This window comes from Hyperolius riggenbachi, chromosome 11 (genome assembly GCF_040937935.1).
Source record: "Hyperolius riggenbachi isolate aHypRig1 chromosome 11, aHypRig1.pri, whole genome shotgun sequence".
Classification (NCBI taxonomy): domain Eukaryota; kingdom Metazoa; phylum Chordata; class Amphibia; order Anura; family Hyperoliidae; genus Hyperolius; species Hyperolius riggenbachi.
In genome coordinates, this window is record NC_090656.1 from 17991203 (window position 1) to 18135381 (window position 144179).

General features: G+C 46.2%; 1 protein-coding gene across 1 annotated transcript; it reads left to right on the top strand.

The window, feature by feature from the left end:
- The first annotated feature begins 20339 nt into the window (after positions 1 to 20339).
- On the top strand, positions 20340 to 105987 carry N4BP1 (NEDD4 binding protein 1). The gene is given in 11 exon segments (XM_068261347.1): positions 20340 to 20446; positions 40777 to 41071; positions 59860 to 61448; positions 78697 to 78827; positions 84104 to 84200; positions 87782 to 87889; positions 88120 to 88154; positions 88157 to 88206; positions 88208 to 88215; positions 89577 to 89908; positions 101485 to 105987. Coding segments are annotated over 9 exon segments (2574 nt in total). The 5' UTR covers positions 20340 to 20446; positions 40777 to 40825; the 3' UTR covers positions 89887 to 89908; positions 101485 to 105987.
- Positions 105988 to 144179: the final 38192 nt, after the last annotated feature.

The window sequence follows — 144179 nt, forward strand, 5'->3', positions numbered from 1 at the left end:
CACTGACCTATTTACTGTAGTGAATGGGATCAGCAGTGCATAGATGGTGTGCGATTTGTACATGTTGCGTTCTGATCGCACGACCATCTACCTGTCATGATATGAACGAGGCCTTAAGCAGTTGCCTCAGCCATGTTTGGTCTACACCAGTGTATACAGACCTTTAGCCACATCTGTTTCCTGGGTGATGATTGCACTGTTGGTAAACTCTGCACTATGCTTACCTAACAATTCTCATTCTAACCAAAATTAAAGTCTACCACAAAGGGATTCTACTGTATCATGCCACTTCTGGTAAACACCAAGGGAAAGAGAAAGTGCTTTTCTATATCAGAAATGGTCATATTCAAACACCTAAAGTATACCATAGTACTAGATCTTAATTCAGTCAATTAGTATTTTATTTTATTATTTATTTGCAAGCAATAATCACGGAACAGCTTACACAGGACAGGAGCTATAAGTCTCACAAGTTAATCCAAGTACGGATAAGCCCAGTGCACACCAAAAACCTCTAGCAGGTCCACAAAATGCTAGACGTTTTTGAAGCAGATTTTCAGAGCGATTTTAGGCATGTTGAGGGCCCTTTCACACTTAAAAGTGCAAAATGCCGGCAATTTTTGCTGGCGGTTTGCAGGAGTGATTTTCCTGCAGAAAAATCGCTGAACACTGTGGCGATTTCTCTGCAATCGCGTTTAGCGCTTCTATAGCACTGAAATGCAATCGCTGGGAAATCACCAAAAAATGGTGCAGGCGACGTGTTTGTGGTTTTGGGCGATTAGCACAAATCGTCCAAGTAACAACGGGCCTGTAGAGTTTTATTACACTAGCGTTTGAGCATTTTACAGAAATCGCCCGCAAAACACGTGACTGGGGCCTTTAGGGCTCTTTCACATCAGAGCTTGCGTTGGAGAACGCTCAAAGCATACGTTTTGTTGTATGCGTTTTAATGCATTTTGATATGCGTTGCACTGCAGTGAGTGTGCGTTTTTAATCCGTTTTCAATGCGTTACAGCACATAGAAAAACGCAGGTAATTTTTTTTTTTTTTTCTTTTAGTTTTCAACTTTCTACATTGTTCCTCTGTTGCATTCTGGGACTGATTGCTTGCGTTAACGGATTAAAAACGCGCATAGTGTGCTTTTTACATTGACTAACATTGTAACGCATAAAGCTAGCGTCGGCCGAAAAACTGCGCCTGGGTGCAGTGTAACGCAACGCACAAAAAGGCTGCGTTATATGTGAAAGCTAAAATGAAAGTCTATGGACTTTCATTTCACCTTGGGTAACGCAAACTTTACCCTTTGCATTGAAACGCAGAAAATCTGCCCTAATGTGAAAGAGCCCTAAGAGAAGTTTTCTAAACATGCCTAGCGTTTTGGAGCGTTTTTGTGTAGCAGTTTTCATAAATTGTTACAGTAAAGCTGTTACTGAGCAGCTTCTGTAACAAAAACACCTGGAAAACCACTCTGATCTAGCATTATTTTCAGAGCAGTTTTCCACTTTCCTATACTTTAACCTCCTTGGCGGTATGGACGAGCTCAGCTGGGCTGATTATCACTTTTTTTTTTTTTTTTAACACACACAGCAAGCACTTGTTGCGTGTTGCTCCCGATCGCCGCCGATGCGCCGCTACCCGCGCGTAACGACCCCTGCCGAGACCCCTGCGCAGTCTGGCCAATCAGTGCCAGGTAGTGCTGAGGGTTGGATCAGGACTCCGTCTGGCGTCACGACGTTGATGACGTCATCGCGATCGTCGTCATGGCGACTGGGGAAGCCCTAAAGGAAATCGTGTTCAGAACGGGATTTCCTTAGGAGGGTACGCGCAGGCGGCAATCGAAGGTATGTGCTGGATGCCGCAGGGAGGGGGGCATCATGTAGCTAGCGCTAGGCTAGCTACATGATTTAAGAAATATATATATATATATATATATATATATATATATATATATATATATATATATTCTGCTGCGCCGCCACCCTGGCGCAGTTAATAGAACGCCAGGGTGGTTAACATTGAGGCAGAAACACCTCAGAAATCTAAAAAATGCTGCTGCCCCCAAGTTTGCGTGTTGTGGGAAAAAAAAAACAGCTCTGGTGTGCACCAGCCCATTGAAATGCGTGACCCAAGCGGGTTTCAAACAGCTAGCGTTTTTAAAAACTCTCATGAACTGCTCTGGTGTGCACCACCCCATAGTGTGCTTCTCTGTACACATTTCTGTGCAGGCTGGAGGATACTGTAGCATTGTAGCCATGCACAAGCAAGTCACAGATGACAGGCAAATTCCCCCAGTAATCAGGCAGCAGCTTACGCTGGGAATACACGGCTTGTTTTTGCCGTGCATTTCTGCTCTCGGGCGTTTTTTGCCGCTCGATTCTGCAGTTGTTTCCCTGACCGTCTACTAGTTTTTTCTTATTTTTTTGCCATTCACTTCTATCAGAAATTGAGCGGCAAAAGATTTGAAAGGGAGATCGGACATGTCGGAAACGATCTATCGAACCAGCTAATCACCAAAAAAAAGCCCACCGTGTTTTCCCAGCATTACACAGGAAGCATTCTCACTGGTGTTTTTGAGGAAATCCACTCAGGCCCAGAGCAGTGTGCTGATGGTAAGCCGGTTATAAATGGCTGCTAGCCCGGCCACCAAACACGGCTCAAGGGTCTCTGACATATTACACAAGTGCCTTCACACTATATTCGGATACAGAATACTGCAGGGGCCAAAAACCGGTTTACTATAACTAACGGTTTATTATATCAGGGTTATCTAGTAGGAGTACACCTTATACAGAGGTCCAAAGGGGAACTGGGCTAGGGTATAGCGTATGCTTGATGGAAAAGGTGAGCTTTGAGGGTATGTTCAAAGATATCAGAGGTTGGGGAGTGACAGATGTGATGTTGGGATTCCAGAAGAGGGGTGAAGTACGTGTGAAATCTTGTATACGTGAATGTGAAATGGTGATCCTAGAGGAGGACACAAGGTCATGTACAGATCTGAGATTGCGGTTGGGTTGGTATCTGGAAACTAGTGAGGAGATGTACAGGGGAAAGAGATTGTGGAGAGCTTTGTCGGTTAGGGTTAAAGGAGAGTGGTCCAAAGAAAATTAAAAAAATTCCACTTACCTGCGGCTTCTTCTGCTCACGCAGGCTCAGTAAGAATCCTGCGCCCAGGACCACCATCGTGGAGCGAAGCTGCAGCGTGGGCACAGATCAGCAGGCAGGGGCTGTATGAAGCCCCAGGTAAGTGGATTTTTTTTATTTTAATGAAGCTTGGATGTGTCCTTTAAGAGTTTGAACTGGATCCTCTGGTTAATTGATAGCCCATAAAGAGCTTGACAGAGAGGAGCAGCAAAGGAAGAGTGGGAGAAAAGGTGAATGAGATGAGCAGCTGAGTTCAGTACAGATTGGAGCGATACCAGCCTGGTAGTTGGTAGTCCACAAAGCAGTATGTTACAATAGTCCAGATGAGATATTATAAGAGCATGTATTTACATTTTAGTTGTGTCCTGAGTGAGTAAAGGTCCGATGTGAGATGTTTTTGAGTTGGAGATGACAGGAGCTGGTTAGGGAGTGAATGTGAGGAATGAGAAGGGTAATATTTGATTCCTCTCTCTTTCTCTCTCTAAGAACCGTACTTCAGGAACTGAAGTTATAGGGTTGTTATTGTTGTTAAAATTGATCTATCTGGCAGAGAAGTGGACAGAGGAAAAATTATTAGTTCTCTTTTTACGCATATTATGCAGACAGGCAGTTGGGAACACGCGTGAGGAGGGCGTTAAAGGGAGGGTTCATGGAGAAATAAAACGTGCCCTTGACGCCGCTCCGGAGGCTCCCAGTCTTCTCCGGTAGCTCACCTGACTTGGCCAGACCCGCTTCCAGGTCGGGCTCTTGTGCGCTCCAACGTACGTCTCACATGGTCGCACTGACGTCATTGGATGTCCTCCAGGCTGTACTGCGCAGGTGCAGTAGTTTTCCGCCTGCGCAGTACAGTCTGTAGGACGTTCGATGATGTCAGCACGACCACGTGAGACGCACGTTGGAGCGCAAGGAGAAGCCTGACCAGGAAGCTGGCCTGGCCAGGTCGGATGAGCCACCGGAGAAGACGAGGAGTCTCCGAAGCAGCGTCGAGGGCACGTCCTGACTGCCATGGGCTAGAGGAAGCTCCAGGTAAGTGGATTAGTATTTAATGTTTTTTTTTGTTTTTTTTTTAAACCACTCCATGGATCTTCCTTTTTAAGGGCTTGGGCCGAGATATACAGTTGTGTATCATCTGCATATAAGTGGTATTTAAACCCAGTTTGTAGGAGGGGAAGACAAAAATGCTCTTCTATGTACCTGCTTGTGATCACACACATCCAGCCTGATCTTTGTGCTTTCTGAAATGGCTTGAAAACAACTATTTTTGAATCGTGCAGTAGGGAGCATTTTCGATTAGCTTGTGCTGCTCTTTCTATGTGCGGTGGGAGGAGTTCTGGAGGGTCTCTTTTCACTGTATGGCCTCAATTCATCAGCATTACCGAATTCGGTAATGTGGAAAATAGCTGATTTTACCAATCCTTATGGGAAGTGTCAATTCATTATTATAATATTTTAGTATTTATATAGCGCCATCTTCTGCAGCACTGTACATAGTATATAGTGTAGTCACTAACTGTCCCTCAAAGGAGCTCATAATCTAATCTCTATCAGAGTCCTATGTCTATGTATGTATCGTGTAGTATTTAGAGATGCCTGAACCTCCAATTTTCGGTTCGCAAACTGCAATAGACTTCAATGGGGAGGCGACCTTTGAAAACTAGAAAATATTATGCTGGCCACAAAAGTGATAGAAAAGATGTTTCAAGGGGTCTAACATCTGAGTTTTTGCATGGATGAGTGGGATAGATGCTAAAAGTCCCGGGAAAAATCTGGATGTGACGCAAAGCAGCGGTTTAAGGGCAGAAATCACATTGAATGCTAAATTGCAGGCCTAAAGTGCTTTAAAACATCTTGCATGTGTATACATCAATCAGGGAGTGTAATTAGAGTACTGCTTCACACTGACACACCAAACTCACTGTGTAACGCACCGCAAACAGCTGTTTGTGTAGTGACGGCTGTGCTGGACTAGTGCATACTATGGCCGAGATTGTTCTTCCTCACTTAGTGATGTCAGGTAATGTCTAACTGCCTTATCAACTTTCAGTGGTTGTTTCTCTACCATTGTTAACCCTCCTGGCGGTTAATTGTTTTTGCCAAAAAGGCAAAAACTTTTTTTTTTTTGTTTTTGTTTCATGTAAAGCTACCAGAGTGGTAGCTACATGAAACACCACTAGGGGGCGCATGTGTCCCTCTAGTGCGATCGTCGCCGGCATCAATAGCAAACAGGGGAATGCATATGTAATGCGTTCCCCTGTTTGGCTTCTCCTTTCGCCATGGCGACGATCGGAATGACGTCATGGACGTCAGCCGACGTCCTGACGTCAGACGCCTCCGATCCAGCCCATAGCGCTGCCCGGAACTCATTGGTCCGGGCAGCGCAGGGCTCTGGCGGCGGGGCCCTCTTGTGCCGCTGCGTGAGGGCGATCGCCGCAGAGCGGCGGCGATCAAGCTGTACGCGCAGCTAGCAAAGTGCTATCTGCGCGTACAGCATTTTAAATGAAGAAAATCGCCCCACCAGGGGCTGAGATATCTTCCTGCGCGGCATAGCCCGAGCTCAGCTCGGGCTTACCGCCAGGAAGGTTAAAGCTTGCATCTATTTTTTTTTTTTAAATACTTGTTCTGCTTGCTGTTTAGTACCTGCAACGAGAATCTTATGGAGGGCAAGTCTGCCACGGGTAATGGCTGGGGAATCCTGGTTTGATTCCGGTCCGGAGTGGGAGCCTAAGAAATGGCTACCACCCCCGCACAGTCAAGGAAGGCAGCAGGCATGGCATGCACGTCTAGAGGTATTGACCAAAAATAACAATGCAGGAGGACTTTTGAGGTCCTGCTGTATATGTGAAATGAATCAACTTTAAATCCTTTAACGAGAATCTGTTATGGAGGGTAAATCGGATGGTGCCTTCACTGCCACTCACCAGGTTGGTCACCTCAAACGGCCACATGAGCCTGCATGCATTTCGCATCAGTGTCCAGTTGTTGGGCCACAACATCCCATCTCCCCAGATTGTGTCCTTCTACTGTAATTGTACAGGTACTGGGTGACAGCTTTCTCCTGTTCTAGCAGGCGAGAGAACATGACCAGGGTCGAATTCCAGCAAGTCGGGCTATCCCATATCAAGCGTCTTACCGGCAAGTTGTTTCTCCACTGAATGTCCGCAAATTGTGCCACTGAACACAACAGCTAGGTATATGCAGTGATGAGGTGGGTTCACTGAACACAATAGGTAGGTATATGCAGTGATGAGGTGGGTTCACTGAACACAACACGTAGGTATATGCAGTGATGAGGTGGGTTTACTCAACACTACAGGTAGGTATATGCAGTGATGAGGTGGGTGCACTCAACACAACAGGTAGGTATATGCAGTGATGAGGTGGGTTCACTGAACACAACACGTAGGTATATGCAGTGATGAGGTGGGTTTACTCAACACTACAGGTAGGTATATGCAGTGATGAGGTGGGTGCACTCAACACAACAGGTAGGTATATGCAGTGATGAGGTGGGTGCACTCAACACAACAGGTAGGTATGCAGTGATGAGGTGGTGTACTGAACACAACAGGTAGGTATATATAGTGATGAGGTGGGTTCATTGAACACAACAGGTAGGTATATGCAATGATTGAGGTGGGTGCACTAAACACAACAGTTAGGTATATGCAGTGATGAGGTGGGTGCACTAAACTCAACAGGTAGGTATATGCAGTACTGGGTATTACAATGTGCACCTGTCACCCACACACAGGTAGTCACTGAATGTGCTGGGCCTGGCTGGCAGTGGAACACACACAGTATGAATTAGCAAGGCTATCTATGCAACACAAGTGACAGTGGGACACACAGGAAAAAAAAGAAAAATAGATCACAAGAACAAGATTAGCTCTCAAAAGAGCTGTTGTGGGGTGCTATTATAGCAATAAGAATCAGCAAGGAGCAAGCTAACAAGCCTACAACAGCCTAACTAATCTTTACCTATGAGAGAGTCTGATGCAGCTGTCCCTTCTCTAATTAATGCAGGCACACGAGTGAGTGTAATGGCCGGCCGAGCCTGCCTTTTATAAGGGGGGGAGGGGCTCCATGAGGGAGTGTAGCCTGATTGGCTACAATGTGCCTGCTGACTGATGTAGAGGGTCAAGGTTAACCCTAACGGTGCACTATGAGGGTGAACCGAACTTCCGGGAAAGTTCGCCTTACATGGCGAACACGAACCACCGGAAGTTCACCGGCGAACCTTTCGGGCCATCTCTAGTACTGTATGTATTGTAGTCTAGGGTCAATTTTAGGTGGGAGCTAATTAACTTATCTGTATGTTTTGGGATGTGGGAGGAAACCAGAGTGCCCGGAGCAAACCCACGCAGACACGGAGAGAACATACAAACTCCTTGCAGATATTGACCTGGCTGGGATTCAAACCGGGGACCCAGCGCTGCAAGGTGAGAGCGCTAACCACTACGCCACCGTGGTGCCCATTCATCAAGGCTGATACTGCATGGCGAGCTGAAATTACCAAGCAGTGAGGTAAACATCTCCAACACATGTCAGTAAATGTCAATTCATCAAGATTACAGCATGCGGTAAAGCCAAGTAACCTACTCCATAATTACCGGCAGCTATCCTCTGTTGGAAACAGTGCGAAAGAGCCGTGACTCACACAAGCAGAGGGGGATAAGCTATGACAGACAAGAGCAGAAGCCAATAAAAACAACCCCTGTCTCCTGTAAGTCCCGCTGAGCTGACGATGGAAAGTTGCAAAGGCTTCTGTGGAGAGTCCAGCTTTTCTACCCACTAGACAGCGAACAAAGAGAAAAGAACAAAAGTGGTTTCCCTTGCCTCCCTTCAGACGTTTAACCTTTTATGTTCCTGTTTGAGGATGCAGAGTAGCTAGTGGTGAAATCCTCTTGAGCGCTGTTAAAACCGTGCAGGAGATTGTAATTCTGTAATAGCTGGAATCCAAATTACATAATTTCCCCCACTATCCAAGTGGATCTGGATGGGGTAAAGTAATTAACGCCGCCAGCACTTGTGCAGGAGCAGGGATAGCCATATATCGGCTGTATCCTGCGCCCAAGCCTCCCGGAAAAAGAGGGGTGGAAGAAGCCCCAGGTAAGTAAAGCTACTTTGTGTGTCACCTCACACAGTGCACGTCCTTTAAAGAGAACCCGAGGTGTGTTTAAAGAATGTTATCTGCATACAGAGGCTGGATCTGCCTATACAGCCCAGCCTCTGTTGCTATCCCAAACCCCACTAAGGTCCCCCTGCACTCTGCAATCCCTCATAAATCACAGCCGTGCTGTGAGGCTGTGTTTACATCTGTAGTGTCAGTCTCAGCTGCTCCCCCGCCTCCTGCATAGCTCCGGTCCCTGCCCCCGTCCCTTCCCTCCAATCAGCAGGGAGGGAAGGGATGCAGGCGGGGACTGGAGTTCTGCAGGAGGCGGGGAAAGCAGCAGACTGACACTATAGAGATAAACACAGCCAGCTCTGACAAGCTGTTTGTCAGCAGCATGGCTGTGATTTATGAGGGATTGCAGAGTGCAGGGGGACCTTAGGGGGGTTTGGGATAGCAACAGAGGCTGGGCTGTATAGGCAGATCCAGCCTCTGTATGCAGATAATATTCTTCAAACCCACCTCGGGTTCTCTTTAAGAGACAAAACCTGTCTGTCCCCAAGTAGTTAAGCTAGGCATACACAAGTTGATTAAGACCGGATATGTCAGGCTGCTTGAATCTGTCTCTGATCAGAAATTGATCTGACAGAGTTCAGTGTGGTGTAGAAACGATCACTGTCTAAATAGATGTTATCAGAAATATGTTGCACATCACATGAACTACTAGCACTGTACCCCTTGATGCATTGCCAGCTCATTGCTATGCAGCCACAATTCCCACCCTCGCCAATTCTTGCTGGCTCGCGCAGAAAATTTCCACTCACACCTTTAACGAATAAACTGTACACATACGATCGAAAGTTAATTGATCGGACATGTTTAGGATAATAGGTTTTTTTTTTAGCACATTCGATCAACGGGATCTAATCTCCCGAAAAAATCTATACTTGTATGGACACCATGAGATGCGTGCTCAGGCACCTGCAGTGCCTCTATGTCCAATATCCTCAACACATGTAAAGGGAAAGAGGTGACACAACCTCTGCTAATAACTCATACAGCGACTCCAAACCAAAGTATCTTCATGTGCTTCAATAACTTTAATTTACAGCCTGCAAAACTTTGTACAAAAACATGGTTCACAATACATCTAAAATTTCTAAAACCAAAGCTACAACATGTGAGCTCTTCTCATTTCCCACTGTCCCCATCATGGTAAATAACCGTATTGATCGCCCAGCACAAAGCCTATGCAAATCAACCCGTAAATCCAATCATGTCTGGACAATTGTGGGCCCTCCACCAGGCGCACACCACAGGCCTCCTCATTCACACTCCAGCAACCGTGCACTGAAGTAACTGTTTTATCTTCTGCTACAACCGGCCAGTCCTTGGCATTCCACTGATCTTAGATGACCTAACAAGCCTACAAAGCGATGGGGATATAGCCACTTTAGAAACATCAATTACTTTCCTTTATCATCTCCATATTTCCATAGGTTAGATCTTCTCAATGTAATTGACATGTACTGGCCAGCAACAAGCAGTGCTGGGCCGAAATTACGCATTAGCGTAATTACGCATCGTAATTCACTACAAATGCACCGTAAGCGTTACGTGTAAGGTTACGGTATTACGCGTAATTAATTACGCGTAGACCGTAGGTTACGTTATTACGCGTAACAAATTACGCGTAAGACAGTAAACTCCCATTGAAATTACACAGTCTGCCGTAATCGCGTAATATTACGCTCCCGTATAATATAAAAAAACCGCCGATTTTAAGGGTTAATAGTAAAGCCCCCTTAAGTGCTAAGAGCCTCAAATTTGGAGAATATATTAAGGAGATCAAAAGGAATAAGAGGAAAACATTTTTTTTCAAAAAGACCTTATAGTTTTTGAGAAAATCGATGTTAAAGTTTCAAAGGAAAAATATATACATTTAAAAACCCGCCGACTTTAACGGTTAATAGCAAAGCCTGCTTAAAATGTAGGAACACCAAATTCACAGGGTATATTAAGGGGATCAGTGGGAATAAGAGGAAAAAAATTTTTTGCAAAAAGACCTTATAGTTTTTGAGAAAATCGATTTTTAAGTTTCAAGGGCAAAAATGTCTTTTAAATGCGGAAAATGTCAGTTTTTTTTGCACAGGTAACAATAGTGTTTTATTTTCATAGATTCCCCCAAGTGGGAAGAGTTTTACTTACTTCGTTCTGAGTGTGGGAAATATTAAAAAAAAGACGTGGGGTCCCCCCTCCCAGACCTCTTTAACCCCTTGTCCCCCATGCAGACTGGGATAGCCAGAATGCGGAGCACCGGCCGCGTGGGGCTCTGCACCCTGACTATACCAGCCCGCATGGTCCATGGATTGGGGGGTCTCGGAAGGGGAGGGGCAGCCAAGCTTTCCCCTCCCCCTCCGAGCCCTTGTCCAATCCTTCTGATTTGAAGGAACCCCATTGGTCTGCTAAGGACCAATGGGGCTCCTTGGAGCCCAAATACAAAGATGCTTTAGAGAGCTCTGAACTATATAGCTCAGAGCTCGGTCGGGTTTAGGACGCTAAGTCCCCGCCGGCTCCGCTGCCCTCCCCATGGGTGCCAGCATGTATATGGGTGACAGGTGTGGGCGAAGTGGACGGCGGGAGCCGGCGGGCACTTAGTGTATGCGGCGGCCGGCGGGTGAGCGGCGAGTGACGTCGGGTGCGGTGGTGTTACAAAGTAACAAAGTTGTTACATTGTAACAACTTTGTTACATTGTAACTGGTTAGTATATTTCCGAGGATATTGCGTGGGAACTGGCTTTTAAAGGGAAAGGTAAGTATTAATGGTTAATTAAGAATATTAAAGGACTTTTTTCATGGTTATGTTTTTTGTTCAATTAAAATACTTTTTCTATGTGTTTGTGTGTTTATTTACTTTTAACTCTTAAAGGAAATGGGTAAGGGGTACAAGTACCTCTATACTCATTTCTCCTGGGAGGGGGGGGGGCATCTGGGGGACCCCTTTTTAAAGGGGACTCCCAGATGCCACCATGAACCCCCCCCAGGAAATCGCGGCCTCCACCGCCCATCAGAGGTGGAGAAAAACCCCTTGTCCTTGGATTGGACAAGGGCTCGGAGGGGGAGGGGAAAGCTTGGCTGCCCCTCCCCTTCCGAGACCCCCCAATCCATGGACCATGCGGGCTGGTATAGTCAGGGTGCGGAGCCCCACGCGGCCGGTGCTCCGCATTCTGGCTATCCCAGTCTGCATGGGGGTCAAGGGGTTAAAGAGGTCTGGGAGGGGGGGGACCCCACGTCGTTTTTTTTAATATTTCCCACACTCAGAACGAAGTAAGTAAAACTCTTCCCACTTGGGGGAATCTATGAAAATAAAACACTATTGTTACCTGTGCAAAAAAAAAACTGACATTTTCCGCATTTAAAAGACATTTTTGCCCTTGAAACTTAAAAATCGATTTTCTCAAAAACTATAAGGTCTTTTTGAAAAAAAAATGTTCCTCTTATTCCCACTGATCCCCTTAATATATCCTGTGAATTTGGTGTTCCTAAATTTTAAGCAGGCTTTGCTATTAACCGTTAAAGTCGGCGGGTTTTTAAATGTATATATTTTTCCTTTGAAACTTTAACATCGATTTTCTCAAAAACTATAAGGTCTTTTTGAAAAAAAAATTTTCCTCTTATTCCTTCTGATCTCCTTAATATATTCTCCAAATTTGAGGCTCTTAGCAATTAAGGGGGCTTTGCTATTAACACTTAAAGTCGGCGGCTACCTAACATTGATCCATGCGTCAACTTTTCCGCTTGGCAGCATGACCTTACGCATTAATTGCTAGTAGGATTTTACGCGTAAGCCTATAACGTAACAACCTGAATTACGGTATTCTTACGCGTAATTGCGTAAGGGCTATGCGTAATTACAGACATGTACCGTAATTGAATGTCTACGCCGTAAGCGTAATTCCGTAATGCGTAATAGCGTAAAATTACGCGTAATGGTCCGTAAGCGTAGCTTTTTCCATGACGCCCAGCACTGGCAACAAGATCACAGTCCACTGCCTCTCTGACCGCTCAGTGGTATCAACCGCATTCACTGTAGCACTACAAACTTCCATGTAATGATTGCCATAAGCTGACATGCTACTCACGACCTTCCTGCAGACATAGCGGGCTTCAGAGGGAGCTACGCTCAGGGCTTTCCCAGGTCAGCAGCCGCCCGATGCTTGGATCGCATCACCTCATACACTTCCTGCTTTGGTCTCGTAACATCTCCCAGCTGTAGTCGTGGAGCAGCCCGGCGTCCCGGGTAGTGAGCGCTCACATGTGTCTGCCGAGCCCCGCCCACTGACGCGTTTCGCCCCGCCCACGGGGCTTTCTCAAAGTGTGTGGGGTTTAGCTCTCCCAGCAGCAATGCCTCCTTATAGAGGCCATCATTCACCGCTTCCTGGCTCCTCCCTGATTCACAGTCCACCATCTTTGTTTCAGTCAAGCTGAGGGCATAGGGAGCTATTGTTTTTTCCTTCAAATATCGAATCCTTTTTCTTCACGGAACACATTACATCATTCCTGTTTTTTCTTCACTATATCCCCATCATTACTTTAGGAAATACACCATATTTAAGTCTGAGTTTAAACCGTCTGGTATTCTAGTCCCCAGACGGTAGATCCAGGTTGCTTCAATTTTGTACAAATCATTTTCAATATCACCTCCTCTGTGGGGCAATTTTTGTTTTATAATACCTTTAAATCTCAGCACTGTGGGATCCCTATTATGAAACCGGGCAAAATGTATCCCTAACGGACTGTCTTTGTCTGCCTTTTCAATGTTTTTCACATGTTCCTCAATACGAGTGCCCAGACGTCGTTTCGTTTTCCCAATATACAATAAATTACATGGGCATTTAATGCAGTATACCACTCTTTCTGAATTGCAATTTATGTTGTCCCTAATCTCAAAGGACCTAGTGCCCTTTGCGTTGGAGAACTCCTTTGTTCTCTCTACCAGGCCACACACATTACAATCCCCACAGCTAAACATTCCAAATTTTTGAGGGAATTTATTTAACCATGTTTCTTTCCTTTTACTCACAAATTCAGATCTCACTAATTTGTTCTTTAGATTTGGAGCTTTTCTAGCCGTCATGTATGGTCTTTCCCCTACCAAATTTCTTATCCTTCTATCTAATAACAGGATACCCCAGTGTTTTTGCAACACTCTCTGCAGTGGATACCAGTGGGCCCCATAAGCTGTAATGAATCTAATAGGATCTTTCTTGTCAGGCCTGATCCCACTTTTTTTGCGTGGCGATCGGCCTCTTCTCAACTCCTCCCTTTTTGTCTCAATCATTTTCTGGAATTCCTGTTCCACCAATTCCTCAGGGTATCCTCTCTCCACCAGCCTCTGGCTCAATTCCTGACCTTCCCTTATAAAATCCTCGTCCCGAGTGCAATTTCTTTTATGTCTAAAGAACTGTCCCCTTGGGACCGCTCTTTTTTGTGATTCCAAATGATGGCTGGAGTAATGCAATAGTGTATTCCCAGCAGTGGGTTTCCTAAAGGTGGAGGTTATCAACCTATACCCCTCCCTTTGAATTTTCAAGTCCAAGAAAGACAATTCTTTCTCACTCCACTCATAAGTAAATTTGAGATTTCTCTCATTTTCATTTAAGCTTTCAATAAAGCAGCTTAGCTGATCCCTAGTGCCTCGCCAGACCAGGAGCACATCGTCAATAAACCTCAACCAGAGGCGTACATGTCTCTGGAAGAGGTCCATGGGGTAAACATCCTGCCGTTCCCACAGCCCGAGATGGAGACAAGCGTAGGCTGGGGCACAGGATGCCCCCATCGACGTGCCCCTGGCCTGGCGATAAAAACGGCCATCAAAGCAGAAACAGTTGTACTCCAAAATCAATTGTAAGGCCTCCACTGTGAACTCATTGTGGAGTCCGGAGTCTGGGAAATGCTCACGTAGGAAGAAGGCCGTATCGGCCACCCCCACCTCATGGGGAATAGAGGTATATAGGCCCTCAACATCCACACTGACAATCAGATCCTCCCCACTCCCAGGAACCCCTTCCAGGACCGCCAACACGTCACCAGTGTCCCTAACAAATGAGGGCAACACCTCGACCAGAGGCTTTAATTTCCCATCGAGAAACTTTCCCAGTCTCTCTAATGGACCATCAATTCCTGACACTATTGGCCTCCCTGGTGGTTCAGTCCTGTTTTTGTGGATCTTGTAAAAAATTGGTGCCTTAAAAGTTGTGACCTTACAAAATTCAGCCTCCCTCACCGTGAGCACCCCCATCTCCTTCCCCGTATCAACCAGGGAGTTCACCCTGTTTTTTATTGCCAAAAACGGATTTTCCTTTAATCTCAAATATGTATTTTGATCACTCAGAAGTCTAAGACATTCCTTTCTATATTAGTCACTTGTGAGGATTACAACATTCCCCCCTTTATCACTTGTTCGGATGATAATATCATCCCTTTCCTTCAAAAACTCCATGGCTTGTCTTTCGCCCGGGGTTAAATTGTCATTTTTGGGGGTTCTTTTGGGGAACCAATTCAGTTTCTCCATATCTTTCTGTACCAGATCTCGGAAAGTTTTTAATTTATAGTTCAGTTGGGGCATAAATTGTGACTTTTTATGAACATTTTAGGGACAGGGGTTTAAATGTTCCAAAGAGGAGGTGGAGGTTTCCTCACCCACTCCACCCTCATCCCAGAGCGATTCCAGATCCCTAAGGGTACTTCTATCTTCCATTGACGTTTGGCCCACCATGGGCCTCACTGCCTCCTCCACTCTATTCCCTCCTCCGGGGTCAACCTGATCCTCAAACAACAACTTGAGTGCCACTCTTCTCAAGAAGAAGGTGAGGTCTTTGTATACATCAAACTCATCACCTCCTGTGAACGGTGCAAATGTGAGGTTTTTTTTGTGGTGAATTTTTTTTTTTTACCCAATCGTTTTTTCAGTATTTTTTTTCTAAAGCAAATTGCAGGTAGTTATTCAGCCAGAGTAATAAAAAAAATGAATAACTACCTGCAATGTGCTTTAGAAAAAAAATACTGAAAAAACGATTGGGTAAAAAAAAAATTCACCACAAAAAAAAACAACAATCACAACTACTGTACAATTAGCAGGACACAGCTACAGCGCTTGTGTCTGCTCTGCAAGCTGCCGCTCTGTCTGCGCAGCACATGCCAGCTTCAGCTACAGGGGTCCTTGCCGGGCAGCGTCATCAGTAATGATGATGCGTTCCTCCACAGTCCTCCTCACATGCAGTTGCGTCTCACGTAAGAGGGAGGGTGCGTTCCACTCCCCTCACAGCACATCAGCTGCTACTCTTTACGGCCATTGGGGGATCACTATAACTGCACGATCGTGCAGTTGAAATTTAGAACAAACCTTCCAGCGCTGCAGAGAGGGGAAAACTGTAACGTCAGTTACAGCAACAGGGAAAGTTGCCTCCCTACAACTACATGGAACAGGCTAAGTGGCGTCGGAAAGGTACTTCTGCCGACGTGACTGATAATGTATACAAGGTGATGTCAGTGTTTAAAAAAAAAAGCCCCTGTGCCTCACTACATGTAAGCTACTATGCTCTACAAACAGCTAGGCATAGTACAGTGGCTATAAAACATAATTTTTCGCCATAGTGCCCCTTTAACAATAATTTGCTGCTAAAATCCAAACTGTAGTGTATAACCACCTTCCGTTGCTCTGCAGGCTGTTAAAAGCGCAACCTTTTGAGCTAATGAGTTCGGCCAAATATACTCGCATAGACTATCAATTACCAAATGAATTTGGCGGCCTCAATATAATTTGCGCACCATTATATTGGTGCGCAAATTATATTGAGGCCGCCAAATACATTTGGTAATTGATAGTCTCTGCTAATAACTGTTGTTTTCCTTGAGGCTGGGTGCACACATAACAATGTGAAAGGCTGCGTTTTATGTGAATGTTATATGTATGTTTTTTGTGCGTTTGCGATGTGTTTTTCAAGTGTTTGCGTGTTTTAATGCGTTTGTGGTTCGCGTATACAAAACATGTTTTGTATGACTTTTTCATGCGTTTTTATATTTCCATTTATGCAAATCACTAGGAAGACAACAGGAAGTGGAAATGCAGCAACAACAACAAAAAAAAAAGCATATAAAAACACATACCAGTACGTTCCTATTGAAAACACATGTTTTTTTTTTTCATGCGGCCACAGACTTCCATCAGAGGCAAAAACGCAGTGTTTTTCCGCAACGCTAGTGTTTCTGCTATGTGTGCACTGAGCCTGAAGGTCCACTACTCAAAAAAAATAAGCAGTTAAAATCTGGCATTTTTTCGCTATAGTGGTCCTTTAACCTGCTGAGCGGTCTGGACGAGCTCAGCTCGTCCAACACCGCCAGAGGCTGCCGCTCAGGCCCTGCTGGGCCGATTTTAGTCAAATAAAAAGCAGCACACGCAGCCGGCACTTTGCCAGCCGCGTGTGCTGCCTGATCGCCGCCGCTCTGCGGCGATCCGCCGCGAGCAGCGGCGAAAGAGGGTCCCCCCAGCCGCCTGAGCCCAGCGTAGCCGGAACAAAAAGTTCCGGCCAGCGCTAAGGGCTGGATCGGAGGCGGCTGACGTCAGGACGTCGGCTGACGTCGATGACGTCACTCCGCTTGTCGCTATGGCGACGATATAAGCAAAACAAGGAAGGCCGCTCATTGCGGCCTTCCTTGTTTATTCTGGGCGCCGGAGGCGATCGGAAGATCGCCTCCGGAGCGCCCTCTAGTGGGCTTTCATGCAGCCAACTTTCAGTTGGCTGCATGAAATAGTTTTTTTTTTATTTAAAAAAAACCCTCCCGCAGCCACCCTGGCGATTTAATCAGAACGCCAGGGTGGTTAAAGGACAACTGAAGTGAGAGGGATATAGACAAGACAAGACAAATAACATTTATATTGCGCTTTTCTCCTTGCGGACTCAAAGCGCCAGAGCAGAGCAGCAGCCACTAGGGCGCGCTCTATTGGCAGTAGCAGTGTAAGGGAGACTTGCCAAAGGTCTCCTACTGAATTAGTGCTGGCTTACTGAACAGGCAGAGCCGAGATTCGAACCCAGGTCTCCTGTGTCAGAGGCAGAGCCCTTAACCATTACACCATCAGCCAACTGCCAATATGGAGGCGGCCATATTTATTTCCTTTGAAGCAATGCCAGTTGCCTGGCCCTCCTGCTGATCCTCTGCCTCTAATACTATTAGCCATAGCCCCTGAACAAGCATGCAGCAGATCAGGTGTTTCTGACATTAATATCAGATCTGACAAGACTAGCTGCATGCTTGTTTCTAGTGTGATTCAGATACTACTGCAGAGAAATAGACCAGCAGGGCTGCCAGGCAACTGGTATTGATTAAAAGGAAATAAATATGGCAGCCTCAGTATACCTCTTACTTCAGTTCCTCTTTTTAAGTGTGTGCGAAAAAAAAACAGTGGGAAAACAGTGTCCATTTACTGCTCTGTACTGGTTGAGGAACTGGTTCAGATATCACCGCCTGTCACAATTTGATGAGTCAATGCAAACAAGAACTGGGCAATTCCCAACACACAAACACACAAACCTGCTTGCCTTCTTTCTATACATGACTGGAGACTTCTCTAGCCAAGCAACGAGACTTACCTCTTGTACAACATCAGAAATTGTTTGAACGCAAACCACAGCTAGACTAAAGGTGGCCACATACCATACAATTAAAAGATCACACATTTTTCACCAATTCGATCATTTTGATTGGTTGTCCTGAAAAATCGAGAGCTTTTCTTTGCTTTCGATCAATACATCTTATGACATTTCTAGGTTTTTTTTTCTTTTGGGGGGAGGGGGGGGGGGTTGGACATGTTTGAGATTTCAGACCAACTTTATGAAAAATTGTATGGCATGTGATGGATTGTCGGTGAGGCCTGGTGCACACCAAGCGGTTTTGGTAGCGGTTTCAAAAACGCTGCCACTTGTGAAAACGCTTGGCTAATGTATCTCAAAGGGATGGTGCACACCAGCGGTTTGAGGTTTTTAGCAAACTGCAAACGTGGCTACTGCAGCATTTTTGCGGTTTGCAGATGCGTTTCTGCCTCAATGTAAAGTATAGGAAAAGCTCAAACCGCTCTGGAAAACGCTAGACCAGAGCGGTTTTCCAGGCGTTTTTGTTACAGAAGCTGTTCAGTAACAGCTGTACTGTAACAATATATGAAATCTGCCACACAAACGCTAGGCATGTTTAGAAAATTTCTCTAAACATGCCTAGAATCGCTCTAAAAATCTGCTTCAAAAACCTCTAGCGTTTTGCAGATCTGCTAGACGTTTTTGGTGTGCACTGGGCCTTACTTGATGTACTGTTCCAATCAATTGTTTCTGAGCTTTCAATTTTATTCATGATTGGGGAAAGATTGAACATAGGTGTGTGTGTGGTACATTGGTCAGATTTTTGAATTGTTACAATCAGTCATAAAAACTTATTGCTATTCTTGAATTAAACAGATACTTAAATTGTACATTTTTTTTTTTATTCGATTTGAGCATTTGGATCCAATAAACTCTGAAAAAATTGTTTAGTTAGAAAAGAAAAATGAATAAATATAATTTGGTATGTACTGCAGTTACATATATTTTTTTTTTCTGGTTGAATACAATTTCTCAGTCTATCCTCCACCTGCCATAACAGACTAACAAGGGGGGTGGCACATGCAGGGGTGGGGCAGAGCCACAATGATTGTAGTCCTCCCCCCTGCATTGTCCTCGAGTCACGCAGCAAGGGGAGAGGGCACATACAGCAGCTGGCATCAATGGCGTTTAACCACACACCGCTCATGTGGCTAAAAGGGGCCATGCTGCAGGAGTGATTGACAGCTGGGGCCCATGTGGAACTACCACTGTTTGGGCCCCAAACTGTCTTGGGCCCCAAACAGCAGTACCTCCAATACTGCCCTGAAGCCGGCCCTGGACAGAGGGTATTAGTTACTAATTGGAATGAAGTTTAATCCTTAAAGGGGTTCTCTTGCATATATAAAAAAACAAATACTGACACTCACCTGGGGCTTCTATCGCCCCCCTGCAGCTGTCCCGCACCGTCCTCCTACGATCTTCTGTTCCCCGCCGCCGCCGGCACCAGTCTAATTATTTGTCTAAGTAGACGAACAGGGATGCTCACCGACCACAATCAGGAGTGAGGTTTAGTTGGTGCAGGTGGGCGGCAGGGATAGAATGTGTTATTTAACCATAATTCCGCCGTCTGCCCTGCGTTCCAAAGAGCTTGAGGAAGTGCGGCAGTGTGAGGCTTGCAACGCGACCAATAGGACGCATGAAAGCTCTTTAGAACGCAGGGCGGAAGGCAGAATTATGGATAAATAACCCATTCTATCCCCGCAGCACACCTGCACTAATTAAACCTCATTTGAATCACAAGTAATCACTCGGGAGCGAGCACACGCGTGGCCACAGATGTGCAGCCGCAGTTCTATTCGTCTAGTTAGACGAATAATTAGCCCGGTGCCAGCGGCGGGGAACGGAAGATCGTAGGAGGACGGCGAGGGACATGACAGCTGCAAGGAGCTGATAGAAGCCCCAGGTAAGTGTCAGTTTTTGGGGGGTTTCTATATATGCAAGAGAACCCCTTTAAAGTTCCACGTTAACATCATTGAGTGATATCAGACAGTGCATGGATTGTGGAGTGACTGCCAAGAGCTCTAGTAGTCTGTTGTGCAGGAAATTACTGCTGAATGGGCCCCAGTCCTTATTAATAAAACAAATACTATTTATTTTATATCAGCTGATCAAGATCGTTATCTTATTTCTTCATATGAAAATGAAAACAAACACTTTCACTGCACCACACCCAATGCAAGAAAACATCTGCTGCTGGAGCTGGCCTTCCGCCAACATGCAGACACAGCCTCGATGGAGGCGGAGCTTCTGCGTACGTCACAAGTATAGAGCGGGTTAGAGAGGGCGGCCATTTTGCCGTAGCTGTGTTTTTTGTCAGCAGCAGTGAGCAGAGGCGGCGGCCATATTGCCGGAGACTATAGAGGGAGTGCGGAGCGTTGGGCAGTCTAGCAGTCATGTGACTGGTGACGTAGCGGCAATTGGGCGGTAGTTTGAGGAGGACGGTTGGTTCGCTCCACTTTCAGTTTGGTGATGACAGCGGAGACCGGAGCCGCCCCTGCATGGCCGTGTGAGTAACCCCGGAGCGCTCAGCTTCCGCCGGGGCCGCTTCTCTGGTACACTCTCCTCATGCTTATCGCTGTACCGCCACAACCCAGACACTGACCTCACTCCACCACCACAGTTTATATACTGACATCACGCCACCACCACCACAGTCCATATAGTGACCTCACACCACCACCACCACAGTCCATATAGTGACCTCACACCACCACCACAGTCCATATACTGACCTCACACCACCACCACAGTCCATATAGTGACCTCACACCACCACCACAGTCCATATACTGACCTCACTCCACCACCACAGTTTATATACTGACATCACGCCACCACCACAGTCCATATAGTGACCTCACACCACCACCACCACAGTCCATATAGTGACCTCACACCACCACCACAGTCCATATACTGACCTCACACCACCACCACAGTCCATATAGTGACCTCACACCACCACCACAGTCCATATACTGACCTCACTCCACCACCACAGTTTATATACTGACATCACGCCACCACCACAGTCCATATAGTGACCTCACACCACCACCACCACAGTCCATATACTGACCTCACTCCACCACCACAGTCCATATAGTGACCTCACACCACCACCATAGTCTATATACTGACATCACGCCACCACCACAGTCCATATAGTGACCTCACTCCACCACCACAGTCTATATACTGACATCACTCCACCACCACAGTCCATATAGTGACCTCACACCACCACCACAGTCCATATAGTGACCTCACACCACCTCCACAACCTAGACACTGACATCACACCACCACCACAGTACATATAGTGACCTCACACCACCACCACCACAGTCTATATACTGACATCACTCCACCACCACAGTTCATATACTGACCTCACTCCACCACCACAGTCCATATAGTGACATCACTCCACCACCACAGTTCATATACTGACCTCACTCCACCACCATAGTCCATATAGTGACCTCACACCACCACCACAGTCTATATACTGACCTCACTCCACCACCACAGTCCATACACTGACCTCACTCCACCACCACAGTCCATACACTGACCTCACTCCACCACCACAGTCCATACACTGACCTCACTCCACCACCACAGTCCATACACTGACCTCACTCCACCACCACAGTCCATACACTGACCTCACTCCACCACCACAGTCCATACACTGACCTCACGCCACCACCACAGTCCATATACTGACCTCACTCCACCACCACAGTCCATATACTGACCTCACTCCACCACCACAGTCCATATACTGACCTCACTCCACCACCACAGTCCATACACTGACCTCACTCCACCACCACAGTCCATACACTGACCTCACTCCACCACCACAGTCCATACACTGACCTCACTCCACCACCACAGTCCATACACTGACCTCACTCCACCACCACAGTCCATACACTGACCTCACTCCACCACCACCGTCCATACACTGACCTCACTCCACCACCACCGTCCATACTCTGACCTCACTCCACCACCACAGTCCATACTCTGACCTCACTCCACCACCACAGCCCATACTCTGACCTCACTCCACCACCACAGTCCATACACTGACCTCACTCCACCACCACAGTCCATACACTGACCTCACTCCACCACCACAGTCCATACACTGACCTCACTCCACCACCACAGTCCATACACTGACCTCACTCCACCACCACAGTCCATACACTGACCTCACTCCACCACCACAGTCCATATACTGACCTCACTCCACCACCACAGTCCATATACTGACCTCACTCCACCACCACAGTCCATATACTGACCTCACTCCACCACCACAGTCCATATACTGACCTCACTCCACCACCACAGTCCGTATACTGACCTCACTCCACCACCACAGTCCATATAGTGACCTCACTCCACCACCACAGTCCATATAGTGACCTCACTCCACCACCACAGTCCATATAGTGACCTCACTCCACCACCACAGTCCATATAGTGACCTCACTTCACCACCACAGTCCATATAGTGACCTCACTTCACCACCACAGTCCATATAGTGACCTCACACCACCACCACAGTCCATATAGTGACCTCACACCACCACCACAGTCTATATACTGACATCACTCCACCACCACAGTCCATTTACTGACCTCACTCCACCACCACAGTCCATATAGTGACCTCACACCACCACCACAGTCTATATACTGACATCACTCCACCACCACAGTTCATATACTGACCTCACTCCACCACCATAGTCCATATAGTGACCTCACACCACCACCACAGTCTATATACTGACCTCACTCCACCACCACAGTCCATATACTGACCTCACTCCACCACCACAGTCCATACGCTGACCTCACTCCACCACCACAGTCCATATACTGACCTCACTCCACCACCACAGTCCATACACTGACCTCACTCCACCACCACAGTCCATACACTGACCTCACTCCACCACCACAGTCCATACACTGACCTCACTCCACCACCACAGTCCATACACTGACCTCACTCCACCACCACAGTCCATACACTGACCTCACTCCACCACCACAGTCCATATACTGACCTCACTCCACCACCACAGTCCATATACTGACCTCACTCCACCACCACAGTCCGTATACTGACCTCACTCCACCACCACAGTCCGTATACTGACCTCACTCTACCACCACAGTCCATATAGTGACCTCACTCCACCACCACAGTCCATATAGTGACCTCACTCCACCACCACAGTCCATATAGTGACCTCACACCACCACCACAGTCCATATAGTGACCTCACACCACCACCACAGTCTATATACTGACATCACTCCACCACCACAGTCCATTTACTGACCTCACTCCACCACCACAGTCCATATAGTGACCTCACACCACCACCACAGTCTATATACTGACATCACTCCACCACCACAGTTCATATACTGACCTCACTCCACCACCATAGTCCATATAGTGACCTCACTCCACCACCACAGTTCATATACTGACCTCACTCCACCACCACAGTCCATATACTGACCTCACTCCACCACCACAGTCCATATACTGACCTCACTCCACCACCACAGTCCATATACTGACCTCACTCCACCACCACAGTCCATACACTGACCTCACTCCACCACCACAGTCCATACACTGACCTCACTCCACCACCACAGTCCATACACTGACCTCACTCCACCACCACAGTCCATACACTGACCTCACTCCACCACCACCGTCCATACACTGACCTCACTCCACCACCACCGTCCATACTCTGACCTCACTCCACCACCACAGTCCATACTCTGACCTCACTCCACCACCACAGTCCATACTCTGACCTCACTCCACCACCACAGTCCATACTCTGACCTCACTCCACCACCACAGTCCATACACTGACCTCACTCCACCACCACAGTCCATACACTGACCTCACTCCACCACCATAGTCCATATACTGACCTCACTGCACCACCACAGTCCATATACATCTCCGCAACTCCACCACCACAGTCCATATACATCTCCGCAACTCCACCACCACAGTCCATATACATCTCCGCAACTCCATGCTGCTGCAGTGATTTGATAAGTACCGCTGGTTTTCTCTTCACATGCAATTTTTTATGCCATTGCTATGCCACTGTTATATTTTTTTTAAATGAAGATAATTAAAAGTTGTTTTTTTATACTGAATGAGCTGCTCCTGGAATTGCTTTCCTCTCTCTGCACTATTGAACAGACTTTACATATTGATACTGGATGTTGCACCACCTATTGTATGTGGTTTATTATGGCATATGCATGTAGTGCACTCGCCACAGCCAACTCTTTTTGTTTCTGAAAGTCCATATACACTGATATTAGTCCACCACCACAGTCCATATACACTGATATTAGTCCACCACCACAGTCCATATACACTGATATCAGTCCACCACCACCACAGTCCATATACACTGATATCAGTCCACCACCACCACAGTCCATATACACTGATATCACTCCACCACCACAGTCCATATACACTGATATCACTCCACCACCACAGTCCATATACACTGATATCACTCCACCACCACAGTCCATATACACTGATATCACTCCACCACCACAGTCCATATACACTGATATCACTCCACCACCACAGTCCATATACACTGATATCACTCCACCACCACAGTCCATATACACTGATATCACTCCACCACCACAGTCCAGAGCTGATATCACTCCACCACCACAGTCCAGAGCTGATATCACTCCACCACCACAGTCCGGAGCTGATATCGGCCCACCACCACAGTCCGGAGCTGATATCGGCCCACCACCACAGTCCGGAGCTGATATCACTCCACCACCACAGTCCGGAGCTGATATCACTCCACCACCACAGTCCATATAGACTGACATCACTGCACCACCACAGTCCATATAGACTGACATCACTGCACCACCACAGTCCATATAGACTGACATCACTGCACCACCACAGTCCATATAGACTGACATCACTGCACCACCACAGTCCATATAGACTGACATCACTGCACCACCACAGTCCATATAGACTGACATCACTGCACCACCACAGTCCATATAGACTGACATCACTGCACCACCACAGTCCATATAGACTGACATCACTGCACCACCACAGTCCATATAGACTGACATCACTGCACCACCACAGTCCATATAGACTGACATCACTGCACCACCACAGTCCATATAGACTGACATCACTGCACCACCACAGTCCATATAGACTGACATCACTGCACCACCACAGTCCATATAGACTGACATCACTGCACCGCCACAGTCCATATAGACTGACATCACTGCACCGCCACAGTCCATATAGACTGACATCACTGCACCGCCACAGTCCATATAGACTGACATCACTGCACCGCCACAGTCCGTATCGACTGACATCACTCCACCGCCACAGTCCGTATCGACTGACCTCACTCCACCGCCACAGTCCGTATCGACTGACCTCACTCCACCGCCACAGTCCGTATCGACTGACCTCACTCCACCGCCACAGTCCGTATCGACTGACCTCACTCCACCGCCACAGTCCGTATCGACTGACCTCACTCCACCGCCACAGTCCGTATCGACTGACCTCACTCCACCGCCACAGTCCGTATCGACTGACCTCACTCCACCGCCACAGTCCGTATCGACTGACCTCACTCCACCGCCACAGTCCGTATCGACTGACCTCACTCCACCGCCACAGTCCGTATCGACTGACCTCACTCCACCGCCACAGTCCGTATCGACTGACCTCACTCCACCGCCACAGTCCGTATCGACTGACCTCACTCCACCGCCACAGTCCGTATCGACTGACCTCACTCCACCGCCACAGTCCGTATCGACTGACCTCACTCCACCGCCACAGTCCGTATCGACTGACCTCACTCCACCGCCACAGTCCGTATCGACTGACCTCACTCCACCGCCACAGTCCGTATCGACTGACCTCACTCCACCGCCACAGTCCGTATCGACTGACCTCACTCCACCGCCACAGTCCGTATCGACTGACCTCACTCCACCGCCACAGTCCGTATCGACTGACCTCACTCCACCGCCACAGTCCGTATCGACTGACCTCACTCCACCGCCACAGTCCGTATCGACTGACCTCACTCCACCGCCACAGTCCGTATCGACTGACCTCACTCCACCGCCACAGTCCGTATCGACTGACCTCACTCCACCGCCACAGTCCGTATCGACTGACCTCACTCCACCGCCACAGTCCGTATCGACTGACCTCACTCCACCGCCACAGTCCGTATCGACTGACCTCACTCCACCGCCACAGTCCGTATCGACTGACCTCACTCCACCGCCACAGTCCGTATCGACTGACCTCACTCCACCGCCACAGTCCGTATCGACTGACCTCACTCCACCGCCACAGTCCGTATCGACTGACCTCACTCCACCGCCACAGTCCGTATCGACTGACCTCACTCCACCGCCACAGTCCGTATCGACTGACCTCACTCCACCGCCACAGTCCGTATCGACTGACCTCACTCCACCGCCACAGTCCGTATCGACTGACCTCACTCCACCGCCACAGTCCGTATCCACTGACCTCACTCCACCGCCACAGTCCGTATCCACTGACCTCACTTCACCGCCACAGTCCGTATCCACTGACATCACTCCACCACCACAGTCCGTATCCACTGACATCACTCCACCACCGCAGTTGACTATCACCACAGTCCATTCTCTGATGTCATTCCACAGTCAGGCTCTTTTCCCACTAGAGCGGAGAATGGCCTTTTTTTTTGTCCGTCCGTTCTCCACTGATTGCTAAGCAGAGAGTGATCGGCTCCCATGTTATAGATCGAAGTTGATCACACTTGTCACTTTCCGTGGGATCGGATGCAGTTACTGGGCCGCACTACTGTGCAGTCTGCAATCATCCCGGGTAGGTGGATGCGTTCCCCATATAGCCTATAGAGGAGCGCATCTGCCCCGGGGTCTAGCTGCATCACAGTGGACATTGTAGAAGTGGGAACCGCGCCTAACTGTCCATACACCGATATCACTCCACAGTAACAGTCTATGCACTGATATCACAACACCACCACTGTTCAAAGACCAATATCAGTCCTTACACCGATACTGATATCGCCCTCCAATAACTGTCTCTGCGCTTATCGTCCTATAAATCTCCCACCACCGAAGTCCATGTACTGATATTATCTCTGGTGAACTCCTCCTAACTACCACTATAAACGCAACCTGTAATGAATAACTAACCCTGCACAGGGATCATTGTATAACCCCCCCCTTCATCAAAATACTCTGCTAACAATTTCAGCACTGATACAAATCTATACACTCTAAGGTTCCTTTTTTCACTTGCATGCGCAATTGCAAATGCGTTTGTGCTTGCAAAAGCTTTTTTCCATTTGACGCAATCACACCAATAATCATGCAGCTTGACGATTGCAATTAGCATAAAATCAAAAAGCGCCAAAGGAAAAAGTGCGCCGCGATTTACATGTAAATCTTGGTGCGCTAGCGATCTGCAAAACACTGCCGATCCGCTTGTTTCAGTGGATCGCGCCTAATGGAAAAGGGCACTAATTCCACCCTACAATCCAATGCACTGCTATTCTGTTATCCTCAACACCATCAGCAGTGGTGCCTGCTTTGGTCTAATTCTGTAATATCTCGCCATTAGCTTTTTCTCAAATTATTTTTACAATCCTCCCTCACCACCAACTGCCCCACCACTCTGTGGTCTTATCCCCCCCCCCCCCAAATATTCAAGAATTCCCAATCACCAACTAGTTCTGCAGTCATTTCCATTCCACACTACTAGTTATTCCTGCTCTGACATAATATCTGATCTCCAACTGTCCCTTCACTTTCATCATTTTCCTTTTTTTTTTTTTTTTTTTTTTTGTATAGTTCAAGGTAATTGTCCTAGCCTTCATTTTCTTTAACTAGTGAAGCTTAAAGGAGCACTATCGTGAAAAAAGTAGGCACTTAAAATGTGACAGAACTGACAGGTTTGAGCCAGCCCATCTCCTCGTGGGGGATTCTACGGGTTTTTTTTTTTCCGTTTTTTAACAGCATTTCCTGAACAGCAGGAACTGCCAAAATACAACACACACATTTGCTCACTACCAGTTCAAGCAATTTCCTACCTTTATCTGGTCAGCAGGCGCCAGTCAGCCAATCAGGTGTACAGTCGTACACCCTTTGCCTGCCGTGCCAAATCTAGCAGGAATTGCATAAATTAGCATTCAGGTGGGAGGTTTCGGTTGGCCGTAATCGTTGATTACATCTTTTACAGGGACCGCCGCGTGTAGGCATCTCCCACACAGTCTTCTCCCTAACCACTTACCTGTCAACCGCATCCTGGAAGCTGCAAAAAAGAAATTTTAATGTGTAAGTCTTGATGGGCAATGTGCAGATCAGTAGGTCGCTGTTAGCTTGGATCACAGTGATCAACCTGCCAAGACTATTGACCTGGGCACCGCACATTTCCTTTTAGATGTAAAGGACATATAAGAAGAACTAAACTAGTTGCAGTGTGTGCTGTTCTCTGCCATCTCCTCCGGGATGTACAGCATAAGATGTTAATTTGTGTGTATACTGATAGTAAACTAGCCGCACTGTCTGCAGATCTATGCTACCTCCATTATGTACAGTGTAAGCTGTTACTTAGTGTTTATACTGATTTGTAAACTACCTGCAGTTTGTGCCGTTTACGGCCACCTCTAGTATGTACAGTATAAGCTGGTACACTGTGCCTGTACTGATCGTAAGCTAGGTGCAGTTTGTGCCGATCTCTGCCACCCCCAGTATGTATAGTAAAAGCTGTTAGGGCTGGTATCCACTAGAGTGTTTTATTTTGGGGGGGGGGGGGGGAGCATTTATGGATCGCTTTAAATCGTTTGCGATTTCCTTAAATGCTCTGCCAATGTAAATGGATAGGTCGGATTCCACTAGAGCGATTGTGAATAGGCAATTGCCAATCGCAGGACATGCAGCATTTTGGGAGCTTTTCCATTCTAATGTATTGTGTAGGAGCAGAGAAATCGCTCTCAAAATCGCTTGCAAATGCTACCACAAATCGCTAGTGATTGGGATAGCGCTTTGTAGTAGGTCCCAGGCTTTACTCTGTGTGTATACTGATAGTGAACTTGCTGCAGTGTGTGATCTCTGCCACCCCCAGTTTGTACAGTGTAAGCTGTTACTCTGTCCCAATACTAAACTAACTGCAGTGCGTGTTGCTGTGTGTTTTGAATAATGTGCCTTGGCGCTTCCCTCAGGGCTCGTTCCCACTAGGGGCGTTTTCAGCCTTTTTTCAAGCACAGGCGATTTTTAAAATCATCCACAAAACGCTTGTGCTATGAGAAGTTTCATATCAGTGCGGTTTGTGCCTGTACCATTTTTGCTGCGTTTTTACAATAATGGAAGGTATAGGAAGAGCGATAAACGCTCACAAAACCACTTTGTGCAGCGATTTTTAGTTTGCGGTTTTGAGACTAAATACATTGTATTTATTCATTTCCGGGTCAAAGAGTTCCTTTCCTGACTGACATCAGGGAGTCATTTACAAAACCGCTCTCGAAAAGTGCTTAAATAAGCGCTTTTACCAGAAACGCAGTGTGCAGTGGAGCCCTAGGAGGGGGAGGGGGGGGGGAGAGAAAGTGCAGAAACTCAAAACGTTTGCATTTTAGGTTTGAATGAGACCTTAAGGTAGCCATACACTGGTCGATTTGCCATCAGATCGACCAACAGATAGATCCCTCTCTGATCGAATCTGATCAGAGAGGGATCGTATGGCTGCCTTTACTGCAAACAGATTGTGAAACGATTTCAGCATGAAACCGATCACAATCTGTGAAGCCGCCGCTGTCGCCGTTCCCCCCCGTCCGCATACATTACCTGATCCGGCCCGCGCGACTCCCCCGGTCTCCGCTGTTTTCTTCTCCGCGCTGGGCTCCAGGTCCGGCTGGCTTCACTGAACTTCCTGTCCGGGGGAAGTTTAAACAGTAGAGGGCAGTCTACTGTTTAAACTTCCTGCCGGGACAGGAAGTTCAGTGAAGCCAGCCAGCCGGACCTGGAGCCCAGTGCGGAGAAGAAGACAGCGGAGACCGGGGGAGTCGCGCCGGACGGAGCAGGTAATGTATTGCCGCTAGCGTCGGTCGTCGGGCATTCGTACGCCGCTATCGTCGCACTCCCGACCCAGCGGCGATCGAGCAAAACCTTCCGCACAGACGGATCGACGGGAACGATTGATTTTCGACAGAAATCGATCGTTCTGTCAGCGTTTGTTTTTCGGCGGGAAAATCGTTAGGTGCATGGGCCCCTTTACATGGAGTCTAAAATCATCCGCCTATCTCCATTGACATGCTGATATCTTGCTTGCGCAGAGCTACAGTGTTTGGGCTGCTCCTGGCTCATTTTTGTAGTGTGAACTTTGGCAGAGGTAGGTTTGTATTTTGAGGGAAACAAAAAGAGAAAACAAAGCATGTTGCATAATTGTTTTCAGCTCCTGTGTTGTCTTACGTTATTTTAAGCACACATAACACTTTAGTTTCCTGCTTGTGTTTGTTCACCAGTGTGTTACTCAGCTGTTTGCCCGTCCTGTAAATTCCCAGCATCTCCTTCTGGCAGGGCTCTCCCGCAGTGATCTGTTCCTGATATTAGTGTTTTGCAATGGCACGAGACAGGCTCGACATACTTGTTATGCAGACTCCGCCTCTCCTACTTGCCTGGCCATACACAGTTAGGACTTCTGTTAGTCTACATCAGCTTTCACGGCGTGTGCGAACTTGGCAGCCAGTGAGTATTATCTGCTCAGGAAAAATGTTAACCATGTCATTTTTATTGAAGTATTACTATGAGGAAGTGAGGATTCGCTTCTTGTCTTACATTAGTGGCGGGTGGAGTTTGAAGAGACACTAAAGCGAAAAAAAAATTTGAAATAATTTGTATGCGTAGTACAGCTCAGAAATAAAACATTAGGAGCAGAGACATAAGTCTAATATTGTTTCCAGTACATGAAGAGTTAACTCCAGTTGTTATCTATGCAAAAAAGCCATTGAGCTCCATGACTTCCAAAGTCACAGAGAGCTCTGTCTTCTGAAGCTTGTTATCTCAACTGTTAGTCACTGTATTTTCTTTTTCTCTCCAGAGGACAGGTCAATAGTTTACAAGACTGCTCTGTAAAAACATTTAGAATGCTGAGTAGTGTGTAAACATCCGAGTTGACATATGACCTGATGAGATAGACATGTGTATGTACAGTGCCAAGCACACAAATAACTAGGCTGTGTTCATTTTTTTTCTTTCTCTGTCTAAAAGAGTTAAAAATCAGGTATGGCAGTGACAGTTTGTCTGGGTTGGGACAGAGTCTGACTACAGCGTAACCATCGCTGATAATGAATTCCAGCCATAAAACACGTTCCTGGCAGTATATGGCTTCTGAGAGTAGTAACGAGATTAAAAAAAAAAGGGTCAATAGTTTATAGATTTTAGCTCTGGCATACTTCATTGAATGTGTCATTAAGAGGCCATGAAACAGTAAAAACTTAAAAAGTAGATTTAAATATAAAATATTGTAGGATAACTAAAAAAAAGTCATTTTTAAAAGAATCAGGATAGATACAATTGTTAGTTTATATTTCACCTCCTATGTCCTTTAGCTACTTAAGGACCGCCTCACGCCAATGGGCGTGACCGCGGCGGCAGCCCCAGGACTGCTTAACGCTAATTGGCGTCAAGTCCTGGGGCTGCAGTTTCCCAGGGATCGTCCGCGCGCATGCGCGATCGTTCTCTGCCGCTTCACGGAACCGAGTTCCGTGAATAGCCTGCTAGCCGCTGATCGCAGCTAGCAGGCTGCTTGTAAACGTAAGGGGAAAGAAATCCCCTTTGTTTACAAGCGTACAGCGCTGCCGGGGGCCGCAGCGCTGTAAGAGATCGGCGATCCCCGGCCTCTGATTGGCCGGGGAGCGCCCTCCTCTCATAGGCTGATGCCTTTGAGAGGCGGAACAGGACTGATTGCTGTCCTTTTCCAAATTAGATGACGGGAGGGAGGGAGGAAGGAGAGAGAAGGGGAGAGAGAGAACCTCATAGAGGCTGTGAAAAAAAAATAAAACAATGCCTGAAGCGTTCGGATTTTTTCTTCTGCATATAGGAGTTGGCAGGAAAAATAGTTACAAATGGAATAGTGGGAGTTCCACGCTTCTTGGTGCCACGGATGTAAACATGCGTTCACGATTTGTTGCATCAGGCATATTATAGCTGCACTAGGCGACCTAAGCCCGGGCTCTAGGTCAGTCCTCATCACAGCGCGCATGTGCACGGCCGCGCGCACATGCTGTACACGCTAACTCACGACCGCCGCGCGCACACACGCCAGCTCGGCCGGCCCGCCATCTGGCCCTGTCCCTGCGTCCTGTCCAAACGGCTGTCAGTGCTTGACATGCGCAAAAGCACTGACACACAGACAGGACGCAGGGACAGTTTAATTATTACAAATTATTATATAGGATTGCAATTAAGGCTTGTCCGACTTCTATCCGAGGTCTGGAAAAGTTGTGCACTGCCATGAGTTTGGGTTCCATTGCCGCAATGGACAAGTGCGACTAGATTCTGTAGTTAGCATAAAATTCCTCGACTGGTGTGCTGTGTCCCATTGCTGAAAATGTTTTGGTTTGTAATGTGAACCGAGCCTTAATATTATGATCTGGAAACTGTGAGAATGTAGGTAATAGAATAAAAATATTGTTTGTAGAATTATGATAATTGAGCTCGTCGATACGTAACTGTGGCCAGCATCAAGGGCGTCCTGATGGTGAAGTGGATTGGTCCAGGTGGAGTGAATGAGGGTCCAATGTGCAGGCATTTTAACTATCAGGACGCCCTTGATGCTGGCCAGTTACGGGTTTTGGAGGGAGGATTCGAGAGAGGTTTGCTGATGAACCAAGAGTTGGGTCATACGCTCACTTTCAACTTTTTTTCAGGTATATAGCTTTTTTAATAACCTTGCATCATTTTCTAATAATTGCAGTTTCCACATTACACTCAGCATTTTAAATGATTTCACAGAGCAGACTAATGAGCCTTTGAAATTTTATCTGCAGAAAAACCCTAAACAAAGAAACAACGAGAGACTGTTTCAAAAGACAGTGCTGTCAATGACTTTAGCATAGCTCACAGAAGCTCTTTTTGCATAGATAACTGAAGTTTAACTCTTCCTATACTGGAAACAATATGAGACTCATATCAGTGCTAATAAAATGTTTTATTTCTTAGCTGTACTACACTTACAAATAATATCATACGTTTTTCACTTCAGATTCCCTTTAGCGCACCATAGAGCACTCCCGTTTCATCTTTCTATAGAATGCTGCTTTACCCACAAGTCGTGGAGCTTGCCGATTGGTGAAGGTTGAGATTTTTGACCCCACTTTCTTTCTTTAGATTGGAGCACTGTTTAATTTAACTCTAGAACTTACAAACGACACAGGGTCTCTGAGATGGTTTTGAGTAAAGGTGGCCGTATTTATGTTTTGTTTCCCCCCCCCCCCCCCCCCAATCGATTCCCAGCAAAACACTGCCAAACACAGGAAAACAAAAATATTTCAGCCACCACTGCACACAGGTGCAGTGCTTATTTCCCCCTCTGGTTCCAGCGGAAATAGCGGAGTCTGATCAGGTCTGTTCTACTGCGCAGGTACCTACACAGTAGTGCGGACCCGATCAGGCTCAGCTATTTCCACCAGAGCTCAACGGAAAACCACTAGTATGCCTGCACGGCGCATCACTGTTCTGGAGCCAGATGACTACTACCCCTGCGTGCACTCCTCTGCCCTCCGCCTTCTGGACCTTCGGTAACAGGTCCCGGTATCTTCAGCCAGGTGGCGCATGCACACTGCGACCGTGCGCGCTCCCCCGTCTCGCTTCCACGGCCATGAGAGTTCTGTGTCTGCGCAGTTGTACTGCACAGGCAGAGAGAGCTCTCGGCGATGGGAGAGGGGTGGGTGCGTATGGCTAGGCCGCGCATGCGCAGTAAGCCCTGACTGGCCAAGATACCCGGGGCACGTTACCGAAGATCCAGGAGGCGTAGGACGGCGTTGAGGGAGCAATCAGGCCGGAAGAAGCCCTACGTATGTATGATTTTTATTTAAAGGAGAACTGTAGTGAGAGGTATATGGAGGCTGCCATATTTATTTCCTTTTAAGCAATACCAGTTGCGATACCGGGTCCCGTCACTCCTGCCAGTCTGACGTAAGAGAAGTGCGCTCTTTGCGTATCTCTCCGGGGCCCGGTACCGAAGCTGCAGAAAGCAGAGGACAGCGGCGTGGGTGCGATCCGAGCTTATGGGGCTGGAGGAAGTCCCAGGTATGTATATAAAACTTTTTTTTTTTTTTACTTGTGCTCTGGTACACTTTAAATGTCAGCAGACTCCTTCCAGCTCTCAAGCTGAGACCTCTCTCCCCCTTTACTAGTACGTATAACTGGAAACAAGCCAATGTGAGATTGAAGATGTGTTTTCCCCCACATGACCAAAATTGTGTTAAACTAGGGGAGGGCTGGTAAGAAAGCTCTGCCCCTCTGTTAGTGACTGGGGACATTTGATTGGACAAAAGCTGGAGAATGTTCTGGCATGTTCTCTAAGCTGGAGAGGAGGCACAGGGCAGGCAGAGAAGCACATGGACTGGAAGAGCTGCTGACAGTTTACCTGCATCCACAGCCATCTAGCACACACAGGTATATGACTAGGCTAGTTCAAGATGGGCTTTTACGGTTACAGGACAATGGGGCAGATTTATCAACACGAGTGCAAAGTGGAGGGAAAACTTTTGCAAAAGTGAAACAGTCAGTGGAGCACTGCACTAACTAGCTTTCACACCAGTTCCCTGCTGTTTTTTTCTATCAGTTGTGATAAATCTGCTCCATTGATCTTATGCTGGGTACACAATGCAATTTCCCGCCCAATCGACGGGTGATCGTGTGTACATGTCCAAAGTGCACCCGATCGATAAATCAATCAATTTTCCAATTATAAGTGCACATAATCGATGACTATTGATCGGTAGCCAATCGAACATGTCGGAAATAATCACACAATTCCCGCCTGTCGAGCGGGAAATTGCATTGTGTGTACCCAACATTAGTTTTGGTTCAGGTTGACACACACACCTACACACCACACACACCACACACACCACACACACCACACACACACACCACACACACACCACACACACACCACACACACACCACACACACACCACACACACACCACACACACACACCACACACACACCACACACACACCACACACACACACACACACACACACACCACACACACACACACCACACACACACACCACACACACACACCACACACACACACCACACACACACACCACACACACACACACACACACACACACACCACACACACACACCACACACACACAACACACACACACACCACACACACACCACACACACAACACACACACCACACACACACAACACACACACCACACACACCACACACACACACACACACCACACACACACACCTACACACACACCTACACACACACACACACACCTACTGTTGTGGTAGTTTAGAGACGAGTTTGGCTTGCGATGCGTACCCTTATTATGGATCGTGAAGGAAGGACAATGCGCGGCGCACGGTGAAGTAGGAGAGTTGAGACCAGTGCCCTTGACCTGTAGTCTGGTTCCCTGTCGCAGAGCGCAGACTCTCCAATTTGACTGGGGCCGCGCTTCTCCTCAAGCGTGGTCATATTGCGCCTGGGTGAGCACGCCTGCGCAGTAAGTCAGAAGAGCTTATGCACGAGTGGCTGCAGCTCGGCAATGCTTGTGTCCGAAGAGCAGCGCGGCACAGATCAGCTGTACGGTCTGCGAGGCAACGAGACCAGAGGACAGCGAGGGAAGCCCCATTAAGACCCAGGCGATCGCTGCTGGGAGACTGCCGCTCCGTCACGCAAACGGAGATGCGCATCTCCTACAAAACCCCGCCTCAGGACTTGACGCCTTTGTGCGTTAGGTCATGAGGGCTGCCACCCTCCCGGCGCCGTTAGGCGGTCGGGAGGGGGTTAAAAAAAATATTGACGTAAACATTGTTGCTGTGCAAATATATTTGCAATATAAACTGTTGCAAAAAAATGATCTTTCCATTTCAGTCTGAAGTCAGCTAAAAGCTTCCTACACTCATGGAAAGCTCTTCTTTGCTCCCTTAGAAGCAATAGGCTCTGTACGTTGTTCGGAGTAATTATTGCCATAATGCTGGGAATACACAATGTAATTTTTCTGCAGATTTACTTTCCGATAGTTTTTACCGATCGTTGTTCTAATCGATTTCTATTCACTTTTATGAGAAACCGATCAGAAAAATGATCAGATTCGGACCTGTCGCAATTAACTATCGAAGCATCTGCCAAAAAAAATCTCATGGTGTGTTTCCTGCATAATAGTGTTTAGAAATCCCTGCCTTGCTGCAAGAGTGACCAGCTCCACAAGGCAGGAGGCTTTGTTACTCATTCCCAACACCTGCACTAATCCAATGACTGAAAGCAAAGTTGTGTCAGTCCTACCTACCAATGTCTGTTAGAGGCTGTCTTTAATGCTCATGTCCTGTATACACATAACGTAATGAAGCTGACATAATCTATTAATTGACACTTCTCTACAGAGCCAGACTGAAAGTGCTGGCTTTCTGTCAACAAATGTGGATGTTTTCTTCATAAAATAAAAACCTATGATACTGCTCCATCAGCTAGTGGCCGATACGGTGAAGCTGAGGCTATTGTGCTTCTTCAGCGTCTGCTGGTCCTAACATCCAGGGCCGGTTCTCTCATAAAGCAAGGTGAAACATTTGCATCAGGTGCAGAGATGTTTGTACTGAGTTTACACTTACAGCATCCAGTCAGAGTAGGAGGAGAAGTGAGAGGTAAAGAGGTCATCATTGGGGAAAAGCAGCCTGTTGTGCTGTGTGAGGAGTCTGACAGTGAGTGAGCAGGATGGAGAGCAGCAGTGTTTCATTTGACTTTCACAGCAGAAGGGAGGAAGAGACACTGCTGTCCTGAGCGAGGAGGAATGGAGGACGGTCTACTGGCTGAGGGTGAGCAGTTTTTTTCACTAGCCAGCCAGCTGATGTGCTACTGTGTTGAGCTGCAGCTTTCCATGTATCATGCTGGTGCATATGCTCCCTTGCTGACTGAGAACATTAAGGGCCCGTTTCCACTATCGCGGAAACGGCCGCAAAGCCGCAGAGTATCCCCGCAGGCAAATCGCGCGGGGAAACTCTGCCATAGGGGATAACGGCGCCGCTGGCCGAATCGCTTGCAGTAGCGATTCGGCCAGAACCCCCTACAGAATTTGCGGCGGAGGCTGCGATTCCCATAGCCGTGCATGGCACGGCTCATGGGATTCGCCTGCGATCCCGCCCACCCGCTCAGTGCCGGCGTGCGTCTACGAGACGCACGCCGCACTAGTGGAAACGGGCCCTAAATGAAGCAGCGTAAATAGTCGGGTCCTGTGTGATCATTCCAAACAGGGGAGGGGCATCCCTTATAAGTTTGCCTCAGGGAGCCAAAAGTCTAGAATCGGCCCTGCTAACATCCCATAAAATATGGGGGGGGGGGGGGGGGGAGCTTTTGAGAAGTCTGTAAATGCCAATTTAAGAAGGTGATTCCAGTGAGTGATGAAGTCTGTTTTGTATTTTCCAGCTTTTCATACTAACATTTCTGGGTTTTTAAAGGGAACCTAAACTGAGAAGGATATGGATTTTACCTTTTAAAATACCAGTTGCCTGACTCTCCTGCTGATCCTGTGTCTCTAATACTTTTAGCCACAGCCCCTCAACAAGCATGCAGCAGATCAGGTGCTGTGGCTGAAGTCAGACTGTATTAGCTGCATGCTTTTTTCAGGTGTGTGATTCAGACACTACTGCAGCCAAAGATCAGTAGGACTGCCAAGCAAATGGTATTGTTTAAAAAGAAACATCCATATCCCTCTGTTAAAGAGACTCAGGAACTTGTAGGATAGGAGAAATACTGCTGAAATGTTTGTTACAAAGGCTGTTCCATTGTGCTCTGGCTTACTGCAGCACTTTCTACTTGCACCATCTCTGTAATGAATCAACTTATCTTTCCCCTGTCGGATTTGTCGGCTGTGTCTGGAAGGCTGCCAACTCTTCAGTAATGTGAACAAGTTAAGGTAGCCATACACTGGTCGATTTGCCATTAGATCGACCAGCTGACAGATCCCTATCTGATCGAATCTGATCAGAGAGGGATCGTATGGCTGCCTTTACTGCAAACAGATTGTGAATCGATTTCAGCCTGAAACCGATCACAATCTGTTGAGCTGCTCCTGCCGCCTGTGCCCCCCCCCACCCCGTATACATTACCTGATGCTGGCTCCCGGGCGTCTTCTCCACGCTGCACCGCACCGCTCTGTTCTTGCTCCATCCCGGCGCTTCCTGTGTCACTCCGTGACCAGGATGTTCAAATAGAGCGCCCTCTATTTGAACTTCCTGGTCACTGCAGTGACACAGGAAGCGCTGGGATGGAGCCGGAACAGAGCGGTGCAGCGCGGAGAAGACGCCCGGGAGCCAGCGTCAGGTAATGTATACCTGATCGGATCGGCCGCCGCTAGCGACGCGCACCCTACTCGCGGGCGATCGAGGGTAATTTCCCGCACGGCGCGATCGACGGACCGATCCGATTTCGGGTGGGAATCTGATCCGTGGGTGCGTTTAGCGTGAACGATTGGCAGCAGATTCGATCCCAGGATCGAATCTGCTGTCGAAACGGGTGCGAATCGGGCCAGTGTATGGCCACCTTTAACTCCTTCCAAGCCCCTCCAGTGCACCCATGGTGATTATTCCTCACAGACAATGTCCCTGCTCTCACTATCAGCTTCTCTGCTATCTGTGAGGTAGATAAACAGACTGATAAACTGAACAAAGTATAGCTGGCTGAGGAGGAAGCTGCCTGTCAGGCAGACATGGCTCCAGGCTTTAAAAACACAGCTTGTCATGCTTCATTGACACAGAGCTCTTTCAAAACTTGCACATAATCTCTGGAGACTGAAAACTCACTGAATTCTCTGTGTACTCACTGTGTATTAACTGAGTTCACTGCTCTGCTGCTGTACTTCCTGTTTTGGTGGCCATCTTTTCTGTTTACAAAACCGTTTATAAAACAGTTTTTTTTTTTTTACCCTCTTTATTGCAGCGGAGAGCAGCAAAAATAATACAGAGGGGGTTAGGAGATGACCCCAAACAGGCAGGGATGTTTGTTTATACTTCATTTTGTGAATACAGGACAACTGTAGAGAGAGGTATATGGAGGCTTCCATGTTTATTTCCTTTTAAGCAATACCAGTTGCCTGGCAGCCCTGCTGACCCTCTGCCTCTAATACTTTCAGCCATAGACCCTGAACAAGCATGCGGCAGATCAGGTGTTTCTGACATTGTCAGATCTGACAGATTAGCTGCATGCTTGTTTCTGGTGTTATTCAGACACTTCAGCAGCCAATCAGACCAGCAGGGCTGCCAGGCAACTGGTATTGTTTAAAAGGAAATAAACATGGCAGCCTCCATAGTCTTCTCACTTCAGTTGTCCTTTAAGGTTCCTTTTAGAGCAGGAGGTTTATGCATACTATGCCAGGGGAAAAAAACATATATAAGTAGATAGATACTTTATCTACTTGCATAACACATGTATCGTACTGTCCACATTTGATTTCAGTGAATTTTATATAGTAAATTAAGAGAAATGGTGGGAACCATGTCTTTTGCCCACAGTTTGAGGCTAAATACTAATGTCATTTCTTCCCTTAACTTTTTTTTCTTTTCTCCTCCAATCGCTGAGTCACCTCAGCCTTGCTTGTAAACACAGTGAGCAGGGGATCAGGTTTCAGATAAGCAGCTGTCAGGGAAATAAAGGGAAGAGGAGGAATATATTATAGATAAAAAGAACTCCCAGCATGCAACTGAATGGAAATGGCTATTAACCACCCTGGCGTTCTATTAAGATCGCCAGGGCGGCTGCGGGAGGTTTTTTTTTTAATTAAAAAAAACTATTTCATGCAGCCAACTTAAAGTTGGCTGCATGAAAGCCCACTAGAGGGCGCTCCGGATGTGTTCTTCTGATCGCCTCCGGCGGCCAGAAGTAACACGGAAGGCCGCAATGAGCGGCCTTCCGTGTTTCACTTACCTCGTCGCCATGGCGGCGAGCGGAGTGACGTCCTGACGTCAGCCGTCTCCGATCCAGCCCTTAGCGCTGGCCGGAACTATTTGTTCCGGCTGCGCAGGGCTCGGGCGGCTGGGGGGACCCTCTTTCGCCGCTGCTCGCGGCAGATCGCCGCAGAGCGGCGGCGATCAGGCAGCACACGCGGCTGGCAAAGTGCTGGCTGCGTGTGCTGCATTTTATTTGATCCAAATCGGCCCACCAGGGCCTGAGCGACACCCTCTGGCAGTAATGGATGAGCTGAGCTCGTCCATACCGCTAAGGTGGTTAAAGGACCAGTGCTCCTAAAGTATGTGATAATTCCAAACAATAACAGCAGAAAAAGTTTTAATGCAGGATTAGCATCTTTATCACTTAATACACTCAGACCAGTTGCTGTTGAAATTTGATTTTTATGGTGACAATTCCACTTTAAGAGAAGGATACTCCTATCGTTTCTGTTGTATCGTGCTGCAAGTATGTAGCTTATTTCACCTCTTTGCCTCTTAGATCTGCAGTGCTGAAAATGAACAAAGATCCTGGCTAAGGAAGGACAGGAATGGCCAAAGCCCCAGCGATAAACACAGAAGATGAGGTGGAGATCATCGATGAATTCACGGTCCCCGGAGTACAGAAGGTGCAGCTGGAGGACAGCCAGCCACGCATCCAGTCTTTGTTCCCAGTGCAGTTTAAGGTCCTGCCACCCTTGGACAGCTTCCCCCAGGAACATGACGGAGACAGCAAGGTGCCGGAGAGAATATGGGTGCAGCTCAAGGGCAAGAAAGAGGCAGTGTGCAAAGCTAAGGTACGTTAATGGTGTATATTCACTCAGGGGGGTGGGGTTAGAGGCATTACCTACCTTATAGGGTGCTGCTCCTATCCGAATGGAAGCCATCTTCTTCAGGGAAAACTACAGCGGCCCATTTTTAACTTCCCAGCGAAGTCCTGCGCGCCCGCCGCAATGCATGCCTGGAGATGTAGTCCGTGGATGCAACTATGGAGATGTTCTAGTATTTATTGGCTACATCTCCCAGCATGCATTGCGGCATGTGTACCTGCAACTTTGCCATGAACTTGAAAATGCGGCAGCTGTGGTCTCCTGCAGAACATGGCGGATTCCATATGGACCAAAGGCCAGAGGAGAGGCACCTCATATTGATGCTTACTGTCACCCCAACCCCTGCTCCCCCTACAGCCCACGCCATTACGAGCCTCCCTTATGCACTGGAGTGTTCCAGCCAAATAATGTGCACCCAACACCTGCAAACCACGGTCACAATCACAGTGCCTGATCCAGCTTCAGTGTGCATAAATGGTAACTGCGTGTAGAAAGCCATTAAATGAGTTATCAGCCAAATTAGGCCCCTGTTCACACTTGCGTTTTTGGGAAAAACGGACCGGATCCGGACCGGACCCGTACGGTTCCTATCCGGAGCCGGTCCGTTTGCATACGTTTTCAATCAGGTATGAATACGGCTGCGATCCGGATTTGTTTTTTTAAAGAGATAACACACTATATAAATTCCTGTGGTCTGCAGGGCTGTGGAGTCGGTCCAAAAATCCACCGACTCCGACATCTCAGTTTAGGATTACACCGACTCCACGACTCCGACTCCTCTAATTTGCATATTACAATTTTGTTGATTAAAAGTATGTAACATGAAATTCGTCTCTTAACTGCCAACGCTGAGGAATTTTACAAGACAACTGAAGTGAGAAGGATATGTAGACTACTATATTTATTCCCTTTAGACTAAAACTAGTCCTTGGTAAGAGTACTTGTAAAAGGTACAAACCGGAACAAAGAACATCTATCAGGCCCTAGGCAATGTAAGTGTGGGTACATGTAAGAATGATGTGCAGGTACTCTGCAGGGGAATGAGGAGATTGTAAACAGACAACACCTCTGTGTTCAATGTGCACAGCATTCTCAGTGGATTCCCTGCAGCTCTGTGGGGAGTGCATATGTAGAGTATAGTACTACTGTGTAACAAAGTAAACCTGAGACAGATGAAATTAAAGTTTTATACATACCTGGGGCTTCCTCCAGCCGCCTTCAGGATAATCAGTCCCTCGTTGTCCTCCTCCACCACCTGGATCTTCTGCTATGAGTCCAGGTACTTGAGCCAGTGAGGCGTAGTGCGCATGCACACACTCCGCCGCCAGGAGCATACTACACCTGTGCAGCACTATTGCGCAGGTACAGAATGTTCCTGGCTGTGGGAGCGGCATGCGGCCGGACAGCGCTGACTGGCTGAATTACCAGGACTCATAGCAGAAGATCCGGGTGGTGGAAGACAGTGAGGGACTGATTAGCCTGAAGGGGGCTGGAGGAAGCCCCAGGTATGTATAAAACTTTACTTTTCATCCGTCTCAGTTTCCCTTTAATTTGTAGTCACCAAACCAAATTTTAATAACATATCAAATTATTTGATTTCATCAGCAAAGGGAGTGCATACATTTGCATAAATCAGCATCAATGCAGAATTATTTCCATCTCGTTGACCATCTCTATTAGTGACACAGCTACACATCAGGCTTTATTCTTACAGCATAGATGTTATTTAGTATATATAAGAGATTCCTGTGTACACATCATATATACAGTCACAATCAGATATGTATATCTGACTTTAAAAATACGGGGACTGCTTTATTGAAGCAGCACAAGTAACTAATTTTGATTGGTTTATTTCATTTTTGTAGACTAAGCACAGCTATTACTGTATATATACTGTATATATACATTATTTTTAATGACTTTTATCTGAGAAATAGAACATTTTATCATATTTTCTATTTTAATTACAGTTACAAATTCATTAGGAGTCGGAGTCGGTGCATTTTTCCCCGACTCCGACTCCAGGTACCCAAAATTGCACGACTCCGACTCCACAGCCCTGGTGGTCTGGGAGGTCAGCAGAAGCTGCACCTGTAGAATCAGGTCCTCCGCTGTGTAGGGCCTCACCTCCACGTCCGACATACTGCCAAACAGCTCCAGCACAAAGTCACTGCTGCTCCACTCCAGGAATGCTGTGCCCATGTGTCCCCATCCTAAATGGCCGCTAGAAAACGCATAGGAAGTGGGGTAGAAGTCCGGTTTTTATAGCCAGCGTGTTCTGTGCTTTCCGTTTCCCATTGGTTTCTATTGCCGGACGGTGCAGTCAGGCTCCGGTCCGGGTGCGTGGGCCGGATGATCCGGTCCTTAAAAATAGCGCATGTTGGAAAAGTGTCCGGAGTCCGGCTCACGGAACGGACGCGTGTGTACGGTCGCATAGACTTTGCATTGCTATGTCGAACGTCCATTCCGTTTGTACAGTATACGTTCCGGCCCGGCGAATCCGGACAGCGAACGCTAATGTGAACCGGGCCTTAGGTAAAATCACCATGGGCTCTCTCCAGCCCCTTGCAACCGGCTGTCAATCACGGCGAACTGCGCAGGCTGTGCAGTTCGCCGCGGCCCATGTGGCCGTGATTGACAGAGGCACGTTGCGCAGCTGCAGTAAAGCCGACCCCGCGGTCGGCCTGTAGAACGAGAACAGAGACCAGGACAGCGGCGGGGAGCAGAGTGGTCGGTGTGGGAAAGGGGCTGGAGAGAGCCCCAGGTGAGTAAAGCTCATTTTACCTAATTTGCCTGATAACTCCTTTAAAGGGAACCCAAGGTGAGGGGGATATGGAGGCTGTCATATTTATTTCCTTGTAAACAATGCCAGTTGCCTGGAAGCCCTGTTGATCTTCTGGCATAAGTTGTCTGAGTCAAAACCCTGGAACAAGCATATGGCTAATCCATATGTTAATAAAAGCTTGGCAGATGAGCTTTTTGTACCTAGGCTTTCACAGAGGACATGATCTGTCATTTCAGCTATTTATTTAGGAAAGGGTACTTTACAGTAAGAGTGATTAAGATGTGGAATGCATTGCCACAGGAAGTAGTTATGGCAAACTCTATACCTGCATTTAAAGGGGGCTTAGATGGTTTCCTTGCATTGAAAGACATCCATGACTATAATTACTAGGTAATTCCTGGTGGAGTTGGGAAGGATTTTTTTTCCCTTTTGGGGCTAATTGGACCATGCCTTGTAAGGGTTTTCGCCTTCCTCTGGATCAACAGGGATATGTGAGGGAGCAGGCTGGAGTTGTACTTTATTTTCTGGTTGAACTCGATGGACGTATGTCTTTTTTCAACCCAAATAACTATAGGCCTCAATTCACTAAGCTTATCTCCTGTCTTTAATAACGTTTCTAGAGTTGTCACCATGGTGATAAGGAATGTAATGGTCAGGAAACATTTTACCTCAGGCAAACCTAAAGTTAACTCTTCTGTCTTTAAGTTAACTCTTCAATCCTTAAAATAACTCCAGAGTTAGACAGGCTGTTAATTAACTCCGTGTGAAAATAACTACAGAGGAGGTAACTTAACTACAGAGGAGGTAACTTAAGGAATGAAGCGATAAGATAACTCTCTCACTGCATGGAGGTAAGTTTTCTCTTGCCTTATCTCCAGCATGATCTTAGTGAATTGAGGCCTATGTAACTAATCCAGTAAAACAGCTGACTCTGAGCCATAGACCCTGAACAGGCACGCAGCAGATCAGGGACTCTATGTATTAGGGCCCATTTCCACTACTGCGGCGCGATTTTGATGGTTTCGTTAGCGTTTTGTATGCGGCTTTTCACACGGAATCGCTCGCGGTTTGCACTATGCGATAACCATGTCAATGCCTGCATGCATTGACATGGGATTTTAAACGAAAACGCATGCGGAAACGCATGGAAAATCGCCAGAATAAAATGCTTGCAGTTTTCCTATTTAGTTACATTACCGACGAATCGTGTGCAGCGTGCGAATTCTGATGGGTCTGCCGTGCAGATTTTTTCTGCACGACAAACCGCACAGAATCCTGCACAAGTTGAAACAGGCCCATCTACTTGTATTGCTTATGCGAATCTGCATGCAGGAAACGCATGCAGATTCGCTGTAGTGGAAACGGGCCCTTAGAGACACAGAGTCAGGAAGACTGCGAGGCAATTAGTATTGTTTATAAGGAAATAAATATGGCAGCCTCTACCTACCTCTCACCTCGGGTATCCTTTAACCAGCCAGTTCACTGATAACCGTCACTTATGCCAACAGATAGTCCGGTGTACTATACAAAAGCCTCCAGTGGATTAAAACCACAATGTTCCCTGCTAAAGTAGCCTCATATCTGCCATCCAGATGGAGGGGCTCTGTGTCACATGGTGGAGTAGAAGGCTGGCTGGGAAGATTGTGGCTTCCTGTCTGAACAGGAAATGAGTTAAATTCTCATAGGTGGTGACATAATTAAAAAAAAAAAATGAAGAGGTTGCAATCCTCCATTCTAACAAAAACATTACCTGAAATGGGAATTGAATCTTCAACTTGTGTTTCATATGGCGGCATCAACACTGCGTGTGCTGCGGCCTGGTACAACACACAGCATATAGCAGTGATGGCTAACCTTGGCACTCCAGCTGTGACTAAACTACAAATCCCATCATGCCTCTGCCTCCCTGAGTTATGCTTAGAGTACTGCAATGCCTCATGGGACTTGTAGTTCCACCACAGCTGGAGTGCCAAGGTTAGCCATCCCTGGCATATACTATCCAATATGCAAGCACTTAAAGCCATGTCCAATGTTCTCTGTAATGGTGCCCACACATGGTACCATTTTTTTTTCCGATTAAATAATTTCTTTCGATTATTCCGTTCGAATATAAAGATTTTTCCAACATGTCCGATCGGATTTTTATAGAAAAAAGGGATAAATGTTTGTTCGTTTTTTCTTGATCGAAAAAAGATTATTTTCTATTTTAATTCGATTAGATTATTTTGGTTGAATAAACGGTTGAATGTACAGCGTATAGGCACAATTAGGCTCTGTTCGGTCTCAGCTGGACCCAGCTGTAGCCATACCATGTATGTACTGTGTGGATATGCTGTACAACCCCCAGGGTCCGCTGCCACACCTGAGTATATACGTGGCCCATTCATTGGGTGGATAGCAACGCATCCAGTTTGTACTGTCTGGGCTAGTCCATTGTAATACGGCCTGTTTGAAACTGATACGTGTAAATCGTCCCATAGATGCATCAGCAAGTGCTCTGCCTGGCATATCGTCTCGGTCACTGTTCTCCTACGTGCCCTACCTACTCTGTGCAGCTCTGTAATGCCCCTCCCCCTTTTTAGTATAAGACGGTGTGGCAGCCTGGAGGCTAGCAACGTGTCCATACGGCATTGGGCCCAAGGAATTTATTCCCAATTCCAGCGGGCGACAGATTAATTCGCCACTTCCTGGACTGATTTCAGTCATTTGTAGTATGTTATACAACTTTTTGTGCATATGTATGAATAGCACATACTGTCACCAACTTTGGCCCCCGAAGAAGTGGAAGGCGAAACAATCATTGGCCGTGTGCGAGTCCCCCGCCCCATCCACTCCTGCACCCACCTGCACTCGGTGGTAGAATAATCCTGGAGGTATTGCTTGCATTATGCATGCAAGGCTGCTGTGATATTGAGCATGCCTGGATACAACCCAGCTTCAGAAAGCCACCCAGCCCCGTACGTTGCTACCTGTTGCCAGCCTATTTCTTTGTTCTAAAGATCACAGAATTTAAGGGTGTGTACAGGTTATCCCTGGTTAACGAGCGAGATGGGGACTGAAGGTTCATTCTTAACCTTCATCTGTCCATAAATCAAACCACTGTGCCATCTCTGTCCCCTGTACCTCCTCTATGCCTCCATCTGTATCACCTCTGTTCCCCTGTCTTTTGTGCCACCCTCTGTGCCACCTCTGCCCCCCACTGTGCCATCTCTGTCCCCTGTACCTCCTCTATGCCTCATCTGTATCACCTCTGCCCCCCACTGTGCCATCTCTGTCCCCTGTCTGTACCTCCTCTATGCCTCCATCTGTATCACCTCTGTTCCACTGTCTTCTGTGCCACCTCTGCCCCCCACTGTGCCATCTCTGTCCCCTGTACCTCCTCTATGCCTCATCTGTATCACCTCTGCCCCCCACTGTGCCATCTCTGTCCCCTGTCTGTACCTCTTCTATGCCTCCATCTTTGCCACCTCTGTTCCCCTGCCTTCAGTGCCACCCTCTGTGCCACCTCTGTTCCCCTGCCTTCAGTGCCACCTCTGTTCCCCACTGTGCATCTCTGTCCCCTGTACCTCCTCTATGCCTCCATCTGTATCACCTCTGTTCCCTGCCTTCTGTGCCCCCCACTGTGCCATCTCTGTCCCCTGTACCTCCTCTGTCCCCTGTACCGCCTGTGCCTCCATCTGTATCACCTCTGTTCCCCTGCCTTCAGTGCCACCCTCTGTGCCACCTCTTCCTCCCCACTGTGCCATCTTTGTACCTCCTCTATGCCTCCATCTGTATCACCTCTGTTCCCCTGTCTTCAGTGCCACCTCTGCCCCCCACTGTGCCATCTGTCCCCTGTACCTCTATGCCTCCATCTTTGCCACCTCTGTTCCCCTGCCTTCAGTGCCACCCTCTGTGCCACCTCTGTCCCCTGTACCTCCTCTATACCTCCACCTCTATCACCTCTGTTCCCCTGCCTTCAGTGCCACCCTCTGTGCCACCTCTGCTCCCCACTGTGCCATCTCTGTCTCCTGTACCTCCTCTATGCCTCCATGTACCTCCATCTGTGTCGTCTGTTTCCCCTGCTTCAGTGTCCCCCACTTTGCCCACCTGTACCACCCACTGGGCCATCTCTGATCCCTGTACCTCCATCTGTATCACCTCTGTTCCCCTGCCATCAGTGACCCCTCTGTGCCACCTCTATCCCACACGGTCTCATCTCTGTTCCCCTGTTCCCTCGGTGTAACACGTTAAAAAAAAAAAAAAAAAAAATGCTTTCATTGACTTGCATTAAAATTGTCGTATAAATCACAATCGTGGCTATTTTGCAGCTATTTTAATGTAATTCAGTAGAAGCGGTTCTTTAAAAACCTACACAACCCATAAAATACTCTCCAGTGTGACAGGGTCCTCAATCCAATTTCTCAAAAACGACAAGATCTTTTTTGGAAAAAAAAAATTGGTTTACTCCTACCGTATTACATTTCAGATTTTCAGGTCGTTTGTATCTGTGGGCCGTTCGTAAGTCGGGGGACTACCTGTACACACTTTTATGCTTTACTTCTGGTCAATTCCGTGATACGCCGCTGCATGCAATTCTGTGCTGCCACCTTTAAATCCTAAAACCGACACAGTGTTACAGTGGGCAGCACTGCAGAGGGCCATGCGTTGCAGTACAAAGCAAGGCGATCCGACACCCGTGTTGTGGACAAGCCTTAGGGCTCTTTCACATTAGGGCAGATTTTCTGCGTTTCAGCGCAAAGGATAAAGTTTACGTTACCCAAGGTGAAATGAAAGTCCATAGACTTTCATTTTAGCTTTCACATATAACGCAGCCTTTTTGTGCGTTGCGTTCCACTGCACCCAGGCGCAGTTTTTTGGCCAACGCTAGCTTTGTGCGTTACAATGTTAGTCAATGTAAAACGCACACTATGCGCGTTTTTAATCCGTTAACGCAGGCAATCAGTCCCAGAATGCAACAGAGGAACAATGTAGAAAGTTGACAACTAAAAGAAAAAAAAATTACCTGCGTTTTTCTATGTGCAGTAACGCATTGAAAACGGATTAAAAACGCACACTCACTGCAGTGCAACGCATATCAAAACGCAGTAAAAGGCATACAACAAAACGTATGCTTTGAGCGTTCTCCAACGCAAGCTCTGATGTGAAAGAGCCCTTAGGAAAGCAGAACTGTCGCCTTTTCTATGAGCTAAGCCCAGCTTGTCTTTCCTGCTGGCTGTCACTGTGTGATTTCCCTAGAAGAAAATGCGGAACCTGTATAACAAGTGCTGCCGTTTAATTTGCTGTCAGCGATCTCAGTCATCTTGTCTTAGTTATTGGTGTGCTGGGAATACACCCTCGCACTTGACAGTACGCTGTAGCATGCAGGGAACGCCTCGTATTTGTGTGTCTCAGGGTGAGTGTAATTGTGGCAGAGGTGAACAGAAATGATATTCAACCAGATTAAAGTTCACTGAGAAAATCCAGCTGTGACATAGGGCATCTCCGTACAGTGTCATCGGATCAGGCATAGAATTCATGCCTTACTAACAGTGCTTGTGACCTTTAAGATTTATCAGCTGCAGAAGTTCAACTCTCATTAAGCCAGCGTTGTCCTTAGCCACTTAAAGGGAACCTAAACTTAAAAAATAATCCCATGAGTTTCACTTACCTGGGGCATCTACCAGCCCCCTGCAGCCATCCTGTGCCCTCGCAGTGACTCATGGCTCCTCTGGTCCCCCGCTGCCAGCTAGTTTCGTTTTTGCCGACTGGGAGTCGGCCGGCCGCCATGCGTAACCTTTTACGCATTCACGCTGGTACAGAAAGCTATCGCAGTCATTAACAAGTACATTTTTACATGTTACAGGTGTCATGCGTACATTTTTGGGCAGCACGGTGGCGTAGTGGTTAGCACTCTCGCCTTGCAGCGCTGGGTCCCCGGTTCGAATCCCAGCCAGGGCACCATCTGCAAGGAGTTTGTATGTTCTCCCTGTGTCTGAGTGGGTTTCCTCCGGGTACTCAGGTTTCCTCCCACATCCCAAAAACATGCAGATAAGTTAATTGGGTCACCCCTAAATTGGCCCTAATCTACAGTACTTACACTACATAATACATACAGTGGAGGAAATAATTATTTGACCCCTCACTGATTTTGTAAGTTTGTCCAATGACAAAGAAATGAAGTCTCAAAACAGTATCATTTCAATGGTAGGTTTATTTTAACAGTGGCAGATAGCACATCAAAAGGAAAATCGAAAAAATAACCTTAAATAAAAGATAGCAACTGATTTGCATTTCATTGAGTGAAATAAGTTTTTGAACCCCTACCAACCATTAAGAGTTCTGGCTCCCACAGGGTGGTTAGACACTTCTACTCAATTAGTCACCCTCATTAAGGACACCTGTCTTAACTAGTCACCTGTATAAAAGACACCTGTCCACAGAATCAATCAATCAAGCAAACTCCAAACTCTCCAACATGGGAAAGACCAAAGAGCTGTCCAAGGATGTCAGAGACAAAATTGTAGACCTGCACAAGGCTGGAATGGGCTACAAAACCATTAGCAAGAAGCTGGGAGAGAAGGTGACAACTGTTGGTGCGATTGTTCAAAAATGGAAGGAGCACAAAATGACCATCAATCGACCTCGCTCTGGGGCTCCACGCAAGATCTCACCTCGTGGGGTGTCAATGGTTCTGAGAAAGGTGAAAAAGCATCCTAGAACTACACGGGAGGAGTTAGTGAATGACCTCAAATTAGCAGGGACCACAGTCACCAAGAAAACCATTGGAAACACATTACACCGCAATGGATTAAAATCCTGCAGGGCTCGCAAGGTCCCCCTGCTCAAGAAGGCACATGTGCAGGCCCGTCTGAAGTTTGCCAATGAACACCTGAATGATTCTGTGAGTGACTGGGAGAAGATGCTGTGGTCTGATGAGACCAAAATAGAGCTCTTTGGCATTAACTCAACTCGCTGTGTTTGGAGGAAGAAAAATGCTGCCCATGACCCCCAAAACACCGTCCCCACCGTCAAGCATGGGGGTGGAAACATTTTGCTTTGGGGGTGTTTTTCTGCTAAGGGCACAGGACAACTTAACCTCCTTGCCGGTCTAAAAAATCCGGCAAGGAGGCAGCACCGCACATTTTTTTAATTTTTTTTTTTTTAAATCATGTAGCGAGCCAAGGGCTCGCTACATGATAGCCGCTAAGCGGCGGCATCCCCCCACCCACTCCGATCGCCTTCGGCGATCAGAGTATGCAGGGAATCCCATTGAGAACGGGATTTCCTGCAGGGCTTCCCCGGTCGCCATGGCGACGGGGCGGGATGACGTCACCGACGTCATGGACGTCGGGACATCATAGGGAATCCCGATCCGCCCCTCAACGCTGCCTGGCACTGATTGGCCAGGCAGCGCAGGGCTCTGGGGCGGGGGGGAGCGACTCGGCGCGGCGGATTGCGGCGGATCGGCGGCGATCGGAAGTTACAAGCAGCTAGCAAAGTGCTAGCTGCTTGTAACAAAAAAAAAAATTATGCAAATCGGCCCAGCAGGGCCTGAGATATCCTCCTGCGCAGGTTACCCCGAGCTGAGCTCGGGATAACCGGCAAGGAGGTTAATCGCATTAACGGGAAAATGGACGGAGCCATGTATCGTGAAATCCTGAACGACAACCTCCTTCCCTCTGCCAGGAAACTGAAAATGGGTCGTGGATGGGTGTTCCAGCACGACAATGACCCAAAACATACAGCAAAGGCAACAAAGGAGTGGCTCAAGAAGAAGCACATTAAGGTCGTGGAGTGGCCTAGTCAGTCTCCGGACCTTAAGCCCCATCTACACGATACGATTCTTTGAACGATTCGATTACGATTCTATTTACGATCTGATTAAATCTGACATGTCCGATCGGGATTCGATTCAATTCGATTTGCCATTGTTTTGCAATGGCAAATTGAATTGAATCGTATTGAATCCCGATCGGACATGTCTGATTTAATCGGATCGTAAATAGAATCGTAATTGAATCGTACAAAGAATCGTATCGTGTAGATGGGGCTTTAATCCAATAGAAAACCTATGGAGGGAGCTCAAGCTCAGAGTTGCACAGAGACAGCCTCAAAACCTTAGGGATTTAGAGATGATCTGCAAAGAGGAGTGGACCAACATTCCTCCTAAAATGTGTGCAACCTTGGTCATCAATTACAAGAAATGTTTGACCTCTGTGCTTGCAAACAAGGATTTTTCCACTAAGTATTAAGTCTTTTATTGTTAGAGGGTTCAAAAACTTATTTCACTCAATGAAATGCAAATCATTTGCTATCTTTTATTTAATGTTATTTTTTCCTTTTGATGTGCTATCTGCCACTGTTAAAATAAACCTACCATTGAAATGATACTGTTCTGAGACTTTTCATTTCTTTGTCATTGGACAAACTTACAAAATCAGTGAGGGGTCAAATAATTATTTCCTCCACTGTACATAGACATATGATAATAGTAGGGATTAGATTGTGAGCTTCTTTGAGGGACAGTTAGCGACAAGACAATATATATACTGTACAGCGCTGCGTAAGATGTCGGCGCTATATAAATACTTAAAGAGAACCTGTACTGAGTAAAAATATTTAGAATAAACACATGAGCTAACTTCAAATGAACATTACATAGTTACCTCACCATCAGTTCCTTTCAGAAGCTCACCATTTTCTTCTCATAACAATCCCTTCCAGTTCTGACAATATTTTGTCAGATCTGAAATATATCAGTTGCTGTCAGTAAAATATCAGTTGCTGTCAGTTATAGCTGAGAGGAAAACTGATGTACCAGGTAATGTCCACGTTTCCCTATGGCTCAAGTGGGCGATGTAACAGTTTAACTGTGTGCTGACCAGAAAGCTGGTAAGGGTAATGGCCATTTTCAAAATGGAGGACGGAAAATTCCCTTGATCACAGTGAACAAACAAGACGCGGGAGAGGAGAAAGACACTGAGGAGTAGACTACATGGAAGGTAAGTATGACTTGTGTGTGCTTAATTTGACTTTTAATTTTCAGTTCAGGTTTTCTTTAATAATAATAATAATATCCTTCTCACTCCAGGTGTCCTTTATCCCAATCAGTAGCTGATACCCCCTTTTACATGACAAATCTATTCCTTTTCACAAACCGACCATCAGGGGGCGCCGTATGACTGATATTGTGGTGAAACCCCTCCCACAAGAAACTCTGAGGACTGTGGTACTCCTGGTAGTTTCCTGTCTGTGAACCTTGTTGCATTGTGGGAAATAGCTGTTTACAGCTGTTTCCAACTGCCCAAAAAGCATTCACCAGCTACATCACCTGCCAACAGTAAAAATGTCACCATATAATGTCAGAATGTAAATCAGGGATTTAATAGATTTTACAATAGGCAAACACTGACTAAATAATTTATACATAATTATTGTAAAAATGAAGCACTTTTTTATTACATTATTTACATTATTTTCACTGGAGTTCCTCTTTAAACCTTCCTGTGTAGCATACACAGAGGCGCTTGGCCCAGACTGAGATCTGCATTTGCCATATACTCCTACCCCATTGCCTGATGAAGCAGGGTCATACCTGCGAAACGCGTTGCAAAGAACCTTGGAGTGTATTAATACATATTTTAGGTTTTAAACATTGATACATTTTGTACCTACTTGGAGGAGGTAAGTCCACCACTGCCTCCCTATGTTTTAAAAGTAGCAGTAGGGTATAAGGACAAACTTGTTATATTGGTATGCGGCTGATGACATTTGATGCCAAAACTCTCTCAGCCTATATAGCTAAAATTGTGAACTCAGAATTTATGATGCCTCTCTGACAGTCCAACTCCCAGGTCTGTGAGCATGGTGTAAACAAGGATTCTTATCTCCGCTAACAACCTCCCACCCCATTTAGATGTTCTGTTTCACTTAAAGCGGATCCGAGATGAAAAAATAACTAAAGCGAGAAACTTGTCTATATATCTTATCTAAAGTTTAGATGGTTTTCACAGTAAATCCAGCTGCGAACAGCTTCAACAGTAAATTATTATTTCTTCCTGTGATACAATGAGCGCGGGCATGTTTTGCTTGTCATCACACACACACAGGCAAAGCTGCTCTGCATCTCCACCCCTCAGCCTGTGAATTCCACTCCCCTCTCCACCCCCTTGCTTCTGAAATCACTGTCCACAGTATATAGGAGAGGAGTAGAAGTGTGTGTGTGTGTATATATATATATATATATATATATATATATATATATATATATATATATATATATATATATATATATATATATATATATATATATATATATATATATATATATATATATATATATATATATATAGTATGGGGAGAGCAGTGGTATATAGCAGATTAGATAGTAAAGTTGCCCCCAGTATAGCTAGTATAGTTGGTCCCAGTACAGACAATATAGTTGACCCAGTCATTATAGCTAGTATAGTTTCCCCAGCATAGCTTGTATAGTTGCCCCCCAGTATAGATTGTTTACTTGGCCCCAGTCAGTATAGCGAGTATAGTTGCCACCCAGTATAGCTGGCCCCAGTATAGTTGCCCTAGTCAGTATAGCTAGTATAGTTTCCCCAATATAGCTAGAATAGTTGCCCCGGTCAGTATAGTATATAGTATGGTCGTGTCCCCCCTGTCTCACCTTCGGCGGCCGCTCTCCCTGTAACTGTCTCCCTCTCCTTCTGCTGCTACTCAGAACGCATGTCAGAGCAACCCGCTGCGCTGCTAGGACAGGACAGCGGGTCGCCTATCAGCGCGCATACAGGCATTCTTCCTTTATACACCCTGATATGCAACCCGCTGTCCTGTCATAGCGGCGCAGCGGGTCGCTCTGACATGCGGTCTGAGTAACTGCCAGTGCACGCTGCCCATGGCCCCCCTCGCACTGACAGAGGCTTCCTGCCTCCGCTCCAGCCCCACTGTGCACCTCCACCAATCAGCACGCAGTGGGGCAGGCAAATGAAAAGATGTGCCTCCTCATCAGGCTCAGCTCCCAAGATTAATTGCAGCATGGGACTGAAAGCTGAGGCGTTGTAGGCGGGGCTCTTATAGTTTATTAACCTATTAATATAATAAAATAAGCATTTGGAGGGAAGAATGCCCCAGAAACTATATGTAAGGGGCACAAAAATGAAAACAGCCAAAGTTTGTCTCGATCCACTTTAAGGCATCTTAATGAGATGTATTTATGCTCGAAAAAAATCTATGTATCCCCTTTTGATGTTGCATGTATAAAGCTGTCTGTACCATCAGCCTGCAAGCAAACAGGATGTAAGCCAGAGGAAGGCTGCAAGGCCGAAAGCTTGCTTATGCTTATTCTTTTTAGTTAGCCAATAAATGGTATCATCCTGATTTAAAGGGAAGGTCCAGGCAAAAAAAAAAAAAAAAAAAAAAAAAAAGTTTCACTTATCTGGGGCTTCTACCAGCCCCATGCAGCCATCCTGCGCCCTCGTAGTCACTCAATGCTGCTCCAGTCCCCTGCCGCCAGCTAGTTCTGCTTCTACCAGCCCCATGCAGCCATCCTGCGCCCTCGTAGTCACTCACTGCTGCTCCAGTCCCCCGCTGGCAGCTTGCCGACCTTAAATTTGTACGCATTGCTCCACTAACGCGTAAAAATGTATGTGTTGATGTTCCTGCACTAGCGAGGATGCGTAAAGATGTACGCAATGCGTCCCGCCGACCTCCGAGGTCGGCAAGCTGCCAGCAGGGGACTGGAGCAGCAGTGAGTGACTACGAGGGCACAGGATGGCTGCATGGGCCTGGTAGAAGCCCCAGGTAAGTGAAACTCATTTTTTTTTTGCCTGGACCTTCCCTTTAAAAGTTGTATCTATTTTTACTCTTTTGGCCCCTCTGTTCAACTTGTAGTATTCTACACCTTGTTTGTTTGTGATGCACTGCACCTGCTATCACACACAATCCAATGGTATTATTTTATTACTGTAATACTAGTTTGTAAATGTGGGCAATCACAACACACAGAAACTGTATAGCAGTACTGTATATCGATAAAATGTTCCTGTGTCGAGCTGAATGCATTACATTATTCAGGATACGCACTGTTACGTTAATCATCCTGGTTTCAGCATTAGAAGCCCTTCCTACAGCTATATATTGCTGGATATTGGTATGTAGACCCACCCTCCCTTTGATGCTTAGCCTAGGCTGTTAACTATGCAGATTTCTTCTCCAATTCCCCCCCCCCCCCCAAGCATTCTGGGAGACCAGGTATAGATGAGGTGTATTTTGTAGTGGCTGTAGAACTCTCAGTATATGAACATTCCGCAGAGATCACCTGCCGTTACTAAAGATGTCTCCACCTGTGGTAAATTTTAGAAAGTAAAGGTATATGGGCAGAGTGGCCAACAGACAGGTCTCTCTGATCAGAGAGAGAGATCTGGTGCCTGCCCATACACCACAGGCTGTCTGGACCTGGCCTAGTGACAACGATCCCTGCTTGGCCGCGAACTCCAAATGTCAATGCCCCCCCCCCCTGCATCGGGGTGTAAAATATCACCTGTCCTGCCACCGCGACTTCCACTGCTGTCACCTACTTGTTTGCCAACGCACTGAGCGCCACCATGTGGTTGCTTGTGTGACTTCACACGCGCCTGGTGCTGGTGGGACAGGTGCGACTTTACACTGCACTGGCATTTACCCTCGGGGGTGGCCAGGCAGGCGGGGCGTTCCTTGATCATTGCATTATCTAACGTTATTACCAGTGCGCATGCAATCGAGCACATTTGACCATGATCTTTCCAGCATGTCTGACCGACGCATTCGACCGATTTCAGCCAGAAATGATTGAATCTGACGGGCGCTCAGTCTGCAGAATCCGTAGATGTATGGCCACCTTAAATCGGAGAGGAAAGATTTTACAATGGGCAAATACTGATTACATAAATTATAAATTAATATTGTCACAAAAATAAGCAATTGAATTCATGATGCTATTTTGACTACAGTTCCCCTGCTAGTCAATTCCTGCTAGGCAGGTTTAGTGTCAGGAGGCCAGGAATGGAGACAGGTGTAACCAGCAGATTCGCTGATCTGTCATATTATGTGCGCAGTTCGGAAAGCCCAGACCAGATAGGAGGAAGTTTGTTTGAGCAGAGTCACCGCCATACAGGAAGCTTTTGTGCTTTAGCCGTGGGACAGAGGGAAGTGTGGGGAAAAAGGTTACCTCAGCTGGGAAAACCCGCCAGACAAGTCATCCTCAGCGTGAAAATTTAATTTCCTATCAGGGCCAGTAACCGTCTGTCAGGAGAGTAGGAGGCGGCTTATGGAGGAAGCATCTCAGTTTCCTATCGCCTCGTTCCCCTCACCTTTCCCTTACCAGTACAAAAACGTTTACTATCCCAAACCCATTTATGTGTGTATCTATCACCTACGTTATCCCCTGAGCCGCACCTAACTAGTACCACCCCATATGTCTACACCGAAGGGCCCTTTCACACCGAGGCGGTGCAGAATTTTTACCACGCCCCACCACCGTGCAATGAAAGTCTATGGAGACATTCATGTTACTGCGTGACACGATGGCATCTCCGCCGCAGGTCAAGAACTACGTTGGTGCTGCATTGAGTTGTGGCGAGCTACGTTGGCCCGGACGTGATGTTAGTCTATGGTGACGCATGGATGTTTAAAAAATTACCGGCGGCGAGCATGCGCGGAAGTGTATTTAAACAATACCCGAAGCAAGAAGTGACAGCCAGTGCGAGTCGGACTCATGTCACTTCCTACTTGGCTGGTGGCCAGACAGGGAACACCGCACAATAGCTGTTTCCTGAAGGCCTGTTTTTGATGGTGCGATGTGCAGTGGCGCAATTACCACGATTAGCAGCTATAAACGGTAATTTAGGCACTCAAAGTTTACAGCCGGTATTTGGCTGTTTTATAGCTGCTAATCGCCAGTTTTGCGGGTTACTTAAGGCACCAGGGGTGCTCTCCGAGCTTATTCACGAGTGATTACTCGCGATTCAAATGAGGTGTTATTACAGGAGGTGTGCGGCGGGCAATGAAAGGGTTATTTACCCATAATTGCGCCCTGCGTCCTGAGAGTCCGTGCTGTTAGACGGCTCCTGTTCCAAGCCTTGCGGCCACCACTTCCTCCTTCAAGCTGGAAGGAGGAAGTGGCGGCAGCGAGGCTTGGAACACGATTCGTCTAATAGCACGGACTCGCAGGGCGGACGGCGGAATTATGGGTAAATAACCCTTTCATTGCCTGCCGCACACCTGCTGTAATTACACCTCATTTGTAACGGCAGTAATCACTCGTGAAGAAGCTCGGAGAGCACCCCTGTTAACCATCTTAGCGGTATGGACGAGCTCAGCTCGTCCATCATCGCCGATGGCTGCCGCTCAGGCCCTGCTGGGCCGATTTTGTTCAAATAAAAAGCAGCACACGCAGCCGGCACTTTGCCAGCCGCGTGTGCTGCCTGATCGCCGCCGCTCTGCGGCGATCCGCCGCTAGCAGCGGCGAAAGAGGGTCCCCCCAGCCGCCTGAGCCCTGCGCAGCCGGAACAAATAGTTCCGGCCAGCGCTAAGGGCTGGAGCGGAGGCGGCTGACGTCAGGACGTCGGCTGACGTCCATGACGTCACTCCGCTCGTCGCCATGGCGACGAGGTAAGCAAAACACGGAAGGCCGCTCATTGCGGCCTTCCGTGTTACTTCTGGCTGCCGGAGGCGATCGGAAGAACGCCTCCGGAGCGCCCTCTAGTGGGCTTTCATGCAGCCAACTTTCAGTTGGCTGCGTGAAATAGTTTTTTTTTTTTATTTAAAAAAAACCCTCCCGCAGCTGCCCTGGCGATCTTAATAGAACGCCAGGGTGGTTAAGGGAATTTGAGTGAAAAGGGACAACAGTACTTGTACAAGCTTCTCAAATGAGAATATGATCGAGCATGAGTATGTAGCTTATCTCATTTCCTCCCTGTTCAAATCTAAAATAACTTTGCGTTAAGCTATTTGTATATGCATTGTTGTTATATTGTGTATTTTGGATACTGTTTTTTTACTGTTTTGTGTTTTGGATACTGTTGGCTTAGTGGAGCTTTTTTTTTCTTTTTAAGAGGAACTAAAGTACAAATAATGTAATTAATAAAATCACTTACAATATTCACTTATGAATTTAGTCTCCCTGATTTACATTCTGAAATTTATCACATGTGGCCACATCTTAAGTCCCGTCAGGTGCAGCTCTTTAGAATGTTTGTTTCTGAGAATTCCTAATAATCCTTACATTTGTTTAGCACTTTTCTCCTGGTGTACTCAAAGCGCTCAAGAGCTGCAGCCACTAAGGGGCTCAAGGGGCCCACCCTGCAGTGTTAGGAAGTCTTGCCCAAGGACTCCTTACTGAATAGGTACTGACCCTAGCTAGGATTTGAAGCCTGGTTAACCAGTACACTATCCAGCTACTATAGTGCCTGGTCTCCCATAGTGTTCTGGGAGGAAAGCATAGCATAGCTAAACAGCCTAGGCTGAGCATCCAGGGCCGTGGCAAGTCAGGTTGCAGCCTCAGGGCACAGTGTAGGAGGGGGCGCACAACTCACTCGGCTCTCATTCCCCTATTATGTTAGAAGCAGAGAGAAATAAGAAAAGGGGATACATGGCAGTGACTGCAAGCCAGATAACTAGAGATTAAGGTGTTGGGGGCCCTGGGGCCCCTCTTAGTCTAATAGCAATCAGTGTGTGACGGCTGGGGTGGGAGGGATGGAGGGGGCGCTCTTTGGTGTCACAGCCTTGGGTGCTGGGAGGACCTTTTCCCGGCTCTGTGAGCATCACTGTGGGAGGGTGACACTACCTATTATATAGCTGTAGCAAGAGTTTCTGATGCTGAAACCAGGAACAGTACCATAAAAGTGGATATCCTGAAAAATATGTCACTACAGAGCCTCTTTAAGTGACCCTTCCACATGTTTAGCTACATCTTGGTAACTACTTCTTCTCTCTGTTACAGGAGTACATCAAGGGCTCTAGCGAGCCAGAAATTGAGGCCCAGGAGTCCTACCCAAAGGAGATGCACTGCATTTTCACCGGAGCCTTCAGTATCTTCCTCGACCACCTCATCAGTGAGACTAGTGCTACCATCATCGTGTTGGAAATTGGACTCTTGGGCATTAAGGGAAGGAGGGAATCCTTTGCAATGGCTCAGAGCAAAGTACAACATTTGGTCAAAATTTTTACCGACAATGGAAGCCTGCCGCCCAATAAAGAACCTCAGGTGAAACGAGATTTTAAAGTTTTCGTTGAGGGTCATGCCGATAAGTACACCATGGATTTGTTGTTGCTGCCCAGCACGTTGAAGGAGGAACTTTTAAATTTAACCGTGAATGACCAATTCCCATCTGCACAGGATGACTGTGACTTTGAGATCACCACGGCTAACGCTCAAGCTAGTTCTCATCCTAAGGAAGAGGAGTCCCGGACTAATCGTCACACACCAGTAGCAGAACTAATGTGTCTGCTAGACTCTGTACTTCCTGGTGACAGTTCAAAACCTACCAGTTTCTGCGCCCAACAACAGGAAAGATTGAAAAGTAAAAGGAGAGGTTCGGAGAAGGAAAGTGCATGTAGGAAAAAGCCATTTTCCTTGGAGGAAATCCAAACAGACGGCATGGCCCCCAAGAGTCCCAACAGTTCCAGCATCCCCATTATTGACTTAATTTCAAGTGGCAAGGAAGAACCAGAGGTCATCATCTTGGAGGAGGAACCCATGACTAAGGAAATGGAGTACAAAATTCTGGTGAACTTTTTTAAGTCTATGGGTTATCACCAGGATTTGGTTGAGGAGGTCATCGTCAACCTCGGACAAACACAGGAACCCATGAAGCTTTTTGAGGAAATTAAAAAACGCAGTGATCATTTACCCGTTTCTTCCAATTCTCAGAAGGAAACCCCTGAGGGGAGTCGTGACTCAGAAGCCAGTTGCATGACCAAAACTGTAGCTCCTCCTAAGCCAGAGGTGGACGTGGCACCAGTCATGATCCTTGGCCCTTCTGAGAAGAGACTTCTTCCAGAGTTACCTTTGAAGACCCCCAGCCAAGAAAGTACCTCTGAAAGAGTGGACTCTGAAAAAAATATGTTAAAAAGTTGTAGTTTTGTAGCAAGAGGTGCATCGAGCCCGCCCACCGCAAAACGTGTTTTTGCTTCTGGTAACCCCCAACCTTCAAACCAACCTGATGTCATATTTATAGAGAAGATCCCCATCACATCCAACCATGAAAACAATCCAGTATTGCCCTCATCAAGTGCCGGCAAAAGTACACCACTTGGGAGCCAGGCATGCTTTAGACCAACTGCAAGGTATCCAGCAGTCCCGTCGTCAAGTGCAGAGAAGCGATCGGCATATGGCAACCAGGCATGCCCTGAGCCACCGGCAGAGAAGCGTTTGCCTTTGTGGAACCATGCATGCCCTGAACAGCCTGTAACTGGGGTTCAGAGGTTTTTAAACTCCATTAAAATTCCCTACAAGCTTGAACTGAAAAACGAACCCGGCAGAGAAGACCTCAAGCACATAATTATTGATGGGAGTAACGTGGCAATGAGGTAAGTGCACTCCTTGTTTCCATGCCAGTATTAGCATGCATAAAACGCTTTATAATTTTCTTGTACCCATCAGCTCCTCCAACACTATCACAAAGTAAATGGCCCACATTTACAAAAACTAATGTCCCGGTAGCTCTTTGCATACCTCGGAATGCTGGTGATGTGGCCAGTGTGAACTTGAAAAAGGACTTGTGGCCGAAACGTTGTGTGTTTTCTGCTACTATGGTGCTAATAAAGCCACGGCTATAATTGCAAAATCCAGGTAGAGACCCAGCTATCCTTTTTTTTTTTTTTTTTTTTTTTGATGTGGCCAGTGTGCCCAGTTTAAAAACTCCCTCACATCCGGTTATTTGGAATACGCTGATTTTTTTCCTCTGCCTTTTTGTGGACTGCATTTGTTCCCCCAGGAGTGGATGTTAAAGAGAAACCGTGACCAAGAATAGAACTTCATCCCAATCAGTAGCTGATACTCCCTTTCCCATGAGAAATCTATTTTTTTTTCTGAAACTAATCATCAGGGGGTATGGCTAATCTTGTGGTGAAACCCCTCCCACGAATAATGTCAGCGCCTCACAGCACTGAGGTCTTGACATCACACTGTGGGAGCCTTGTTGCATTGTGGGAAATATCAGCTGTTTCCAACTGCCAAAAAGCAAGCAGCATCTCCTTCCAGTGACATCACCTGCTTGCAGTATAAATGTCACCATATAAATCAGGGATTTAAAATATTTTACAATGGGCAAACACTGACTAAATCCTTTATACATAATTATTGTAAACTTGAACTTTTTTTTTTATTACATTATTTTCACTGGAGTTCCTCTTTAAGCACCTCTTCTACACTATGCGTTGAAAAATTGTTACGTTTTAAAGAGGAACTCCAGTGAAAATAATGTAATAAAAAAGTGCTTAATTTTTACAATAATTATGTATAAATGATTTAGTCAATGTTTGCCCATTGTAAAATCTTTTAAATCCCTGATTTACCTTCTCACATTTATTACATGGTGACATTTTTACTGTTGGCAGGGGATGTAGCTGCTGCATGCTTTTTTGGCAGTTGGAAACTGCAGCAAGGTTCACACACAGGAAACTGCCAGGAGTACGTACTCAAGAGTTTCTTGTGGGAGAGATTTCACCACAATATCAGTCATACAGCGACCCCTGATGGTCTGTTTGTGAAAAGGAATAGGTTTCTCATGTCAAAGGGGGTATCAGCTACTGATTAGGATAAAGTTCAATTCTTGGTCGGAGTTTCTCTTTAACTTTTCACAGCAGTTCATTGCGAAAAAGGCTTTCAGTTAAAATGCGTCTAGTATGAACTGAGCCATAGGAAAACATGGACATTACTTTGAAAATCGGTTGACCTTTCAGTTATAACTGAGAGCAACTGATAGTGTTAAAGGACCCTTAGGGCCTGTTTCCACTACACGCAGATTGGATGCAGAATGGATGCAGAAAAACTGACTCCAATGAATGCCTATGGGAAAATCTGCAGCAGAAGAATCGCGTTTAGTGGAAACGGCCTATAGGCATTCATTGGAGTCAGTTTTTCTGCATCCAGTCTGCGTGTAGTGGAAACAGGCCCTTAGGCCCGGTTCTCATTTGAGTTAAAAAAAAAAAAAAAAAAAAAAGTCCATGGATTGGAACGGACGCAAATGGATCCAATGTTTACAATATGGATCCGTTCACGTCCGTCTGTTCAAACGGACCTGTTCCACATGATCTGATGAACGGAGCAAAAGTTTCCTGCTGCAGCAATTTTTCTGGACTGCTGAGCCCAACGACACTGAAGCTGAAGTCCTGCATTGGGGGCAATGAGAAGACGGAACGTTATAAATGGGAAAATCCACTTTGGGGGTCTGGGGTGGGGGGGCTGTGGGGAAACGGAAGCAGTGGAACAAACTGAGTGAAAACTGATCCGATTTATCGGTGATCAGATCTGTTTTCACGGATCCGTTTGCCACAACGCAAGTGTAAACTAGTCCTTAGGACCTCTTTCACACCAAAAATCTCAAACGTGTTTTGCATTTAGTGTTTTGCGATTGTCATTATGTTGGCCTCAATCGAAATGCAGGAAAAATGTAGCAGAACTGCGATTGCCTTTATAGAAAATCTATTCCAACAGTGATTTTACTGTACTTGCGATTGGAAAATCGCTAGCCTTTTCAAAAAAAACAAAACGGAAGGCAGCTGGTGTGAAAGCGCCCTCAGACTGCTACCAACCTCTTTAGATGTTTCATTTAATAATCTCTGTATAAACTACTTCTGCCTGCCGCCAACGTCTTAACATGTTGCGAAATTTCCGCATCTATAATGTCATCTAGAACAGTGTTCCTCAACATTTCTTGGGTATGTACCCCTTTTGAAAGCCTGTGCTGGCCAAGTACCCCCTGATATGGTAAAGACTATCTCAAGTACCCCTTGATTCAGATACACTTAATAGTAGTACATAATTGTTTCTAAACCTTTCCCACGCATTTTCTATTATTTTTAATTCGCTGTTGATATAGGATTTACTATTTTATATAAAGTATATAATTTTTCTGAAACTATTAATTTATATAACTTAAAGGGGCACTATGGCGAAAAATTTTAAAATGTAAAATATGTGCAAATATAGACAAATAAGTACATTTTTTCCAGAGTAAAATGAGCCATAAATTACTTTTTCTCCTATGTTGCTGTCACAGTAGGTAGTAGAAATCTGACAGAAGTGACAGGTTTTGGACTAGTCCATCTCTTCATAGGGGATTCTCAGCAAGGCTTTTATTCTTTATAAAGATATTCCCTAAAAAGGATTTATTTTAAACAATGATGCTGGCCAGCTTCCCTACTTACTACACAGTTTTTTGGCAGTGGGGCAGAGCAACTACCATTCACTAAGTGCGTTCGAAAAAAAATCCCTGAGAATCCCCTATGAAGAGATGGACTAGTCCAAAACCTTTTGCTTCTGTCTGATTTCTACTACCTACTGTAAGTGAAAGCAACATAGGAGAAAAGTAATTTATGGCTCATTTTACTCTGGAAAAAATGTACTACTTATTTGTATGTGTTTGCACAGATTTGAAATTTTTAAATTTTTCGTCATAGTTCCCCTTTAAATACTTCAATCCCAAGTACCCCCTGGAACCATCAGAAGTACCCCCTGGGGTACGCTACCACATGTTGAGAACCTAGGATCTAGAACACCCCACACATGACATATGCCCATTTTGCCACAGTCCTTCAGCTCTGGTATCTTTTAAACAACGGAACAAGCGTTACATTTTTGTGGTAAATGTACCGGTAAATAAAATCAATATTCTGAAAACAATAAAAAAAGGTAAGGTTTCAGATAAAGCAAGCAAAAGAACTAGTCTGAGACTCTACTGTGAGTGAAAGCTGTTGTGTCCATCACATGACGGAAGCCATTGTTGTGTGACAGAAGTCACGTGACCCCTACCCTCCGGTGATCTTATCTATGTATGACACAGAATGCTGAGCACAGGAAATGAGTTCAGACGCATCACTGACTCATCAGATATGACCGAATAAGGTGATCCAAAATATAAGACCAGCGACAAAAACTGGAGTTTTGCTGAAAGTGAAACTGATTTCATATGGCTGGAAATGCGAACCCTATGATCATTTCTCAGTAGAATAGGCAGCACTGGAGTCCCAGACGCAAATCCCCACCAGGACCTGAACTTCATGAATGTTTTGTTCTTCCCATGTTTGCATTGGGTTTCTCCAGGAACTCAAGTTTCCTCCCACATCCCAAAAGCATACTGGTAAGGTAATTTGCTCCACCTTCCCCCTCTAGCCTTAGGCCCCATTGACACTTGCGGTTCGAGTCCGCAAGTGTCCGGGGGCTGCAAAGAGACCGTACGGGTCTCTGCGGTGGCCACAAGGCGGCACAAGTTGCGGATCCGGAATGTATTAGTTCCGGTTACAATAAAGTAGCCGGAACTAGATACATTGCAGTGCCAGAAAGGCACAGCAAGCATGGGGGATACCGGCGTGTAGTCCGGGCCCCCCAAGTGGCATAGGACCGGTGCTGGAAGCATCCGGTCCTATTGCCAGTGTGATGAGAAACATCTGTTTCTCATTGCACAGCATGGGCCGCATGTTTGGGTCAGGATCCGGCCCGGGTCCGCAGCCGCACCGGGACGGACTGAAAAATAGCGCATGTTGGAAAAAAAGCCGGACCGTCCCGGAGCTGCGTTCCCGGATCGGATCCGGACGGCGCACGAGTGTGAATGGATACATTGATTGACAATGTATCCGTTCACCATCCGCTGTGTACGGAGCGTTCCGGGTCCGGGGAAGCCGGACCTGGAACACTAATGTGAACCGGGCCTTAGACTAGTGTAGGGACATTAGAATGGTTAGATAGTGAGCTTGAGGGCAGTCACTGATATGGCTATGTACTCTAAAGTGCTGCCGAAGAGGTCATTGCTACATAATTACAAAGTAATATTAATAATATGGTAGGACATTTAAACTTACTATGGTAGGATCAGACTGTGAGCTGTATAAATACATTATGATAGTATGGTAGGGACGTTAGACTATGACTATGGTAGGAATAGAATGTGGGCTCCTCTGAGGACAGTCAGTGACATGACTATGTACTCTGTACAGTGCTGCAGAAAGGGTCACTGCAATATAAATACATAATAATAATAGTAATATTATGGTAGGACATTAGACTATGACTGTGGTAGGATTAGATTGTGAGCTCCTCTGAGAACAGCCAGATACATGACTATGCACTCTGTAAAGTGCTGCAGAAGATGTCACTGCTATATAAATACATAATAATAATATGGTAGGACATTAGACTATGACTGTGGTAAGGGTTAGATTGTGAGCTTCGGAGGAAAGGGGCTTCAGCCAATCAGGCTGCATTAGTTAAGTCTGAGGGGAAGTAGGGAAGCAAAAAGACAACCCAGCATGCCCTGCAACTTCTCTTTTGTGTACCAAATTTTCTGTGTACCAAATAAGTCTGGTAAATTGGGGAATGCTCATTTATCAACAAGAACATTAATAGTGATTTTAAGTTTTGAATTGCCTGATTAGCATCCTTATTACTTGTTTGCCAGATAAAAATAAAGAATTGATATTTGATTGTATGCCTGACAGTTACTCTTTAAAGAACACCCATGCTAACCTAGAAATAAAAAAACACATATATAATTAGATAAATACTACTTCTACTTACATAACAGATGTAATGTGCTATCCACGTTAGGCCTGAACGATTTTAGGAAAAAATTGAATTGAGCGATTTCTGTCTGAAATTGCGATTTCGATTCGATGCACGATTTCCTTCCAATCAAGCTTTGTTCCCCCTCTTTGCCTAGTTGTTCCCTCCTCTGTCTCTCTTTGTGCCCCCTTTGCCTCTTTATGCCTCCTCTGGGTCTCTCTCTTGCCCCCTTTGTGTCTCTGTGCCCGCTCTTTCTCTCTGTGTCTCTCTGTGCCTCCTCTGTCCCCCAAGCTGCAACAGTTCTGGACATAGCTTCTAATGCACGGAATACTTCCTGTATGTCATGTGACATACAGGAACCCGGAGTTTTGCCAAGCACACTTCTTCAAACTTCCCCCATGTGAAAATGACGTGATCGCGATAATTGCCGCTTTGACGATTCCGAAATTGTGATCTTGGTGATCACGATTTCGATTTAAATTCGATTTATCTTTCAGGCCTAATCCACGTCATGATTCCTGTGAATTAGATAAAGGAAAAGCAGAGAATCCTATTCTAGACAGTTTCCATCTTGGTTACCTTTGACCTCCTGACATAATTTCCTCCCTCACTCTTTTTTTTTTTCTTCTCCTCTTGCTAATTGTATATGCATTACCTGCCCTCCTCCCAGAGTCTTCAGACACTCCCACTGAGGTCTATACTATGTCATTAGGAGAGGGGAAATAAAGGGAAGAGGAGGAATATATTATAGATAAAAAGACCCCCCCAGCATGCAACTGTTTTGCCAACCGGTGGCAATGGCTATTAAAGGGCCAGTGCTCCTAAGGTATGTGATAACTCCAAACCATAACAGCAGGACAAGTTTTGAATGCAGGATTAGCATCTTTATCACTTAATACACTTAGACCAGTTGCTGTTGAAATTTGATTTTTATGGTGACAATCCCGTTTTAAGAGTTCTTAGTACCCGATTGGCCATCTCTAATAAGGAGTATGGAAGGGGTGGAGGTGTTTGATGACCAACTAGACTAAAATTGTTCTTCACACAACTTTATTTCTATCAGTTGTGATGTCAACACATTGCTGTTATTACAACAGAGCTTTAGAAATGCCAACTACATTTGAGGAATAGTTCTGAGAATTGAAGGAACAATTATTTGGAAAGCCTGAATTCTGCCCACTATTGTGTCAGCAGCACGTGACTGTAAGGGTGAGAAATCCCAGAGTCTGTTCCCCTCCGATTCCCATTGCAAGTCTCTGATCAGCTGATCTCCCGAGTTCCCCCTGTACAATAATATACACTTACCGATTTCCCCCAATGGGGCAAAACTATGGCTTCCTGTCTGACTGGGATCGATTCCTACCACGCAGCACATTGGAATCTATTGAAAATCGTTCCAATTGCAGCATTGCACTGTTAAGCCATCGAGCTATCCCCACTCTTGCCCCCACCAATTGACTTAAATTTTCCATCCTGCCTGATACGGTTGATCAATTTTTGGTCAATTGATTGAATCTAGGGGAATCGATTTGCCATAGATTTGTTCAAATCCACATCCATCCACATGTGTTTCTCGCGGGGGGGGGGGGGATCCATATATTTTACAAACATGCCTCTTCAGTCCAGGAGTGTGCAGGATAGTTTAGGGAACTTTTCCTTTGATAACAAGTCAAAAGTGAGATTTGTGCTGTATGTTTTGTCCAGCTGTGGTACACTAAGGGCTCGTACACATGCCCAACTGATGCTGATCCCCTTGGCCGACATCGCCGGGCTGCACACACGTCTGTTATGTAGCTGCTGATGCGCGGGGCACATATGCCAGGGGGGGCTGGCCTTAGCAATGGGTTCGGCGTTGTTGGGGTTAGGTAGGGCCTTCCGGCGGTTCGCTCACAGGTTGGAACGATTGTACATAGGTTGTTTCCCATAGTTCATCCTACGCAGCTTTTTCTAATAGTGCTTCACCGTGGCCCATGCTGAGTGCTTGCAGCGGAGAGAACACTTACCTGTCTGATGCCGCGCTCCCTTCTGAGTCCTTCTGTTTCCACCCCTTCCCCCCCCCCTCACTGGCCGCTGGTTCACAGAGAACAGGCAGACATGGAAACAGAAGGATACAGTAAGGAGCACACCGGCAGATAGGTAAGGGCTCTCTCCTGCAAGCACTCAGGGGCAGGTGGCCCATGACGCAGGTGAAACAGGTTCATCAGGCGGCATGGGCCCTGGAGCCTAACACCATACAGCCCCCCTCCCCCCGGGTCTGACCTTCGCAGCTGGCGGCCGCTGCCTCTAGGAAAGTACTTGGCCCCCTCGCCTCTGTCCCTGATAGACCCGAAGTGCTGCTAAGAGGAGACAGGACAGCGGCTCCCTGTAGCAGCGCATGTATAGGGGCGTGGTGGCCGAGTACTTTCCTAGAGGCAGCAGCCACCAGCTGAGAAGGTCAGACGAGCGACGGCTGAAGGGGGGGGGGGGCACAACTATACTACCTATACTGGGGGCAACTATACTAGCTACCTATAGTGGGGTAACTATACTGGCTACCTACCTAAACAGGGGCAACTACTATACTACTTATACTGGGGGCAACTATACTGGCTACCTACTTATACGGGGGCAACTTTACTAGCTACCTATACCAGGGCTGTGGAGTCGGTCCAAAAATCCACCGACTCCGACTCCTCAGTTTAGGATTCCACCGACTCCACGACTCCGACTCCTCTAATTTGCATATTACAATTTTGTTGATTAAAAGTATGTAACAGGAAATTCGTCTCTTAACTGCCAATGCTTAGGAATTTAAATGACAACTGAAGTGAGAAGGATATGTAGACTACTATATTTATTCCCTTTAGACTAAAACTAGTCCTTGGTAAGAGTACTTGTAAAAGGTACAAACCGGAACAAAGAACATCTATCAGGCCCTAGGCAATGTAAGTGTGGGTACATGTAAGAATGACGTGCAGGTACTCTGCAGGGGAAAAAGGAGATTGTAAACAGACAACACCTCTGTGTTCAATGTGCACAGCATTCTCAGTGGATTCCCTGCAGCTCTGTGGGGAGTGCATATGTAGAGTATAGTACTACTGTGTAACAAAGTAAACCTGAGACAGATGAAATTAAAGTTTTATACATACCTGGGGCTTCCTCCAGCCGCCTTCAGGATAATCAGTCCCTCGTTGACCTCCTCCACCACCTGGATCTTCTGCTAGGAGTCCAGGTACTTGAGCCAGTCAGGCGTAGTGCGCATGCACACATTCCGCCGCCAGGAGCATACTACACCTGTGCAGCACTATTGCGCAGGTGCAGAATGTTCCTGGCTGTGGGAGCGGCATGCGGCCGGACAGCGCTGACTGGCTGAATTACCAGGACTCATAGCAGAAGATCCGGGTGGTGGAGGACAGCGAGGGACTGATTAGCCTGAAGGGGGCTGGAGGAAGCCCCAGGTATGTATAAAACTTTACTTTTCATCCGTCTCAGTTACCCTTTAATTTGTAGTCACCAAACCAAATTTTAATAACATATCACATTATTTGATTTCATCAGCAAAGGGAGTGCATACATTTGCATAAATCAGCATCAATGCAGAATTATTTCCATCTCATTGACCATCTCTATTAGTGACACAGCTACACATCAGGCTTTATTCTTACAGCATAGATGTTATTTAGTATATATAAGAGATTCCTGTGTACACATCATATATACAGTCTCAATCAGATATGTATATCTGACCTTAAAAATATGGGGACTGCTTTATTGAAGCAGCACAAGTAACTAATTTTGATTGGTTCATTTTTGTGCACTAAGCACAGCTATTACTGTATATATACTGTATATATACATTATTTTTAATGACTATTATCTGAGAAATAGAACATTTTATCATATTTTCTATTTTAATTACAGTTACAAATTCATTAGGAGTCGGAGTCGGTGCATTTTTTCTCGACTCCGACTCCAGGCACCCAAAATTGCCCGACTCCGACTCCACAGCCCTGACCTATACTGAGGCAACTATACTGGGGCCAACTATACTACTTATACTGGGGCAACTATACTGGCTTGCCTATACAGGGGGCACCTATACCTGGCTACCTACCTACCTATATTGAGGGTAAAAAGTTTCAGCTGCTGTGTGATCATTCCTAATCGGGAGGTGGGCAGCGCATCCTTACAAGATTGCCTCAGGCAGCATAAAAATCTACAACCGACTGCAAGCACTCTGCAGGGTTCATGGGGGAGCACTATTAGATTAAGCTACGTAGGAGAAGTTCTGGGGAACGACCGAAGCTTCATGATCTGTCAAGCCCATCTTTAAGCAATTTTTTGTGAACAGTGCCAGAAAACTGCTACAGAAATGCTAAATGACCATTAAATGAAGCAGAGTCTAGATATAGCGCCGTAGGTTTCGCAGACACCATGGCCTCAATTCACTAAGATCATGTTGGAGATAAGACAAGAGAAAACTTGGTACGACACAGTGAGAGAGTTATCTTATCTATTCATTCCTTAAAGAGAAACTCTGACCAAGAATTAAACTTTATCCCAATCAGTAGCTGATACCCCCTTTTACATGAGAAATCTATTCCTTTTCACAAACCGACCATCAGGGGTCGCTGTATGGCTGATATTGTGGTGAAACCCCTCCCACAAGAAACTCTGAGGACCGTGGTACTCCTGGCATTTTCCTGTCTGGGAACCTTGTTGCATTGTGGGAAATAGCTGTTTACAGCTGTTTCCAACTGCCAAAAAAGCATGCAGCAGCTACATCACCTGCCAACAGTAAAAATGTCACCATGTAATAAATGTCAGAATGTAAATCAGGGATTTAAAAGATTTTACAATGGGCAAACACTGAGTAAATCATTTATACATAATTATTGTAAAAAATGAAGCACTTTTTTTTTTATTACATTATTTTCACTGGAGTTCCTCTTTAAGTTACCGCCTCTGTAGTTTTTTCTCCATTCCTTTAGTTATTTTCACACGCAGTTAATTAACAGCCTGTCTTTAACTTTAGAATATTGGAGTTATTTTAAGGATTGAAGAGTTAACTTTAGGTTTGCCTGAGGTAAAGTTTCCTGAATACTACATGCCTCATCACCATGGTGATAACTATAGAAACGTTATTAAAGACAGGAGATAAGCTTAGTGAATTGAGGCCATTGTTTGTGGCTTGTCTTGCATTTTCTAACGATATCTGAACAATGAGTTTTTCATTGGTCATTTGTAACGATTTTTCCTCCCCGTGTGTATGAGGCTTTATGCCGGGAATACACGGGACATTTCCGCGGCTCGATTATGCTGCCGGTTCAATTCCCGCTCATCCCCGCGGGCGATTCTCTTATCTTCTGTTGTTTTCCTTATCTTTCTCTCTTGTCCCGCCCGTGGCATCGAGCGCGGAATCGATCCGGCGGGTGATCGGACACGTCAGAAATGATCAATCGATTCATCTAATGGCTCGATCGAGCCGCGGAAACGCACCGTGTATTCCCGGCAGTAGACCGGGGAGGCACAATAGCTGGCCTTGCTGTGGCAGCTGTAGATGTTTAATAGAGTTCAGGCTGAAATCTATTAAAAATCTATTTGCATTGTGTGATAAGAATAGGTCCCTCTCTGAGTAGATTTTGATCAGAGAGGGATCGATCTTTGGGGCATTGTGTGTGTGCGTGTGTGTGTGTGGGGGGGGGGGGGGGGGTATCTGCCAGTGTATGGCCACCTTCATATTTTGATCCATTGTATGTGAGAAGCTTTCGTAAATCGGGCCCGTAGTGTGCTTGTATCAGAGCAGGCGAGAGTCTTTCTTTCTCATTTGTTGCTGTGCATTATGGGAATGATAGATATTGGGTGCTGTTCCTGGAAGTAATCATGTGTTATTTTGTACTTTTTGGTTCCCATTATTCTGCTTTCTGTGAGCTTGACTGACGTTTTTTTTCTCACATACCTCATTATGAATGTAGAAATGTTTTTTACTGGCACATGATGCAGGAAATTCACCTCTGAATGTGACCCTGGGGACTTCTGACTTCTGTTATCCCCTGTCACGTGTCTGAGATCTGGTGTCATCCGGCAGGTGGGATAGTCACGTGAGGTGGCCCTGGGGACGCAGTCACAGGTTTTCATCTCAAAGAAAATGTACCTTTTTTTTGGGCCCATTTTATGGTTGTGTAAAAACTATTTTAATGAGGAACATATTAAAAATAAACATTATTTGTGTTTAACTTTTGTTGCTGGTTTGACGTAAGAAAATATGTAAAATAGGGGATTGATCAGAGGAGTAGGAATGGAGGAGAAAACATTCCTGACAGTAGGCCTGTTCAATTTTAGGAAAAAAATGAATTGCGATTTTTCTGTCAAATTGCGATTTCAATTTTGTTTTTCACGATTATCATCAACTTAAAGGGATACTTAAAGTGGAATGAAACCCAGCAATTCTTCTTTGCTTTACTAGAAAAGCATTCAAAGGGTTAAACACAGGACAGAAAAACTCAATGCCTGGGAAGCAGGACGCATCCCAACTGGAGATAATGTTATCCTGTGTTTAATTGTATCAAGTGAGGAATGTAAACACTTCTCTGACACTGCAGACTCTCCTGAACACAGACAGACAGACAGTCAGAAAGCATTTCTGCTTATATTTCAAGATGGGAAAAAAAAAAAGTTATGAATAAAATGCGAAGTCAGCTCTCACAGCAAAAAAGTGTACTTTGGAAATTTGTAATATCTAAATGAATAATAATACTTATGCACAAAAGCAAATCTGGTAACCGTATGGAATATAAAAAGTAGGAAAACATGTTATTATTGAATATTATGTCAGGATTTTATACCGCTGTAAGTCTGCAATAAAAGAAGCAATTTTACTCACCTGGGACTTCTACCAGCCCCCTGCAGCCGTCCCGTGTCCTTGCAGTCACTCACGGATCCTCTGTTCCCCAGCTAGTCTTGTTTCCCGACTGGCAAAAACGTAGCCGCCTTCTCGTTCCCGTCCGCAATAGCATCCTGTGCAGGACGCTATTGCAGACGGGAGTGCGAAGAATGAGACTCGTGGCCAGGCCTCATGTCGGCCAACAAGGAAACTAGCTGGTAGCGAAGGACAGGGGGATCAGTGAGTGGCTGCGAGGGCACGGGAGGGCTGCAGGGGGCTGGTAGAAGCCCCAGGTGAGTAAAACGGTTTCTTTTATTGCAGACTTAAGTATCCCTTTTAAGCTTTAGCACTAAATTCACAATGTACAGTAAAGTTTACAAACATGCATTGACAGAAAATAACATCATACTATCAAATTTATAGTATGTCATGTTTGTAAATGTTACTGACTTGTGAATTTATGCTACAGAACAGGATTCAGAATGTACATTACTGTGACAATGTGACTATGGGAGACGGGGGTAAAGGGCAGAACAGATGTGCAGATCCTTCTCCTCCTCATGCAAAGCGTTGGCCGCGTTACACTGTTCGTTACCGCACTTCCTCCTGGCCGGAAGGAGGAAGCGCACCGTAGTGACAAGGCACATGGCCAGCACTTCGTGTGAGAGGCTAATAGTTAGACGCATGAAATGCTGAAAATTTTACACATAAACAAATCGGCACTTTGGTGATCAGGAAATCGTCTTGCCACAAACCGCAGTTTCGGTTTCAAAACGATATATCGTGCAGCCCTAGCTGGCAGTTTCCCAAGATTTTCACTAAAACTTTAGTTCAGTCCACGAGAATCTCGCAAATTAGTTTCGCAAAGCTGGCACATTCAGTCAGAAATACGGTCGCAAATACAACTAAAAGCATTTTATTTACAATCGTGGCTCCTGTTTTTTGATTATGAAGGAAAAATCTTGTAGTAGATTTGCCACAGGGATCCCTATACAGTCCAATTGCTGCTGTACAGCCCTCCCTGACAAAAGCAATTGCTGTATTTTTATTTTATTTTTATTTTTTTGTATGCATTTTGCAATTTTACATGGAGTTCCTATTCAGGCTGTGTAATAGAGAAGAATGGTAGAAATAAAATTTCAAATATGTAGAAGGCCCATATATAGGTGCCCATTAACCGTACAATTTTTATTGAACAATCGTATATTTGATAAGATTTTCCTAATAGTACTGCATGAAAACAGAAATGCTGGTGGGTCCAATTTATCCTGAACAATCATATTACTGATTGTTTCCATACAATGGTTGATCGGTGTTGCTGATTTGTTTTTCATGTTTTTCGCAGCTAGTTTCATTATGATCACAAATTAAATTCCTTAGTTGTGTGGATCAGTTAAATACAATCCAAATGATACTAACTGGGAATCTGTGTTCCCAATCACTGATCTGTATGCTAACAGGCGACGGTGAGTGCACGTGGTGGGCGGGAACCAAATTCCTGCAGGGTGTAGATATACCGCCTCGGGGCGCGGTAAATGGCGGTAAATGGTAAAGGGGAACATGAACCAAGTAAAATTATTTAAAATAAACACATGATGTACCTGCAAATGAAAATTACATACTTAACTCGCCGGCCGTTCCTCTCAGAAGCTCAACATTTTCTTCTAACGATGATTCCATCCAGTTCTGACAAGATTTTGTCAGAACTGAAATATATCAGTTGCTGTCCGTTAAAACTAAAAGGACAACTGATGTGCAAATGAATGTCTGTGTTCCACTAGGAGCGGTGCGATGCGGCTAAATAGCCGCATCGCACCGCTGAAGTCCTGAAAAACAAGTACGGCAATGGAAGAGTTTCCACTGCCTGCATGTTGTGCGGTGCGGAGCGATCCAAGAATCTACAGCATGCTGCAGATTCTCGCACGCCCGCATCCGCCCGCAGCCGCGTCCCATCTCTTCCAATACACTTCCGCATCGGGAGATGCGGAAGTGATGCAATGCGGCTAGGTAGCCGCATTTGCATCACTTTGTAGTGGAAACCGGCCCTAACGCTCAAGTGGGCGATCTTACAGTTTAACAGTTGTGCTGACCAGGAAGCGGTTACAGGGTCACGGTCATTTTCAAAATGGAGGATGGAGAATTCCATCGATCACAGTGGACAAATAGGACGCAGGAGAGGAGAAAGAGATTGTGGAGTAGACTACACAGGAGGTAAGTATGACCAGGGCTGTGAAGTCGAAGTTGGAGTCAGAGCTATTTTGGGTACCTGGAGTCGGAGGTTTCATAAACTGAGTCTGATGATTTTTGTACCAAATCCACAGCTCTGGTAAGTATTAGACTAAAGAGTCGGAGCAATTTTGGGTAGCTGGAGTTGGTGGTTTCATAAACAGGGTACAGCGAATCTCCTCACCTTAGCTATAAACCAACAATAAGTCGGCCAGCCGGTGCTCAGCGTCCTGCAGGCACACCACTCCTGCAAACAAACCACAACAGAAAGGAAGACACGGCACTCAGAGGCTGTGTGCAGCAACAAGCTGTATTGAAGCAGACGGTACACTACATGTTTAGGGCAGGGCCTTCCTCAGGTGTACCGCCCCCATCATCAGTCCCCCCTGAAAAGAGTCAGAGAAAACCGGCCAAATTATTATTTTCATTCAGACCATTGGGAGATATACAGTCAAATCTCCAAATCTATTTCACTTCTCTTTGCAAAAGCAGTCTGTCTCTATTCCCTCCTCTCTTGAGAAGCGGAATAGCTTCAACGATGAACCATCGCAGTTGCGTTACAGAATGAGCTGCCTGTAAAAAGTGCCTCGCGACAGGCATATCATACTGTGGTTTTCCTGCTGCCAAATTCGTGATCGCTTGTCTGTTCTGCTGAATCCTGCACTTAGCCATGCGTCTGTTTTTACCTATGTAAACCAGACCGCAAGGACATTTCAGGCCATACACGATAAATGATGTGTAACAATAATACCGATTTGTGACCAACATTCTCTTACCTGTATGCGGGTGCGAAATCGAATTGCCTCTAATGATTGAATTGCAACAGTTGCACTCCAAACATGGAAACGTACCACGCCAATTAGGAGCCGCCACGTCGCGTCTTTCAATACTGATATCTGAGTTACACACCAGATCACGAATTGACTTTCCCTTCTTGTACGCAAACAAAGGTGGTTGTGAAAACAATGTCCCATATTCACTATCCAGCTGTAGGATCGGCCAGTGTTTGCGGATGACACTCCTAATCTGCTCTGACTGGCGACAATAGGTAGCAACAAACCGCATACGCTCTAGTGGACTTCCTACTGGCCTGTCTTCAATCTCTCGCTATCTAAACACCTTAGTTCAGAACTAATCTTCCTCAAGGAATCCGGGTCATACCCCTTGACCTTAAAGAGACTCTGTAACAAAAATGTCATCCTTTTTTCTACTATCCTACAAGTTCCTAAACCTATTCTAATGTGCTATTGCAGCACTTTCTACTATCACCATCTCTGTAATAAATTTTCTCTCTCTCCTGTCGGATTTGTCGCCTTGCCAACTCTTCAGTGTTGTTGATCTGTTGTGCACGCCCCCTCTATGCACACTCCCGTGTGTGTTATTTAGATTAGGCAGCCTCTCTGCTCTCTTCAGTGAGTAGAGCGCTTTACAAGCTGGATAAATCGTCCTCTGTTAGGCTGTGAAAGGAGCTGGGCTGTCACATGCTGAGGAATTACAGACAGAGCTGTCTGCAGGAAGAAACAATCAGCCTGTCACTGTTCAGTGGATGAGAGCTGCAGGGGGTAAACACACAAATGATCTCATGAGATTCAAAAGGAAGGGTGTATACAGCCTGCTTGTGTATGGATGTATTTTCTATGTGTGGACATACTGTACATCAACCTACTTCCGGTTTTGGTGGCCATTTTTGTTTGTTTATAAACAAACTTTTTAAAACTGTTTTTGACTACTTTTAATGCGGCGAGGAGCGGCGAAATTGTGACAGAGGGGAATAGGAGATGTCCCCTAACGCACTGGTATGTTTACTTTTGTGAGATTTTTAACAATACAGATTCTCTTTAAGTTTGTCAATCAATTTTTCTTATGACCTGTCATAATATCCTAAGGACGAACAGATCCGTCTTGCCCTCAAAAATTTACCCTTGGGGATCCCCCTCTTTATGCAGCTGGCATGGAAATCTGTCTATTCTGAGGAGATGATTCCACTCTGCTGGTTTAGTGAACAACTTTGTCACAAGATGCCCACCTTCTTTAAAGGGGAACTGAAGTAAGAGGTATACGGAGGCTGCCATATTTAATTCCTTTTAATCAATACCAGTTGCCTGGCAGCCCTGCTGGTCTATTTCTCTGCAGTAGTATCTGAATAACACCAGAAACAAGCATGCAGCTAAGCTTATTAGATCTGACTTTAAAGTCTGAAACACCTGATCTGCTCCATGCTTGTTCAGGGGCTATGGCTAATAGTAGTAGAGGCACAGGATCAGCAGGGCTGCCAGGCAACTGGTATTGCTTAAAAGGAAATAAACATGGCAGCCTCCATATACCTCTCACTTCAGTTCCCCTTTAACAATAGACACATCCAGATCATTCACAACATCATTGGAACACTCAGCAGTGAACTTAATTGTCGAATGAGAAGCATTGGCTGCGCATACCATAGAATTAAACCTCTCGCGTGAACCACGCCACAGAATTAAAGTGTCATCGACAGAACAATAGTATGCGAGAATATCTCGAGTGTACTCATCGTTGTCCAAAAATAGCTGCTTTTCAAGATGAGCCTGAGGAAGCGGAGTTGGAGTCAGATGACGTGTGTGTGTGTTTATTTTATGTTGACTTTTAATTCTTAGTTCAGGTTTGCTTTTAAGGGCCCTTTTCCATAAACTGTGATCTGATTTGAAAATCTGATACCATTTTGCGGATCGCAACAGCACCGCGATTTACATGTAATTTGCAGTGCTCTTTTTCCACTAATGCAATTCATTTTTTTCCCTTCGTGCGGAACTCGATAGATTGCTATCAGATCGCGGCAAAATCAAGGTAGTGGAAATGGTGCTAATGGCAGTCTTCACTGAACTGGAAACCGGATGCTGACAATAACACAACTTTCTCTTGGAGTTTGTAATCTGTTATGCGTTTTGGAAATCACTGAGATGATATAAATACCGGCCTCTCTTCTCTCCCTCCAGCCACGGCCTCCGGCATTACTTCAGCTGCAGGGGTATCGCGATTGCGGTAGAGTACTTCTGGAGGAACGGGCACCGCAAGATTACAGTCTTTGTTCCACAATGGAGGACGAAGAGAGATCCCAAAACAACAGGTACCATCATTTATTATCGTGAGCAAAGAGGGCCAATCAGACGCTAATAATTTTGCATGCAAATTTAATGCAAATGATATGCAGCTTGAAACTTGCAAATGCACTTCATCTGATTTTGATTGGCCCAGTTCCAGGCTGCATGCAGCTTGCATTAAATTTGCCTGCAAGCCAGAATTATTGGCACCTTAATTGAGCAATTTGTACATGTATAAAAGCAAATTAAAGTCACCCAAAACTGAGACAATCATTGAATCACAAACAGTATCATCTCAACATTGCAACCTGAACACGTTAATCAGATATTGGGTAATAAAGATAGTATGATTCTATATTTGAATAAAAGTGTGCACAATTAAAGGACAACTGTAGTGAGAAGTACATGGAGGCTGCCATATTAATTTCCTGTTAAACAATACCAGTTGCCTAGCAACCCTGTTGGTCTGCTTGGGTGCAGTAGTGCCTGGATCACACCAGAAACAAGCATGCAGCTAATCTCGTCAGAAACCCCTGATCTGGTGTATGCTTGTTCAGAGGCTATGGCTAAAAGTATCAGAGGCAGAGGATCAACAGGCTAGCCAGGCAACTGGTATTGTTTAAAAGAAAATACATATGGCAGCTTATTATTACAGTTGTCCTGTAAGAATAATAAACTTAGAAATGATTGCAAAAAACACTCAATGGATTTGAACAGTAAACCCCAATAGACAAAGAAGCGCCTCATATGAGCGCAATTAATACTGCATACATTTGCACATAACTCTCAACTGTAAATAAAGTGCCTGTGCAGCGAATCAGTAATATTATTGAAAGTGCATATCAAAGAATGTGTATTGCATAGATTTACAGTAGTTAGGAACTAAAAGAAAAATGCTTGTGCAAAACGTTTTCTCACCGGCAGGCCGAGGGACCCAAAGTGCTTACGTATTCATGCAGGGAGGAGGGGGAGGTTACCAGTCGCCAGACCCCAATGCCTTCAGTGATTGGTAAGCCCCTCCTCTTCTCTGCACGAACACGTAAGTACTTTGCGTCCCTTTGCCGGTAATATTGCAGTTACCCAATGTCTGATTATCGTGTTCAGGTTGCATTGTGCAGTTTATGCTATTGGTGATTAAAGGGGAACTTCAGCCTAAACAAACCTACTGTTATTAAGTTACATTAGTTATGTTAATTAGAATAGATAGGTAATATAATTTTTTACCCACCCTGTTTTAAAAGAACAGGCAAATGTTTGTGATTCATGGGGGCAGCCATCTTTGTCATGGGGGACAGCCATCTTTTTGGTTGAAAGGAGGTGACAAGGAGCAGGAGACACAGTTCCAACAGTCCTGTGTCCTGAATACCCCTCCCAGCTGCACACGCTAGGCTTCAAATGTCAAATTCAAAATGTAAAAAAAAAAAAATTTGCACCAAAACAGCAGAAGGAGATCAACAACATCAGAAATCCCATCATGCTTTGCACAGCATCAGGGGAAAAAAGCCCGGGCAGTTTTCTTCTGTGCAGCTAAAAATGAGGCTTGTATAAGAGAAACAAAGTTCTGATGCTGTGAAACTGTTAAAGAAACACCAAGCCTTTTCAGTGCTGCTGAGTCGATTTACTCCGGAGGTTCACTTTAAGTTGTTGTCTCAAACCCTTGTCACTCATTTTGGGTGACCATGGTTTTTATTTTTGTACGTATTGCTCAATAAAGACTTCCGATTTATGGCATTACCTTGTAGTCTGGAACAGCTATGGGTTTAATACTGCGCAAACGCGATCGCCCCCTATCATGTACTCGCTTATGCGCAGTACGGAGCCGCCTGTCTTTGGGAGGACTCTGCTCCCGAAGACTTTCAAAGTCCCCAGCGGCGGGGGATTTGAGCGAAGGAGCTGCCGCTGCAACGAGGGGACGAAGAGAGGAAAGGGAAGGCTCATAAGGGCCCAGAGCCTTCCCTCTCCTTAGGTAAGTATCCTGGGTTTTTTTTTTGTTTTTTTTTAAAGCGAACCCGGGGGGACGGCATGGGAAGCCTCTATAGGATGCCATTTTTTAGGCAAGTACTTTTTGTACCTGAGGTTCGCCTCGGGTATACTGTAAAGCTAATGGAAGTCTTTTAAAGCAAACCCGAGGCGGGGTTCTGAGAATAAAATCCCCATACAGAGGCTGGGTCTGCCTATAGAGCCCAGTCTCTGTTGCTATATAGATCGACCCTAAGCCCCCCTTGCGCTCTGTAATCCCCCATAAAACACAGCCGCGCTGCTGACACGCAGCTTGTCAGAGCGCGCTGTGTTTACCTCTCCTCTGTCAGTCTCGCTGCTCCCCGCCTCCTGCATCGCTCCGGTCCCCGCCCACGTCCCTTCCCTCGCCGCTGATTGGCTGGGCTCTATAGGCAGACCCAGCCTCTGTATGGGGATTTTATTCTCAGAACCCCGCCTCGGGTTCGCTTTAAAAGACTTCCATTAGCTTTACAGTATACCCGAGGCGAACCTCAGGTACAAAAAGTACTTGCCTAAAAAATGGCATCCTATAGAGGCTTCCCATGCCGTCCCCCCATTGCCGAGGGTGGACCCCCCTTTCACCTCAGGTTCTCTTGGCTTCAAATAGAGGAAAAAAGAAAAAAGGTTTCTCCGGGCACCAATTGCAGAAAAGGGTCACCTTTAATAATGCTCCCGACATCATCTAACAATCATGCACAAAATCTAGCCTTACAGTGGTTTCACGGGATAACCCGCTTCTTCAGAGGCAGCAGATAGCACCCCCTTTTCACCTCAGGTTCTCTTGGCTGACCTATGATGATAAAAACACAGTTCAGGGACTTCAAAAAGGTTAGAAGTATATGCAATTATTTTTTGCAAAAATTAAGAAAGGAAATACCTACTGCATTAATTTATAGATCTTTGGCAACTTCCACTGCCTGCTCACTCCCCAACGTGTCAGGAGTTTAAAGAGAATCTGTATTGTTAAAATCGCTCAAAAGTAAACATACCAGTGCGTTAGGGGACATCTCCTATTACCCTCTGTCACAATTTCGCCGCTCCTCGCCGCATTAAAAGTGGTTAAAAACAATTTTAAAAAGTTTGTTTGTAAACAAACAAAATGGCCACCAAAACAGGAAGTAGGTTGATGTACAGTATGTCCACACATAGAAAATACATCCATACACAAGCAGGCTGTATACAGCATTCCTTTTGAATCTCAAGAGATCCATGGAAGGGAACAAAAAACAACAGATATTTCAGTGGGATAGAAAGGACTGGCCCACGATTCGAGAAGTCATGCACTCTAACCCCAATATAGTCTCCTTTGATAATCAGAACTGGCTATTATACAGACAGCTAAAGGGATTCATACAGACCTGTAAGGCTCTTGGATACTCAGATAGAGCCCTCACGAAATTTGAACAATTATACTCAGCTCATACTAAACCAGAGCATTTGCTATCTCTTTCTTATGATTTATTAAGGACAACTGTCCACAAAGGTCTTCCACAATTTTCATCTTACTGGGAAACTGCCATTGGCAAACAATTCTCCCCGGAGGATTGGCAAAAAATCTTCTCTCTCACACATTCCCTCTCAGTATGCAATACGATACAAGAACGGAACTATAAAATCATAGCTCTATGGTATAGATGTCCCACAAGATTGAAACAAATGTTCCCCGACACTTCTGACCTTTGTTGGAGATGCAATAAAGAAACTGGCTCTCCCTTTCATATCTGGTGGGAATGCCCCCTAATCCGTCCCTTCTGGGAAAAGGTATTTGAGATATATAAAACAATGACACTAACTGAGTTAGAGTGCACTCCTGAAATAGCCATCCTCTCTCTTATCCCAGGCTCAGTCACTAAAATTAAGAAAGGTATTCTTAAACACTGCCTGACAGCTGCAAGAACAGCTATTGCCAGAACCTGGAAAACTTCTACTCCACCCTCTACACAAAATTGGCATGAAGCCATGAACGAGCTAATGAGAATGGATGAACTAGCTGAAATAAACCCGGCAAAACCAAACTCCTTCATCTCAGTATGGTCTGTTTGGGTAGATTACAGAGAGTCTCAATCATATTTAAATACACTATAAATATAAAGGTAAATCCCCCCAATATGCACATGTCCACTGACAATTGGATATGCCAGTAGCTTATAAACGCCCATAAGGCCTTTCAAATCCCAGGTTATGGTATCTATACAGAAATAATTTAAAGTAAGAAATATATACTTCTCTTTTACTTCATCATCAAAGTGGTAAAAAACCTCTACCTCCCCCTTTTCTTCCCTCCCCTCTGATCATGACCCTTTACCTTCCCCATCATACCTTCCCACCCTTACTTTCCTATCCCTTATATCCTATTCCCCCTCCCCTCTTACCCTCTATCTCCAATCCCCTCCCCCCGATAGCAGTATATAGATCCCCCTCTTCACCTACAAGTAGAAAGAATAAATATACACCATCCTTAAGGAAGACTATGTCATGACTATATTTATATAGTGTCTGGCTATCACAATATCAATTTATAACAACACTCCCATAGGAAGATTCAAAGTTACTTACATGTTTTGTTATTCTGTTCATTACTCTGTTCATTACATACAAACCTGTTATACATTATACTCTGTTATATCTGTACAAACGAGATGAACATGTATAATATCTGCTTGATGAAAACTTCAATAAAAAAAGATTTAACAAGAATCTCAAGAGATCATTTGTGTGTTTCTTTCCCCCTGCATCTCTCATGCACTGAAGTTTCAGGCTGCTCTTTTCTTCCTGCAAACAGCTTTGCCCTTGTCTGTAATTCCTCAGTATGTGAAAGCCCAGCCAGCTCAGAGGACGATTTATCCAGCTTGTAAAAGATAAGAGAGAAGAGAGAAGCTGCTCTAATCTAAATAGCACACAGGCAGTGTGCATAGAGGGGCCTGGAAGAGTGAGTTCATAGCAGAACCACAACACTGAAGAACTTGGCAGCCTTCCAGACACAGGCCGACAAGTCTGACAGGGGAAAGATACATTGATTTATTACAGAGACAATGATAGTATAAAGTGCTGCAGTAAGCCAGAACACATTAGAATAGCTTTTGGAACTTGTAGGATGATAAAAAACAGGATGCAATTTTTGTTACGGAGTCTCTTTAATGTGTCTAGCTTAAGATCTGCAGATTCCGGGGCTGTAAGAGCAGAACATGTTCTAGTTGAATCACAAAGGGAATTTTAACAGTCAGAAAACTAAACTACACAAAACGTACTGAATGTGGGGGGTTATAGCCATTTCTGATCATTTGTTATGTCTTCTTCATTACAGAGCAGCATTTTTTACAGCAGCTGGAGGAGCTGGGCCTTCTCTCCTTCACCCCCGCCAGGACCGTGCTGGGCTCGCACATTGCATCGCACGATGACAGGTCTGCTTCTTTATAAACCTTACTCTATATATAGGAAGAGCAACTACAGAAAAGAAAGCCAATGACCTGCACCAGACAGTAACAATTGACCAAAAATCAATTTTATTGAATCATGCTGAACTGCTGTTGAGGGGTGTAAACCATCCCTTGGTGAACACCAGGGCTGTGGAGTTGAGTCGAGGAGTCGGAGTAGTTTCGGGTACCTGGAGTCGGTGGCTTCATAAAATTCGGAATCAGGATTTTTGTACAAAATCCACAGCCCTGGTAAGCAGCGATGGGCTCACAAGTCCGTAAGGCCTCGAATACGTGATTAAAATGAGGCTTAATTGCCTCAGCTGTGCAGCTGGGAGAGAGGGGGTTACTTACCCATAAGTCCTGTCTTATATGCGTTCCAAACGTCTTGCACGCTTCCTTCCGGCTTGAAGGAAGAAGTGCGCGGTAGTGAGTCTTGCACCGTGTCCAATAGGACACGTGCAAGGCGTTTGGAACGCATGGAAGACAGGACTTATGGGTAAGTAACACTCTCCTCCCAGCCGTACAGCTGAGGCAGTTAAGGCTCATTTTAATCACGAATTCGAGCCCTTACAGACTCGTGATCACTCGTAATCACGAATTCGTGAGCACAATCCTACTGGTAAGTATTAGACCAAGGAGTCAATTTTGGGTACCTGGAGTCGGTGGTTTCATAAACTGAGGAGTTGGAGTCTGGTGATTTTTGTATAGCTTCCACAGCCCTGGTGAACACAATGATAGCAGTAGTGTTAAACACAATGGGCTCGATTCACAAAGCGGTGCTAACCCAGTTAGAGACTTTAGGCGTGATAACCATTGCACCACGCTGGTGAAAAGCCAGTTTAGGCGTGATAAGTTTAGGTGTGATAAGTTTAGATAAGTGTAGATAGCGTGCAAAGTCCCGCACGCAAAGCAGCGCCATTAAACTCAATGCGAAGTGCACCAGACTTTGCTAGCGCAAAACTTTTGATCAGCTGTGCACTGCGGTGCTAACCCAGTTGGTGCTTAAACTTATCATGCCTAAACTTATCACACCTAAACTTATCATGCCTAAACTTATCACACCTAAACTTATCATGCCTAAACTGAGTTTAGGCGTGATAAAGGGCTTTTCACCAGCGTGCTAACTGTTAGCACCGCTTTGTGAATCAGGCCCAATGATAGCAGTAGTGTTAAACACAATGATAGCAGTAGCGTTAAACGCAATGATAGCAGTAGCGTTCAACACAATGATAGCAGTAGCGTTCAACACAATGATAGCAGTAGCGTTAAACGCAATGATAGCAGTAGCGTTAAACGCAATGATAGCAGTAGCGTTCAACACAATGATAGCAGTAGCGTTCAACACAATGATAGCAGTAGCGTTCAACACAATGATAGCAGTAGCGTTCAACACAATGATAGCAGTAGCGTTCAACACAATGATAGCAGTAGCGTTCAACACAATGATAGCAGTAGCGTTCAACACAATGATAGCAGTAGCGTTCAACACAATGATAGCAGTAGCGTTCAACACAATGATAGCAGTAGCGTTCAACACAATGATAGCAGTAGCGTTCAACACAATGATAGCAGTAGCGTTCAACACAATGATAGCAGTAGCGTTCAACACAATGATAGCAGTAGCGTTAAACACAATGATAGCAGTAGCGTTCAACACAATGATAGCAGTAGCGTTAAACACAATGATAGCAGTAGCGTTAAACACAATGATAGCAGTAGCGTTGACATAAGCAGGTAGGAGTAAAGTGCCAGTGCATCAGGTATCCATGTGCATTTAGTGCAGACCAGTGCAATAGAACAGGATAGTGATATGCATGAAAGAAACACCATGTAGCCAGACACCAAGACACAAGCATTAAAAAGTAGTACCCAATCAGTGCCAGACAGCGCTGAGGGGTGGATCGGGACTCCCTTTGACGTCACGACGTCTGTGAAGTCATCCCGCCCCATCACCATGGCGACGGGGGAAGCCCTAACGGAAATCCCATTTAGACCGGGATTTCCTGACGGGCCTGATTGCCGGAGGCGATCGGAGGGGGAAGGGGTATGCCGCTGCGCTGCCCCCTGGTGGTTTTAATTGACCGCCAGGAGGTTTAATAGCCGCAATTTAGCGTGAATTTCTAGAACTGTACTACAGTTAAGAAAAGTGCAAATACATCCCTGAATTGCCACAGATTAAGAAGTGCTTAATAGCACTTCTACAGTGTACTGCAGGCTAGACATGATTTATGAAGAGCTCCTTCCCCCTGCTTAGTCCTGTGAAGCTGTTCTGTGCTTAAAGTGAACCAGAGACGAAGCACCCTCATATATTTTACTATATATATCAGTGGGAACATTAGAGAAAACACCTACCCTGCTCTTTCTTTCTTCACTACTCAGCCTTCTTATCAGCCCTGATAAAATACCCGACTGAGCATTGTCTGGCTTTGCTCAGGAATCATTATAGCTGAGTCTGTCTTCTCTGATGTCTTAGGTGAAATTTCATAGGCTAAGCTCTTTTAGTACACACAGGGTGCATTTCTCTGGTTTCCTTCTCTCCTGTGCAAGAGTTCAGGTCCGCTTTAAAAACCGTGAAGTCCTAGAGCATCAGGCTTCAAATGTGTGTAGTGCAGACCAGTGCAAGAGAACAGGGAAGTGACGTGTGCATCAAAGAAACATCGTACAGCCAGACATAAAGACACAAGAAATAAAAAGTGAGGAACATATGCAAACCCAACAGTGGGGGACATTTATCAAGAGCCTCAGACAAAATATTGGTAGGTTTTTTAGAAATCTCTGCAGAACTGTCTCAGACATCCGTAGAAATCGCTGAATAGTGCAGATTCCTTCCTAAGCCGGTCTAAAATAGGAGGAGTAAGGAAGGTCTCTAAGTGGGGGGGGGGGGGGGGGGGGAATTGCTGTTGCTAAGGTAACCAATACATCTGCTGTATTGATACTGAAAAGATCATTTATAATAGCATAAATATATAATTTATGGTAGATTATTTTAGTTTAACAGATATAATGTACGGTTAATAAATATATAAATGTATTAGGACTGAAACTCTGGATCAATGCCCAGTACTGGAAGGGTTAAAGGGAACCAGAGACGAAGCACCCTCATGTATTTTACCATATATATCAGTGGGGACATTAGAGAAAACATCTACCCTGCTCTCTGTTTCATTCTTCACTGCTCAGCCTGCTTGTTCTCAGCCCTGATAAAATCCCCGACTGAGCATTCAGTCTGGCTTTGCTCAGGAATCATTATAGCTGAGTCATTATAGCAGAGCCAGTAGGGGGCAGGCTTGGGCTTGAAAAGACATCGGAGAAGACAGACTCAGTTGTAAGGATTCCTGAGCAAAGCCAGACAAAGCTCAGTCAGGGATTTTATCAGGGATGATAACAAGTAGGCTGAGCAGTGAAGAATGAAACAGAGAGCAGGGTAGGTGTTTTCTCTAATGTTCCCACTGATATATATATGGTAAAATACATGAGCGTGCTTCGTCTCTGGTTCACTTTAAAAAATCCTGATCTCTCCGAATTTTCCTGGTACAATAATTGTGATTTGTCTTCGTCTGGCACAGGTTCCTCCTGCATCTTGCAGAGAAGACCGGAGGAATAATCGTCACCAACGACAATTTGCGAGAATTTGTTCTGGAGTCCCCAGCCTGGAAGGGAATCATAAAAGAGAGGTCAGTGTGGCGACTCATCTTGCGCCGATAGTCACGGCTGTGGTTTTTAGCATGCGTTAGGTGATCCGCCTGGCAGGATTGCTACAGAAGGGCTGGTAACTGCAAGGGACACACATACTCACTACAGATTTTTACAGTTGAAGATCTGAGGAGTGTTCACAGCTTCAGTGTTGGTAGGGAAGGAGGGGTATACAGTGTGGCGATCAGAATTGTTTGTATTTTGTTTGCAGGTTGTTGCCGTACACCTTTGTTGGAGATCTCTTCATGCCACTGACGACCCATTGGGCAGATACGGTCCGAAGCTGGAGGAATTCTCTCAGCACACGGTATGAGCTCAATTAACGCTTCTGTAGTGGACCTGGTTCTGGGTATAGTTCCAGCTCGCTGGCACCCCTGTGATGATTGGAGGCTAAAGAGAAACCGTAACCAAGATTAAACTCCACCCCAATCAGTAGCTGATGCCCCCTTTTACATGAGAAATCTTTTCTTTTCACAAACGGATCATCAGGGGGCTCTGTATGGCTGCTATTGTGGTGAAACCCCTCCCACAGTGTGATGTCAGCGCCTCACAGTACTGTGGGAGCCTTGTTGCATTGTGGGCAATAGCTGTTTCCAGCTGCCAAGAATAAAGCAAGCTGCATCTCCTTCCAGTGACTCATCACCGCCAGCATGTCACCATGGCCCATATGCAATTTAAGTTTTCTCCTAGGTGATATTCTTCCCGAACTTGTCATAAAATGCTTTTTAAGCCACCAGGTAGGCAAGAAAATACTAAGTAATAATTTTGATAGCACTTTTTTTTTACCAAGTTTTGGGTACTGTTTCAATTGTAAAATGCATGAAAAGTTAGTTTAAAGAGAACATAAAAATATCACCTAGGAGATAACTCAGGTGAAAAAGCTTAATTGGGCCATCGTGTGATAAATGTCAGAATGTAAATCGGGAGAGGAAAGATCTTACAATGAGCAAACACTGACTAAATCATTTATACATATGATGATTGGAGGCTATTTTCAATGGAGTTCCTCTTTAAAGGGACTCCGAGCTCTGAATAAAAACGATATTGGTACTCACCTGGGGCTTTCTGCAGCCCACCGTAGGTCGGGAGGTCCCACGGTGTCCCATCCGGCTCTTCTCCCTTGGCCTGTCCAGAAATGACTGTCCGGCGGCTCCCGGCGACACTGGGCCCGAGTGTAGGGCTCCTCTTCCTGTCGTCACCACGCCGGCCGGCGTGACAGTACTGCGCATGTGCGGTTTAATCGCGCATGCGCAGTACTGTCACGCCGGCCGCCGTGATGATGTGAGGCGGCCGGCGTGGTGACAGATGTTACGTTTAAGGAAGAGGGAGCCCGACACTCTGGCTCAGTGTAGCTGGGAGCCGCCGGGCATCCATTTCTGGCCAGGCCCAGGGAGAAGAGCCGGATGGACGCCGTGGGACCTCCCGACCTACGGTGGGCTGCAGAAAGCCCCAGGTGAGTACCAATATCCTTTTTATTCAGAGCTTGGAGTCCCTTTAAGTTCAGTCCCAAAGTAAGAAACACTTCACTTTACAATTTGAGCCGCCTCCCCACACCTTCGTTATATAAGGCTTTTAGTTTATCAAGACCTTAATTTTTTTTATTTCACGTGAAATCAGTTATTGGCTTGCATATCATATATTTCTCTCTTTTTATCACCTTTTTTTTAGATATCAACCGGTCACCCCTCCAACAGACTGTGGAGTGGTATTTCCCAGCCAAAATGCCTTTGCCCCCCGGGTACCACTCATACCCGTCCTTCCCAGGTTCACCCTGCCCATCAAACCAACGATTATGAACACTGCCCGCCCCCAGGCTGATGCCCCACCCAAGAGGAGTTATTTTGAAACCATATCTTTGAGAGACTCTCTTATGCAAATATTTCCAGAAACTGCGCAGAGAGAGAAGATAAACCAGATCCTGAATGATCATCCCTACATGAGAGATCTCAACGCTCTGTCTGCCATGATCCTCGACTGATCACCTCCTCTGTTTGTCTCTGGTAAATAAATTTTATTAACCACTTCAGCCTACGGTGTTTCACCTTATGCATCTGAGAAACTTTCACCTCCCATTCATTCGCCAATAACTTTATCACTACTTATCCCACTGAAATGATTTATACCTTGTTTTTCCCGCTACCATTTAGGCTTTCTTTGGGTGGTACATTTTGCTAAGAATTATTTTATTCTAAATCCATTTTAACAGGAAGATTAAGAAAGAAATTGAAAAAAATTACTTCTCAGTTTTCGGCCATTATAATTTGAAATTAATACATGCTACCGTAATTAGAACCGATGTATTTTATTTGCCCATTTGTACCGGTTACTACACCGTTTAAATTATGCCCCTATCACAATTTATGGCGCCAATATTGTATTTGGAAATAAAGGTGCATTTTTTCAATTTGCGTCCACTATTTACAAGATTATAATTTAAAAAAATTATAGTAATATACTCTACTTGACGTGCATATTCAAAAAGTTCAGACCCTTAGATAACTTTTTGTTTTGTTTTGTTTTTTTATAAAATTCTTCAAATTTTTTTTTAAATAATTACAATTTGGGTAGTTTTTAGTGTGTGTGTGTGTGTGTGGGGGGGGGGGGGGGGGTAAACAGTTAATTTTAAATGTAGTATTGTGTTTATTTATTTGGTCACAGTCAAAAAGTTCTGGAAGCGAACACTCTTGCTTCCAGGAAGCATTAGGAGGACGGGAAACTTTTTTTCTGCAGAAAGACCACGGTCTCTGATAAGAGGCAGTCTTGTTTGTCTGCCGGGGGAACTATGTTCCCATTCATTGATCTCAGGGCTAACGGAGGGTGGCGGGAGCGCGTGGATATATCTGTCCAGATAGACTTTAGTGGTTAAACTTGAAGAAGAACTGCAGTGGCATGTAGTAGAATGTAGTAATTTTTTTAGGATGCCCACTTTTATGTAATCCTGGGTTCAGTATCAGAAACTCTTCCTGTATGTATATTTCTGGATAGTGTACTGGTTAAGGGCTCTGCCTCTGATACAGGAGACCAGAGTTCAAATCTCTGCTCTGCCTGTTCAGTAGAGAGCGTCCTAGTGGCTGCAGCTCTGACGCTTTGCGTCCGCCAGGAGAAAAGCGCGATATATAAATGTCCTAGCTCTGTGTCTGTGTGTTTATTTGGCATGTAGCCCCATCCTCCGTGATGTCACAGCCTAGGCTGTTTAGCTATGATGAATTCTTCCAGAGAACTCTGGTAGACTAGGTGTCCCCTTATTCAATTCACTTTTTCGCCTACGTTTTCACCTAGGTCATATGTTTCACACCTAATCAATAAAATACCTTTGAGGGTCCTTTTACACAAGTGCGCTGTGTTATAGGCGCAAATCGGGAAAATTGCACTGCGCAGCAGCAGAAAAGTTGCACTGGGCAGTATAGCTGCAGTGCGATCGAAGTAGATTAAAAAAAATGCACAGGACCGGTTCTATACTTTTGCTGCCTGATGCCAAGTTGAGGATGCGTCCTTTCTCTTTCCCCCCCCCCCCCCGATTTGGAATGATCGCACAGCACCTGACAATTTGCACCGCAAGTTATAGCTGAGCCCCCCCCCCTCCCCCAAAACACCCTCAGTATAGGTAGGTTAGCCAGGTACAGTTGCCCCCAGTATAGGTTAGCCAGGTACAGTTGCCCCCAGTATAGGTTAGCCAGGTGCAGTTGCCCCCAGTATAGGTTAGCCATTCACTCTCTTCACTTCCTTTTTCCTCCTGGTGCTGCCCCCAGACTTCTTCTGCCTGAGGAAGTCGCCTCACTTGGCATCATGGGCGGACCGGCCCAGAACACGCAACTTCCGGGAGTCGCAGGCAACGTAACAGCTTGTGCGGTGCTTCTGCAGCGCCTGGTGCACTTCCATCGCAAACAGTGTCGAGAGTGTAAAAGGGGACACCTGAAGTGAGAGGTATATGGAGGTTGCCATATTTATTTCCTCTTAAGCATTACCAGTTGCCCGGCAGCCCTGCAGACCCTCTGCCTCTAATACTTTTAGCCATAGACCATGAACAAGCATGCAGCAGATCAGGCGTTTCTCACATTATTGTCATATCTGACATGATTGGCTGCATGCTTGTTTCTGGTGGTTTTCAGACATTACAACAGCTAAATAGACCAGCAGGTTTGCCAGGCAACTAGTATTGTTTAAAAGGAAATAAATATGGCAGCCTCCATATTCTTCTCACTACAGTTGTCCTGTAAGCCACCAGCAAGCAAGAAAATACTCATAATGATTGTGATAGTACTTTTTCCACCTACTTTTGGGTACTTTCTCAATTGCAGAGTGCTGAAAAGTTATTTAAAACAGAAGATGAAAAATGAACACCTAGAAGAAAACGTAGGAAATAAAGTGAATTGAATGAGGGCAACAAGTGTTATTTCTGCTAGTTTCAGAACATGCAACAAACCAAACATTCCGCAGAGCTGCACATGCCAGCAGTAAAGATATTGCCTCCTGTGATTAATTTTAGAATGTAAGTCTGAAATTTATCACTGCCTACATTTATAAAGGATTATTGTAAAAAAGAAAATCATTTTTATACATAGATGACCACTTTCGCGAAAATCTAAAAAAAATGTAAAATCTATATAAAGACATACAAAGTACATTCTCCCAGAGTAAAATGAGCCATAAATTACTTTTCTCCTATGTTGCTGTCACTTACAGTAAGTAGTAGAATTCAGACTTCAGACATTACTGACAGGTTTTGGGCTAGTCCATCTCTCCATAGGGAATTCTCAGCATGGCATTTATTCTTTATAAAGACACTCCTTAACCACTTCAGCACCACAGGGTATTTTGCTTCAAAACCAGAGCAATTTTCACATTTCAGCGTTCCTCCCATTCATTCACCAATAACTTTATTGCTACTCATCAGATGTAAATGATCTAGATCTTGTTTTTTTTTGCCACAAATTATGCTTTGTGGGGGTGATATTTGCTTTTAGTAATTGTTGTTATCTGTGCATTTTAAAGGGAAAAATGAGAAGAAAAAAAAGAAAAAATACACTATTTCTCCATTTCCATCCGCTATAGTTTTCAAATAAACAATGTGCCATAGGTAAAACCCACACATTGTATTTGCTAATTTGCCCTGGTTATCTCAACATTTAAATAATGTTCCTAGTACAATGTATGGCGATAATATATTAGTTTCTGGTTTGTGTTTTTTGTTTTCTCATTGTACTCTATCAGTAATTAAAAGCACTTATCTTCATGATTAACAGTAATACACTCTCATGGCATACATATTTTAAAAGCTAAGTCCCTAGGGTAACTATGTATTCTCTTTTCAATGCTGTCACTTTTGTTGTTTTTTACAAGTATTTATTTAGGGGTATAGAGTACATGAAAATAACAGTTTTATTGCTTTTCATTCAGTTTTCCGGTAAAAAAAAATCACATGACTTCGCCCTCAGTTGTCAAACAACACAATCTATTCTCTTACTTGTCACGGTTAAAATGATACCCTATATACATAACCAGATAGCTTATTGGGCATACAGCACACTGTTTACCACAAGTACGCCTATCTACTCCCCTGAGCTTCAGATGAAGTTTTGTGGGGAGTAGATAAGCGTAGCAAGGGATTCGAAAGTGGTTAAAAAAAAAAAAAGTGCTGGACAACCCTCCTGCTCACTGCACAGGGTCTTGGCTGTTGAATGGAGCAACTGCCATTTACTAAATGCTTTTGAAAATTAAGTTTCCCCCATGAGGAGATGGGCTAGTCCAAAAGCCTGTCAGATGTCTACTACTTACTGTAAGTGACAGCAACCTAGGAGAAAAGTAATTTATGGCTCATTTTACTCTAGAAGAAACTTACTTATTATCAGTATAAGTTTACATATATTTTAAATTTTAAGATGTTTGCGACAGAGGTCCTTTAAAGCAGGGCTTTTCAACCTTTTCACTAATTTTACCACTTTTATTGCCTGAAAATGTTCAAGTACCACCAGTGTGCCTGCGCAGTACATCGGACGCAATCATTCTTGGCTGTTTCCGCCGGAGCTCGAGCGGCGAGCAGCTACTGCGCATGCGCTCATGCTGACAAGGAGATCTTCGAGGGATCCCTGCACTGGATCCCCTCTACTAAAGAGGAAGGAGGAAACCCCCTCCTGAGGCAAGTTACCCCCCAGGGGCACTTTTTTCTTACAGGAACACTTTAAAAAAAGGGGGGCATGTGGAAGGGAAAAAATAGGAGTCATGGGGGGGGGGGGGGAAGATTACATTTAGATTGCTAGCCTACAGATTGCCATTATTAGCAATCTGTAGGTAGATTGCCAATATAAGTAGTCTTTCCAGTTGCTCCTTCTCTTCCCTACTGCCATATAAGTAGCCTTCCCCCACTACCAGAGAGCTGGGCAGTGACCCACCACAAAGTTCAGCTACCCCTCGATCGCTCCTTACTGTGCTGCCCTGCAGTATAGTTCAGACCTCAAATCAGTGGCAACCCAGCCACAGTGAAGAAGACAGCCAGGTGAACGGCGCACAGTGGCGGCACATAAACTTAAAATACAGCACGTGAGCAGTGATGTCACTTCCTGTATTTGAAGTATACCTGTGACAAAGACTGCACTGTTCACCTGGCTGTCTCTTTACTGCTGATCTAAGGTCTGTAGTGTGCCACGGGGCAGCACAGCGAGGAGCAAGTGAGGGGAAGCTAAACTTTGTGGAGATAGAATGGGACCAGGACAAGCAGCAGGTAGGCAATTAAGTAGCAAACTTGGAGTGTACCACCTGGCCAACAGCAAAGTACCACTGGTTGAAAAGCCCTGCTTTAAAGGACATATGAAGCGAAGAAATGTATCTTTACTTGCCTAGGGCTTCTTCCAGCCCCTTGAAGTCAGGTGTGCCCCTCCCCGCAGCCTTGGTCTATCGGGGTCCCACTGGCAGCCTCTGTAGTATCGCTGACCCCTGATGGGTTGGTGTCCTATGCACGGGCGTGTGGCCACGTTACCTGAAGCGTACTGCGCCGGCGGCACCTGTACACACTTAGGCGAGTCTAGTAATATCGTATGTTCCTAAATTTATTATTTATTATTTATTGAATTTATAAAGCGCCAACATATTACGCAGCGCTGGGCAATAAATATACACAATGATACAAGGATGACATACATAGGGTTATACACATAGAACAAAGTTATACATACAAATTGTACAAAATACATGACCATACAATATGGGCTGGTTAGGTAGGCCCAGTAATACAAGTACAGGCTGTCATAGGACAGGAGCACATGATCCTGTAGATTACACTAGGGAGTGGAGGACCCTGCCAGAGGCTTACAATCAAAAGAGAGGGGTGGAAACACTAGGGGGGGGGGCTGTTAAATATTCCTTAGAGAGTTACTGTGTGGTAGGAGGTGGGTAGGCCATCATAAAGAGGTGGGTTTTGAGGGCTTGCTTGAATGTGTTGAAAGAGGTAGCAAGTCTGATGGGTGGTGGGAGGGCATTCCAGAGGGTGGGGGCAGCTCTTGAGAAATCCTGCAGGCGGGCATGGGAGTGTGAAATGCGTGGGGTGGTGAGGCGAAGGTCGTTGGAGGAACGGAGGGGGGCGACCTGGTGTATACTTGTGAACAAGCTCCGAAATGTAGGTACCCTTTCATCTATATTCATAGAAAAACCCACAGAGGAGGCTGAGCAGTCTTCATCTACCTCCTCAGCAAAGTAAGCCTCTGGGAGATTTAGTAATAACAGTAAAGTGTTGTACCGTGTTAGCCATGAGTAAAAGCAAGAAGTTTTGAATCAGGATGATACCATTTATTGGCTAACTTAGAGATGGATAAACAGTGAGCTTTCGACTTATAAAAAGCCTTCGTCGGACTGGTTCCTAACAACATCCCTAGGACTCAGCTCCTGGAGTACAAGCAGAGCCAGGAAGAGAGCCGTGTCCCACTGGTAGTAACCTCCACCCCACGCTTGGAAATCTTAAGAAAGATTGCAAAAGAACTTCATCCTGTTCTACACAAGGATCAGAGACTGAAAAAGATATTCCCTGAACCTCCCCTCCTTGCGTTCCGACAGCCACCCAATCTTAAGCAGATGATAGTGAGGAGTGCCTTAAATAGGCAAGAACAGAATGGAACATTCCCCTGCCGAGGGAAAACATGTGGGACCTGTGAATACATCCATTCCACTGACAGGATACTAATACCGGGTACACAACAGGAATACAAAGTACAAGGCACCTTTTCCTGCGACTCATCTAATGTGGTATACCTGATCATGTGTGCAAAATGCCCCAAAGGAATTTAACAGCAGGAAAAAGGATATTACAAATTATACTGATCTCCCAATACCAACACACTTTTGTTTACCTGGACACAGTTTAAGCGATTTTCGCGTCACTGTATTAATGGTTGGCTTCAAATCGGGAAACATGAGACTAACACAAGAAAATAAGTTTATACATTGGTTCAAAACTGTACAAGATGGTTTAAACAAGGACTCCAACTTCTTGTGCTGGTACGATGGGTTTTAAATGCCACAGTTCTTTTAATTTAAAATTTTCTATCTTTTCATTCATTTTTGTGCCATATGCTGTGTAAGATGGAATTCACTGTCACTATTCATTTTATTTGCTTTCAGGTGCTGGCTTTAAATGCCACAATTCTCTTAAGCTTAGAATTAATGGTGCATGTAACCAGGCCAGTTACCATTTGAATTCGGAATTTACGATGTCTCTTCATCACCAGAGTCTGCTTTATGTCATGTTGAGGATTCTATTGATCTTATCAATTTAGATAGGTTGCCTGGGAAAGCCTCCTCAGTAATAGTTAAGGCATCTAATTACATTTATGTTTGCTAAAGAATGTTTCTCCTCTGTATGTCAGTGTATATAAGCTGTGTTTTTCAGTTCTGGTCAGGAACCAGTCCGACGAAGGCTTTTTATAAGTCGAAAGCTCACTGTTTATCCATCTCTAAGTTAGCCAATAAATGGTATCATCCTGATTCAAAACTTCTTAGTAATAACACAAAGCTCATCTTGCTGAATGAAGTGGGCGGAGCATAGACCTGCACCACTCTATCCTCTGCATGGCAGTCAATGGCTTAGTATTCCATGGACAGCTGAATGGCAAACTATAACAGGTCTCTCTGGGCTAAAGGAGGGCTTGAGTGGGGTTTTTATATGATTAAACCAGAGTTGATATACTCTGGTCACCTGACCTGGACACACTGCACGCGCATGCGCAGTATGTCCACTATGGCACTTGGTGACTGCGCACGCTGACTTCGTCTTCCCGTGGGAATGCGCCTGTGCCTACCTGGGCTTTATAACGGGGCTATTTACAGATGATCGTAAGGAGACACCAGGCTATGGGAGGTTGCTGTCATTGATCTCACCAAACAGCGCCACCTGCAGGATGGTGGTAGAATTGCAGTGCTGGTGCCCAGGTAGGTGAGTGAGAGCTGAGGCTGCTGCTGGCGTTCTGGCAGCATGATTGTTTCCTGATTTTAGGGTCTGAAATGTTCAGAAAAGACCCTAAAATCTGGAAATAATCATACCGCCAGGGGGGTTAAAATCAGGGCCGAGCCGTCTGAGCAATTTTAGGTACCCGGAGTCGGTGGTTTTAATAAACTGAGGAGTTGGAGTCGGATGATTTTTGAACCAAATCCATAGCCTTTGTAAAAATTAGACTAAGGAGTCAGAGCAGTTTTGGGTACCTGGAGTCGGAGGTTTCATAAACTGAGGAGTTGGAGTCATATGATTTTTGTACCAACTCCAAAGCCCTTTTTAATATTCCTAAGAAGAAAAACTTGTCACAGTGCCCATTGTGACCTCAGTAGACCTGCAGCTCACAGTCAGTTCTCATGTTTGCGCGCTGGTGCCAAAACTTACAGCTGCTTCTGGGGATGGATCTTTGCTTGAGCTAAACCAGAAGTACTCCAGGCGAGTTTATTAAAAAATAAAGTATCATAAACGTTTAACCTCTGGCCCCACTGCATTTTTTTTTCTTAATGTAAAACAGATCTGAAGTCAGCTTTTGGGCCAACTTTAAAGTAAACCAGAGTAAGCAATTGAAGAAATGAATTTGCCTCCTCCGGCCTCATAAGCACGTGTGACCCCCTCGCCGTCCTCCCGCGGCCTGCCGTTCAGCCGCGATCAGCCCCGGTAACTTGCTCAGTCCGCAGGAGGTCCACGCATGCGCAGAAGACTTAGACTGGACCTGACTGAGCCAGTTACCAGGGCTGATCACGGCTGAACGGCAGGGGGCAGCGAGGGACTCCATGGGCTTATGGGGCTGGAGGATACCCCGGGTAAGTTTCGATTCTTTCACTTGCTTAGTCTCTGGTACACTTTAAGCTCATTGGTTTTATTAAGGCACAAGTTTGTCAGCGAGGAATTATACTTTGAGAATTTAGCCTGAAGTGCTGCTGATTGAAAGCAATTCTGAGGTGAAAATAATCTTATAACTTAAAGGAGTGGTCCAAGCTAAGAGAAAAATCAAAATCCACTTACCACTTACCTTACCAGCCCCTGGCAGCCGTCCTGTGCCCTCGCCGCAGCTCTGCCGCTGTCCTCCGCTGAAGAGGACACCGGGTCGGCTTCTTGTGCACTCCACGGTGCAGACGTCATCCGGTATGTACTGCGCAGTACATACCTGATGATGTCGGCTAGGCCACGCGACCCGCACCGTGGAGTGCACAAGAAGTCAACCTGGTGTCCTCTTCAGCGGAGGACAGCGGCAGAGCTGCGGCGAGGGCACAGGACGGCTGCCAGGGGCTAGTAAGGTAAGTGGATTTTGATTTTTCTTTTAGCTTGGACCCACTCCTTTAAGTCATCAGGTTATTTTCACCTCAGAATTGCTTTAAATCAGCAGCACTTCAGGCTAAATTCTCAAAGTATAATTCCTCGCTGACATAAACTTGTGCCTGAAAAGGACTTCCGAGGCCAAATGACCAAAAAAAGTTAATTACCTGCATCATCTTTTAAGGCACGGAGGACGCCGTCCGTGCGGATCCACCGGGTCCCCCCCGCTCATTAGCCCCCTGGGCCGCCTCCCGACCCCACGGCCCGGGTCGGGCTCTCCTGCCTCTTCTAAAATGGCCGCTTAATCTGGACGTGGCTGCGCAGTCCGCATAGCCGCGAGTGCGGTTGCGCAGCTCTAGGGCCAACCCCCCCATCCAAGCTACGTAGCGTGGATCGGGGGGGTTGGCCCTAGAGCTGCGCAGGAAGTAAACTAATTGAATGGTGGAACTACCTGCATGAGTTTTAATTGTCATCTGTGTCCCCATTGGAAAGTTTCTCTAATTTGCTGTGCTATTATTAAAGAGTACCTAAATTATAAATTACAGTTGGCTTTGAACCTAATAAGTTGCCAAGAGATATAAAATCACACATGATAAATTGATTTTCTCACCCCCAGGGTCTGTATTCCACATATGAGCATGAAATCCCTACCCCCAGTGTGAAAATGGGCCCTGGCTTTGTTTTTCCTTTCCAAACCATACAAAGGATGCTGGGGAATTGATGTCATAACTCCACCCCTCATGCCCATGTGATCTAATCTAGGCAGACAGACATCTGAAATAAGAATTATAGCAGACAGACTGCAGCAGTTTTCCTGTCTCTTCTCTCTCCTAAGCTAAGTACACACGGACCAACCTGCAGCCTGATTATCATCTGACTTTAGACTGTTGTGTACGTGTGCAAACAACTCGGCGAGCAACTGATAACAGGTGGTTTGCGCGATTCAACTGCTGGATCTGTTGGTCTGATATCATGCAGTTGATACGTGTGTGCAAGTTGTTTGAAAGACTTGTACTTTTTTGAGTGTGTAGTCGTCATCCTCTTGCGTGCGCAGTATGTTAAGTGAGTCGATTGTTTAGCCGCCTAGGCATGTGGACATATAGGTTGTGTGGTTTGTTGTGTGCATGTTGGACGTGTGTATGAGCCTCTACACACTGTGAAAAGAGAAGTAATTTGATCCAGGCAGACAGAAGGGGAGGGAGGGGCAGGGGAGTTAACCAGGCTGAAGAGGAGGGCACAATGCTTTAGCAAGGCTTCAGCTTCAGGAGAAACAAGGAACTGCTACTAACATATATATGTGCGCCTGTCTGGTCACTAATGATGTACCAGATGTAAACTTTATATGTTCATCTAACTGTACACAGTGCATAGACTACATATACGTATTGCCATTCAGACTTTTTTTGGCTGGAGGTGGTCTTAAACAACAGGAAGCAAGAACAATCCCTCCCATGAGGGACACGGACAGCAAAGGTCTGATCCCTCACCAGTAGAGGTAATGACTTGCATGCAATTTCCATGCTTTGAATTGGGATAATCAAATGTATATCCTACCAGTTTGAATTAAAGAGACTATAAAGTCTAAAATAGACATGGTGTGCAATAGTGTTCTCCTAAAAGGGTATGACTTTGGCGGTGTTCTCATTGAAACTCCTACTCATTGATCCCCTGTGTGCCAATGGTTAGCCCCTCCCCTTTGCAGCCAAGTGCTCTGGCAATTTGTGGTACTCTATCTCCGATACATAGAGTACCATGGCACTGATTTGTGAGGAGGCGGGGCTAAGCTCTGGAAGTTGGTGCACAGGGGGTTATCGAGGATGAGTTAGACTGAAAACACAGCTGAAGTCGTCATAACTTTTTTAGAAGAACTCCATGCGTACCAGGTCTATTTTAGACTTTATAGTCTCTTCGTGTTTGCACACAAGAGCCCCCTCTAACTATCCCAGGAGAATATGTGCTGCAGGAGATTTCTGACAAAGGCATCTGATGAGGCGGACAAATCTTAAAGAACCACTGTTGTGAAAATCCTAAAATGTGAAATATATGTAAACATATAAATAAGAAGTATGTTTCTTCCTGAGTAAAATGATTCATAGATTATTTCTCTGCTATGTTGCTGTCACTTACAGTAGGTAGTAGAAATCTGACATAACCGACAGGATTTGGGCTAGTCCATCTCTCCATAGGGGATTCTCAGCATAGCCTTTATTCTTTATAAAGACACTCCCTGGAAAAGGTTTATACAAAGATGCTGGCCAGCCTTCCTGTTCACCATACACTTTATTGGCAGTTGGACAGAGCAACTGCCATTCACTAAGTGCTTTTGAAAATTAAGAAAACCCTGAGAACCCCCCATGAGGAGATGGGCTAGTCCAAAACCTTAGAACAGGTGAGATTTGAATGCAAAGGCACCTGGGGTTGATGCGATTCAATAAAATTATCAAATGGGATGGTGAATTGGACCGCAAAATCGATGATATATTGCCCTCTTTACTACAAAATTATTTATTTATAAAGCGCCAACATATTCTGTGGCGCTGTACAATGTAAGAAAACAAACAAGGCATACATAATGATATACATCAACTATGGACACTGGTACAAAATACAGAACTGGTGATTACAATAACAGATTTAACATGACTAAAATGAGTGAAAGTTAAACAGTGAAAGCTATTAAATGAATATCATTCCAAGACACAAAAGGATGAGAACCCTGCCCTTGCGAGCTTACAATCTAAAGATCTAAATGGCTGTTTGCTATCACATCTCACATTTACTTTGTTTTTTTTCCCCCCCTCACAGGAAGCAGAATTGGGACTTGACCAACCAATCAGAAAAATAGAAATTGAGGCCTTGGATTCTCCTGCTGCAGGATCTGACCTTGGTCGGCCTTATTTCCCAGTCCCAATAAAACATTGATTTCCTGGGATCAGACTATAAAGGGTGACAGTCCCTCACAGCTGGAGCAGAGGACCGTATACAGAGTGCCTGATTACAGCTTACACCGGCCAGTCGCCACCATTAAAGGAGCATTCCGTATGCTGTCCACACTGATGGCCCACCATCCATTCAGAGTTCTGTGGAATTGATTGTTCAATAATTTACTGTAATTGGAGTGATTCTGAATTTACAATCCATTGGGAACTGCATCCCTTTTTTGTTTTACGTGGGTTGCAGGTGGAGATAATCTAACCTTACGATATTATTATTTATCGGTTTATAATACCAGCAAGAGTATTTCTGGTTTGTGCAAATGACGACCTCTGAGAAACAGGACTTGGCGCTGGCCGATTTGCAGGAAGTACATTTTTGTTACGGGTCGAGGCCAGGAAGTCCTGCCCATCGTCACACATTCATGTTTTCTGATAGAAGCGCCATGCTGTGTTTTGTGTAGTTTTGTTGACAGCAGTCAGTCTGGATGTCTGTGAGCTTTCATTTTTTATGGAATTTTCAAGTTTTAACACTTTGACAATCCACCATGTTGAAAATACATTGAGGATATTTTTATTTTTGTATTGAAAATTCCTTTCACGGGACATGCAAATGTAAGACTGGACTTCTATTTATGTAAGATGCACAGGTACCCTTTACAAAGATGTATGTTGAAAACGCCCCTCTACAAACCCTTATTAGTAGTGATCACATGTACTGAGTGTGTGGATGTTAATGCCGCCGGCTCATCTGGTACCGGAATTCCGTGTAAAGCCTGGAATCTGCCTGAAGCATTCTGGATTTTATGCTGGGATGGTAATACATTGAGACACTTTGCAAACCCTGCCTCTATTTCTCTCCTTTCCTTTCTTGCTTGAAGGGCACCTGTAAGGAAAAAAAAAATCTCTCCTATGGGGTACTCAGCTTGTTGTCCTTCGCAGACCACTGAGACCCCCGAAAAAAAGTGGCCTCCTCAAGCTAGTTCCGTCCCGCACCGGCGAAAAATGGCTGAGCCTGATTGGGTCTATACTACTGTGCAGAGGGCTCGTGTCTGGGTAGTGGCGATGACCTTGATCCAACCCGGCTTTTACCAAAGAAAGCTGAGCGGGATTGAGCTACTGCGCTTGCACAAGCTGGGGTCCCGGTGCTGGAAGGGGGAGATAGAGGAGGAAGGGGTAAAGCTTCTTTTGGATCCAGAGGCTTCCCATTGCCAAGGTACACCATAGGGGCATTTATTTTTTTATTACTGGTACACTTAAAGCTTGACTGGCAACGTTTAAACACAAGCAGTCCCTGGCGGATAGCGATGGACAACGGACATGTTTGCATTCAGGGACAGCGCAGCAATGGTCAGAAGATCGGTTTGTTTGCGCAAGCGTAACAATAAGGGCCAGGAAGTGCGCAAGTAACTACAGCAGTTTCAATGAAGCAATCGTTTTGTTCAATATGGGCGAATTATCATCAAAACCGATCTGCCAGGGTGAATCGGTCTGCATGGCGTATAATTCTTTACCGCTGTTGGGACGCTTTTTTTTTTTTTTTATGTCTCTCAGAAGCTCCATCATTCCTCTTTGTTTTTGTGCGATGGCAGTTGAGCGTATGTACACAGCTTTACCCTTCTCCCTCTCTCCTTATCTTTCATCAATCTTTCATTCTATTTTAACCTTTTCCCTGCCTCCCCACATGAAACAATGTGATCAGGACCCAAAGGGAGGATGTCAGAGTTACAGAGCAGATCTCCTCCTCCACCACCGAGTGGTGCTGCAACACTGACATCCTCCTTTGGGTCCCGATTACAAGTCATATAATGTGATCGGGACCTATAAGAGGATGTCGGCATTATAGCACCGCTCGGTGGAAGAGGAGAGACGCTCTTGTGTCTGGATCAGGGAAATACGAAGCACTCCCTCCCTGCCTGTCTGCTTTAGGCAGCATGTGTATCACTGGCTGAAGCATCCCTGCCCTAAGTTATTTAAAGCAAGATAACGCAGACAGGGCAGTTACAAAGTTAAATCAAAGGGCTGATGGAATTCCTGCTGCAAAGTATGTAAGTTGTTGTTACAGGGAAGGAAGGGGTAGCTTTGGCTTTATGTTCTGTTTGAGTGTCACCTAAGCTAGTGTAAACTTAAAAAAGAACAGCGTTGTGCAGAAAAGCTTTAGGTATGCTATCTAGTTTGTTGAGCTTTTAGTGTCTGTGGCCCCGGAAAGCCGATTTCTTTGAATTTTTGTTCATTTCTTTCTGTGGAGTACACAGCAAGGTGACCTTGACACAGTTCCACTCAATCTAGAAGATAGGGTTGAAGAAAATGGTTTTAAGTTAAGTTTTAGATAACACTTGAGAAGGACAACAGTCGTGAAAGTTTTGACATGCTACTACCCTGCTAGTAATAGTAGAACAATAGTTGAACAAAAGCATGATTAGATTTTGTGTTAATTCTCAGCAGAGCCTCTACTTTACAATATCTGCTCCTCTGTGAGTAGGGCTGCTGATAAGTACCCCCTCTTCAATTGGTCTCTTCCACCTGACAAGAATTGTAACTGCCACTTCTGCGCTGCATAGCTGTCCTTTAACCTGCCTGGCGGTATGATTATTTCTGGTTTCTAGGATCTAAAAGCAGCGTCATTTCTTTCTGCTTTTAGACTCTAAAATGCAGAAATAACTATATTTGAGAGAGATCCCCCTGCTTTAGGTAGCCTCCCCACAGAATTTGTCACTACGGGATCCAGACCAGCGCAGCATTTCTTCCTCCTATACTCCAGGGGGTGCTATATCTCTGTAAGATCACAGATAGTCATGTGACAAATAGCGATCTCAACTGAGGGATGGGGAGCCTCGGAGGACCCGAAAAAGACGGTCTGCGAATGCCTGCAGTCAGGAGAGGCAAACTCTGAATGCCGCTGTGTTCTCTGCACACCCTTCCAGTTGGCCACCGAGGCATGAAATTAGTAAAAGCAGCTTTTTTTTTTTCCAACACTTTTTTTTTTTCGGGCTCACGCTAAGGAGGTTTACGGAGGCTTCCAGCGTTGGCCAATGAGGTGAAAATAATTTTGAGTTGATGCAGGATTATGCACATTTTGTATGCAAATTCATGCAGTGTGAAAATGGACCAATTGAATTTTACCTCAGCAGGATTTGATTGGTGCATGTTCAAACTGCATACCTTTGCATACAAAATTAGCCTAATGCTGAATCAACTCACAATTATGTGCTTCTCCCCATGCAGCAGATAAAAGGAAGCGACTGGTTACTGTGAAATTCTGGTAGCAGATTTCCAGAATGCTGGGAAGAACTTGCAAAAACAACAAATGATTTTGGACAATTTTTTTTTTTTTTTAGTGTACCAGATGTGGTACTCTAGGCTTAATTTATACTTACCCGGGGCTTCCTCTAGACCAGGCTTTCTCAACCAGGGTTCCCAGGAACCCCAGGGTTCCTTGAGTACTTTGCAGGGGTTCCTTGGCATTTTTCCCCATCGTGGGGGAAGTATAATAGAGCACACTATAATAGGTGGTACTGTAACAAGAAGCACTAAATTGGGGGCTCAGGAGACAGTATAATGAGTGGCAGTGTAATAGGGAGTAGTGAAATAAACAGCTACACATACTTTTAAAGATCATGCCTCCTGCTAAATAAATGCAGGGGTTCCTCAAGATCAAAAAATTGTTTGCAGGGGTTCCTTGCGATCCAAAAGTTTTTTTGCAGGGTTCCTCCAGGGTAAAAAGGTTGAGAAAGGCTGCTCTAGACCCATGAACAGCTCTGAGCCCCTCGCCGTCCTCCTCGGCCCCTCTGTTCTGGCATTACTACTGCCGGTAATCCGGTCAGTCGCTGCCAGTCGGCATGCATGACTTGGCTGCGCTCATCCCCTGGAACGCTCTGCACCTGTGCAGTACTACTTGGCAGACAGAGAACGCTCCAGGGAACAGGAGCACGACGAGGGGTGCGTGCGCGGCCTTGCATGCGCATAAGCCTGCAACTGCCCAGATTACTGGGATTCATATCGACTTAACGGAGGGGCCAAGGAGGACGGCGAGGGACTCAGTGCTGCTCATGGGGCTGGAGAGAGCCTTGGGTAAGTATAAATACGCTAGTGAACCATCTCTGGTTCACTTTAAATTTAAAATGTACCAACAAGCCCAGGAGCTTGTCCTGAAGTGCTGCAGCCATTTCAGGTTGAGGCTCTGCGTATTGGAACAAGGCCCCAGAAAATATCCAACACTAATCCGGATGTGTTCAGTTGTATTCACACAGTCGTGCTTTCTGTGTTCTGTTTATAGGATGTGAATATTTTTAGGGTGTTGTCCTCTTAGGTTTTTTTTCAATGTTAGGTGCTTAAAGAAGAGAATATTTTGAATTAAAAAAAGTTTGGTAAACAATGTTTTGTGTACAGGATTTTTCTCCCGTGTGTAAATACGTTATTTGTGAAGACGTGTCCTCGATTTTCACCACCGTAGTGAAGCAGTATAGTTTGTTTGAAGGTCCGCCCCTTGCCTGTTGATTGGACAATGAAAGAGCATCTGAATGCTAATAAGGCCATATTCTTCTCCCTTCGCCAGGAAACCTAAAGCAAGACGGGTTTAACATTTTCTCTACTTGATGTCATGTCTTCCATATTCTGCATACCCAGGGCTGGCACTTCCATATAGGCGTAGGGGGCAATTGCCTCAGGGCCCCCGCATCCACTCACCTCCCCCAAGTTCCAGGCAGTGCAGCTCCCTCCGCCTCCCCTGTAGTGACTCTGTCCTGCACTTCCTGCTACCCTGTTTGAGCTCTAGTGCCGGAGAAGCAGGAAGTGCAGAACAGAGTCACTACAGCGGAGACTCCTCCTGGAACTTGGGGAGGTGAGTGTGTCTCTCCCACTGACTCCTTTACACTGCAGGGGTCCATGGGGGAGCAGGGCTAATTTAGTGGGATGGGGGTGATATCGGGCTACTATACTGGGGGGGGGGGGGGACATCTGGCTAGTTTCTGGGGAAAATTAGGAGGGAGCACATCTGGCTATCACTGGGGATGTGGGGGGGGAGGGGTCAGGGGTCCCCAGGTACTGGCTATCACTGGGGATGTGGGGGTCCCAGGTACTGGCTATCACTGGGAATGTGGAGTTGGGGGGTGGTTTAAGGTTACTTTTGCCCTGGGACCCCATTGTAGCCATAACCGGCCCTGTGAAAACCATTGGTCAGGCTATAATAGTGGTATTGCTGTTCTGATGTTACACATAACAACAAAGCTTACACATCTTCCTTCTGACCGCTTACACCCGGCTATGTCTGCTGGATATCTCTCCAAGCACACTCACTCTTGTACGTGTGATCCTGCTCTTCCATGTCTTCTCCCAGTGCTCTCAACACTTCCTGCCTAACCCTGTCCCCTCCCACCACCCATGATTCTGATCTCCTGTTTCCCCTCTAAACACACCTGATCTTATTCTCCCCTTCTCCTCCTAACCAATCAGATTGAAGGGACACCAACCACTTCATAAAAATGAAATTTCCACTTTACCTGGGGCTTCCTCCAGTCCACTGTAGGCTGCAAGGTCCCCAGCATCCTCCTGGCTCCTCTCCCGATCCCCGGCTTGCGGCTCCTGTTAGCAGACGACTTCAGCCTGAAGTTGTCCGGTCTGCTTCTTTCTTCCTGATGAGTGTACTCATGCCACCCGGCGTGAGTCCTGTGCATGTGCGGCTCAATATTAGAGAACCGCGCATGCGCAGGACTCTCACGCCGGCGTGATGCTGTGTGGCCGGCGTGAGTACGCTCATCAGGAAGAGGGAAGCAGACCGGACGACTTCAGGCCGAAGTCGTATGCTAACGGAGACACCAGCCGGGGACTGGGAATGGACCGCCGGAGGACCTTCCGGCCTACGGTGGGCTGGAGGAAGCCCCAGGTAAGTGGAAATTTCATTTTTATGACGTGCTCGGTGTCTCTTTAATTTGATCCGATTTTCAGATCAATCCCGTCACGCTGATCGGATTGGTTAGGAGACTTTTGTCCCTTAGTGGTCCCAAACGATCATTTCCGATCATTCATACGAATAATTGTTAATAAACGATCGTTCGGCACGTATCATTAATGGCTACCTTTGTGCACCCTTATAGTGGGGGTGTATCAGACATCACTGCATCTCCATAGCGCAAAACACTTACTTGCACGCTTCCTCCTGCAATTCCCGGGTTTCTGTTAGTGTGTTTGGGATTGCGGTTTCTGCAATTGTTTGCATTCGTTCCACGAAATTACGGTTGCGGCGAAATACATTAGAATTAGGGATGATCAATGTGATGCAGATAATTCCCAGTTCCTGCAGCATTATGTAAATGATGTATTTCAGCTTGAAAATGAACCAATCGAATCCCACCAAGGTTTAAATTCAAGACACATAGATTTGCATCCAGAATTTACATCATCCTGCATGAACTTGGAATCCTTTGCATCTCATTGATCATGCCTACTTGTAATTCTGAATGTGCGTATCATGGGGAAAAAAAAAGCAGAAAACTGTGATTTATTATTGCTGGCAAAATTACAAGCTAACCCCAACAACGTGGATTTCCTGAGTAGGGTCATTGACTTGCCAATGAATGGCCAGTGCAGCCATGCACATTTTGCCGTCCGTGGCAAATCATGCACGATTCCAGTAAGTGTGTTCCCTGCCATAGTCATTTCATACAGATGAATAGCAAATGTTTCATTATATGACTTGGTAGATAAATCTGCTTAAAATGATGTGACTTTGCTGTACGCTAGCTTGCATTATTTGACATGACTTTCCTCTTGGATGTCTGACAGACTCTTGAATCTAAACCTGGACAAAACTGAGCTCCTGATGTTTCTGCAATAGTAATACAGAGGCGCCAACAGGGTAAAAACAATATTTCTTTAAAATGGATAAAATGAAGTAGGTAGCGGTGGACTTACCCCTCCAAAACAGACACAAAAAAAATGCTGTTTAAAGCAAAAATCTGTTTATTTACATACTCCGAACAAGGTGCAACGCGTTTCGTGGGTATATCCCACTTCCTCAGGCAATAAATAGGAGCTTACCACCAATGCAGTCCGGTACATATCCTGGCTGTGTACCGGACTGCATTGGTGGTAATCTATTTATTTCCTGAGGAAGTGGGATATACCTGTGAAACGCGTTGCACCTTGTTCGGAGTATGTAAATAAACAGATTTTTGCTTAAAACAGCATTTTTTGTGTCTGTTTTGGAGGGGTAAATCCACCGCTACCTACTTCATTTTATCCATTTTAAAGAAATATTGTTTTTACCCTGTTAGCGCTTCTGTGTTACTATTGCAATTGTTTCCACGCCTGGTGGAGGGGAATTCTTCCTTTTTCCCGATCTACAGAGAGCGACTTCTTAATCCTGAGTGGGAACAGGTCTAATCTCCTCACCTGCCTTCATAGTGGTTACCTGGAAGGTAACCCTTGTTTGTGCGTATAACCTACCTATACTTACCTTCCATACCCAATTTACAGTACATACGACACTATACTGGGCTCTCGGCGTCTTCCCTTATATCCTGATGTTTTTGTCCTGCACGGCACCACCTGTCCCTGACATTTATGTCACAGTTGATCACATGAGAGGAATCGGCGCGGGAGACTTGGGCGCAGGATACAGCCGGTATATGGCTGATCCTGCTGCTGCACAAGTCCCAGCCGTGTTAAATACTATTCCCCCTCCAGGCCGCCATGGATGGTGGTGGAATGAAATAATTATTGCTTTAAAACTAACCAGCTCCGTCTTCTGATGGTGCCAAAGTTACTCCCTGTGCCTGCTATAGCTGTAATTCCTATTACGGCCTATGGTGGTGCCGGCTGCGCCCAGGTCTCCTGCGCTGGATTCACTGTGTTCGGATCACATGACCCTATAGGACCTACTCCCCTAAGCCCGCTGCCTGGGTTATCACCCTGGACTTGGCCCTCTACTTTACACCCCACAGCCAAAACGTCACTCAATCCTGCAACTCCCACCTCCACAATTTCTCCAGGATCTGCCCATTATTAACCCTGGACACCCAGGGCCATATTTACCACAAGGAACTGTAGGTACATGCCTAGAGGCTCCTGGTAATGGAAAGGTGGCTCACTCGCTTCCCCAAGCTTCTCCTTCCCTATGCAGAGTCCTGATGAGAGTGTAAATGAGAGCTTCCTCACCTGGGTCTCTGCATTCCACTGACGAGATCTTCCTTATGTCAGGGGCACCTCTATCTGCTTAATGCTGAGTAGAGCTGCTCAAATCCGATCCGGGAGATACCTGGATAGTTGCCATCTCCCAGTAAACCTGGGAGGGGGTCAATCTTACCTGTATGATGTCTTCTTCGTCCGTCCCTCAGCGCCTCCCACGATGCGCTCCACGCGCGTCACGTGATTACAAACACTTCCTCCTTCAACCTGGAAGGAGAAAGTGTTTGTAATAACGTGACCGCTGCTTGGACCACATCGTGGGAGGTGCCGAGGGACGGACGAAGAAGACGTCATACAGGTAAGATTGACCCCCGCCCAGCCCGCACAGGTTTACTGGGAGATATCTGGATAGCAGTCCTAATGCTGAGGTCACTCTAGCTACCTTGGGGGCACCTCTGGCTACCTAATACTAAGGGACACCTGTAGCTACCTATGACAGGCGAGGAAAATAAGGGAGAAGTGACAGCTGGGCCAGCCAGCACACTTGCGATGCAGTTCAATGGAGGTTTGTAAGTTCATGGAAGGCGAAGTCTATGGTGTCATCTGTGCCTATAGGCTCCTGTGAGGTAAATACAGACCTGTGGACACCACTAAACTCATTCTTGCTCTTATCTCCTGCCAGTGGCGTAGCTAAGGAGCTTTGGGCCCTGATGCAAGTTTTACAATGGGGCCCCCAAGCACTCTACATAACAATTGATACGGCGCACCAAAACCTGCCAATGGCAACTACAGTGTCAGAGGTGCAAGAAGGGGATGGGGAACAGTTAGTTAATGATTACCACTATTCAAAGTATCTATGGAAGGGATTATTAGGAGCACAGGACCAATAGAAAGCTAATACTGTAGTTGAGGGAGGGCCCCTCTGGCCCAAGGGCCCCGATGCGTTGGCTACCTCTGCAACCCCTATTGCTATGCCCCTGCCTCCCGCCTTGACTACTGCAACTACATTCAACTCCCTTCTTTCAGGCCTCCCTTTGAACTGCATCATCCCTCTACAAACCACCGTAAATTGCGGCAGCCAGAGTGATCCATCCTTTCCATCACTCCGCCTCCACGACTACTCTGTAAATCCCTCCACTGGCTCCCTATCCACTCCAGGATCACCTTCTAAATCCTGCGCTGTGCACAAGACCTGCCCTACCTACATCTCTGAACTTGTCCACAGGCACAAGCCACCCCCTCCAATGACCTGCGCATTTCCCAATCCCATGTGCAACTGCAGGACTCTCCACTCTCTAGAACTCTCTCCCATCAGGCTTACCCTATCCTTCAACACATTCAGACAAGCCCTCGAAACGCAATGTTTCAGGAATGCCTACCTCCCCCTCTTCAATGATGCCATAACTTGATCTGTTGAGCATGTTATGCCACCCATACCTAGTGTTTCCCTACCTTCCTCCCTTTAGATTGTAAGCCTCTAGCAGAATCTTCCCCACTGGTTTATCATGCACCCCTTCTTTGTGTACTTTTCCTGCAGACTGACGTACTGTGAGCAGCCTAAGACTTAAACTCCATGACATGATCTTTTATCGTATACGTTGTCTGTCTCCCTATTCATCTTTTGTTCAGCGTTGCATAATATGTTGGCACAATAATAATACCAGTAATTACTTATATTTTGTGGACAGCATAGTGGCGTAGTAGTTAACAATCTCACCTGGGTCCCTGAATGGAGTTTGTATGTTCTCCCCATGTCTCCATGGGTTCCCCCCCCACATCCAAAGAAACATACAGACGGGAGGACTGGGACCTTTTGGCCTGGAGGGAAAATACAAACTAGAGGCCTGTTATCACGGCAGCCCAAATGACCTCACACATGTGCCCCTCGTGCTATATGCCAGTAGTCACATGGGAAATACAGTAAAAACACTTGAGGGACAGCGTGACAGGTAAAGTATAATGCACTGGAACCGGGTGGTACATAATAGATTTTGAGTTACGTTTCTGTCGCGTTTAGAATTTATCAGCCCTTCTGGAGTCTAGTGACTGTTAAAAACTTTTCAACCTAGACAATACCCTATGCAGCTGTGCACATGCAGTCATTTTAACAAAGGTGAGAGGCTAGGCAGATTTTTTTTTTCCATGGACCCTGCAGGCAAGCCTCTGCTCTGCATCATGCTGTGTATATTTACCAGCTTGCCTGCCCTCTAATTGCTCTGTGATTTGGCTTTTATTTCCCTTATCCAGCCTAGTGGTTCACATTGCCTGAAACATGAAAGCGCCAGGCACTGTACCAGCCCTAAATCATTAAAGAGAGTCTGAAGCGAGAATAGATCTCGCTTCAGACCTCATAGCTAGCAGGGGCATGCGTGCCCCTGCTAAAACGCCGCCATAGCGCGGCTTAACGGGGGTCCCTATCCCCCCAAACCCCCTCCGTGCAGCGGGGGAGCGCTTCCTGGTTGGGGCAGGGCTAACCGCCGCAGCCCTGCCCCATGCGCGTCTGTCAGACGCGTATCTCCGCCTCTCCCCCGCCCCTCTCAGTCTTCCTTCACTGAGAGGGGCGGGGGAGAGGCGGCGATGCGCGTCTGATAGACGCGACTGGAGGCAGGGCTGCAGCCGTTAGCCCTGCCTCCAGGAAGACAATCCCCATGACCAACTTGCCGACCATCTTTTGCGGGGGGTGGGTTGGGGGTGAAGGGACCCCCGTTTAGCCGCGGGATAGCGGCGTTTTAGCAGGGGCACACGTGCCCCTGCTATATATAAGACCTGAAGCGAGATTTAGTCTCGCATCAGTGTCTCTTTAAGTGAGAGGCAGCCTGGGGGGAAATCTTCCCCCCTGGCCAGTCCTCCCATGCATACAGATAAGTTAATTGGCTTCCCCCTAAATTGGTGCTAGACTACGATACACTACACTACATGATACATACATAGACATATGACTATGGTAGGTAGTAGATTGTGAGCTCCTCCAAGGGACAGTTAAGTTGCAAGACCATATACTCTGTACAGCGCTGTGGAAGATGTTGGCACTATATAAATAATATTTTAGTATAGATGAGCAGCATTTAGAAGAGTTGCCGGCTCCCTTGCTTTACCCGCTTCTGGCCACTGTGGGGCAGTAGTACACCACTTCTGTTTCACAAGAGGAAACATTTGCTAAGGAGCAGATTAAGCAATGGTGTGGTCATCCTTCCTTATCTCTGACCCACATGTGATGTATCAGACGCAGCTTCCTCTAATTACACGGCGCTCATCAGTACTGCCATACCGCCACAGGGCGACTTGGGAATACGACTCTTCATCAGTCTAGAGGACGACTAAAAGTGCCCATACACTTCCTTGATTTTCCCGGCAGATTCGCACATTATGAATCAAATCTGCTAGAGATCAATGCCGCAACATGGCTGCCTGATTGTAATTTCAATGGCATTCCGACTGAAAATGATTGAAACTATCAATCGCACTGGCTGGAAAGATTTTGCTAGAAAGAAGCTGGGCAGGTGATTGGCGGTAGCAGCGTTCTATTTCAAGTGCACTGATGGACAACCGGCCCCTCCTCCCCCATCTATTTGCTACCCGCGAGCTGTGCAGAGTGTTGGCGGAGCGTAGTCTCCCCTTTTCCAATGGTGCACTCCTCCTGTCTCCTTTCCATTTCCGCTGAGGTTGTTAGAGATATAACAATATTATGTAAACTGCAATACAGTAAAGCAACCACAAGATGTCACTGTCTAATGTGAGGCTATGATCTCTATGGTATTGTAATTTCCTGTATTCATTCTGTGTTCCTCTCTGTTCTAAGCAAAAACTGCATTACCTGATGGTAGTGTACGAGTCTCTGCACTTTTTTTTTTAAGTAAAGAGTTCTAACTTGTTATACTGGGTGCCTATACAAGTGTCAAGTGACAGACAGCCTACTGGGCCAATCAGTGTGCAGGAATATTGTTCTTTGAAGGCACTGGACCTGCTGTGGGGCTCAGGGCTGGTTCAGTGGAGCGCACGTTAAGTGTAATGAAGCACTCGCTAAATTGTCAGAGCCGAGCTTAATTTAGAGAAAACCTGTAAATAAAAGTTTTCCTGGGGGGTACTCATCTCGGGTGGGGGAAGCCTCCGGATCCGATCGAGACTTCCCCGTCCTGTGTCCCACGGCGGTCTCGCTGTGCCCCTTTGAATAGCGAGGATGTAAATATTTATCTTCCCGGCTCTAGCGCAGGCGCAGTATTGGCTCTCCGCTCGGAGATGGGCGGAAATAGCCGATCGCTGTCGGTCCGCTCTACTGCGCAGGCGTAAGTCTCCTGCACCTGCGTAGTATAGCGAACTCGACGGAGATCGGGTATTTCCGCCTATCTCCGTGCTGAGAGCCGGAACAGCGCCCCCGCTGGAGCCAGGGAAGGTAAATAAATCAGCGCTTGTCAGGCTGTCTGGGAAGGATTCCGGGACACTTCAGGGGAGCCGGCGCATGCAGCTACAGGGATGAGGGAAGCCTCATTGGGACCCTGAGGCTTCCCCCTACCGAGGTGAGTACCCCCAGGGGATGTTTTTTTTGTTACAGAGTCTCTTTAAGCTGCGCTGCTGTTGCTTAGTGAATAAATTAATTTTAACAACTTATTATTTTTTACCAAACAGGTCTTTAGGAAATGAAGCCTCAGTCTGTTATGAACCTATAAGTCTTAGCCAGCCTTCCTATCACCCGGTCTCATAAATGATACTAAAGTCTGCTAAAACAACTGATTCACTAATAATATATTCAGCAAAACCGTTTTCCTGTCTGCCAGGAGAGATCTTGTATGGGTACTGTGGACATTGTATGATCCTGATGCCTGAGTCCAGTAAGGAGATGAAAGCTCCGTCCCCATTGTGACACTCATGGTGATTTATTTTTTTTCTCTTTAGAAACAGTCCAGCGACACTTTCACAAAAGGGGCCCCTGTCATGTCACCTCATCGTCACCTCTGTGTACTGCTGCTAGCTCAGTGCAGAGGACAAGTGGCGGGCAGGTCCTACAATGGAGCGCTTGCTTCAGGCTGAGATGAGAAGAGACTGCAGGTCTTGGATGGCAAGAGATGTGCACCTCAAACTTACCTCAAGGGTGTTTTCTGGCCACGTTGGTGACCCAGGCAAGGATACGACCACATCTTCTGAATTGGAAGATCAAAGTCTACATTAACCCTCCTGGCGGTTTGCAAAAAAATCGCCAGGGGGCAGCAAATCTTTTTTTTAAATTTTTTTTTTTTTTTTTTTTCATGTAGCGAGACAAAGTCTCGCTACATGATAGCCGCTGCTCAGCGGCATCCCCCCAGCCCCTCCGATCGCCGCCGGCGATCGGAGATCCGGAGATCCCGTTCAAAGAACGGGATCTCCCGGAGGGCTTCCCCCGTCGCCATGGCGACGGGGCGGGATGACGTCACCGACGTCATCGACGTCAAAGGGGATTCCGATCCACCCCATAGAGCTGCCTGGCACTGATTGGCCAGGCAGCGCACGGGGTCTGGGGGGGGGGGGGGGGGCGGCTGCGGCGTGACGGATAGCGGCGAATCGGCGGGTAGCGGCGGCGATCGGGCACTGCACGCAGCTAGCAAAGTGCTAGCTGCGTGCAGCAAAAAAAAAAATTATGCAAATCGGCCCAGCGGGGCCTGAGCAGTGCCTTCCGGCGGCTTACCCCGAGCTCAGCTCGGGCTTACCGCCAGGAAGGTTAATTAGTTTTGCAGGCAGCAGTAACATTTTAAAAACATAATCTGTTTGTCAAATTGAGTCTATACAGGATAACAGAAAATTGTATACTCACCTTCAGTGATTTTCCTCTCCTGGTACAAATGATGGCAGTATACCTATGGGTTGTAGCTCCGCCCTCAACCCGATAGGACAGTCCACATAATAAATCAGTCAACAGATTCTAGGGACCTGGGAGGGGCTGACAAATTCTTCAGATGTTTCTGACCCCATCTTATTATATTATATTCTTGTTGTGCCTGGAGACTGCTGTTGTATTGCCTATTCTGAGAAGAACGATTTCCCCTAATTTGATAATGAAATGATTTTTATGCCAGGAATGCTGCTCGAAGTTCCAATATGTTCAATGGTACGTTCTGCTTAGGCATACACAGTGGTGCTCGTAATGGACAAAAACTGCGTTTCACAAATTTCGCGAAGTTCTTTGCATCGTAAAACTTCGCATAGTATTTTACGAAATTACGGGTATAACGTAATTACAGCTATGGTACTATGCTTGTAAACCAAATTGCGCAACGTAATAACGCGTTACTTACACCTGAAAATCTGCGTTAAACTTGCCAATGCGCATATTATACACTGTATATTAATGCGTATAATCATGCTTATAATGCGTATATACAATACCATGTCCGCATGCGGAAATTTGTAAGCGTACATCAATCAAAATACACATCAAAAGATGCTAAATGACTAATTTCGTAATGAACCGTAATTCCGTGAAATTACAAACTTATGCGAAATATCGATACATAATTACGGTTCACACGTAATTTATTACGCATTCTCCCGTAAATTTCGCATTACGATTACAATGGAAAACGGCAAATTTCGATGTGAAATTTTGCACATGCGAAATTTCGGCCCACCACTGGGCATACATATGAAATTGCCGCCGGTAGACTTGGGCGCAGGATACAGTTGGTATATGGCTGATCCTGCTTCTGCACAAGTCCGGGCAGCATTAATTAATATTTCCCCTCCAGGTCTACGTGGATGGTGGGGAATGATCTAATTTGGCTTTCAACTATTGCTGGAGCAAAATTACAGTGTTTTAAATACAACTTCAGCTCCGTCTTCCAACAGCACTGAAGTTACTCGCAGTTCGCCACTATTCCTAATTCCTATTACGGTCTATGGTAAGCGCCGTCTGTGCCCAAATCTCCTGCGATGTTATTACAGCACTCCCTGCTTTGGAACGCTCTACCTGTTCTGGACCCACATGTCTCTGTAGTGTGCACCCCAACCCTCCAGACTGGTGTCCAAGGATATTAGTATTGGAGAGTCTTGCTGGATCTAATGCCAATCCTTCAGATGAACTAGCTGAAGCCACCAAGTCAGGGATGTCTTTATGTCCTCAAAAAGAATAATCTTCTGTGAAAGACTTTCCTCGTTCCATTTGTGTAAGAAGAACCTTTGCACAGCTTCAAGAATAAACTTTGCACAAGTTCCAATTGGCCTACTTCACCACTGGAATGGTTGCTGGTAGTGATCTCAGAACACGCAGACACTCTATAGGTACCTGTAGGATAGAAACCATCTGATCCATTATAGTAAAAACGTTATTGACTCTGGCTGACAGGTCTTATTTTGAAAGGTTATTAACCTCGCTTCCAGAAATATCATGTCTTGGGCAGGCACTAGCTGGCTTTTCTGAAAGTTTGTTTTGACCATCCTAGAGCTTGTACAGTTTCTAACAGTATTCTTTGTTGACTTAAACCATGTTTCTTGATCTTGATGTAGAAAAATATATAAAAGGGAGAACCGAGAGCCCAATATGGTGTAGTAAGTCAAGGCAATTGGTATGATGAGAGAGAGTAAAATGTATACTCACAAACCAGGGTTACCTCCAGGCAACCACTGTGTAGTCAGGTGAGGAGATTAACCTGTCCCCACTCAGGATTAAGAAGTCACTCTCTGTAGATGTGAAAAAAGATGGGGTATCCCCCTCCACCAAGGGTGGGTGTATAAAGTATTATAAACTGAACAGAGGCACCAAAAGGATAAAAACAGTATTTAAAATATTTAAAATTGCTTAGGAGGTAGTGGTGGACTTACCTTCCTCAAGCAGACACAACAAGCTGTGTAATTCGACAAAGGTATATTTATTGGTACACTCCAGGGGTTTATCACAACGCGTTTCGCAGGTCTAAACCCGATTCATCAGGCAGTAAGGGTAGGAGTACACAACTGGGAATAAAAGGCACATATTGGTGTGTGATCGGACAAAACATGCTTAATGATGTAGAAAAAGTATGACGTCGAGACTCTCGACTCGAGATAAGTGGTATCTCTCTGAGGCCTTTTAGCCTTAGAGTAGCAATCGCTGGCAGTAACACTTTTGAAAAAGTTCTTGGAGCAGTGGATAGGCCAAAGGGGAGACACTGGAATTGAAAGTGTTGACTTTCCATTGTAAATCCTAGGCATTTTTTGTATGTCTTTGCGATGGGGATATTAGAATCAGAATCATCTTTATTATCGCCAAGCACACCGCTAGGTGTGCCCGGAATTGCTTGTGGTTCACATGGCAAATGGCAGTTCAGGAACATATAACAACAAACAGCAAATGTATAGAGCAACGATTAGAGTCTTGGGAGGTCAGAGTTTACAGGTGTGACAGTACATGTTTCTTGTAAGAGTTTACAGCTGTGATAGAGGGTTGCTCTGGGGGCCAGAGCGTCCTGAGTTCAGTGAGTTCAACAGGAGAACTGCTTGGGGGAAGAAGGTGTTCATGCGCCTAGTGGTTTTGGAGGGGATGGATCTGAAACGGCGTCCCAGTGGAAGGGTCTCGAAGTAGCGTCTGCCCGGGTGGGAAGCGTCGAGTAAGATCTTGGAGGCCCTTGTCTTCATCCTCGTGGAGTAGAGGAGATCTAGCGAGGGCAGGTGGGCGCCGATAATCTTTTCTGCTGCATTTATCACTCGGTGGAGTTTGTATTTGTCGTTGGTGGTTGCTCCTGCATACCACATGATGATGGAGCAGCAGAGATTGGATTCGATGGTCGCGGTGTAAAAGCTGGTAAGCAGCTCCCGTGACAAAGCTGGTAAGCAGTTCCCGTGACATGCCGAATTTCTTCTGCGCTGACATCTTACGCAGAGCTGTACAGAGTATATATTGTCTTTTCACTAACTGTCCCTCAGAGGGGCTCACAATCTAATCTTACCATAGTAATATGCCTATGTATGTATCCTGTAGTGTATATATCGTAGTCTAGGGCCGATTTAGAGGGAAGCCAATTAATTTATCTGTATGTTTTTGGGATGTGGGAGGAAACCGGGGTGCCCGGAGGAAACCCACACAGACACAGGGAGAACATACAAACTCCTTGCAGATGTTAACCTGGCTGGGATTTGAACAAGGCACCCAATGTTGCAAGGCGAGAGCGCTAACCACTACGTGGTTAGCGCTCTTGCCATGCTGCCCACAGGATATGCAGATGTACATCTGACAGATCCACTGTACACATCTTTTGCCAGGTTTTGCCAATAGGAAGTTTGGAACACAGACCTCAGAGGAGACTTGCGGACAACCGCACACCAGTAGGCAGCGTATCAGCGTCCGGAAGCAACAGGGGGAAGTCTAGCAGCTCACACTAGCATTGCAGGGCTTACTCCAGCGTTCTCGAGTGTTGCGGTGCCATTTTAGAAGATCCCACAATAGAAGCACCGTATAGCGCTCCTGGCCTGGGTTCCGTACTGTAGTATGCGTTCTGGCTGCGGTTGCTGCTGTAGAACGCGTGCAACCCGGCCAGAAAACCTCAATGCTTCCCAACCCGGCCGACCAGAAGAGTGTCATGGAGCAAATACAGGTACAGTAGGGGGACAGGAAGGAGAATGGGGGAGCAGTGAGCATCAAGACAGCTCACCATACATGCCTGCTCCCCCCGTTGCTCATCTGTTTTCGGGCTGTGGTATTTTTTAAGGTGTCCTTTAAAAAGTAGCAGCTTGTGGCTGCAATGCGTCTCACAGTTTCTTCTGCAAAGAAGTGACAATTCTGGCTGCCAATTTGTTAATCGATTCAAGTCAATGCAGCTTATAATCACAACTTTAGGGTAATTATGGTTGGTGGTTATAGCAGCGATCTCAACCATATGAAACAGAACACCTATTTATAAGTATGATGACCTGGAAAGTGCAATCTTATTTTATTCAGTAGTGATGAAACACTGTCGCTCTCCTGCCTCCCTCTCCTCACTCACTGTCAGACTCCTCACACAGCACAACAAGCTGCTTTTCCCCAATGATGACCTCTTCAGCTTGCTCTCCTCTCACTTCTCCTCCTATTCTGACTGCATGCTGTTAGTGTAAACACAGTACAAACCTGCTGCCCCTGTAATCTCTGCACCTGATGCAAATGTTTCACCTTGCTTTATGAGAGAACCGGCCTTGGCTCTGAGAGGCCCTCCCTTAACTGCTGTATTAGCTCTATATTAGTCCTGTGCTGGTAATCATCACTTCTACAGATGCTTTAAATAGTAGTGATCATTAACAAGCTGATCCCCATCCCCTTCTGGCACCTCTGACACTATTGTTGTCCTTGGTAGCTTTAGGTGCACCCTATTAATTATGTATAGAGTGCTTGGGGGAACCCAATGTAATACTTGCTCTGGGGCCCAAAGCTCCTTAGCTACGCCACTGGTAATGACCGCATACATACAAAAATGGCGTTGAGAAATGTGGGTGCAGGGTGAAGCTGAAATTAATGGCGTTAATTACTATCCTCTCCCCCATTTCAACAGCAACTGGTCTGCGTGTATTAAGTTATAAAGATGCTAATCCTGCTTTCAAAACTTTTTCTTCTGTTATGTTTTGTAGTTATCGCATACTTTAGGAGCACTGACCCTTTAATTGCCATTGCCATCGGCTGGCAAAACAGTTGCATGCTGGGGGGGTCTTTTTTATCTATAATTCTCTTTATTTTCCCCTCCTAATGACATAAGACAGTGCACTTCCTAGTATAGACCTCAATGGGAGTGTCTGAAGACTCTTGGAGGAGGGCAGGTAACAAATCAATCAATTAGCAAGAGGAGAAAAAAGTGAGGGAGGAAATGTCCGGATTAGTTTCATTCAAAGGTAACCAAGATGGAAACTGTCTAGAAATAGTATTCTCTGCTTCTCCTTCATAATATTCACAGGAATGATAACAAGGACAGTGCAATACATCTGTTATGTATGTAGAAGTAGTATTTATCTACTTATATGTGTGTTTTTTATTTCTAGGTTAGCATGGGTGTCACTTGTTCTTTAAAGTCTATGGCGGTGCCTGGTGCTCCATGTGTCTCGTAGTGATCATCCCTTTCAGAGGCGGTGAAGGATCGGTCCTCGGTTAAACGTTTGGCGGTTCTTTATAAATAAGCCCTGTAGTGATACTAAGCCCTCCTGTGTATTATGTACAATCCACAGCACTGGAGATCGCAGGGATGACACAAACTGTTCCGTCATCGCCCCAAACAACATGATCTGTCCCTGTTACAATCTCCATCTCAGCACAACAGGATTAGCGGGAAAACATCCACCCCGGGCCTGCGGGAATCCTGATCTCAGCACATTGCTGACATATCCATTATATCGGCTGCAGTCTGGCTAGTGGCTAATCCCAGCTGCTTTTATTGGCACTTACCGAGCTGCCTCCACTGCAGTCAACAAACAGATTTACCGGATTTCTGCAGAAGACGCTTTCTCCTTGTTATTCTGGCCGCAGGAACAGTCAGTGACGACAGTAGAACGGGTCCAGCTATCATTTTATTTGTAAACCTATTATGGCTTTCAAAGCAGTCCTGTAATGCATTTTTTTTAGCAAGTACAAAGGAGAAACGGTTCATATAAACAGAAAAAAGGGAACAGGTACCCAGGGGCGTAATAATAGACCCTGCAAGGGATGCAGGCTGCGGGGGGCTCCAGAAGCCGCAGGGGGCCCCATGGGGGCAGAAGGTTATTTTACCTGTCCTCAGAGACTGACAACTAAGGGCACAGAGAGAAAAAGCTTTCTGCTCTCTGCACAATTATTCTAATGACTGCATCTGCACAGCCACTGATAAGGAATCGTACAAAGATTTGTAGACAGTCCCTATTCAGTGTGCAGTAGGATCTCGTGTACAATGTCCAGCCCCAACCTCTCTACCCCTCCCCAAGTGCTAAGTACTGTAGTGGTGCTGGAAGAGTCTGCAGAGTCAGTTATGCTCCATTAGAGGTGGACAGAGTGAGTGTAATAAGCTGAGGCTGGGAGTACACTCGTCTGTCAGTTTTCTGTATGTTTTCTGCACACCATGTGTGTCTGTATGTGTAAAAACATGCATGTTTTATCACAGAAGCTAATGTAATTGATAGAGAAAATGCTCCCAGTGCTTCACTGCTGTCTGTTTTTATCTCGATGGTGAAAACAGCTTCAAGTGAGATGCACTGGGATGCCACGGAAATGGCCAAGCCTGATTGGATGCGCTCTACTGCACAGGCGCAGACACCTCGTGGCTATTTCCGCTGGAGCCCGAATGGAAAGCCGCTAGTGCACCTGCGCGAGGCGCGTCACAGGCTTGTGGCGTATTTTTGGGAGATGCCGTGGCTGGAATGGTGGTGCTTAGAAAGATGGAGGAAGCCTTTTTAGGATCCAGAGGCTTCCCCCTCCCAAGGTGAGTACTCCCCCAGGGGCACTTTTTTCTATTATAGGTTTACGTTAATCATAGTTGGGGCTATGATTAAGGATGGACGGTCCGAAACATAATAGCCATTTTATATGCTGTACCTGTGATTGTCTAATAAAAGTTTTGGGACTCTTGTACACCCTGCAGTCTGCGGACTACATCTTCGGAAACCATATCTACAGCAATCTGGTGTCCGGCACCTCTCGTTATGGTGAGGGCGCTTGAGCGATGTTTTGCTACATCCATATGGTGGGGATTAGATTGTGAGCTCCTCTGAGGACAGTCAATGACATGACTATGTACTCTGTAAAGTGCTGCAGAAGATGGCAGTGGCAGGGCCGGACCGAGGCAGAGGCAAGAGAGGCTCCAGCCTCAGGGCGCAGTGTAGGAGGGGGGCGCACAACTCACTCAGCTATCATTCTCCTATTGTGTTTGAAACAGAGAGAAATAAGAACGGGATACAAGGCAGTGACTGCAAGCCAGATAACTACAGATTAAGGTGTTGGGGGCCCTGGGGCGCCTCTTAGTCTAATAGCAATCAGTGTGTGACAGCTGGGGTGGGAGGGATGGAGGGGCGGTTTTTGATGTCTCAGCCTTGGGTGCTGGAGCACCTTGTCCCGACTCTGGTCAGTGCTGTATAAATACATAATAGTAATATGGTAGGACATTAGGGTATGACTATGGTATGATTAGATTGTGAGCTCCTCTGAGGACAGTCAGTGACATGACTGTGCTCTGTAAAGTGCTGCAGAAGTCAGTGCTATATAAATACATAATAATGATATGGCAGTCTATGACCATGGCAGGGATTAAAGTGTGAGCTCCTCTGAGACATGACTAACTAAAGTGCTGTGGCAGATATCAGTGCTATATAAATACATAATATTAATAATATGGCAGTTTATGACTGTGGCAGGGATTAGATTATGAGGACAGTCAGTGATATGGCTATGTACTCTGTAAAGGGCGGCAGAAGATGTCAGTGCTAAATAAATACAATACATAATACTATGGTAGGACATTAGACTATGACTATGGTAGGATTCGATTGTGAGCTCCTCTGAGGACAGTCAGTGACATGACTATGTACTCTGTAATGTGCTGCAGAAGATTTCAGTGCTCTATAAAAACATAATAATTATATGGTAGGACATTAGACTAGGACTATGGTAGGATTAGATTGTGAGCTCCTCTGAGGACAGTTAGTGACATGACTATGTACTCTGTAATGTGCTGCAGAAGATGTCAGTGCTATATAAATACATAATAATAATATGGTAGGACATTAGACTATGACTATGGTAGGGATTAGAGTGTGAGCTCCTCTGAGGACAGTCAGTGACATGACTATGTACTCTGTACAGTGCTGCAGAAGATTTCAGTGCTCTATAAATACATAATAATTATATGGTAGGACATTAGACTAGGTGGACTATGCTAGGATTAGAGTGTGAGCTCCTCTGAGGGCAGTCAGTGACATGACTATGTACTCTGTAAAGTGCTGCAGAAGATGCCAATGCTATATAAATACATAATAATAATATGGTAGGAGGACATTAGACTATGACTATGGTAGGATTAGAGTGTGAGCTCCTCTGAGGACAGACAGTAACGGGACTATGTACTATGTACAGTGCTGCAGAATATGTCAGTGCTATATAAATACATAATAGTCCTGGGCCAGGCTGCCGGTAACCTTTTTCTATATGTTTTCCTTCAGTTAATGAGGCTCAGTTATGCCTCTAGCTCCTACGCCAACCCCCTTCCCCCTAATCTCCCCCTTGGCCCGCTGTCTGGCATCTCCACCTTTGGTGGGAGCAGAAATCCCAGCACAGCGCAGTCAGGCAGCCGCAGGGGTGCTGTATATCAGGCAGCGGGAAGAAAGAGCCACTTGGTAATAATTAGATTGGTAATGGAACCTCCCTGTGCTATTTATCTGAACAGAGCCGAGTGGTAATAAACAGTGACATACGGAGAGACGTCCCCCGGGGTGCCATGCTGTGTAAGTGGCAGAGCTCTCCCATGGGTGCCCTCCTGCTGTAGATGAGCAGTGATAGCTGCCTGTAAAATGCAACATTTCAGCATTTGTTACCTGATATACAGCCAGCCGTCATCTCATCTCTATCTGTCATTACAGATTGCCCATCAAATGTGTTCCCATATCAAGCATAACATTTACAGCTGCCGGGGTAACATTCACCAATAGAGTATTACTTTACTGTCACAATAAGGCCCGGCTTGCACTGCAACGCAAACGCAGTGGATGCAGAAACGACATGGTAAATGCATCCACTCCGGAGGCGCTGACTTCCACACCGCGTCATTCACATAACTTGCATCTCCACCCATCCGCTTTGTCCGCCGCTCGTCCCAGAACTAGGGATGAGCTCCGGATTAAATCGTTCCAAGTGGTGGTCACGTGACTACACTTCTTCCTTCCGGGTTGAAGGAGGAAGTGTTTGTAGTCACGTGACGCGGCTTGGAACGCAGCGTGGGAGGCGCCGTGGGGACGGATGAAAGAAGAAGGCTGCTGGGTAAGTTTAACCCCCCCTCACCCACCCGCTCCTCTGCATTAATTATCCGGATGAAATCCGAATGAAATTCATTCAGATTTGATCCGGATTTAATCTGTTGCTCATCACTCCACATGTACCTCCTTCTGTCCTCCTGTGCCTCCTTCTGTCTTCCTTTGTGTCTCATTCTGTCCCCTTGTGTGACTTTTTCTGACCCTCCTGCCTCCTTCCGTCCCCCTTTGTGGAGCCCTGCCTATATATAGGCATATAATCCTGAGCTCACCACTACCCACAACTGATTGGAGCAATGGAGCTCCTGTTTAGAGATGGCTCGAACCTCCGATTTTCGGTTTGCGAAACCTCGAACGCGAACTTCCGCAAAAGTTTGGTTTGGGTGAACTTTCGCGAACCGCAATAGACTTTAATGGGGAGGCGAACTTTGAAAGCTAGAAACACTTATGCTGGCCAGAAAAGTGATGGAAAATATGTTTCAAGGGTTCTAACATCCTGGTTTTTTGCATGGATGAGTGGGATAAACGACAAAAGTCCCGGGGAAAAAATCTTGATTTGACACAAAGCAGCGTTTTAAGGGCAGAAATCGCATTACATGCTTAATTGCAGGCCTAAAGTGCTTTAAAACATCTTGCATGTGTATACATCAATCAGGGAGTGTAATTAGAGTACTGCTTCACACTGACACACCAAACTCACTGTGTAACGCACCGCACACAGCTGTTTGTGTAGTGACGGCCGTGCTGGACTGGTGCTCACCATGGTGAGAGTGCAGGTGATGGCGGTTTGCAAGCCCATATGGTCGCCGGGCTGAGGTAGCTCAATGACAGAACAACAGTGACTGTCCAGCTGATCGAATTTTCTCTGTCCACAATGAAGCAACGACCTTGGGTGTGCCCCCTCCCCCCTAAGACACTCATAGCCGGCGGTCATTGCTTCATTATGATACGCAAGCCCCTTCACCGCGGCAAGGTAACAATCATGAAGGGGAGTTGACACATGTACATACCTTTTTGTTTTGTTGTTGCAGCTGCAGTGCAGCCATAAAAATTAGGCAGGCACGTATACGCACCAGAAAAATTATTATAGCGGCCGCTGCTAGCAGTGGCCTTAAAAATTCAGGAATCCGCCTTGAGTCCTGGACCCTGTTGGTAGTGGCGGAGAAGGCAGTCAAGCGGCCTGCAGGCAGAGATGCTGTGTGGGGGACTGACTTAGTCTTGGGGCAGGCCTGACCGTGCTTTGCAGACCAGGCATCCGTGGTCAGATGGACCCTTGACCCAACGCTGTGTGCCAGAGATGTCACCACTTGCCTTTCAACATCACGGTACAGTTTAGGTATCGCCTTTTTTGAGAAATAATTGTGGCCTGGTATCTTCCACTGCTGTGTGTGGCTTTGCTTTTGTGTGCTGCTTTTTCTCAGGTGGTCATCCCATTGCAGTTTGTGCTTTGCAATCATGTGCCTTCGTAAGGTAGTTGTGCCTACGTGGGTCTTGGTCTTTCCACGTTTTCGGTGGCAGAGAGTACAGATGGCATTGCTCTCATCTGAGGCAGACACACAAAAATGTCCACACCGCTGAGGCCTGTGATGATGGCACTTTGGTGATGGCTGCCGACGGATTGTTAAGTGGGGTGCCAGAATCAGAGCAGGAGGAGGAAGTATGTCACGCTTCCGTGCGGAAGCTGAGGAAGATGAGGTGTTTTGTGTTAAATAGTCAACTACGTCCTGACAATATTGGGGGTTGATAGCACGTGCCTTCTTCTGAACACTGTACTTTGGTCGAGGGCTGCACGAAGTCACGACAGCGCGTCCTCGAACAGACCTGCCAGGTTGCCTGCCTCTGGCTCTGCCTCTTGTTTTGTCCATATTGGGGGTGATGAAGTGAAAGGTGTGCACTGACTTGACTAATACAATGTACGGTTACACAGGTGCAGCGAACAGGTTGCAGTGACTGCTGGTACAACAATGTGCAGTTACACAGGTGCAGTGAACAGGTTGCAGTGACTGCTGGTACAACAATGTGTGGTTACACAGGTTCAGTGAACAGGTTGCAGTGACTGCTGGTACAACAATGTGCAGTTACATAGGTGCAGTTAACAGATATGCATGGACTGGTATATAAAACAGTGTGCGGTCACACAGGTGCAGTGAACAGGTATGCAGTGACTGGTATTACAAATGTGCAGCTGTCACACACACACACACACGTACCGTGAACAGGTGCAGTGACACTGCGTGCGGTCACGTACGTAGGTAGGTAGGTGCACTGAAGAACAGGTGGGTATACAGTGATTGGTATTACAAATGTGCACCTGTCACACACACACAGGTACCGTGAACAGGTGCAGTCACATAGATAGGTAGGTGCACTGAACAACAGGTGGGTATGCAGTGATTGGTTTGGTATTACAAATGTTCACCTGACACACGCACGTACACACGTACACACACGTACACACACACACACACGTACCGTGAACAGGTGCAGTGACGCGTGTGGTCACGTAGGTAGGTAGGTGCGCTGAACAACAGCAGGTGGGTATGCAGTGATTGGTATTACAAATGTGCAGCTGCCTGTCACACATGCAGGTAATCACTGAATGTCCTGGGCCTGGCTGTGGCACAGTAGGAATTACCAAGGCTGTATATGCAACACAAGTGTCTGTGGGACACACACACACAAAAATAGATCATAAGAACAACATTAGCTCTCAAAAGAGCTGTTGAGGATGAGGAGTGATTTTTAGCAATAAGATCAGCAAGAAGGAGCAACCTAACAAGCCTAACACAAGAGCCTAACTAATGCTGGGAATACACGTTTCGTTTTTGCCTTCGTTTAAACCTTCGTTTCGATTGTGCCTTTTGTCCTTTTCGATCCCGAAATAATCGATCGTACGGTTAATATCACCACCCACGGTTTCGGTTTTTTTTTTTCGATTCTGGTGGTTTCGTTTTTCCAATGATCGAAGGCTGCAAAGAAACGAAACGTAGTACAGGGACGGACGGCATAAACGAATATATAATCGATCTGAACAGCCATCAAGCCTACCAATGGTTCGATTAGATGGATAAAGAGAGATAATATCAAACATGTTCGATCACTAGTCGTTCGTTTTTGGGGTCTATTAATCGAAACTATAATGAGATGATGACTATTTTCACATACGTTTTCAACACTCGATTCGTTTACCAAACGAATCAAAGGCTAAAACGAAGGCAAAAACGAAACGTGTATGCCCAGCATAAGCTTTCCCTATGTCAGCAGCAGCAGCAAGGTTCTGTCCCTTCTCTAATTACTGCAGCCACACAAGTGAGTGAAATGGGTGACCCCATTTATAAGGAGGCGGGGGGGGGGGGGGGGAAGCTCCAGGAGGGAGTGTAGCCTGATTGGCTACCCTGTGCCTGCTGACTGTGATGTAGAGGGTCAAAGTTGACCCTAATGATGGAGTATAGGGGCCGGGTCAAACCGACGGCGAGGGACGAGCGGCCTCAAGGGGGCTTAAAGAGAACCAGAGAGGAAGCACCCTCCTGTATTTTACCATATATATCAGTGGGAACATGACAGTAAACACCTACCCTGCTCTCTGTTTCATTCTTCTCTGCTAAATCTGCTTGTTATCAGCTCTGATAAGAATCCCCGACCGAGCATTAAGTCTAGCTTTGCCCCGGAATGTTATAGCTGAGCCAGTCTTCTGTGATGTCTTTTCAGCCCAAGCCTGCCCCCTTGTGGCTCTGCTTTGCTGCTTCGAGGATAAATAGCAGGAAGGCAGAGCCACAAGGGGACAGACATAGGCTGAAAAGACATCACAGAAGACTGACTTAGCTATAATTATTCCAGGAAAAGCTAGATTGAATGCTCAGTCTGGGATTCTTATCAGAGCTGATTACAGGCAGATTTAGCAGAGAAGAATGAAACAGAGAGCAGGGTAGGTGTTTACTGTCATGTTCCCATCGATATATATGGTAAAATACAGGAGGGTGCTTCCTCTCTGGTTCACTTTAATTAACCTTCCTGGCGGTAACCCCGAACGTAGTTCGGGGTAAGCCGCGCAGGAGGTTTTCTCCGACCCTGCTCAGCGGATTTTCTTAATTTATTTCTTTGCTGGACGCAGCTAGCACTTTGCTAGCTGCGCCAGCACACCGATCGCCGCCGCCCCACGCCCGATCGCCGCTATCCGTTGCGGCGCGTGCCCCCCCAGCCCTGTGCGCTGCCTGACCAATCAGTGCCAAGCAGCGCCGAGGGGTGGATCGGGACTCCCAATGACGTCGCTGACGTCATCCCGCCCGTCGCCATGGCGACTGGGGAAGCCCTCCAGGAAATCCCGCTCTTTGAACGGGATTTCCTGATCGGAGATCGCCGAAGGCAATCGAAGCGGGCGGGGGGATGCCGCTGAGTAGCGGCTATCATGTAGCGAGCCCTGGGCTCGCTACATGATTTAACAAAACAAAAAAAAACTGCCGCGCTGCCTCCTGGCGGGATTTTTCATACCGCCAGGAGGGTTAAGGAATCCCCAGGTAAGTATGGAACCTGAGATGCTTCTCGTCTCCTGGACACATTAATTATAATAATAAAAATGTCCTAAAAGGCTGTTTTGGGAGAAGATTTTTGATAACTGCTGAAAAACACAAAGAAACAGAATAATCAGCATAGCACACTGCGGATTGTCATTGCTGAGAAAATCTATGCTGGAACCTCACACAGAACACATCTGCTTATATACCCAATATTGGTACAAGAAGCCTCGTATGAGCTCAGTGTCTGTTGACATGGCAACCAGAGGGATCGAACCCACCAATCAGTAAAGCAGTACGATTTCTAAAATTGTGACTTTCCGCATCTTAAAATGTATGGACAGGTGCCCAGATTTTTATGCTTCCCTCCCCAACTACATTCGGCTGCTGTAGGTTTGAGAAACTGAGATTTAACAAAAAAAGGCACACAGTTTGGTGCCCCCAAAATTACAGTTGCATGATCTCAGCAGAGTCTAATAAACATGCAGGGGCAGTGGCTTAGCAAAGGAGCTTTGAGCCCCAGTGCAAGTTTTACGCTGGAACCCCCCCCCCCCTCCCCCCCAGCACTCTATACATAACCAATGATACGCACCAAAACCAATCAAGGACAACCACAGTATCAGAGGTGTAATGCCCCCGATACACACCATGCAATTTCTTGCTAGATAGATGATCCAACTTCAGACAGGTTCGATCTTTCAGATCATTTTTCTAATGGATTTTCTGATCACTTCTATACAAAATCGATCAGAAAAACGATCGGAAATCAGATCCACCCTGTCGGAAATTATCTATTGGACCATCTATCTGGTGAGAAATTGCATGGTGTGTACCAGGTATAATTCAGCCTCAATGTTAAGTATAGGAAAGTAGAAAATTGCTCTGAAAAGTGCTAGATCAGAGCGTTTTTGTTACAGAAGCTGCTCAGTTCCAGCTCTACTGTAACAAAAAAGAAAAAGCGCTACACCAAAATGCTCTAAAAATCGCTAGGCATGTTTAGAAATTCGCTAGGCACATGCCTAGAATCACTCTGAAAAATCACCTAACAGCGGAGTGTTTGTGATTACGCTAGCGCTTTTTGGTGTGCACTGGCCCTTTCTCAAATTGCAGAGCAGCCAAGGGAGATCGTATGATACCTGCTTCTGGCGGCGGGGTGGGTAGGTCCATACTCCTCCACTCTGTTCACTGCGGCTGGGCTACCATGCAGCCTCATAGTTCCGAATGGCTCTCATGCAGCTCACGTGACATGCAGGTGTAACATCTGGGAACCGTATGGAGGTGTAAACCTGCACAGCGTCCAGCTGCAGTGAACATAGGAGAGGAGCGTGGACCTCACCCTCAACTTTTTGAGACAAGAAAGGGAGACGCCTGTAAGATACACCCAGGCCAAACCTATTACCCTGCGCCCACTACACACCTAATTACGCATATCACAAAGAACTCATAATAAAAAGATGTACAATAGTTTCATAATTAAAACCAGACCAGTCCTTTCTATTATCGCTGGTTTCCCCGTGAAATGAACATTTAAAAATAAGAAATACAGGCAGTCCCTGGTTAACTCATGAGATAGGGACTGTAGGTTGGTTCTTTAAGCGGACCCAAACCAAACCTTTTTTTAATTCAAAATATTTAGTTGCACCACTCTGACACATACAAAGATAAATAAACACTCCTTCAACCCTGTGAGCATTTCAGTGCATGCTTTTCACCCTTCTCTTCATAACTAGGGTTATACACATAGCTCCCAACAGTCCCTCTTTGGGAGCCTTGTACCTCTGTCCCTCTTTCCTCCTCATTTGTCCCTCTTTCAGGACTTTGTCCCTCTTTCTAAGTACATTTTTATGTTTATCTACTAAAAATTACTCTAAATTGACTGTAAACGTTATTCCCATCCTTTAAACTGATATATTACTAATCTGAAAATGTTAATATGAAGGAAAATGAACCAGGATGGAAAGGACCAGTGTGGTTTGAGTTATAAAACAACATATTTTTCTTATAAAATCTTTATGGTATGCGTGACTAGGGGGTGTGTCGGGGTGGGATCAGGGGTGTGGCTTAATTGTCCCTCTTTCTCATCTCAAAAAGTTGGGAGGTATGGTTATACAGGTGACAGCCATTAGCAATTACTCCTTTGCTGGTCATCTCCTACTGCACCAGTCTGTCTACCGGATTCTGTCCCGGCAATATGAAAGGAAGGGAGGGGTTCCTCCAATAAATGTACAATATTTTATATATTTGTTATCATGCAGCTGAAGACTGCTATTTATTATTATAATTTAGAAAATAGATTTTATGTCATGATATATGTTAGCACACAGAGAGAATCTGATTATTGGTGATCTGCAGTATCACCAAGAATGCAGATATATACCCGATTATTGGTGATCTGCAGAATCACTGATAATACCGATATATTGCTAACCTCTGGGCACAACAGCAAAGGTAACACAATAAAGACAGTAAAATAACAGAAGTGTGGAAATATCCACCTCAGAGTAATTCCTCAGAGGTGTGGTTACCTCTGAATGGGAACCCCGTGAGTGAGATCCTCTAACCAGGCAATGTGAGGAATCTCGACCCCTAGCAGTAATCGTCTGCTTGGGGCAGGCGTCTCGGAGAGGCAAGCCTCAGAGATAACCCTCCAGTGGGAGACGTTCCACTGAAGGGAGAAGGGTCAGACAGGCAAGGGTTCGGCAACAGAGATGACGGCAACGGTACAGGAGCAGAAGACAGAAGAGTAATCGGTAAACGGGCAGAGGTCGGCAACAAGGATCAGATAGGCAAAGGTACAAGATCAGCAAGAGATAGAGTAGTCAGGGATAGCCAGAGTCAAAACAGAGATCAATATACAATAATATTCCTAAGCTAAGGTGTGAAATCCTTAATATCAACACCAGGACACTGCACTAAGGTCTGAGCGCTAACACAAACAGTGTATTCACGACAGCAGACAACTTGCTACTGACAGGCAAGTTGTATATGTAGCTAGAGGGCTACTCAGCGCCGCCCCAGAGCCCCAACCAATCAGGACACCTCCTGAGGTCAGCTGACTAGTGAGTCAGCTGAGCCTCCTACGTAGGAGGTAAAAGTCCTACCTCCTCGCGCGTGCGGCCCTTTGCCTTGAGAAGTGGAGAGGCCAGGGTCCGCGTCCGCTTGCGGAGAGCATTCCGCCTGCCGCCATGCAAGACCCGCCGCCGTGTCGCCAGTCGCGGCGGCGGTGTCCCCTGCAGAGTGTGCCGGCTGCTCCGCACGAGTGACGGAGTCAGCCGGCTGGGAAGCGGAGACCGCCGCCATGCTGCCCAGTGCGGCGGCGGCGGTCCTGCTAGTTCTTACATTTTTTTTCTGAAATCTTGTATTTTTAATTTGGGCCCACTTTAACCTAATATTGTATATAAGTCGAAACACTGTGCTACCTCTGTCCCATGTACCTCCTCTTTAACCACTGTGATTCCAGTTTCCACCTCTAAGACACCTTTGTCTCCCTGTGCCTTCTGTGTCCCCCTATACCTTCAGAGTCAACTCTCTTTGTGTCTTCAATGTCCCCCTATACCTCCAGAGTCGTCCCCCCCCCCCTCTGTGCCACATCTGTCTCCCTTTGCCTTCAATATCCCCCTATACCTCCAGAGTCCCCCTTTGTGCCACTTGTGTCCCTCTGTGCTTCCTCTATGCCATCTGAGGCTCCAGTGTCACCTACTGCCCCCCTGTAACCCCTCCTGACCCATTTGCCCCCTGTGGCTCCTCCCTTCCTTCTGTGCCCCTGCTATGCCACTTTTCACCCCCCCCCCCCCAACCCTTCCCCATGCTTTCTTCTGACCCCCTGTGCCCCTCTGTGCCTGCTTTTTGTCCCCCTGTGCCTTGACCTGAGGAAGCGGGCCGGCACTCGTGAAACGCGTTGTCTAATGTACATGTATAAAATGCTGGTGTCAACGATTTCAATTTTAGATGTGAACAAAACCTCAATCATTTATACATAATTATTGTAAAAATTAAGCACTTTTTTATTACATTATTTTCATTGGAGTTCCTCTTTAAAGTTACCTATTGAGGTTATTCGTTTGCGGAGGTAAGAGCCATTTACATCCTATACATATATATAGTTATCACCAGATATATAGGGCGCCTCGTACAGTGTTTTACTTTAGCTATAACTCTTTGTGGGCCAATATTGCAAACCACGGTGTTTCCAATATATCCAAGGAGTGTGACCGACCAGAACCTGCCGAGCAGACCTGGGATGCTGAGCGGGAACGGTTATTGTCCCGGAGGCAAGAACTGCAACCTACCCTTGTGAGTATAATACTTACACCTTACTATATTCATCAGAACAGGTGTTACTGCACCCAGGGGCGTTTCTAGGGTCCTTGGAGATCGAGGGCACCTGTGGGCACCAGGTTGGGCGTGGCCATGAGGTGAGTGGGCGTGGCCATGGGTGGGGCCAAATGTACATGAACTTAGCAGCGGTGTAAGCTACAGATAACAGGCCTGCCCATCGAAATATTGGATAGAGCCCCCTGTCCTTTATTTAGATCATTTACAATCAGTATAGGCATAGATCAAAGATGTATATGCACATACAATTTTGATTGGTCAATCACTGACCAATTTTACCACCCCCATGCAGTAAGTGGGCCAACAGACAATAAATTTGATGAACAGAGCTAAAATTGGCTAATCAAAATTGTATGTGTGTACCAGGCTTTACAGCTAATACTGTACATACTGAAAGTAGCAGGGATCAGCATACAATACAGCTGGTTTACAATCAGTAAAGGCACAGAGTAACACCTTACACTGTACACACTGGAGGTGAATCAGCACACAGTGCAGGCACTAGAGAACAGCTTATACTGTACATACTGTAGGCAGCAGAATTCAGCACACTGCAGCTAGCGTGCCAAAAACATAAGGATCACGTTGTGCAGCGTGCTTATCGCGCCGCACCGAAAAATGGGTGGGCCATGGACCAGAATGTAGGTGTGGTAACGGGTGGAGACAAATTTACATGAACCTAGCAATGGTGGGACATTAGATTAGGACAGTGGTGGCGAACCTTTTGGAGGCCGAGTGCCCAAACTGCAACCCAAAAGTCACTTATCTATCGCAAAGTGGCAACAGCAATTTAAACTAAATACTGTACAAACGTTTTAACTCATACATGAACATTATGGAAAATCCAAGTTGAAAATAAACTGTGAAGATAAACAATTTCATCCATCCTACTCCTGAAAAATGTATTAAATTTTTAGAACCTCCCAGTTTTATTTTCTGTTTTAAAAAGCTAAAAAAGTAGGTTTAATGCTATTGTCTCATATGATAAGGATTCAGCTTTTCCCATAGTCTCGCAGTTAGCAATCATGTGACCCCCAACAAGACAAATTCAGCAATCGTGAGGCCCCCGACATGACAAATTCAGCAATCGTGAGGCCCCCGACATGACAAATTCGCAATCGTGAGGCCCCCGACATGACAAATTCAGCAATCGTGAGGCCCCCGACATGATAAATTCAGCAATCGTGAGGCCCCCAACATGACAAATTCAGCAATCGTGAGGCCCCCAACATGACAAATTCAGCACTCATGAGGCCCCCAACATGACAAATTCAGCAATCATGAGGCCCCCAACAAATCATGAGGCCCCCAACAAGACAAATTCAGCAATCATGAGGCCTCCAACAAATCATGAGGCCCCCAACAAGACAAATTCAGCAATCTTGAGGCCCCCAACAAATCATAAGGCTCCCAACAAGACAAATTTAGCAGTCATGAGGCACATAAATAGACAGCATTTCGCATAAATAGGCAGAGTGCCCCCTTAATATGGTAGCCCCCCCAAGTTAGGTAGTGAGTGACAGGGAACCCCAGGTTAGCTAGTGAGTGACAGGTGCCCCCCAGGTTAGGTAGTGAGTGACAGGCACCCCCAGGTTAGGTAGTGAGTGATAGGCGCCTCCAGTTAGGTAGTGAGTGACAGGCGCCTCCAGTTAGGTAGTGAGTAACAGGGACCCCAGTTAGGTAGTGAGTGACAGGGACCCCTGTTAGATAGTGAATGACAGGGACCCCCCCCCCCCCTCACCTCGCAGCCAGCAGACCTCGATCAGCGCTGCAGGCGATCCGACCAGATAGAGCGGGCTCCGGACGCACCACGCTGTATATGCGGAAGTGATGTCACTTCCGCATATCAGCGGTGTACGCTAGGTCCTAGCACCCACTGTATCTGGCCGCCCGCTGATCGAGGTCTGAAGCTCTGGCCGCGGGGACAGCCGGGGGGGGGGCAGCGGTGACCAGGAGGGGACAGCGGGCAGTGCCGGGCACCCCTGGGGAAGAGATCCGGGGCACGTGCCCCCCAAAATAGGGCTAGCGGCGCCCCTGACTGCACCATTGGGCTCCTCATCTCTCTCATTTAGAAACTTGGAGGCCGGTTTCACACTGTAAACTTTTCACATTGCACTGCCAGAAACAAGCCTTCGGGGAATACTGCATTACTGCGCGGTATTCCCCATCTGGCATTGGGCCAAGCAGGAAGTGACAGACACTTGCAGTCACTTCCTGCTTCGGGATATGGGGAAGTGCACGGAAGCGTATTGTAAAAATATGCCGCAGCTCTCTGCAGAAGATGCGTGGTAACGTAGTTCTGGACCTGCGCCAGGGATGCAGTGAAAACGTCACTTCCGTCGTGTCGCGCTATAACGTGACAGTATGAAAGTCTCAATAGACTTTCATTGCCCGGCGGTAGTTTGCGGTAAAAATACCGCATTGTCCTGGTGTGAAAAGGCTCTGACTTGATATCGACCACCAGAAATCACATCAGCTTCTTCTGTCCTGACAGATACACTTTAGCAACCCTCTTGGCAGTCAGACTGAACACGACACTGAGAGGTTCAGTAACAAGGGCCTACGTCAAGGCTCAGAGGCATAAAAATTCCGATTAGATAAGGGCTTTCTAAATTTGGATTTGCTGTGGCCTCTATAGAGTTACCAACTGACGCAAACCCCCAGCTCTGTTATGGAAACATGGACGCCGGTATTGTGTCATTGCGTGCCGCTGCCAGTGGTGAGATGCGAGGAGGAATTACTTCTGTCAATCCCAACAAGATCTCTCCCTAGACTTATCCGATATCCCCCATGTCACAGCTACGCAGGACAGGCAGCCTAGGAGTGTCCAGGGAGGAGGAAACTGAGAACCTGATCATCTCAGGCTGTGGGAAATCACACTGTGTACCCAGTATAGCAACTGTCCACAACATCAGTCCTCTGCTACCGTGACAGAGCTCTCCAGTCCTGCGCTGCAAGACATGGGAGGACAAAAGCGACCCATAGATACCAGCCTGGGTGTATCCAAATGATGTGTGCATCTTCACCCAGTATGTGTGACTAAAGCCTGGAACAAACATTCAATTATAATTGGTCAATCACTGACCAATTTTACTACCTCCATGTAGTATGAGGCAGTGGCGTACCTAGGGCATTTGACACCCGGTGCTAGGTATTGAAAGACACCCCCCCCCCCCCCCCCCACGGTACACCACCTGACGAAAAAATGGGCGTGGCTATGACCGGATGGGGCGGAGCTAATTTAAAAGTGCACCCAAGTTTTAGTCAACCTTTCTCCAGAAAATTCACATCATTGCGCAGCTTTTCTCCAGAAAATACACAAAATGTCAGAAGCTTTCAACATAAAATACACGTAATGCGAGAACATTTCACCAGACATTACACGTTATGTGAGCAGATTTCACAAGAAAATACATTCAATCATGTCGGCAGATTTGACCAGAAAAAAATCATTCAATCTTGCGGTAGATTGACCAGAACATACACAATGTCAGCACCAGATTTCACCACAAAATACACAATATCAGTAGTTAAACTGACCACAAAATACACAATGACGGTAGTTAAACTGACCACAAAATACACGACGGTAGTTAAACTGACCACAAAATACATAATGACGGTAGTTAAACTGACCACAAAATACACAATGTCGGTAGCAGATCTGACCACAAAATACACAATATCGGTAGCAGATTTGAGTGTTGGCAAGCTGATAGCCTGGTGGGTAGGTGGTGAAGGGTGAGCAGCCTGATTGCCTAGTGGGTAGGTGGGCAGCCTGCTGGGTAGCAGTGGTGGGTAGGGGGGCAGCAGTGGTGGGTAGCCTGCTGGGTAGCCTGGTGGGTAGGTGGGCAGCAGTGGTGGGTAGGTGGGTAGCATGGTGGGTAGGGGGGCAGCAGTGGTGGGTAGGTGGCCAGCCTGCTGGGTAGCCTGGTGGGTAGGTGGGCAGCCTGCTGGGTAGCAGTGGTGGGTAGGTGGGCAGCAGTGGTGGGTAGGTGGGCAGCCTGCTGGGTAGCCTGGTGGGTAGGTGGGCAGCCTGCTGGGTAGCAGTGGTGGGTAGGTGGGCAGCAGTGGTGGGTAGGTGGGCAGCAGTGGTGGGTAGCCTGGTGGGTAGGTGGGCAGCCTGCTGGGTAGCCTGGTGGGTAGGTGGGCAGCAGTGGTGGGTAGGTGGGCAGCAGTGGTGGGTAGCCTGGTGGGTAGGTGGGCAGCAGCGGTGGGTAGGTGGGCAGCAGTGGTGGGTAGGTGGGCAGCAGTGGTGGGTAGCCTGCTGGGTAGCCTGGTGGGTAGGTAGGCAGCAGTGGTGGGTAGGTGGGCAGCAGCGGTGGGTAGGTGGGCAGCAGTGGTGGGTAGCCTGGTGGGTAGGCGGGCAGCAGTGGTGGGTAGGTGGTGGGCAGCAGTGGTGGGTAGGTGGGCAGCAGCGGTGGGTAGGTGGGCAGCAGTGGTGGGTAGGTGGGCAGCAGTGGTGGGTAGGTGGGCAGCAGTGGTGGGTAGCCTGGTGGGTAGGTGGGCAGCAGTGGTGGGTAGGTGGTGGGCAGCAGTGGTGGGTAGGTGGGCAGCATCGGTGGGTGGCCGGGCCGGTGCACCTGTAAAAGAAAAAAACCTTACCTGCAGATGAAACCTCTCTTCCGAGTCCCAGGCAGCCTCCGCAGCTCCTCTTGAATGTCCCGCGCCGTCTCCTGCTGCGTCATCAGTGCAGGGCTATGGGAAGATGGCCGCCGAAGCCCACACTGGAGACAAAAATAGACGGCAAGATGGCGTCGGCGGCCATCTTGCCGTCTATTTTTGTCTCCAGTGCGGGCTTCGGCGGCCATCTTCCCGTAGCCCTGCTCGGGTAAACTGAGGGCGGCTATCAGCCGCCCTGTCAGTGCCCGTTGCCGGCGCCCGTGGAGGGGAAGCGCCGAAGGAGGGGACCCAGGTGAGGGAGATGTGGGGGGGTATTTCCCCCCTCCCCGCCGACGCTGCCACCCCTCCTTCAGCGCTGCTTCCCCTCCTATGTCATCAAGGCTTCTGGAGAGGCCTTGATGACACCCCCCCTGGAGCTGACACCCGGAGCGGAGCGCTCCTGGCCGCCCCATGGTAGGGACGCCACTGGTATGAGGGCCCTTTAACACTGGCGCGATGTGTTGCGGCAAATTGCCGCACTGCTGCCGCAGCCTAATGAAAGTCTATGGGGAAGTTCATACTTCTCAGGTTGCGGTACGCTGCCCCGGAAGTGACAGATTTAGCGCTAGTGTATACCTACGTTGCCGCGCGGCTACTCTGGCGATCTGCGCCGGCCCGAATGTTATGTTAGTCTATGGCGATGCAGGGTTCTTTAAACATGTTGGCGTTGCGACGTCGTGGCAATTTTTGCAATACGCTTCCGTGCAGTTCCGCATACCCGAAACAGGAAGTGACCGCAAGCGCCTATCACTTCCTGCTTAGCTGGTGGCCAGACAGGGAACACCGTGTACTAACGCCGTGTTCCCTGAAGGCCTGTTTTTGGCGGTATGATGCAGTGCTAACGCCAATTTGTAGTGTGAAACCAGCCTGAGGGTTTACCTACAAAATCTGCTCATAGTATTATATCTTTTGGCCCTCATAGTACATGAAGGTGGCAAAATTGGTCAGTGATTGGCCAATCATAACTGAAAGCGTGTACTAAGCTTGGTACACACATCCAATTTTAATTGGCCAATTTTACCACTTCCATGTAGAGCTTACCTACACAGTCTGTTCATAGGATTCAAAATCTGTTTGCTCCCATACTACTGTATATGGAATTGGTAAAATTGGCCAATCATTATCCAATCAATATTGAATGTGTGTATGCAACCTTAAGGTGCCCCCATTAGTGATACAATCATACCATTCCTACATAATGAGGCCTAACTTAGCAAATGAAAAGTATTTTCACTCAGTTTACCCTTCTACTACATATACAGTATTTGGTAAGATTGGTCATTTAAGATTGGGGAGTGTATTATTATTATTATTATTATTTATATAGCGCTAACATATTCCGCAGCGCTTTACAAAGCACAGTAAGACAACATGGGAAATGCGGGTACAACCAAAAAATGTACAAGTGTATGATCTTTGATACTGTCCCAATGCCTTAACCTAAATAAATTGCAAAACTTCTTGAGGCAAACATGAGATGTTTGGATTGGATTGCACGTTAGCCGTTTTAATCACTTATCGGTCCGGGCCTTATTTACGCTCCTTGAGACTTCATCTTAGCTCCACGGGTGTAGATATACGTTCCTCCCCACGATTGCCTTATGCACGCTCCCGCACGTGTTCTTGTCGTCACCCGTTAGTACACTACTAATCTGTGAATGGGAACAAAGTGCCTGTGATCATTGATCACCAACATCAGTGAGATGCCGAAGAAAGTGACAAGAAAGGGCTTGTAATTAGTGTTGTAGTGTAAATGAACAAAACTGAAAAAAATACACCTTTTATTTACAAATAAACAAATAAAATATTGTTGCCATACATTATAATTTAAATGTTGTAATAGCCGGGACAAATGGGCAAATAAAATGTGTGGCTTGATCCACAGTTGCACATTTTATTTTAAAACTTTAATGGCTGAACACTGAGAAATAATGATTTTTTCCTCCATTTCTTTCTTATTATTCCTGGCAAAAAGTATCACCCAAAGAAAGCAGGCTTTCTGATGTGAAATTTATCTGAAAACAGGTACCCAAGAGGTTAAAAAACACAGCCTTGGTATTCTGGGATGCCTTTTTTTGTTCTGCTCTCACTGCTGCTGCCTGGAGGTCTGTCTCCATTAACTTAGCGGTTATCCGCATGCTTATCGCCTCCTCCAAGCAAGCGGTATTCTCCGTGCTGATACCGGCCTGCTCTAATCTTAATGAATTGACATTTAGTGACGTGTTGAGATAATCACCGCATAAAGCGGTAATTTACCGCTCTGCTCGGGAAAGTCCGCTTTTCATGCGGTAACAGCGTTTATGAATGGACATTGTGCTAAGTGGTCGGTAAGTCAGCTGTTTCCAGCATTATCGCATATGGGAATGCTTTATGAATGATAGCCAAAGTATTTATTCGTAAAAGCGCTGGGGAAATCGCTATACAAAGCGCTTTTTCAAGCGTTTTGCAATTTCCCTATACCTTCCATTGAGGCAAATTGCCCAAAAAACATTGCAGGCAGCGCTTTGCTGAGCGGATCGGAATCGAACCGCTCAGATGTGAACACTCTCATAGGGAATCATTGTACAAGCACTTTTAGGGTGATTTTGAAAATCGCAGGCGCTTAAAAAAAAAAAGTTAAATTATAGTTTATATGTAGTCCCGCCCACCCAGTGATGTTGAGCCTAGGCTATCTAGCTATGCAGCCTTCTCCTTCCAGTGTTTCTGCTCACTTTGGATCACACAACAAACATTTTGCATTGATGCGAGATTTTCCCACCTGTGATAAATTTAAGAATATATATCAGGGAGATGAAAAATTTTACAATGGGAAAAAACTGACTAAATACATAATGTATAAATGAATATTGATCAATATGAGCAATTTTAATCATTAAAGAGAACCCGAGGTGGGGTTCTGACAATGCAATCCACATGCAGAGGCTGGGTCTGCCTATACTGCCCAGCCTCTGTTGCTATTTCAAACCCCCCCCCCCCCAAAGCCCCCCTGCGCTCTACTATCCCCCATAAATCACAGCTGCACTGTCGACACACAGCGTGTCGCAGAGGCTGTGTTCATCTCTGTACTGTCAGTCTGCCGTTTCCCCCGCCTCCTGCATAGCTCCGGTCCCGGCCCGCGTCCCTTCCCTCCCCGCTGATTGGAGGGAAGGGACGTGGGCGGGACCGGAGCTATGCAGGAGGTGGGGTGAGCACGCAGAGTGACAATACAGAGGTAAACACAGCCCGCTGCATGTCGACAGCGCGGCTGTCATTTATGGGGGATTGCAGAGCGCATGGGGAACTTAGGGGGGATTGAAATAGCAGCAGAGGCTGGGCAGTATAGGCAGACCCAGCCTCTGTATGTGGATTGCATTGTCAGAACCCCGCCTCGGGTTCTCTTTAAGTTATGTTCAGTTAAAGGATACCAGATGTGAAAATATGAATAGAAATGGGGTTCTCTTTTCTGGCCCCCACATTATGTCTAAAAGCCCCCGGGTCTTCCAGGTTGCCAGAGTCGGGCTTTACTGTGCAAGTGCTGGCTGGGCTGCACGCATCCTACAGCGCGCACCCGGAGTGCTCTGTGCATGCGTATGATGACGTCATACACATGCACAGAGCGCTCCCTGGGATGGGCATGCGCTGTAGAATGTGCGCAGGCGCTTGCCAGGCTGCGCCCATCCTACAGCGCATGCCGTCACCGGAAGCGCTTGGTGCATGATGCATATGACGTCATACGCATGCGCAAAGCACTCCGGGTGGATGCCAGACTCCGGCGACCCAGAAGAGCGTGCGGGGGCAGAAAAGAGAACGGAAGGAGCGACAGGTATCAGGACAGGTAAGAGTATATGTCTGCTCCTAAGTTTTCTGTTAATATTTTCATATCTGGTATCCTTTAAGTTCCCCTTTAACTCAGCTATAGGTTTATAACTGATCTGTAATTAGTAAGAATTGAGCTGTATAGGGATTTGATATTACGCAGGATGGTTTTCCCTGATTGGTTACTGAAGAAGTTTTGAAATAGAAAACAGGACTTCCTTTTGTAAACAAAGCGCCCTTGTCCTTGTTCTATCACTCCAGAATTGCAGATGAGAGTAATTATGTCATGTTTTACAAGGCATTATCTGAAATCAAAGCCAACACATTCAGTGCATGAAACTCACCAAGACGAGACATGTTCAGAAAGTTTCTTCCAGCAGAGTCACGGCTCGCTCTGTCTCGCCAAATGCCTCATAATGCTGAATGCCGCAGACAACAGTGTGAAGGGATTAACCACTTCACCACTGAGGGGTTTTACCCCTTGAACACCAGAGCAATTTTCACCTTTCAGCGCTCCATCCATTCATTCGTCTATAACTTTATTATTACTTATCGCAATGAAATTAACTATATCTTATTTTTTCGCCACCAATTAGGCTTTCTTTAGGTGGGACATTATGCCAAGAATTATTTTATTCTTAATGTGTTTTAATGGGAAAATAGGAAAAAATGTGGGAAAAAATATTATTTTTCAGTTTTCGGCCATTATAGTTTTTAAATAATGCATGCTACTGTAATTAAAACCCGTGAAATGTATTTGCCCATTTGTCCCGGTTATAAAACCGTTTAAATTATGTCCCTATCACAATGTTTGGCGCCAATATTTTATTTGGAAATAAAGGTGCATTTTTTTCAGTTTTGCGTCCATCCCTAATTACAAGCCCGTAGTTTATAAAGTAACAGTGTTATACCCTCTTGACATAAATATTTAAAAAGTTCAGTCCCTAAGGTAACTATTTTATTTATTTTTTTATTGTATTTTTTTTTTTTTTAAATAACAAAAAAATAAATAAATTGGGGAGCGTGGGAGGTAATGAGTTAATTTATTGTGTAATACAATGTATTTGTATGTGTAAAATACTTTAGGGTGTACTTTACTATTTGGCCACAAGATGGTCACAGTGAGTCATTGCGGGGGCTTAGATCAACGAACGGGAATGGATTTTCCCATTCATTGATCTCCGAGCGGGCGGCGGCGTGCACGAGCGGCGAGTGCGTGCACGAGCGGCGGGAGCGCGGACAGCGGCGGTAGCGCGGAAGGTACGGATTTCTCCGTCCCTGGGGGTTAAAGGATGGAAAAAGGGACGGAGAAATTCGTACCGCCGGGGGTAAAGTGGTTAAACACTGGCTTTCATAATAAGGCCAAAGCTCAGGCTCAAACCAACCAAATCTATGTAGTAAGGCCAACAGAGTCAAAATACTTTCAATGATTGATCGGATAAGCTCTTATACAACAGGAAAGTGGTAACATTTAACAACCAAGATTGTATGGTGTGTGTTGAGCGATGTAATATTGCTGCTACCTAAACCAGTCATATATGATACAATCAGGTGACGGTCGGTCTGGAGGGGAGCAATTATGGATTTTTTACACCTACCTACTGTATGTATTTTAAGACCCTGAACAAGCATGCAGATCAGGTGTTTCTGACTGAAGTGTGACTGTATTAGCTGCATGCTTGTTACAGGTGTGTGATTCAGACACTACTGCAGCCAAAGAGATGAGCAGGACTGCCAGGCAACTGGTATTGTTTAATAGAAAATAAATATGGCAGCCTCTATATCCCTCTCAGTTCACATGTGCTTTAACCTCACTGGCGGTAATCCCGAGTGTAGCTTGGGCTAGCCGCCGGGAGCTCTACGCAGAGTATAGCGCGCAGCAGGCGCTTTTACTCACCTCCTGGGGGGCCAGATGTCGGTACCTGGTCTTCTTCTTGTCTTCCGAGGCTCTGAATCACTCTGGTGAGATCGCCGTCAGTGATTTCACTATAGAGTTACAGCGCCACCCGGAGGATGGAGGTAAAATTGCAGCGCTGGAGCCCAGAGAGGTGAGTGAGTGCTGGGGCTGCTGCTGGCTTTCTGGCGGCATGATTTTTTTTTCCTGATTTTAGGGTCTGAAACATTTTAAAAAGACCCTAAAATCTGGAAATAATCATACCACCAGGGGGGTTAAAGGAAACCTGAGACAAAACTTACCACTATGATTTATCCTTACCTGGGGCTTGCTCCAGCCCCCTGTAGTCTATGCGCTCCC